At 40.7% G+C, this 123,933-nt stretch overlaps 2 protein-coding genes and 2 long non-coding RNA genes across 10 annotated transcripts in view; 2 read left to right on the forward strand and 2 right to left on the reverse strand.

Annotated features, from left to right (window-relative positions):
- LOC5508073 (RYamide receptor) overlaps nt 1–33,111 on the reverse strand; it is a 91,202-nt gene extending 58,091 nt beyond the window's left edge. Inside the window, exon 1 of the mRNA XM_001628641.3 lies at nt 32,061–33,111. Coding sequence (XP_001628691.2) covers nt 32,061–32,735 — 675 coding nt within the window. The 5' untranslated portion in view covers nt 32,736–33,111. The remainder of the gene's footprint in view (nt 1–32,060) is intronic.
- Nucleotides 33,112–38,298: 5,187 nt separating this feature from the next.
- LOC116615308 (ras-specific guanine nucleotide-releasing factor 2) lies at nt 38,299–111,845 on the reverse strand. 6 transcript variants are annotated; one of them, XM_048727576.1, is made up of 32 exons: nt 111,128–111,845; nt 110,706–110,744; nt 108,733–108,845; nt 106,471–106,618; nt 103,738–103,812; nt 102,311–102,564; nt 93,467–93,546; nt 93,176–93,252; nt 91,620–91,736; nt 64,812–64,922; nt 63,497–63,614; nt 62,413–62,576; nt 61,097–61,154; nt 60,784–60,956; nt 54,676–54,752; nt 53,672–53,747; nt 52,455–52,731; nt 51,954–52,189; nt 50,522–50,730; nt 49,452–49,658; nt 48,559–48,789; nt 48,222–48,433; nt 48,020–48,114; nt 46,513–46,625; nt 45,689–45,749; nt 45,374–45,471; nt 43,755–43,839; nt 43,215–43,412; nt 41,617–41,696; nt 40,011–40,128; nt 39,757–39,825; nt 38,299–38,692 (listed from the first exon to the last, which is right to left on the reverse strand). In XM_048727576.1, the coding sequence occupies exons 1-32, from the start codon at nt 111,386–111,388 to the stop codon at nt 38,564–38,566; spliced, it is 4,359 nt and encodes a 1,452-aa protein (XP_048583533.1). In that variant the 5' UTR covers nt 111,389–111,845; the 3' UTR covers nt 38,299–38,563. The 6 variants fall into 6 exon arrangements, with proteins under 6 accessions (XP_048583533.1, XP_048583532.1, XP_048583531.1 ...); XM_048727575.1 differs by having other exon boundaries at nt 45,374–45,468; nt 50,522–50,829; XM_048727574.1 differs by having other exon boundaries at nt 50,522–50,829.
- LOC116615310 lies at nt 57,100–63,757 on the forward strand. 2 transcript variants are annotated; one of them, XR_004294862.2, is made up of 2 exons: nt 57,100–57,765; nt 60,806–63,757. It is a non-coding gene; the product is annotated as an uncharacterized LOC116615310 (long non-coding RNA). The 2 variants fall into 2 exon arrangements; XR_007308054.1 differs by lacking the exon at nt 57,100–57,765 and adding an exon at nt 58,782–58,824 and having other exon boundaries at nt 60,806–62,773.
- On the forward strand, nt 64,917–79,058 carry LOC125563017. The gene is made up of 2 exons (XR_007308055.1): nt 64,917–68,640; nt 76,103–79,058. It is a non-coding gene; the product is annotated as an uncharacterized LOC125563017 (long non-coding RNA).
- Nucleotides 111,846–123,933: the final 12,088 nt, after the last annotated feature.

Consider the following 123,933-nt stretch of genomic DNA (forward strand, 5'->3'; position numbering starts at 1 on the left):
CATCATACCAGTAGGGTTTACTATCATACCAGTATGGGTTTGCTATCATACCAGTATGGGTTTGCTATCATACCAGTATGGGCTTACTATCATACCAGTATGGGTTTGCTATCATACCAGTATGGGTTTACTATCATACCATTATGGGTTTGCTATCATACCAGTATGGGTTTGCTATCCTACCAGTATGGGTTTGCTATCATACCAGTATGGGTTTGCTATCATACCAGTATGGGTTTGCTATCATACCAGTATGGGTTTACTATCATACAAGTATGGGTTTACTATCATACCATTATGGGTTTGCTATCATACCAGTATGGGTTTGCCATCATACCAGTATGGGTTTACTATCATACCAGTAGGGTTTACTATCATACCAGTAGGGTTTACCATCATAGCAGTATGGGTTTGCTATCATACCAGTATGGGTTTGCTATCATACCAGTATGGGCTTGCTATCATACCAGTATGGGTTTACTATCATACCATTATGGGTTTGCTATCATACCAGTATGGGTTTGCCATCATACCAGTATGGGTTTACTATCATACCAGTAGGGTTTACTATCACACCAGTAGGGTTTACCATCATAGCAGTATTGTGTTTGCTATCATACCAGTATGGGTTTGCTATCATACCAGTAAGGGTTTGCTATCATACCAGTATGGGTTTGCCATCATACCAGTATGGGTTTACTATCATACCAGTATGGGTTTACTATCATACCATTATGGGTTTGCCATCATACCAGTATGGGTTTGCCGTCATACCAGTATTGGTTTGCCATCATACCAGTATGGGTTTGCTATCATACCAGTATGGGTTTACTATCATACCAGTATGGGTTTACTATCATACCAGTATGGGTTTACTATCATACCATTATGGGTTTGCTATCATACCAGTATGGGTTTGCCATCATACCAGTATGGGTTTACTATCATACCAGTAGGGTTTACTATCATACCAGTAGGGTTTACCATCATAGCAGTATTGTGTTTGCTATCATACCAGTATGGGCTTGCTATCATACCAGTATGGGTTTGCTATCATACCAGTATAGGTTTGCTATCATACCAGTATGGGTTTACTATCATACCAGTATGGGTTTACTATCATACCATTATGGGTTTGCTATCATACCAGTATTGGTTTGCCATCATACCAGTATGGGTTTACTATCATAACAGTAGGGTTTACTATCATACCAGTAGGGTTTACCATCATAGCAGTATGGGTTTGCTATCATACCAGTATGGGTTTGCTATCATACCAGTATGGGTTTGCTATCATACCAGTATGGGTTTACTATTATACCAGTATGGGTTTACTATCATACCAGTATGAGTTTGCTATTATACCAGTATGGGTTTGCCATTATACCAGTATGGGTTTGCCATCATACCAGTATGGATTTACTATCATACCATTATGGGTTTGCTATCATACCAGTATGGGTTTACTATCATACCAGTATGGGTTTACTATCATACCAGTATGGGTTTGCTATCATACCAGTATGGGTTTGCTATCATACCAGTATGGGCTTGCTATCATACCAGTATGGGTTTACTATCATACCATTATGGGTTTGCTATCATACCAGTATGGGTTTACTATCATACCATTATGGGTTTGCTATCATACCAGTATGGGTTTGCCATCATACCAGTATGGGTTTGCCGTCATACCAGTATGGGTTTGCTATCATACCATTATGGGTTTGCTATCATACCAGTATGGGTTTGCCATCATACCAGTATGGGTTTACTATCATACCAGTAGGGTTTACTATCATACCAGTAGGGTTTACCATCATAGCAGTATGGGTTTGCTATCATACCAGTATGGGTTTGCTATCATACCAGTATGGGTTTGCTATCATACCAGTATAGGTTTGCTATCATACCAGTATGGGTTTACTATCATACCAGTATGGGTTTACTATCATACCAGTATGGGTTTACCATCATAGCAGTATGGGTTTGCTATCATACCAGTATGGGTTTGCTATTATACCAGTATGGGTTTGCTATCATACCAGTATGGGTTTACCATCATAGCAGTATGGGTTTGCTATCATACCAGTATGGGTTTGCTATCCTACCAGTATGGGTTTGCTATCATACCAGTATGGGTTTGCTATCATACCAGTATGGGTTTGCTATCATACCAGTATGGGTTTACTATCATACAAGTATGGGTTTACTATCATACCATTATGGGTTTGCTATCATACCAGTATGGGTTTGCCATCATACCAGTATGGGTTTACTATCATACCAGTAGGGTTTACTATCATACCAGTAGGGTTTACCATCATAGCAGTATGGGTTTGCTATCATACCAGTATGGGTTTGCTATCATACCAGTATGGGCTTGCTATCATACCAGTATGGGTTTACTATCATACCATTATGGGTTTGCTATCATACCAGTATGGGTTTGCCATCATACCAGTATGGGTTTACTATCATACCAGTAGGGTTTACTATCACACCAGTAGGGTTTACCATCATAGCAGTATTGTGTTTGCTATCATACCAGTATGGGTTTGCTATCATACCAGTAAGGGTTTGCTATCATACCAGTATGGGTTTGCTATCATACCAGTATGGGTTTACTATCATACCAGTATGGGTTTACTATCATACCATTATGGGTTTGCTATCATACCAGTATGGGTTTGCCATCATACCAGTATGGGTTTACTATCATACCAGTAGGGTTTACTATCATACCAGTAGGGTTTACCATCATAGCAGTATGGGTTTGCTATCATACCAGTATGGGTTTGCTATCATACCAGTATGGGTTTGCTATCATACCAGTATGGGTTTACTATTATACCAGTATGGGTTTACTATCATACCAGTATGGGTTTGCTATCATACCAGTATGGGTTTCCTATCATACCAGTATGGGTTTACTATCATACCATTATGGGTTTGCTATCATACCAGTATGGGTTTACTATCATACCAGTATGGGTTTACTATCATACCAGTATGGGTTTGCTATCATACCAGTATGGGTTTGCTATCATACCAGTATGGGTTTACTATCATACCAGTATGGGTTTACCATCATAGCAGTATGGGTTTGCTATCATACCAATATGGGTTTGCTATGATACCAGTATGGGTTTGCTATCATACCAGTATGGGTTTACCATCATAGCAGTATGGGTTTGCTATCATACCAGTATGGGTTTACTATCATACCAGTATGAGTTTGCTATCATACCAGTATGGGTTTGCCATGATACCAGTATGGGTTTGCCATCATACCAGTATGGGTTTACTATCATACCATTATGGGTTTGCTATCATACCAGTATGGGTTTGCCATCATACCAGTATGGGTTTACTATCATACCAGTAGGGTTTACTATCATACCAGTAGGGTTTACCATCATAGCAGTATGGGTTTGCTATCATACCAGTATGGGTTTGCTATCATACCAGTATGGGTTTGCTATCATACCAGTATGGGTTTACTATCATACCATTACGGGTTTGCTATCATACCAGTATGGGTTTGCCATCATACCAGTATGGGTTTACTATCATACCAGTAGGGTTTACTATCACACCAGTAGGGTTTACCATCATAGCAGTATTGTGTTTGCTATCATACCAGTATGGGTTTGCTATCATACCAGTATGGGTTTGCTATCATACCAGTATGGGTTTGCTATCATACCAGTATGGGTTTACTATCATACCAGTATGGGTTTACTATCATACCATTATGGGTTTGCTATCATACCAGTATGGGTTTGCCATCATACCAGTATGGGTTTACTATCATACCAGTAGGGTTTACTATCATACCAGTAGGGTTTACTATCATAGCAGTATGGGTTTGCTATCATACCAGTATGGGTTTGCCATCATACCAGTATGGGTTTACTATCATACCAGTATGGGTTTACTATCATACCAGTATGGGTTTACTATCATACCAGTATGGGTTTACTATCATACCAGTATGGGTTTGCTATCATACCAGTAGGGTTTACTATCATACCAGTATGGGTTTGCCATCATACCAGTATGGGTTTGCTATCATACCAGTTTTGTTTTGCCGTCATACCAGTATGGGTTTGCTATTATACCAGTATGGGTTTGCCATCATACCAGTATGGGTTTTCCATCATACCAGTATGGGTTTGCTTTCATACCAGTATGGGTTTGCCATCATACCAGTATGGGTTCACTATCATACCAGTAGGGTTTACTATCATACCAGTAGGTTTTACCATCATAGCAGTATGGGTTTGCTATCATACCAGTATGGGTTTGCTATCATACCAGTATGGGTTTGCTATCATACCAGTATGGGTTTACTATTATACCAGTATGGGTTTACTATCATACCAGTATAAGTTTGCTATCATACCAGTATGGTTTGCTATCATACCAGTATGGGTTTACTATCATACCAGTATGGGTTTACTATCATACCATTATGGGTTTGCTATCATACCAGTATGGGTTTGCCATCATACCAGTATGGGTTTACTATCATACCAGTATGGTTTACTATCATACCAGTAGGGTTTACCATCATAGCAGTATTGTGTTTGCTATCATACCAGTATGGGTTTGCTATCATACCAGTATGGGTTTGCTATCATACCAGTATGGGTTTACTATCATACCAGTATGGGTTTACTATCATACCATTATGGGTTTGCTATCATATCAGTATGGGTTTGCCATCATACCAGTATGGGTTTACTATCATACCAGTAGGGTTTACTATCATACCAGTAGGGTTTACTATCATAGCAGTATGGGTTTGCTATCATACCAGTATGGGTTTGCCATCATACCAGTATGGGTTTACTATCATACCAGTATGGGTTTACTATCATACCAGTATGGGTTTACTATCATACCAGTATGGGTTTACTATCATACCAGTATGGGTTTGCTATCATACCAGTAGGGTTTACTATCATACCAGTATGGGTTTGCCATCATACCAGTATGGGTTTGCTATCATACCAGTTTTGTTTTGCCGTCATACCAGTATGGGTTTGCTATTATACCAGTATGGGTTTGCCATCATACCAGTATGGGTTTTCCATCATACCAGTATGGGTTTGCTATCATACCAGTATGGGTTTGCCATTATACCAGTATGGGTTTGCCATCATACCAGTATGGGTTTACTATCATACCATTATGGGTTTGCTATCATACCAGTATGGGTTTACTATCATACCAGTATGGGTTTACTATCATACCAGTATGGGTTTGCTATCATACCAGTATGGGTTTGCTATCATACCAGTATGGGTTTGCTATCATACCAGTATGGGTTTACTATCATACCATTATGGGTTTGCTATCATACCAGTATGGGTTTACTATCATACCATTATGGGTTTGCTATCATACCAGTATGGGTTTGCCATCATACCAGTATGGGTTTACTATCATACCAGTATGGGTTTGCCATCATACCAGTATGGGCTTACTATCATACCAGTTTGGGTTTGCTATCATACCAGTATGGGTTTGCTATCATACCAGTATGGGTTTGCCATCATACCAGTATTGGTTTGCCATCATACCAGTATGGGTTTGCTATCATACCAGTATGGGTTTAATATCATACCAGTATGGGTTTGCCATCATACCAGTATGGGTTTGCCATCATACCAGTATGGGTTTGCCATCATACCAGTAGGGTTTACTATCATACCAGTATGGGTTTGCTATCATACCAGTATGGGTTTGCTATCATACCAGTATGGGCTTACTATCATACCAGTATGGGTTTGCTATCATACCAGTATGGGTTTACTATCATACCATTATGGGTTTGCTATCATACCAGTATGGGTTTGCTATCCTACCAGTATGGGTTTGCTATCATACCAGTATGGGTTTGCTATCATACCAGTATGGGTTTGCTATCATACCAGTATGGGTTTACTATCATACAAGTATGGGTTTACTATCATACCATTATGGGTTTGCTATCATACCAGTATGGGTTTGCCATCATACCAGTATGGGTTTACTATCATACCAGTAGGGTTTACTATCATACCAGTAGGGTTTACCATCATAGCAGTATGGGTTTGCTATCATACCAGTATGGGTTTGCTATCATACCAGTATGGGCTTGCTATCATACCAGTATGGGTTTACTATCATACCATTATGGGTTTGCTATCATACCAGTATGGGTTTGCCATCATACCAGTATGGGTTTACTATCATACCAGTAGGGTTTACTATCACACCAGTAGGGTTTACCATCATAGCAGTATTGTGTTTGCTATCATACCAGTATGGGTTTGCTATCATACCAGTAAGGGTTTGCTATCATACCAGTATGGGTTTGCCATCATACCAGTATGGGTTTACTATCATACCAGTATGGGTTTACTATCATACCATTATGGGTTTGCCATCATACCAGTATGGGTTTGCCGTCATACCAGTATTGGTTTGCCATCATACCAGTATGGGTTTGCTATCATACCAGTATGGGTTTACTATCATACCAGTATGGGTTTACTATCATACCAGTATGGGTTTACTATCATACCATTATGGGTTTGCTATCATACCAGTATGGGTTTGCCATCATACCAGTATGGGTTTACTATCATACCAGTAGGGTTTACTATCATACCAGTAGGGTTTACCATCATAGCAGTATTGTGTTTGCTATCATACCAGTATGGGCTTGCTATCATACCAGTATGGGTTTGCTATCATACCAGTATAGGTTTGCTATCATACCAGTATGGGTTTACTATCATACCAGTATGGGTTTACTATCATACCATTATGGGTTTGCTATCATACCAGTATTGGTTTGCCATCATACCAGTATGGGTTTACTATCATAACAGTAGGGTTTACTATCATACCAGTAGGGTTTACCATCATAGCAGTATGGGTTTGCTATCATACCAGTATGGGTTTGCTATCATACCAGTATGGGTTTGCTATCATACCAGTATGGGTTTACTATTATACCAGTATGGGTTTACTATCATACCAGTATGAGTTTGCTATTATACCAGTATGGGTTTGCCATTATACCAGTATGGGTTTGCCATCATACCAGTATGGATTTACTATCATACCATTATGGGTTTGCTATCATACCAGTATGGGTTTACTATCATACCAGTATGGGTTTACTATCATACCAGTATGGGTTTGCTATCATACCAGTATGGGTTTGCTATCATACCAGTATGGGCTTGCTATCATACCAGTATGGGTTTACTATCATACCATTATGGGTTTGCTATCATACCAGTATGGGTTTACTATCATACCATTATGGGTTTGCTATCATACCAGTATGGGTTTGCCATCATACCAGTATGGGTTTGCCGTCATACCAGTATGGGTTTGCTATCATACCATTATGGGTTTGCTATCATACCAGTATGGGTTTGCCATCATACCAGTATGGGTTTACTATCATACCAGTAGGGTTTACTATCATACCAGTAGGGTTTACCATCATAGCAGTATGGGTTTGCTATCATACCAGTATGGGTTTGCTATCATACCAGTATGGGTTTGCTATCATACCAGTATAGGTTTGCTATCATACCAGTATGGGTTTACTATCATACCAGTATGGGTTTACTATCATACCAGTATGGGTTTACCATCATAGCAGTATGGGTTTGCTATCATACCAGTATGGGTTTGCTATTATACCAGTATGGGTTTGCTATCATACCAGTATGGGTTTACCATCATAGCAGTATGGGTTTGCTATCATACCAGTATGGGTTTGCTATCCTACCAGTATGGGTTTGCTATCATACCAGTATGGGTTTGCTATCATACCAGTATGGGTTTGCTATCATACCAGTATGGGTTTACTATCATACAAGTATGGGTTTACTATCATACCATTATGGGTTTGCTATCATACCAGTATGGGTTTGCCATCATACCAGTATGGGTTTACTATCATACCAGTAGGGTTTACTATCATACCAGTAGGGTTTACCATCATAGCAGTATGGGTTTGCTATCATACCAGTATGGGTTTGCTATCATACCAGTATGGGCTTGCTATCATACCAGTATGGGTTTACTATCATACCATTATGGGTTTGCTATCATACCAGTATGGGTTTGCCATCATACCAGTATGGGTTTACTATCATACCAGTAGGGTTTACTATCACACCAGTAGGGTTTACCATCATAGCAGTATTGTGTTTGCTATCATACCAGTATGGGTTTGCTATCATACCAGTAAGGGTTTGCTATCATACCAGTATGGGTTTGCTATCATACCAGTATGGGTTTACTATCATACCAGTATGGGTTTACTATCATACCATTATGGGTTTGCTATCATACCAGTATGGGTTTGCCATCATACCAGTATGGGTTTACTATCATACCAGTAGGGTTTACTATCATACCAGTAGGGTTTACCATCATAGCAGTATGGGTTTGCTATCATACCAGTATGGGTTTGCTATCATACCAGTATGGGTTTGCTATCATACCAGTATGGGTTTACTATTATACCAGTATGGGTTTACTATCATACCAGTATGGGTTTGCTATCATACCAGTATGGGTTTCCTATCATACCAGTATGGGTTTACTATCATACCATTATGGGTTTGCTATCATACCAGTATGGGTTTACTATCATACCAGTATGGGTTTACTATCATACCAGTATGGGTTTGCTATCATACCAGTATGGGTTTGCTATCATACCAGTATGGGTTTACTATCATACCAGTATGGGTTTACCATCATAGCAGTATGGGTTTGCTATCATACCAATATGGGTTTGCTATGATACCAGTATGGGTTTGCTATCATACCAGTATGGGTTTACCATCATAGCAGTATGGGTTTGCTATCATACCAGTATGGGTTTACTATCATACCAGTATGAGTTTGCTATCATACCAGTATGGGTTTGCCATGATACCAGTATGGGTTTGCCATCATACCAGTATGGGTTTACTATCATACCATTATGGGTTTGCTATCATACCAGTATGGGTTTGCCATCATACCAGTATGGGTTTACTATCATACCAGTAGGGTTTACTATCATACCAGTAGGGTTTACCATCATAGCAGTATGGGTTTGCTATCATACCAGTATGGGTTTGCTATCATACCAGTATGGGTTTGCTATCATACCAGTATGGGTTTACTATCATACCATTACGGGTTTGCTATCATACCAGTATGGGTTTGCCATCATACCAGTATGGGTTTACTATCATACCAGTAGGGTTTACTATCACACCAGTAGGGTTTACCATCATAGCAGTATTGTGTTTGCTATCATACCAGTATGGGTTTGCTATCATACCAGTATGGGTTTGCTATCATACCAGTATGGGTTTGCTATCATACCAGTATGGGTTTACTATCATACCAGTATGGGTTTACTATCATACCATTATGGGTTTGCTATCATACCAGTATGGGTTTGCCATCATACCAGTATGGGTTTACTATCATACCAGTAGGGTTTACTATCATACCAGTAGGGTTTACTATCATAGCAGTATGGGTTTGCTATCATACCAGTATGGGTTTGCCATCATACCAGTATGGGTTTACTATCATACCAGTATGGGTTTACTATCATACCAGTATGGGTTTACTATCATACCAGTATGGGTTTACTATCATACCAGTATGGGTTTGCTATCATACCAGTAGGGTTTACTATCATACCAGTATGGGTTTGCCATCATACCAGTATGGGTTTGCTATCATACCAGTTTTGTTTTGCCGTCATACCAGTATGGGTTTGCTATTATACCAGTATGGGTTTGCCATCATACCAGTATGGGTTTTCCATCATACCAGTATGGGTTTGCTTTCATACCAGTATGGGTTTGCCATCATACCAGTATGGGTTCACTATCATACCAGTAGGGTTTACTATCATACCAGTAGGTTTTACCATCATAGCAGTATGGGTTTGCTATCATACCAGTATGGGTTTGCTATCATACCAGTATGGGTTTGCTATCATACCAGTATGGGTTTACTATTATACCAGTATGGGTTTACTATCATACCAGTATAAGTTTGCTATCATACCAGTATGGTTTGCTATCATACCAGTATGGGTTTACTATCATACCAGTATGGGTTTACTATCATACCATTATGGGTTTGCTATCATACCAGTATGGGTTTGCTATCATACCAGTATGGGTTTGCTATCATACCAGTATGGGTTTGCTATCATACCAGTATGGGTTTACTATCATACAAGTATGGGTTTACTATCATACCATTATGGGTTTGCTATCATACCAGTATGGGTTTGCCATCATACCAGTATGGGTTTACTATCATACCAGTAGGGTTTACTATCATACCAGTATGGGTTTGCTATTATACCAGTATGGGTTTGCTATCATACCAGTATGGGTATACTATCATACCAGTATGGGTTTACTATCATACCATTATGGGTTTGCTATCATACCAGTATGGGTTTGCCATCATACCAGTATGGGTTTACTATCATACCAGTAGGGTTTACCATCATAGCAGTATGGGTTTGCTATCATACCAGTATGGGTTTGCTATCCTACCAGTATGGGTTTGCTATCATACCAGTATGGGTTTGCTATCATACCAGTATGGGATTGTTATCATACCAGTAGGGTTTACTATCATACCAGTATGGGTTTACTATCATACCAGTATGGGTTTGCCATCATACCAGTATGGGCTTACTATCATACCAGTTTGGGTTTGCTATCATACCAGTATGGGTTTGCTATCATACCAGTATGGGTTTGCCATCATACCAGTATTGGTTTGCCATCATACCAGTATGGGTTTGCTATCATACCAGTATGGGTTTAATATCATACCAGTATGGGTTTGCCATCATACCAGTATGGGTTTGCCATCATACCAGTATGGGTTTGCCATCATACCAGTAGGGTTTACTATCATACCAGTATGCGTTTGCTATCATACCAGTATGGGTTTGCTATCATACCAGTATGGGCTTACTATCATACCAGTATGGGTTTGCTATCATACCAGTATGGGTTTGCCATCATACCAGTATGGGTTTGCTATCATACCAGTATGGGTTTAATATCATACCAGTATGGGTTTGCCATCATACCAGTATGGGTTTGCCATCATACCAGTATGGGTTTGCCATCATACCAGTAGGGTTTACTATCATACCAGTATGGGTTTGCCATCATACCAGTATGGGTTTGCCATCATACCAGTATGGGTTTGCCATCATACCAGTATGGGTTTGCCATCATACCAGTATGGGTTTGCCATCATACCAGTATGGGTTTGCCGTCATACCAGTATGGGTTTGCTATCATACCAGTATGGGTTTGCTATCATACCAGTATGGGTTTGCTATCATACCAGTATGGGTTTCCTATCATACCAGTATGGGTTTACTATCATACCATTATGGGTTTGCTATCATACCAGTATGGGTTTACTATCATACCAGTATGGGTTTACTATCATACCAGTATGGGTTTCCTATCATACCAGTATGGGTTTACTATCATACCATTATGGGTTTGCTATCATACCAGTATGGGTTTCCCATCATACCAGTAGGGTTTACTATCATACCAGTATGGGTTTGCCATCATACCAGTATGGGTTTGCTATCATACCAGTTTTGTTTTGCCGTCATACCAGTATGGGTTTGCTATTATACCAGTATGGGTTTGCCATCATACCAGTATGGGTTTGCCATCATACCAGTATGGGTTTGCCGTCATACCAGTATTGGTTTGCCATCATACCAGTATGGGTTTGCTATCATACCAGTATGGGTTTACTATCATACCAGTATGGGTTTACTATCATACCAGTATGGGTTTACTATCATACCATTATGGGTTTGCTATCATACCAGTATGGGTTTGCCATCATACCAGTATGGGTTTACTATCATACCAGTAGGGTTTACTATCATACCAGTAGGGTTTACCATCATAGCAGTATTGTGTTTGCTATCATACCAGTATGGGCTTGCTATCATACCAGTATGGGTTTGCTATCATACCAGTATAGGTTTGCTATCATACCAGTATGGGTTTACTATCATACCAGTATGGGTTTACTATCATACCATTATGGGTTTGCTATCATACCAGTATGGGTTTGCCATCATACCAGTATGGGTTTACTATCATACCAGTAGGGTTTACTATCATACCAGTAGGGTTTACCATCATAGCAGTATGGGTTTGCTATCATACCAGTATGGGTTTGCTATCATACCAGTATGGGTTTGCTATCATACCAGTATGGGTTTACTATTATACCAGTATGGGTTTACTATCATACCAGTATGAGTTTGCTATCATACCAGTATGGGTTTGCCATTATACCAGTATGGGTTTGCCATCATACCAGTATGGGTTTACTATCATACCATTATGGGTTTGCTATCATACCAGTATGGGTTTACTATCATACCAGTATGGGTTTACTATCATACCAGTATGGGTTTGCTATCATACCAGTATGGGTTTGCTATCATACCAGTATGGGCTTGCTATCATACCAGTATGGGTTTACTATCATACCATTATGGGTTTGCTATCATACCAGTATGGGTTTACTATCATACCATTATGGGTTTGCTATCATACCAGTATGGGTTTGCCATCATACCAGTATGGGTTTACTATCATACCAGTATGGGTTTGCCATCATACCAGTATGGGCTTACTATCATACCAGTTTGGGTTTGCTATCATACCAGTATGGGTTTGCTATCATACCAGTATGGGTTTGCCATCATACCAGTATTGGTTTGCCATCATACCAGTATGGGTTTGCTATCATACCGGTATGGGTTTAATATCATACCAGTATGGGTTTGCCATCATACCAGTATGGGTTTGCCATCATACCAGTATGGGTTTGCCATCATACCAGTAGGGTTTACTATCATACCAGTATGGGTTTGCTATCATACCAGTATGGGTTTGCTATCATACCAGTATGGGCTTACTATCATACCAGTATGGGTTTGCTATCATACCAGTATGGGTTTACTATCATACCATTATGGGTTTGCTATCATACCAGTATGGGTTTGCTATCCTACCAGTATGGGTTTGCTATCATACCAGTATGGGTTTGCTATCATACCAGTATGGGTTTGCTATCATACCAGTATGGGTTTACTATCATACAAGTATGGGTTTACTATCATACCATTATGGGTTTGCTATCATACCAGTATGGGTTTGCCATCATACCAGTATGGGTTTACTATCATACCAGTAGGGTTTACTATCATACCAGTAGGGTTTACCATCATAGCAGTATGGGTTTGCTATCATACCAGTATGGGTTTGCTATCATACCAGTATGGGCTTGCTATCATACCAGTATGGGTTTACTATCATACCATTATGGGTTTGCTATCATACCAGTATGGGTTTGCCATCATACCAGTATGGGTTTACTATCATACCAGTAGGGTTTACTATCACACCAGTAGGGTTTACCATCATAGCAGTATTGTGTTTGCTATCATACCAGTATGGGTTTGCTATCATACCAGTAAGGGTTTGCTATCATACCAGTATGGGTTTGCCATCATACCAGTATGGGTTTACTATCATACCAGTATGGGTTTACTATCATACCATTATGGGTTTGCCATCATACCAGTATGGGTTTGCCGTCATACCAGTATTGGTTTGCCATCATACCAGTATGGGTTTGCTATCATACCAGTATGGGTTTACTATCATACCAGTATGGGTTTACTATCATACCAGTATGGGTTTACTATCATACCATTATGGGTTTGCTATCATACCAGTATGGGTTTGCCATCATACCAGTATGGGTTTACTATCATACCAGTAGGGTTTACTATCATACCAGTAGGGTTTACCATCATAGCAGTATTGTGTTTGCTATCATACCAGTATGGGCTTGCTATCATACCAGTATGGGTTTGCTATCATACCAGTATAGGTTTGCTATCATACCAGTATGGATTTACTATCATACCAGTATGGGTTTACTATCATACCATTATGGGTTTGCTATCATACCAGTATTGGTTTGCCATCATACCAGTATGGGTTTACTATCATAACAGTAGGGTTTACTATCATACCAGTAGGGTTTACCATCATAGCAGTATGGGTTTGCTATCATACCAGTATGGGTTTGCTATCATACCAGTATGGGTTTGCTATCATACCAGTATGGGTTTACTATTATACCAGTATGGGTTTACTATCATACCAGTATGAGTTTGCTATTATACCAGTATGGGTTTGCCATTATACCAGTATGGGTTTGCCATCATACCAGTATGGATTTACTATCATACCATTATGGGTTTGCTATCATACCAGTATGGGTTTACTATCATACCAGTATGGGTTTACTATCATACCAGTATGGGTTTGCTATCATACCAGTATGGGTTTGCTATCATACCAGTATGGGCTTGCTATCATACCAGTATGGGTTTACTATCATACCATTATGGGTTTGCTATCATACCAGTATGGGTTTACTATCATACCATTATGGGTTTGCTATCATACCAGTATGGGTTTGCCATCATACCAGTATGGGTTTGCCGTCATACCAGTATGGGTTTGCTATCATACCATTATGGGTTTGCTATCATACCAGTATGGGTTTGCCATCATACCAGTATGGGTTTACTATCATACCAGTAGGGTTTACTATCATACCAGTAGGGTTTACCATCATAGCAGTATGGGTTTGCTATCATACCAGTATGGGTTTGCTATCATACCAGTATGGGTTTGCTATCATACCAGTATAGGTTTGCTATCATACCAGTATGGGTTTACTATCATACCAGTATGGGTTTACTATCATACCAGTATGGGTTTACCATCATAGCAGTATGGGTTTGCTATCATACCAGTATGGGTTTGCTATTATACCAGTATGGGTTTGCTATCATACCAGTATGGGTTTACCATCATAGCAGTATGGGTTTGCTATCATACCAGTATGGGTTTGCTATCCTACCAGTATGGGTTTGCTATCATACCAGTATGGGTTTGCTATCATACCAGTATGGGTTTGCTATCATACCAGTATGGGTTTACTATCATACAAGTATGGGTTTACTATCATACCATTATGGGTTTGCTATCATACCAGTATGGGTTTGCCATCATACCAGTATGGGTTTACTATCATACCAGTAGGGTTTACTATCATACCAGTAGGGTTTACCATCATAGCAGTATGGGTTTGCTATCATACCAGTATGGGTTTGCTATCATACCAGTATGGGCTTGCTATCATACCAGTATGGGTTTACTATCATACCATTATGGGTTTGCTATCATACCAGTATGGGTTTGCCATCATACCAGTATGGGTTTACTATCATACCAGTAGGGTTTACTATCACACCAGTAGGGTTTACCATCATAGCAGTATTGTGTTTGCTATCATACCAGTATGGGTTTGCTATCATACCAGTAAGGGTTTGCTATCATACCAGTATGGGTTTGCTATCATACCAGTATGGGTTTACTATCATACCAGTATGGGTTTACTATCATACCATTATGGGTTTGCTATCATACCAGTATGGGTTTGCCATCATACCAGTATGGGTTTACTATCATACCAGTAGGGTTTACTATCATACCAGTAGGGTTTACCATCATAGCAGTATGGGTTTGCTATCATACCAGTATGGGTTTGCTATCATACCAGTATGGGTTTGCTATCATACCAGTATGGGTTTACTATTATACCAGTATGGGTTTACTATCATACCAGTATGGGTTTGCTATCATACCAGTATGGGTTTCCTATCATACCAGTATGGGTTTACTATCATACCATTATGGGTTTGCTATCATACCAGTATGGGTTTACTATCATACCAGTATGGGTTTACTATCATACCAGTATGGGTTTGCTATCATACCAGTATGGGTTTGCTATCATACCAGTATGGGTTTACTATCATACCAGTATGGGTTTACCATCATAGCAGTATGGGTTTGCTATCATACCAATATGGGTTTGCTATGATACCAGTATGGGTTTGCTATCATACCAGTATGGGTTTACCATCATAGCAGTATGGGTTTGCTATCATACCAGTATGGGTTTACTATCATACCAGTATGAGTTTGCTATCATACCAGTATGGGTTTGCCATGATACCAGTATGGGGTTGCCATCATACCAGTATGGGTTTACTATCATACCATTATGGGTTTGCTATCATACCAGTATGGGTTTGCCATCATACCAGTATGGGTTTACTATCATACCAGTAGGGTTTACTATCATACCAGTAGGGTTTACCATCATAGCAGTATGGGTTTGCTATCATACCAGTATGGGTTTGCTATCATACCAGTATGGGTTTGCTATCATACCAGTATGGGTTTACTATCATACCATTATGGGTTTGCTATCATACCAGTATGGGTTTGCCATCATACCAGTATGGGTTTACTATCATACCAGTAGGGTTTACTATCACACCAGTAGGGTTTACCATCATAGCAGTATTGTGTTTGCTATCATACCAGTATGGGTTTGCTATCATACCAGTATGGGTTTGCTATCATACCAGTATGGGTTTGCTATCATACCAGTATGGGTTTACTATCATACCAGTATGGGTTTACTATCATACCATTATGGGTTTGCTATCATACCAGTATGGGTTTGCCATCATACCAGTATGGGTTTACTATCATACCAGTAGGGTTTACTATCATACCAGTAGGGTTTACTATCATAGCAGTATGGGTTTGCTATCATACCAGTATGGGTTTGCCATCATACCAGTATGGGTTTACTATCATACCAGTATGGGTTTACTATCATACCAGTATGGGTTTACTATCATACCAGTATGGGTTTACTATCATACCAGTATGGGTTTGCTATCATACCAGTAGGGTTTACTATCATACCAGTATGGGTTTGCCATCATACCAGTATGGGTTTGCTATCATACCAGTTTTGTTTTGCCGTCATACCAGTATGGGTTTGCTATTATACCAGTATGGGTTTGCCATCATACCAGTATGGGTTTTCCATCATACCAGTATGGGTTTGCTTTCATACCAGTATGGGTTTGCCATCATACCAGTATGGGTTCACTATCATACCAGTAGGGTTTACTATCATACCAGTAGGTTTTACCATCATAGCAGTATGGGTTTGCTATCATACCAGTATGGGTTTGCTATCATACCAGTATGGGTTTGCTATCATACCAGTATGGGTTTACTATTATACCAGTATGGGTTTACTATCATACCAGTATAAGTTTGCTATCATACCAGTATGGTTTGCTATCATACCAGTATGGGTTTACTATCATACCAGTATGGGTTTACTATCATACCATTATGGGTTTGCTATCATACCAGTATGGGTTTGCCATCATACCAGTATGGGTTTACTATCATACCAGTATGGTTTACTATCATACCAGTAGGGTTTACCATCATAGCAGTATTGTGTTTGCTATCATACCAGTATGGGTTTGCTATCATACCAGTATGGGTTTGCTATCATACCAGTATGGGTTTACTATCATACCAGTATGGGTTTACTATCATACCATTATGGGTTTGCTATCATATCAGTATGGGTTTGCCATCATACCAGTATGGGTTTACTATCATACCAGTAGGGTTTACTATCATACCAGTAGGGTTTACTATCATAGCAGTATGGGTTTGCTATCATACCAGTATGGGTTTGCCATCATACCAGTATGGGTTTACTATCATACCAGTATGGGTTTACTATCATACCAGTATGGGTTTACTATCATACCGGTATGGGTTTACTATCATACCAGTATGGGTTTGCTATCATACCAGTAGGGTTTACTATCATACCAGTATGGGTTTGCCATCATACCAGTATGGGTTTGCTATCATACCAGTTTTGTTTTGCCGTCATACCAGTATGGGTTTGCTATTATACCAGTATGGGTTTGCCATCATACCAGTATGGGTTTTCCATCATACCAGTATGGGTTTGCTTTCATACCAGTATGGGTTTGCCATCATACCAGTATGGGTTTGCCATCATACCAGTATGGGTTTGCCGTCATACCAGTATTGGTTTGCCATCATACCAGTATGTGTTTGCTATCATACCAGTATGGGTTTACTATCATACCAGTATGGGTTTACTATCATACCAGTATGGGTTTACTATCATACCATTATGGGTTTGCTATCATACCAGTATGGGTTTGCCATCATACCAGTATGGGTTTACTATCATACCAGTAGGGTTTACTATCATACCAGTAGGGTTTACCATCATAGCAGTATTGTGTTTGCTATCATACCAGTATGGGTTTGCTATCATACCAGTATGGGTTTGCTATCATACCAGTATGGGTTTGCTATCATACCAGTATGGGTTTACTATCATACCAGTATGGGTTTACTATCATACCATTATATGTTTGCTATCATACCAGTATGGGTTTGCCATCATACCAGTATGGGTTTACTATCATACCAGTAGGGTTTACTATCATACCAGTAGGGTTTACCATCATAGCAGTATGGTTTTGCTATCATACCAGTATGGGTTTGCTATCATACCAGTATGGGTTTGCTATCATACCAGTATGGGTTTACTATCATACCAGTATGGGTTTACTATCATACCAGTATGAGTTTGCTATCATACCAGTATGGGTTTGCCATTATACCAGTATGGGTTTGCCATCATACCAGTATGGGTTTGCCATCATACCAGTATTGGTTTGCCATCATACCAGTATGGGTTTGCTATCATACCAGTATGGGTTTAATATCATACCAGTATGGGTTTGCCATCATACCAGTATGGGTTTGCCATCATACCAGTATGGGTTTGCCATCATACCAGTAGGGTTTACTATCATACCAGTATGGGTTTGCCATCATACCAGTATGGGTTTGCTATCATACCAGTATGGGTTTGCCATCATACCAGTATGGGTTTGCCATCATACCAGTATGGGTTTGCTGTCATAGCAGTATGGGTTTGCCATCATACCAGTATGGGTTTGCTATCATACCATTATGGGTTTACTATCATACCAGTAGGGTTTGCTATCATACCAGTATGGGCTTACTATCATACCAGTATGGGCTTACTATCATACCAGTATGGGTTTGCCATCATACCAGTAGGGTTTACTATCATACCAGTATGGGTTTGCCATCATACCAGTAGGGTTTACTATCATACCAGTATGGGTTTGCTATCATACCAGTATGGGTTTGCTATCATACCAGTATGGGTTTACTATCATACCAGTATGGGTTTGCTATCATACCCGTATAGGTTTGCTATCATACCAGTAGGGTTTACTATCATACCAATAGGGTTTACTATCATACCAGTAGGGTTTACTATCATACCAGTAGGGTTTACTATCATACCAGTAGGGTTTACTATCATACCAGTATGGGTTTGCCATCATACCAGTATGGGTTTACATACCAGTATGGGTTTACTATCATACCAGTATGGAATATGCTATCATACCAGTATGAGTTTGCTATCATACCAGTATGGGTTTGCCATTATACCAGTATGGGTTTGCCATCATACCAGTATGGGTTTACTATCATACCATTATGGGTTTGCTATCATACCAGTATGGGTTTACTATCATACCAGTATGGGTTTACTATCATACCAGTATGGGTTTGCTATCATACCAGTATGGGTTTGCTATCATACCAGTATGGGTTTGCTATCATACCAGTATGGGTTTACTATCATACCATTATGGGTTTGCTATCATACCAGTATGGGTTTACTATCATACCATTATGGGTTTGCTATCATACCAGTATGGGTTTGCCATCATACCAGTATGGGTTTACTATCATACCAGTATGGGTTTGCCATCATACCAGTATGGGCTTACTATCATACCAGTTTGGGTTTGCTATCATACCAGTATGGGTTTGCTATCATACCAGTATGGGTTTGCCATCATACCAGTATTGGTTTGCCATCATACCAGTATGGGTTTGCTATCATACCAGTATGGGTTTAATATCATACCAGTATGGGTTTGCCATCATACCAGTATGGGTTTGCCATCATACCAGTATGGGTTTGCCATCATACCAGTAGGGTTTACTATCATACCAGTATGGGTTTGCTATCATACCAGTATGGGTTTGCTATCATACCAGTATGGGCTTACTATCATACCAGTATGGGTTTGCTATCATACCAGTATGGGTTTACTATCATACCATTATGGGTTTGCTATCATACCAGTATGGGTTTGCTATCCTACCAGTATGGGTTTGCTATCATACCAGTATGGGTTTGCTATCATACCAGTATGGGTTTGCTATCATACCAGTATGGGTTTACTATCATACAAGTATGGGTTTACTATCATACCATTATGGGTTTGCTATCATACCAGTATGGGTTTGCCATCATACCAGTATGGGTTTACTATCATACCAGTAGGGTTTACTATCATACCAGTAGGGTTTACCATCATAGCAGTATGGGTTTGCTATCATACCAGTATGGGTTTGCTATCATACCAGTATGGGCTTGCTATCATACCAGTATGGGTTTACTATCATACCATTATGGGTTTGCTATCATACCAGTATGGGTTTGCCATCATACCAGTATGGGTTTACTATCATACCAGTAGGGTTTACTATCACACCAGTAGGGTTTACCATCATAGCAGTATTGTGTTTGCTATCATACCAGTATGGGTTTGCTATCATACCAGTAAGGGTTTGCTATCATACCAGTATGGGTTTGCCATCATACCAGTATGGGTTTACTATCATACCAGTATGGGTTTACTATCATACCATTATGGGTTTGCCATCATACCAGTATGGGTTTGCCGTCATACCAGTATTGGTTTGCCATCATACCAGTATGGGTTTGCTATCATACCAGTATGGGTTTACTATCATACCAGTATGGGTTTACTATCATACCAGTATGGGTTTACTATCATACCATTATGGGTTTGCTATCATACCAGTATGGGTTTGCCATCATACCAGTATGGGTTTACTATCATACCAGTAGGGTTTACTATCATACCAGTAGGGTTTACCATCATAGCAGTATTGTGTTTGCTATCATACCAGTATGGGCTTGCTATCATACCAGTATGGGTTTGCTATCATACCAGTATAGGTTTGCTATCATACCAGTATGGGTTTACTATCATACCAGTATGGGTTTACTATCATACCATTATGGGTTTGCTATTATACCAGTATTGGTTTGCCATCATACCAGTATGGGTTTACTATCATAACAGTAGGGTTTACTATCATACCAGTAGGGTTTACCATCATAGCAGTATGGGTTTGCTATCATACCAGTATGGGTTTGCTATCATACCAGTATGGGTTTGCTATCATACCAGTATGGGTTTACTATTATACCAGTATGGGTTTACTATCATACCAGTATGAGTTTGCTATTATACCAGTATGGGTTTGCCATTATACCAGTATGGGTTTGCCATCATACCAGTATGGATTTACTATCATACCATTATGGGTTTGCTATCATACCAGTATGGGTTTACTATCATACCAGTATGGGTTTACTATCATACCAGTATGGGTTTGCTATCATACCAGTATGGGTTTGCTATCATACCAGTATGGGCTTGCTATCATACCAGTATGGGTTTACTATCATACCATTATGGGTTTGCTATCATACCAGTATGGGTTTACTATCATACCATTATGGGTTTGCTATCATACCAGTATGGGTTTGCCATCATACCAGTATGGGTTTGCCGTCATACCAGTATGGGTTTGCTATCATACCATTATGGGTTTGCTATCATACCAGTATGGGTTTGCCATCATACCAGTATGGGTTTACTATCATACCAGTAGGGTTTACTATCATACCAGTAGGGTTTACCATCATAGCAGTATGGGTTTGCTATCATACCAGTATGGGTTTGCTATCATACCAGTATGGGTTTGCTATCATACCAGTATAGGTTTGCTATCATACCAGTATGGGTTTACTATCATACCAGTATGGGTTTACTATCATACCAGTATGGGTTTACCATCATAGCAGTATGGGTTTGCTATCATACCAGTATGGGTTTGCTATTATACCAGTATGGGTTTGCTATCATACCAGTATGGGTTTACCATCATAGCAGTATGGGTTTGCTATCATACCAGTATGGGTTTGCTATCCTACCAGTATGGGTTTGCTATCATACCAGTATGGGTTTGCTATCATACCAGTATGGGTTTGCTATCATACCAGTATGGGTTTACTATCATACAAGTATGGGTTTACTATCATACCATTATGGGTTTGCTATCATACCAGTATGGGTTTGCCATCATACCAGTATGGGTTTACTATCATACCAGTAGGGTTTACTATCATACCAGTAGGGTTTACCATCATAGCAGTATGGGTTTGCTATCATACCAGTATGGGTTTGCTATCATACCAGTATGGGCTTGCTATCATACCAGTATGGGTTTACTATCATACCATTATGGGTTTGCTATCATACCAGTATGGGTTTGCCATCATACCAGTATGGGTTTACTATCATACCAGTAGGGTTTACTATCACACCAGTAGGGTTTACCATCATAGCAGTATTGTGTTTGCTATCATACCAGTATGGGTTTGCTATCATACCAGTAAGGGTTTGCTATCATACCAGTATGGGTTTGCTATCATACCAGTATGGGTTTACTATCATACCAGTATGGGTTTACTATCATACCATTATGGGTTTGCTATCATACCAGTATGGGTTTGCCATCATACCAGTATGGGTTTACTATCATACCAGTAGGGTTTACTATCATACCAGTAGGGTTTACCATCATAGCAGTATGGGTTTGCTATCATACCAGTATGGGTTTGCTATCATACCAGTATGGGTTTGCTATCATACCAGTATGGGTTTACTATTATACCAGTATGGGTTTACTATCATACCAGTATGGGTTTGCTATCATACCAGTATGGGTTTCCTATCATACCAGTATGGGTTTACTATCATACCATTATGGGTTTGCTATCATACCAGTATGGGTTTACTATCATACCAGTATGGGTTTACTATCATACCAGTATGGGTTTGCTATCATACCAGTATGGGTTTGCTATCATACCAGTATGGGTTTACTATCATACCAGTATGGGTTTACCATCATAGCAGTATGGGTTTGCTATCATACCAATATGGGTTTGCTATGATACCAGTATGGGTTTGCTATCATACCAGTATGGGTTTACCATCATAGCAGTATGGGTTTGCTATCATACCAGTATGGGTTTACTATCATACCAGTATGAGTTTGCTATTATACCAGTATGGGTTTGCCATGATACCAGTATGGGTTTGCCATCATACCAGTATGGGTTTACTATCATACCATTATGGGTTTGCTATCATACCAGTATGGGTTTGCCATCATACCAGTATGGGTTTACTATCATACCAGTAGGGTTTACTATCATACCAGTAGGGTTTACCATCATAGCAGTATGGGTTTGCTATCATACCAGTATGGGTTTGCTATCATACCAGTATGGGTTTGCTATCATACCAGTATGGGTTTACTATCATACCATTACGGGTTTGCTATCATACCAGTATGGGTTTGCCATCATACCAGTATGGGTTTACTATCATACCAGTAGGGTTTACTATCACACCAGTAGGGTTTACCATCATAGCAGTATTGTGTTTGCTATCATACCAGTATGGGTTTGCTATCATACCAGTATGGGTTTGCTATCATACCAGTATGGGTTTGCTATCATACCAGTATGGGTTTACTATCATACCAGTATGGGTTTACTATCATACCATTATGGGTTTGCTATCATACCAGTATGGGTTTGCCATCATACCAGTATGGGTTTACTATCATACCAGTAGGGTTTACTATCATACCAGTAGGGTTTACTATCATAGCAGTATGGGTTTGCTATCATACCAGTATGGGTTTGCCATCATACCAGTATGGGTTTACTATCATACCAGTATGGGTTTACTATTATACCAGTATGGGTTTACTATCATACCAGTATGGGTTTACTATCATACCAGTATGGGTTTGCTATCATACCAGTAGGGTTTACTATCATACCAGTATGGGTTTGCCATCATACCAGTATGGGTTTGCTATCATACCAGTTTTGTTTTGCCGTCATACCAGTATGGGTTTGCTATTATACCAGTATGGGTTTGCCATCATACCAGTATGGGTTTTCCATCATACCAGTATGGGTTTGCTTTCATACCAGTATGGGTTTGCCATCATACCAGTATGGGTTCACTATCATACCAGTAGGGTTTACTATCATACCAGTAGGTTTTACCATCATAGCAGTATGGGTTTGCTATCATACCAGTATGGGTTTGCTATCATACCAGTATGGGTTTGCTATCATACCAGTATGGGTTTACTATTATACCAGTATGGGTTTACTATCATACCAGTATAAGTTTGCTATCATACCAGTATGGTTTGCTATCATACCAGTATGGGTTTACTATCATACCAGTATGGGTTTACTATCATACCATTATGGGTTTGCTATCATACCAGTATGGGTTTGCCATCATACCAGTATGGGTTTACTATCATACCAGTATGGTTTACTATCATACCAGTAGGGTTTACCATCATAGCAGTATTGTGTTTGCTATCATACCAGTATGGGTTTGCTATCATACCAGTATGGGTTTGCTATCATACCAGTATGGGTTTACTATCATACCAGTATGGGTTTACTATCATACCATTATGGGTTTGCTATCATATCAGTATGGGTTTGCCATCATACCAGTATGGGTTTACTATCATACCAGTAGGGTTTACTATCATACCAGTAGGGTTTACTATCATAGCAGTATGGGTTTGCTATCATACCAGTATGGGTTTGCCATCATACCAGTATGGGTTTACTATCATACCAGTATGGGTTTACTATCATACCAGTATGGGTTTACTATCATACCAGTATGGGTTTACTATCATACCAGTATGGGTTTGCTATCATACCAGTAGGGTTTACTATCATACCAGTATGGGTTTGCCATCATACCAGTATGGGTTTGCTATCATACCAGTTTTGTTTTGCCGTCATACCAGTATGGGTTTGCTATTATACCAGTATGGGTTTGCCATCATACCAGTATGGGTTTTCCATCATACCAGTATGGGTTTGCTATCATACCAGTATGGGTTTGCTATCATACCAGTATGGGTTTACTATCATACAAGTATGGGTTTACTATCATACCATTATGGGTTTGCTATCATACCAGTATGGGTTTGCCATCATACCAGTATGGGTTTACTATCATACCAGTAGGGTTTACTATCATACCAGTAGGGTTTACCATCATAGCAGTATGGGTTTGCTATCATACCAGTATGGGTTTGCTATCATACCAGTATGGGCTTGCTATCATACCAGTATGGGTTTACTATCATACCATTATGGGTTTGCTATCATACCAGTATGGGTTTGCCATCATACCAGTATGGGTTTACTATCATACCAGTAGGGTTTACTATCACACCAGTAGGGTTTACCATCATAGCAGTATTGTGTTTGCTATCATACCAGTATGGGTTTGCTATCATACCAGTAAGGGTTTGCTATCATACCAGTATGGGTTTGCTATCATACCAGTATGGGTTTACTATCATACCAGTATGGGTTTACTATCATACCATTATGGGTTTGCTATCATACCAGTATGGGTTTGCCATCATACCAGTATGGGTTTACTATCATACCAGTAGGGTTTACTATCATACCAGTAGGGTTTACCATCATAGCAGTATGGGTTTGCTATCATACCAGTATGGGTTTGCTATCATACCAGTATGGGTTTGCTATCATACCAGTATGGGTTTACTATTATACCAGTATGGGTTTACTATCATACCAGTATGGGTTTGCTATCATACCAGTATGGGTTTCCTATCATACCAGTATGGGTTTACTATCATACCATTATGGGTTTGCTATCATACCAGTATGGGTTTACTATCATACCAGTATGGGTTTACTATCATACCAGTATGGGTTTGCTATCATACCAGTATGGGTTTGCTATCATACCAGTATGGGTTTACTATCATACCAGTATGGGTTTACCATCATAGCAGTATGGGTTTGCTATCATACCAATATGGGTTTGCTATGATACCAGTATGGGTTTGCTATCATACCAGTATGGGTTTACCATCATAGCAGTATGGGTTTGCTATCATACCAGTATGGGTTTACTATCATACCAGTACGAGTTTGCTATCATACCAGTATGGGTTTGCCATGATACCAGTATGGGTTTGCCATCATACCAGTATGGGTTTACTATCATACCATTATGGGTTTGCTATCATACCAGTATGGGTTTGCCATCATACCAGTATGGGTTTACTATCATACCAGTAGGGTTTACTATCATACCAGTAGGGTTTACCATCATAGCAGTATGGGTTTGCTATCATACCAGTATGGGTTTGCTATCATACCAGTATGGGTTTGCTATCATACCAGTATGGGTTTACTATCATACCATTACGGGTTTGCTATCATACCAGTATGGGTTTGCCATCATACAAGTATGGGTTTACTATCATACCAGTAGGGTTTACTATCACACCAGTAGGGTTTACCATCATAGCAGTATTGTGTTTGCTATCATACCAGTATGGGTTTGCTATCATACCAGTATGGGTTTGCTATCATACCAGTATGGGTTTGCTATCATACCAGTATGGGTTTACTATCATACCAGTATGGGTTAACTATCATACCATTATGGGTTTGCTATCATACCAGTATGGGTTTGCCATCATACCAGTATGGGTTTACTATCATACCAGTAGGGTTTACTATCATACCAGTAGGGTTTACTATCATAGCAGTATGGGTTTGCTATCATACCAGTATGGGTTTGCCATCATACCAGTATGGGTTTACTATCATACCAGTATGGGTTTACTATCATACCAGTATGGGTTTACTATCATACCAGTATGGGTTTACTATCATACCAGTATGGGTTTGCTATCATACCAGTAGGGTTTACTATCATACCAGTATGGGTTTGCCATCATACCAGTATGGGTTTGCTATCATACCAGTTTTGTTTTGCCGTCATACCAGTATGGGTTTGCTATTATACCAGTATGGGTTTGCCATCATACCAGTATGGGTTTTCCATCATACCAGTATGGGTTTGCTTTCATACCAGTATGGGTTTGCCATCATACCAGTAGGGTTTACTATCATACCAGTAGGGTTTACTATCATACCAGTAGGTTTTACCATCATAGCAGTATGGGTTTGCTATCATACCAGTATGGGTTTGCTATCATACCAGTATGGGTTTGCTATCATACCAGTATGGGTTTACTATTATACCAGTATGGGTTTACTATCATACCAGTATAAGTTTGCTATCATACCAGTATGGTTTGCTATCATACCAGTATGGGTTTACTATCATACCAGTATGGGTTTACTATCATACCATTATGGGTTTGCTATCATACCAGTATGGGTTTGCCATCATACCAGTATGGGTTTACTATCATACCAGTATGGTTTACTATCATACCAGTAGGGTTTACCATCATAGCAGTATTGTGTTTGCTATCATACCAGTATGGGTTTGCTATCATACCAGTATGGGTTTGCTATCATACCAGTATGGGTTTACTATCATACCAGTATGGGTTTACTATCATACCATTATGGGTTTGCTATCATATCAGTATGGGTTTGCCATCATACCAGTATGGGTTTACTATCATACCAGTAGGGTTTACTATCATACCAGTAGGGTTTACTATCATAGCAGTATGGGTTTGCTATCATACCAGTATGGGTTTGCCATCATACCAGTATGGGTTTACTATCATACCAGTATGGGTTTACTATCATACCAGTATGGGTTTACTATCATACCAGTATGGGTTTACTATCATACCAGTATGGGTTTGCTATCATACCAGTAGGGTTTACTATCATACCAGTATGGGTTTGCCATCATACCAGTATGGGTTTGCTATCATACCAGTTTTGTTTTGCCGTCATACCAGTATGGGTTTGCTATTATACCAGTATGGGTTTGCCATCATACCAGTATGGGTTTTCCATCATACCAGTATGGGTTTGCTTTCATACCAGTATGGGTTTGCCATCATACCAGTATGGGTTTGCCATCATACCAGTATGGGTTTGCCGTCATACCAGTATTGGTTTGCCATCATACCAGTATGTGTTTGCTATCATACCAGTATGGGTTTACTATCATACCAGTATGGGTTTACTATCATACCAGTATGGGTTTACTATCATACCATTATGGGTTTGCTATCATACCAGTATGGGTTTGCCATCATACCAGTATGGGTTTACTATCATACCAGTAGGGTTTACTATCATACCAGTAGGGTTTACCATCATAGCAGTATTGTGTTTGCTATCATACCAGTATGGGTTTGCTATCATACCAGTATGGGTTTGCTATCATACCAGTATGGGTTTGCTATCATACCAGTATGGGTTTACTATCATACCAGTATGGGTTTACTATCATACCATTATATGATTGCTATCATACCAGTATGGGTTTGCCATCATACCAGTATGGGTTTACTATCATACCAGTAGGGTTTACTATCATACCAGTAGGGTTTACCATCATAGCAGTATGGTTTTGCTATCATACCAGTATGGGTTTGCTATCATACCAGTATGGGTTTGCTATCATACCAGTATGGGTTTACTATCATACCAGTATGGGTTTACTATCATACCAGTATGAGTTTGCTATCATACCAGTATGGGTTTGCCATTATACCAGTATGGGTTTGCCATCATACCAGTATGGGTTTGCCATCATACCAGTATTGGTTTGCCATCATACCAGTATGGGTTTGCTATCATACCAGTATGGGTTTAATATCATACCAGTATGGGTTTGCCATCATACCAGTATGGGTTTGCCATCATACCAGTATGGGTTTGCCATCATACCAGTAGGGTTTACTATCATACCAGTATGGGTTTGCCATCATACCAGTATGGGTTTGCTATCATACCAGTATGGGTTTGCCATCATACCAGTATGGGTTTGCCATCATACCAGTATGGGTTTGCTGTCATAGCAGTATGGGTTTGCCATCATACCAGTATGGGTTTGCTATCATACCATTATGGGTTTACTATCATACCAGTAGGGTTTGCTATCATACCAGTATGGGCTTACTATCATACCAGTATGGGCTTACTATCATACCAGTATGGGTTTGCCATCATACCAGTAGGGTTTACTATCATACCAGTATGGGTTTGCCATCATACCAGTAGGGTTTACTATCATACCAGTATGGGTTTGCTATCATACCAGTATGGGTTTGCTATCATACCAGTATGGGTTTACTATCATACCAGTATGGGTTTGCTATCATACCCGTATAGGTTTGCTATCATACCAGTAGGGTTTACTATCATACCAATAGGGTTTACTATCATACCAGTAGGGTTTACTATCATACCAGTAGGGTTTACTATCATACCAGTAGGGTTTACTATCATACCAGTATGGGTTTGCCATCATACCAGTATGGGTTTACATACCAGTATGGGTTTACTATCATACCAGTATGGAATATGCTATCATACCAGTATGGGTTTACTATCATACCAGTAGGGTTTACTATCATACCAGTATGGGTTTGCTATCATACCAGTTTGGGTTTGCTATCATACCAGTATGGGTTTGCTATTATACCAGTATGGGTTTACTATCATACCAGTATGGGTTTGCTATCATACCAGTATGGGCTTACTATCATACCAGTATGGGCTTACTATCATACCAGTATGGGTTTGCTATCATACCAGTATGGGCTTACTATCACACCAGTATGGGTTTACTATCATACCAGTATGGGCTTACTATCATACCAGTATGGGCTTACTATTATACCAGTATGGGCTTACTATCATACCAGTATGGGCTTACTATCATACCAGTATGGGCTTACTATTATACCAGTATGGGCTTACTATCATACCAGTATGGGTTTGCCATCATACCAGTATGGGTTTACATACCAGTATGGGTTTACTATCATACCAGTATGGAATATGCATCATACCAGTATGGGTTTACCATCATACCAGTAGGGTTTACTATCATACCAGTATGGGTTTGCTATCATACCAGTATGGGTTTGCTATCATACCAGTATGGGTTTGCTATTATACCAGTATGGGTTTACTATCATACCAGTATGGGTTTACTATCATACCAGTATGGGTTTGCTATCATACCAGTATGGGCTTACTATCATACGAGTATGGGCTTACTATCATACCAGTATGGGCTTACTATCATACCAGTATTGGTTTGCTATCATACCAGTATGGGTTTTCTATTATACCAGTATGGGTTTACTATCATACCAGTATGGGTTTACTATCATACCAGTATGGGTTTGCTACCAGTATGGGCTTACTATCATACCAGTATGGGCTTACTATCATACCAGTATGGGCTTACTATCATACCAGTATGGGCTTACTATCATACCAGTATGGGCTTACTATCATACCAGTATGGGTTTACTATCATACCAGTATGGGCTTACTATCATACCAGTATGGGTTTACTATCATACCATTATGGGTTTGCTATCATACCAGTATGGGTTTACTATCATACCAGTATGGGCTTACTATCATACCAGTATGGGCTTACTATCATACCAGTATGGGCTTACTATCATACCAGTATGGGTTTACTATCATACCATTATGGGTTTGCTATCATACCAGTATGGGTTTACTATCATACCAGTTTGGGTTTACTATCATACCAGTAGTGTTTACTATCATACCAGTAGGGTTTGCTATCATACCAGTATCGGTTTGCCGTCATACCAGTATGGGTTTACTATTATACCAGTTTGGGTTTAGCATCATACCAGTTTGGGTTTGCTATTTTAGGTTTCACAGCATTTCACAACTATACAAGTGAATTTAGCTATGTTCATTAAAACAAATAATCTCATTTGCGTAGGGTTTCATAGCCTACGAACACACGCATATCTAGGATGTGGACTTTTGATGATCGAAGGCTGTTCGGACAGGAAAGCGAGGCTTTGTCGGTGTCTATTTACTAGCTTCTTGCATCTTTTTGTATATGAAAAGTTTTATAATTTAAATATATGGCAAAAATAGCCCCGTATTGAGCACTTCCGGTGACTTGAGCATAATGCTGAGGGTGTTGGATGGTTACATTCTTCCTATTGGCCGATAACCACTTGCCCAGTTTGTGCAAGTCACCTCTTCAATACTCCGGGTTCTATTTACACAAGTTATCGCCTTTTACCCATTGCAGCCTCATACTTTTGTCACTGTGACATGGTTTTATCCATAGTAGGCGAGTTTCTGCCTCCACCTTCGCTCAGGGCTGGCGCTTCGATACTTTAATCTCATATGATTGTAAAGTAGATGATGTAAACACCTGTTATTTCTATGGCATAGCCATTTTTCACCAACCCTGTCTCTTCCTTGTTCCCTTCGCGAACGAGCTCAGTATGTACTGGAGCGTTTAAATAAATCTATTTTATCAAGAGGCAGGGGCGTGGCCAGGGGCTGGCCAAGGGGGCCCGGCCCCCTTTCAGCAGCCAAAAATTCAGTAAATGTAAAAGACATTATCTAAAATACAGGAGAAAATGCCTTGAAAGTGCCTTTCAGCGGCTACGCAGCTGGAAGGTAAAGGGACATATCTCGGTAAAAGTGTATGGAATGCGATACTGGTAAAAAAATAGTTGTAAAAGTTTCATGACGCCAGAAAACAGACACGCAGTTACCAAAGCCTCGCTTTCATGATCAAACACCACAGGGCACCCATTATCTGGAAACGGCTACTGCAGTGTTGCTATGGTATCGAACAGTGAAATACGTACCTTTCGCACCCACAGCTTTGTGAACATGATGGAGTACATGGTTGCCATGACAACAAACGGTACACAGTACCCAACAACAAATAACACTAATGTGTAAATCCGGGACGTTTGCACCACATCGAGGCCGGGTCCCCATTCCTCACTGCATACAAAGTAACCTTGATAGTTAATCACACGATACGCGTACAATATCGGTGTAGCAAGGCCTGCTGATATAACCCAGACGACTGGGACGAGCCAACGGAAAACAGGCTTTGTCAGAATTCGCTTGAGAGGGCGAACAATAGCAAAGTATCGATCAGCGGCGATACACGCTAATGTTAAGACGGAAGTCGAAACCAACAGACACTGGCCGAAGTTAACCACTTTACAGAAATAGATGCTTCGGATATATGTCTCCAAACACCACTCGAACATGTTAAAGATTTCCAAATAAAATGGCGGCACGTCAATCAAGACGTATAGAAGATCTGCGGTGGCGAGATTTACAATGAGATAATTAGTGACTGTGCGCATGCGCGGAACGCGATAAACAGCTGCAATGACGAGCACGTTTCCGAGAATGGCGATTAGCGAGATTGAACTCAGAGCGAAGGTCTTTATGACGAGTCCTTGCACCGTGTCTCGAGGTCCTCGCCAGTAGGTCTTGTTATTAAAATAGTCCGATTCATTCATTATATTTTAGGTTATCTTTTGTTCCAGCTTGCACTTAGTACCAATTATAGACTTGAATTTTTGGAAGGTAATTTGTGTGCTTATGGTGTCAAATAGCTCCCCCAAGTACTTGTGTCGTGATAGGCGTTGTAATTCTACTGCCAGGGAGGCCCGTGTTGAAGACTTGGATATTTGGAAGGTGAATGATGCGCTAATACCTCCGAACTCGAGCGAGTCTTGCGTCAAGTGATTACTCTACGGACAAGTATTGTAAGACCGCTTCCTGAGAAATACAAATGAAAATGAAGAGATATAAGGGACAAAACACATGCCAGATGGTCGCGCCATAGGGCAAAATGCCGTGTCCTGTTATAGTGTTCGACTAATACCATTCTTTTTATTTAGAAACTGCTGGAACTTTTAAAGGACACGTTTCTCTAGCGTCACCATAGCGACGGGAATAAGGGAATGTATCATTGTCGACTTGATTGGCCAGGTATCCGGGGTTTTGTCGCCGGGTTGACGAGAGCGCACTTTAAAAGCAAAATCACCGAAAATAAATCAAACAACATTTGATTTTAATGCTGCAGAGGGCGGAGATAAAAACGTGCCTAGAAAAATATCATAGTTTGCAATAATGACGCCTTCTCCAATAAACTAGATAATCATTATGCTTAATATTGGTGTTGTAATAGAAAAAGCGAAATATTCTTGGTCCAGTGTTTAAGATAGCAGGTATTTAGCTAATGAAATAGCCACACACTTTCTTATCTGAATTTGATATTTCCATTCTCAAAAGTAGGTCACAAGAAGGGAGAGGTCTCATGGATATCCAAATGGGACTAAACGTCAATAGAGCATCACTTCTCACGTAAACTGGAATCCTTGTTTGTGAAGCCCTACAACCGATTGACGTCAAAGAGGTGAAAGTCGGCCCTTAGTGAGTGCCTATGTGGGACTCATGACTCGACCGCCGTGCGATGGAAATGGATGTCCGTAATACGGAGTTTATCAGAGGAAACAGGAATGATATAATGTGGTTGCGTGTAAAAAGCCTATTTCATTTCTTTGTAGATCTCGGCGGATAGGTGTAATAGGCTTGAGGGCATCTCGCCATTCTCAATTGATGGTGTTTTTAAAGTGTTAGGGTGATGAGCGAAATAGCACGTAGTCTTGTTTGATAAAAAACACATTTACAATGTCAATATTCGATATTTGTATCTAAAATATATGTTTTAGAATAGCAATTAGAGAAATTCTCTAAACCTCATTGCACATATTTTAAGTGGTTCCTACACATTGGCTTTTATCGTTGAGTTGACGCATATGTAACTGCAAGATTATTATTGATTCACATTAGATGGACGCTATTAATGTCTGGGTTTTGCGACTCAGTTCCGCGACGCTTAAGTGTAGATATACTTTCTCAGATAGAGGAAGTCATGTTTCAATAGCTAGGGGCATCATTCGTAAAACAGTTAAACCCATTAAGTAAAATTTTAAGAAAAATCTGGTCTCTAAAAAAAAATAATTAAATCTAACGACATTGTTTATTTCGTTGGTTTGTCTGACACTTTACGGTTTTTATAAAAAGGGAAGGGCACTGAAAGCGAAAAATATATCGCAGTCACAAAAAGTCAACACCCGTCATTTCTTACCGGTGAAGTTTTCTGCTACCACATGCTTGATGGACACACTTGATGGCCGGCTCACAACTTGGCGCTGCCTTTATGAGTGAAGCCCGCGCATAGAAATCTCAAATCATCAAGTAAAAACAAAGTCTATGGCAATGTTTGTGTCGAAGAGACGTTTATACACTCCTTTATAAGCCTACCATTACGGTTGATTATTCTAAATATTGTTATACGAGAACGACTTGTGATCTTCTTTCGCCAATTGAGGGAGGACACTATATGGCACGTTTCAAAGACTATCTGTATGTTTTCGCTGATCGCTTGCTGATAACCGTAATATGTGCATCAGCAGTCTGCTATCACATTAATTAGATAAGGCTCGCACTTATCACATCCGAGTTGAGACCATTGCAAGTTGAAAGCTTAGGGACGATTTGTGTAAAAAGGCGTCTTTTCTTGAACCTTCCCCAATTAACCTTAACCTATTCACTGGCCGTAAACCATGCGTCTTTCTTTGAACTCAAATCTTCTCACTAGACGTGTTTTAACCTCAATGCTTCATGGTAGGTGCGGGTGTAGACCATTGAAGGTTTTTCATTGAGAAGTTTTAATAAGAAGGCGTCCTTTCTTTCCCCAAATTAACCTTAATATTTGGCAGGACGCTCACAATCTTCAAAACTTCATGCCATTAGCCTCAAGTGCGGGCAAACACCTCCTCAGTTCGAGAGTTCCCAGAAATGCAGCTTAAAGGTTTGCGTCCTTCTTTCCTCCTTATCCTTTCAAAATAAAAACTTTCTACGCGTTGTGGACATTCATCGTCGGCTCAAGCAAATTAAGGTCCTAAAGCGTTTTTACAATCAAATCCACTAGAGTGTTAATTTTGATGCCGACATTTTTTCATGTACAGCTTTTCATGTACCGCGTGCTCAGTTTTTTGAGCCCGTGGGTGTCCTTTCTTGACACGGAAGTCGAGACCACTGATAGAAATAGGTCTCAACCGCTGATAGAAATAGGTCACAACCGCTGATAGAAATAGGTCACAACCGCTGATAGAAATAGGTCACAACCGATGATAGAAATAGGTCACAACCGCTGATAGAAATAGGTCACAACCGCTGGTAGAAATAGGTCACATTCACTGATAGAAATAGGTCACAACCGCTGATAGAAATAGGTCACATTCACTGATAGAAATAGGTCACAACCGCTGATAGAAATAGGTCACATTCACTGATAGAAATAGGTCACAACCGCTGATAGAAATAGGTCACATCCACTGATAGAAATAGGTCACATCCACTGATAGAAATAGGTCACAACCGCTGATAGAAATAGGTCACATCCACTGATAGAAATAGGTCACATCCACTGATAGAAATAGGTCACAACCGCTGATAGAAATAGGTCACAACCGCTGATAGAAATAGGTCACAACCGCTGATAGAAATAGGTCACAACCGCTGATAGAAATAGGTCACATTCACTGATAGAAATAGGTCACAACCGCTGATAGAAATAGGTCACAACCGCTGATAGAAATAGGTCACAACCGCTGATAGAAATAGGTCACAACCGCTGATAGAAATAGGTCACATCCACTGATAGAAATAGGTCACATTCACTGGTAGAAATAGGTCACAACCGCTGGTAGAAAAGCCTAGAAATATTGTTTCTTTTTGGGAGTCTGAACGATGGAAAATCAGGTGAACACCGGCGAGAAAAGTCGCACTCGTTTGCACAAGTACCCATGTACCCATGTACCCATGTACCCAGGTACCCAGGTACCCAAGTACCCAGGTACCCAGGTACCCATGTACCCATGTACCCAGGTACCCAGGTACCCATGTACCCAGGTACCCATGTACCCATGTACCCAGTGTTTTACGTTTATGTTATGAAAGACTTTGAGAAAAAGGGACCTTAGAAAAGTGTAATTGTAAATATGAAATTCTAGTATTGTAAAAAAGTAGCATCTAGATTATTAGTTCTAGAATAGTCGAAGAAGTCTTTGTAAATAAGATATATTTTTGTAGTTAGTTCGTGAAAGTACGCTGTCACGCGATATTGTTTACGCTATATTGTTTTTTTTATATACAGAGACTATTTCTAGGCTGTTCTCTAGAATGTAGCGTGAGAAATACAAAAGTCATTTAGTAGTTATTAGATAGCCTCATCCCCAGGCTCCTCCCTTGCTGTCAGCTCCATGATGCTTTGCGCGCAGACTCACACTTTCCAATATGGCGGACGCTTCATGCTGACCTCGGGGGCAAGAGCAGAAAGGGCCCATGACGTCATAGCCATGCAGATCGTGATGATAGGCCCGCCGAGAAGCGTAGTTATTAGAACTTGCTCGCGTGAGCGGTAGTAAAATCACATACATTCGGAAAGTTCGTAAGAGAATATATATTCCAAAAATAGGAATTGAAAAATAACACGGAAGTCTAATTTTAAAGTTATAGCAAGTCATCGTCAAGAAGTCATATTTATCGTCAAAAAGTGATCATCGAAAGATTTATCATCGTATATAAATAAATAAAGATCCTCGGAGGAACAAAGTATTTTTCTGTGTTGGCTCGACAACAGTTTACCAGTCACAACTGTTTGAATTCTTCCAATTTTCCATCTGTCACAGCATTTTAGATCGATCACAAGCAAAACAACATCAAATTGACTTAATTTGATCGCCTCCTTATTAAATACTGTCACCGAGAAAATACCGAGAAACACAAAGCCAGTAATTGAATGCATTTCAGACCCGTACCCAGGATTTTTCTTTCTGGGGGGGAGGGGGGGGGGGGGGTGCGAAATCCGAAAAAGTTTACCTAATATTTCCCGGGGGTAGGTGGGAAGGGATTTATTGTCGGATTTGGTTACATACCGGAGTGATCTAGCTGATGCTTAATAGTTTTGTTTACAAATAATAGCACGTCTATTGTGAACCAAAAGTGGACCTTTGGCCGTTGTGGGGAGGGGGGGGGGGGGTACGGGCCTGCATTTGTTATTGATTTAGTGCATTAGGTGCGTATGGATCTCTTGTCTCTTGACGCTTGGTGTTTTCGGCGATCTCTTTCATTGTTTGAAATGGTAGGAGTGCGTGACACTAAAAGCGGCTGTTCAGGGGCCGACCATTTGACTTTTAAGGGGGGGGGGGTGCGCAGGATATTTTTTTTCAAAGCTTATGGCGTGTAAGAATTTTTTTTACCGGAATGAATGGCTCTACTCTATGTGAAAATATTGTTTTGTACTTAAAAAACAATATTAGTGACAAGTTGCCGATAGCATTCCGACGTTATCGCGTATAGGTGTATATGCCGTGTAAGAGCAGACGGCATTTCAAGTTGGTGACGATAGCATCAAGCATTGCGAAACCAATGTCCCTGGAAGCCCCTTGACAGGAAGTATTGACTTGGTAGAAATACGGTTAAAAGGTAGCACATGTAGAAACGTTCAACTTTATTTATATAACATTCATATAGCATTATGTTGTCTTAAATTGTAAATAAATCTATACAGAAATACAATAATCTGGAATAAATATCATTCTAATTTCTATTCTACTTCAGCTGATGCGCATATCTCATTATAGCTTAGTTATTTTAGATTGATCAAATAATTATATATATATATATATATATAAAATGATGGTTGAAGGCTTTCATAGAAAGTGCTCAATACTCGAAAGTAGAGCGGTGTATAGTGTTGGTTTGAGAAAAAATACAAACTACATAGGTTTCCCTACAGGTCTGTTTCGTGGTTGCCCACTCATCAGGGGATTATATATATATATAGTGTTGGTTTGAGAAAAATACAAACTACATAGGTTTCCCTACAGGTCTGTTTCGTGGTTGCCCACTCATCAGGGGATTATATATATATATATATATATATATATATATATATATATATATATATATATAATTTTATATACTCTGTTATTAAACAGTCTTAAATTAAAAAACTTGAGATATCTTAAAATGTTCGTTCAACGCTTACTCGCTTTGATATCTACAAGTTCTTATAAAGAGCTCGAAGTCACACTCCCCTGTCCTGTAACACTCAGCCCGCGTACCAGTTGAGAGATTCCAGAAGCAATACCATTGGTGCATGAGCAATCATCAGCTGAACTTTAAGCATGCCCCAATATCGGTTATTTAGTAATTGGATTGTGCTCTACACTAAGGTTATCGTTAGTTTTCTCGTCGAATGTTCTCGGTTCTAAATCTCTGTTTCAAAGGGGACTTTTCCTTTAGAAGAAGTGCGTTTTCGAGGTTCGAGTAGAAGAGATGTGCGGTAGAGAGCGTCCTCGTCCATCAAAAGCTCTTTGGCGGTCAAGTAGTGGATCACCTGCAAGCAAAACAACAAGAGAATCATCGCGTTCACAATGAACCCGAAAGTTGGTCAATCGGCTCTCAATGGGGACTATTCGGAAAGGTTTGCATTTGAACACAGGATGGCCGCATATTATCCAATTGACAGCCAGATACGACAGGATCTAGTTTTCAAATGAGGATCAACGACAAAAGACAAAGGATTAAACATGGTAGCCTGAATGTTACGTTCTTAGCGTGTTCTTATTTAAGAGATCCCCATCAGTTGGTTTGGTCAAAATTCGTGCTATGAACAAAGAGCTCGAGATGTCGTCCAAATGGCCAGCTATTGTTGGCAAAGGAAGGAGGGGAGGGGTAGACTGTAGAATGATATTTATTCATTATCTTGAACCTACTTATAGTGAAGACACAGAAAGCGGGCCATGCTGAACAACTTTGACCAATCAGATTCGGCTTGAACACCGTAAACATTTTGAAAAAAAAGTTCAGCAAATGAGAAACGCCAGACGTTGTTTATTTACCCTCGTACGTGTAGTCGACCGTGGCCAGACCGTTTTTCTGTCGATTGAGCGTGGGAACACCCTTACCTGATTGGCTGGACATTTTTTTCAAAATGTTTACGGTGCTCAAGTCGAATCTGATTGGTCAAAGTTGTTTAGCATGCCCGATACGCAGTCGCGCAGTGCGTGAATGTTGTTCCTGGCACTTAGTGACGTCTTCTGTGCATCCATTGAAAGACAGACGCACAAAAAATGAGATCTCTTTGTTTTATACAACAATTAAAATATTTCCTTATTTCACAATCTAGCTTTGCGTGTGTTCTCTAATAGCGAATGATCTAGCTTTGCGTGTGTTCTCTAATAGCGAATGATCTAGCTTTGCGTGTGTTCTCTAATAGCGAATGATCTAGCTTTGCGTGTGTTCTCTAATAGCGAATGGAGCCTTGACCAAACAGAGCGCGCGATTAATGAGTGTCGTTGTATAAACCCTAATTCATGCCCATACCTTGCGGTCACCCTGTATTACGTCAACCACAGAAACCCCGAAATTTACTCACTAAAATCTAAATGATGATCATACCTTGCGGTCACCCTGTATCGCGTACGGCGTCTGCTGATAGTGACGTATTTCCTGGATAACTTGGGCGATCTATAAACGCACAGTCACGCACTGTCACGCAATCCCGCAAAATTAGGACACGTTGGGTTCACACAATACCGTAAATAGACACTGCATTCTCATCTTGAAGAAGTTGCAAAATTACAATGACGAAATACGACATAAATGACACAAGTTGGTCACGCAATCCAGCGTGAGGACAGCCCACTACCCACCATTCTCATTTTGGAGAAGTTCACAAGTCCGTCCTCGTTGCAGTCGGGCGTTCCGTCTTCGATAAAGGCGAGGTCTGTCAGGTAGAACCCGAGATACGGGACACACGGAGGGTCCGCACTGCATTATGGGAAACGAAACCACGCGAGTCACTAGACTTCAAATATCGGGGGGATGGGTGGTTTGGTGTGAGTTTGTCAACAGTGCGTTAACACATTGACCCCTCAACCGGCCTGTACCGGCTTTGGGAAGTACCCACAACCCAAAAAATTCGTAAATGCAAAATAAACACAACAAGATGAAGATACTCAGGCATCAGTCTAAGGGATAAATGGTCTTGCAGATATGCATCCAACCAAGGTGTTGGCATCTAATCTTAAGTAGATGTATATAATAATAGCACAGGTTCTTTGACAAATCTCAAATCGAACAAGGAGAGAAAAGCAGAATCACCCCTCTCAATAAAACGCTCAAAATACCACACAAGGGAGAGAAATCGGCAAACACAGCTCAAGACACAAATAGATACCTTTATTCTGATCCTCCGGGTACATTTCCATGGCCTCAAAACACAATGTCCACTCCTTGAAGGATTGTACAACCACGAAGATGTCTTTACGTATTGCAAAGCATTCTGGGAGATCCAGGGGAAAATTCACGAGGGAAGGGCCAGTCAACACTCCTCTCCCCAGATGGTTTTTTATAAGTCTTTTCACCCCGAAGCCAAACGAATCAATTCCAGGTCATACACACCCAGAATAGCAGTGTAAACAATTTTGGAATCAATTTGGTTTCAGAAAAGACAGCATTTAGGAGAGCTGTGGTGATTCATTAGAAAATTATTTTCTCATCCAGGCAAAGCCAAACAAGAAAAAATCATCATGAATCCACCTTTGCTTGCAAATATCCATAAGCAAAGCACTCAATTATGCCCCAAAAGACTTCATGATGTCCTGAGACACTCTCCTAATATGCTTATAGCTGTATTTTTGATGAAAAATACAAGCAACCATCAACTTGTGCTGGCTTCAGCACAACGAAGAGGGATTAAAAGTGGGGACCGCAAAGCACTGTTGGAAAGCTTGGATACCGCTGACTAGGTGCAGCTGTGTTTGACTTTGACGGGCTGTATAAAACTCAGAATAGGGGGGAGGTATCTGTTTTCAGTCTGTTTTTTTGTAAATTCAGCTCAAAAAAGCCAGGAGTCAATGGGTTAAACTTATAGTCGTCCATTTATCTAAAACGGGTTGAGGAAATTATTTTGAAAAATTTTATAGGATTGGTTGAGCCTGCACTTTTTTCACTAATTTGTCAAATCAGAACGATGTGACGTCAGTGACAACACGTCGATCCTATAAATCGTATTAAAAAAATCTGAACAACTCGAAAGCTCTAGATAGCATGTTAGAGAAACAATATTTCGCGCATGTTTTTCTAGCTAATAAATACCGGCTAAACATTTTAAAGATGTTTACCCTAAAAACTGCAGTTCCCGCAAAGTACCCGCGATTACCAAATAGGGTGTTTTGCTCACGAGTCGGTCGCAGGATATTATGATGGATTAAGCCTTTACCACAGGGAACCCAGGAATTGTGATAGCCGCCTTACCATCTGAGAGCGTCTCGCATGTTCTTGAACCTTCCTTCAGCACTAACGACCTTTTGGAGCTTTTCGATTTGCGAGCGGGCCTGGGGCGAAATTAATGTTTATTAGGGGGAGGGAATTGTGTCAATAATGCTTGACAGAAGATGTACTGCATGAAGGGGGATAACGAGAGACACATATAGTTAGAATAAATAAATATATTTAGTATATTTGGCGGGAACTACATAAGAACGCGCGCTCTGATTGGTTCGCTTTTTCGTAATAATGGACCCAGTACACCAAAAACTGGAATTCGACTCTACCAAATTTTCGTCTTTAATAAAACTTCTTCTTCTTGGAGGTTTGCCCTGAAGAAGTCTTAGTAAAGACGAACATTTGGCAGAGTCGAATTCCAGTTTTTGGTGTATTGTATTCTTCATTCTGGTTCACGATTTATTCGCTGTGTTTGTATTTATACCCTGTGTTTCCAACAATTTCCCACCGAAATGATTTTGCAACGCGCGCGACAATTTAAAGTTTTTGCTGAAATTTTATTTACAATAAACAAAAGTAGCACATCGTCACTTTATACGAAGGAAAACAACAAGTCACTCAAAGTTTAAGTAATGTATCTACAATCAAGAGAAGTATTCTGGTGAATCTACCTTATCGTCTGAGATAAGGTAGGTAAGATTTCAAAGCGAAAGAATTTCTACGATCAAATTCGGGAAAACGACGTCAAACGGGACTTAAGTCTTACAAGTAAGTCAAGTTATTCTCCCGTGTTTCCAGTCTCCTCGGATAAGGACACTAAACCGGAGGTCCCGTCTCTTCAAGCTGCACTACATTAACCTGAACCGAAGGGACGTAAAAGAACCAAGGGGGACGCAATAAACCCTCTGGCAGTGACCACCCCCAGTGACAGTGCTTACTAACCGAGGGCCATATGTTAGAAAACTGTATATTTGGTTAAATATGCAACCCTCGATAAACAAAGATTAAACTGAAAATAATGGTCAAAATTCGTATAATGTCTTCATTGGAGGTTCTGTATTTCGTGGTGGTTAACAGCATTGTGTGGAAAAACAGAATGGATTTGGTTTACTCAATCTTAAGATACAACAAAGTCTTCAAAGCGAACATCAATAAAACTGTCAGAAGCGGTACCTTGTCTCGCGCGACCATTAAGGTAAACAAAGAAGGAAATTCGATAATATGATTTTATCAAAATGTGTTTTGTTCAGTTCCCGCCAAGTATATACTAAGGGGCGCGTTTTTTTCCCTTTTATTCTGGAATGTGAATGGTTGGTAGAGAATGGCATTCGAGTCATTCCGCTACAGGATTCATGGCATTCCATTCCATTCCGGGATGAGAACGCGGGATAAACAAACGCGCGCTTTTTATATTCTAATCATTATGATTCCGGAATCACGAGTAAAAACGCGCCCTAAAACAATACTCTTCTCCGGCTCAGCGAATAGCGGTGGATAGTCCGCTATCCATCTATCCACCGCTATTAACTTCGCCTTCGGCGAATAATTGTTAAGTATATTTGAATAAATAAGTAAATAAATAGATAGATAAGTGGAATAAGGTGAGAGAGTGTAGCCAGCGAGTTCACCTGTTTCGAGACCTTCTCCCAGGTTTTTTTAAGTCTGAACACAGAGCTGGTCATGAATGCTGACGTGATCTCCAGCACAGAGTTGAAATTATGCAAATTACGGCACACCTCGGCAACACTCGCCCATTTCTCGATGACGGTCGCTCTGGCAGAGGGGGACTGGCGCTTAAGGATCTCTGACGCAACAAGAGCGCTTGTCTAAATAATAAAAATAATAAAAGAAGAATGTTTAACTTTTTGCATTTAAGTATTTTAGTAAAGCATTTTAGACTGGAAATAAGATTAAATAACTTAAAATAACTCTTCCCCGAAAAACTGTGTTTCACAACACACTCTTGCTTTGATACCCATGAAGCACTGCGGGCTAGTCAGTCACATCCTCAAAGAAACTTCCAATAGACACAATTGTTTTTCCCTTTCAAAATATTTTTCGCGTTTTCCGTTAAAAATCATCAGAGATTGTTACGTAATCGACCTTAAGTAAACTGTTGACGATGCGGCTTTAACTCATAATTTTTGTTTAAATGTTGAACTACTTACCTCATTGAACCGCTGACTGACTCGTAGGATGTTGGGGGCTCGTATGTGTTTATCTTGTTTCATCCATGCGAGATTCAAGAATTCACTGACAAAAATTAAACAAAAAAGCGTCAGAAAAAAAAAGATGTAGAATTTTTTTATTTTAGGGTTTTTATTGTCCAACTTCTTTTTTCTTCTATACTATGCGCCCTATTCCGGTCGCCACAAAAATCATCTTTCGCAATGTCGGCCATCAATATCAGTGGCGATTATCAGTAGATATATGTAGATATCAGTAGATGTTATGGCTACAGATGATTTGCTGTATTCTAAACAAAATGAAATAAATATTGGATATAGTCACGAACACGCACAGTGCCATGTTTTATCGCCTCTATACCTAGGCCGTTACATATGCCTTTCTGTTCACACTCGTATCGCCTTATCGTACTTATTTGTGTGCTTTCAAGTCTTTTACCTATATATCCGTTTCTTAGTTCTCATTTCCTTAGTGTTCAAACCCTTTTACGTAAGCCGTTTTATTTGACCTCGTTTGTTATTTATGTCCTCATTAATAATAGTACCGTCATCTTGGGAGAGCTAAAATGGGGAAGTTGTTAACAAATTCTTGACATCTCTAGGGTCAAGAGGGGTCGTTTTATGTTTCTGCCTTTCAAAGATCAGAGTGGTTTGCGATCGTTTTAAGTTAAGCCTTTTGTCGGAGCAAAAGATAAAGAAGATGGAGTGATATTTCTAGTGACCGTATGAGGGCTTACTGGGCTAGTATGTGGTATATCTAGTGACCGTATGAGTGCTTACTGGGCTAGGATGTGGTATTTCTAGTGACCGTATGAGGGCTTACTGGGCTAGGATGTGGTATATTTAGTGACCGTATGAGTTTACTGGGCTAGGATGTGGTATTTCTAGTGACCGTATGAGTGCTTACTGGGCTAGGATGTGGTATTTCTAGTGACCGTATGAGGGCTTACTGGGCTAGGATGTGGTATCTCTAGTGACCGTATGAGGGCTTACTGGGCTAGGATGTGGTATTTCTAGTGACCGTATGAGGGCTTACTGGGCTAGGATGTGGTATTTCTAGTGACCGTATGAGGGCTTACTGGGCTAGGATGTGGTATTTCTAGTGACCGTATGAGGGCTTACTGGGCTAGGATGTGGTATTTCTAGTGACCGTGTAGTGAGGGCTTAGTGGGCTAGGATGTGGTATTTCTAGTGACCGTATGAGGGCTTACTGGGCTAGGATGTGGTATTTCTAGTGACCGTATGAGGGCTTACTGGGCTAGGATGTGGTATTTCTAGTGACCGTATGAGTGCTTACTGGGCTAGGATGTGGTATTTCTAGTGACCGTATGAGTGCTTACTGGGCTAGGATGTGGTATTTCTAGTGACCGTATGAGTGCTTACTGGGCTGGGATGTGGTATTTCTAGTGACCGTATGAGTGCTTACTGGGCTAGGATGTGGTATTTCTAGTGACCGTATGAGTGCTTACTGGGCTAGGATGTGGTATTTCTAGTGACCGTGTAGTGAGTGCTTACTGGGCTAGGATGTGGTATTTCTAGTGACCGTATGAGGGCTTACTGGGCTAGGATGTGGTATTTCTAGTGACCGTATGAGTGCTTACTGGGCTGGGACCCGCGAGAAAAGTAGATGCTCCACAAAGGTGAGTTGCTCCGCGAGCTGAGATGACGAGATCTTGTCGAAGCTATTCGGGTCCACCTGCTGGAGAGACCGGAAATAACGTCAAATAACAAAGAAATACTTTTAAAGAAACTCCGTATTCAAACCCGAGTATCCGTTTATCACAAGCTCGGGAGAAAAGCGGTCTTTGCCGGCGACAAAGGAAGCAAGCGCTGGACTATTGAGTTTATCAGGGGCTTTAAGGGGTTTTATCAAGTATTTCTTGTGAATGTTTTGGGAAAGACTGAGAGGTGCTTACCTCGTCTGGAGCAAGGTCCATCTCCATGGGGCCCTTCTGGCCCTGTTTTATACCAAGAGTCCTGGAAGGAAGTGCAGGATCCTTATATGGAGTAGCCTTCTATCTGTAGCCCTCTCCCGCTGTAGTCATATGCCCCAGATTATACGCTATGAACCCGGTATGAGAACCTAACTGTCAGGCTAGAATTCCCCAAACAGGAACCACGCCAGCTTCTAGGTTGTCATTTTTTGTAAATATGAATTTGAGGGATTTTAATTTAAAACAAAAAGACAACAAAATAGCTTGGAAAAATGAAGTCAAGAAAAAAAAGCATTACTCAATTATGATGTAGCGATCACCATTTTATGCTATTTATAACAATGTGTTAACTTCATATGCAATGTTAAGTATTCACGGGTTCTCTCCATAATCAACTCCAAAACTGTTTGTTCCCGCCAAATATGAAAACCAGAGTTTTCGAAGGCATCGCAGGCATTTGATTTACGGAAGCAATGACAGTTCGCGCCTCGAGACTCATTTTGATAATGAGGTGACGAATATGGTGGTGAGAAATTTGTTAAATTGACTTACTTGGATAGGTAAGCCAAAAAAATTATTTTATAATCTTTTATGTTACCCCCAAAACGCTGTTGAAGTCAGTTACGCTAAATCTGACTATCACTAAGAGACCGACCCTTAGGTATCGGGAGGCTCCAGATTCTTTTTCTGCTTGATCAGTTTGATTGCTTTTTCAGGGTCTCTGGAAGATTACTTTGAGCGAATTGTTCAATTCGCTTAATAAACGGTCAGTTCCCTTTATACGGAACCGCGCTTGGAATTCTTACCGAATAATTGCGGCGGCAAACCGCTGTTCAAGATTCGAAGAACCCTCATAGTTCAGAATCTCTTCCATGAAAGCAATGAGCTGGTCTTTCAATACTGTGTCCGTCTCAAAATCCTGCAACAACAACAACAACAGAGACCTGCATGGTTAGATATTACGCATTCGACTTCGTCAGCTTTGGGTTTCCCAAGAACCAACCTCAGTTTTGAACCAGAATAATTTCAGAAAAAATGATCGATACAAACGGAATCAGCCTTTTTGAGGGGTATCGAGAAAGTGGAATTTCAATGGAATTCAATGGGTAAGGGCTAGGAGGACCGTCCGATGTGGATTATAAGAGAGCTCTGAGTTACACCCTCGCAAAACAACGTTATTAAACATTTAATTAGAAAATGCGACGTAATTCGGTTCAACATCAAGGGCATGTGTCATTACAGCCAAAATAGGAAATCATTGGTCTCGCAAGCTGGCACTAGCCATGTGCTAGGTCGTCACGTGATCTCATATTTTAGATTCATGTCGACAAAGGGAATCTATAAAAATCAGGTACATTTTTTTTAGAAAATGAAGGTGGTTGCTATTGGAATATTATCGTAAAATCTTCAGACATCACCAACAGTATGTGGAGTGTAAATAGCAATAAATAGGATGGTTTACACAACGATTTAGTATCCGTTTTGAGCCAATTTTAACATTTTTCCTTTATCACTTATTGATCATTCACAACAAGACATAAACAAAATTACAAACAAAACAATTCAGAGACGCATATAAAATGTAATTTGGTAACATGTTCCGTCCTTTTTTTGCGTGACGCGTACCATGTCTTGATAGATTGTTTATTTTTATGACGATAAAATGTTTTTCGTAATGAAATAACGAAAGATAGAAATTCCCATGCAACATGCGGGAATTGGAATAAAAGGCGTGGAATTTATTCCCTTTAAGAAAGTTTTTGTGTTATTGAAAGTGAACGCCTATTTTGCTCACATATGAAGCTAGGGTGTCCGATCTATCAAGGGGAAAATTCTTCCCGACTCAAGCTAATATGGCAATATGGCTATTCACGATCGTTGCCAAGGTGCCCGTAATAACAAGGTACATACCTCGGGGTGTCCGTAATAAGAAGGTACATACATCGGGGTGTCCGTAATAACAAGGTACATACCTCAGGGTGCCCGTAATAACAAGGTACATACCTCGGGGTGTCCGTAATTACAAGGTACATAGCTCGGGGTGTCCGTAATAACAAGGTACATACCTCGGGGTGTCCGTAATAAGAAGGTACATACCTCGGGGTGCCCGTAATAACAAGGTACATACCTCGGGGTGTCCGTAATAACAAGGTACATACCTCGGAGTGGCCGTAATAACAAGGTACATATCTCGGGGTGCCCGTAATAACAAGGTACATACCTCAGGGTGCCCGTAATAACAGGGCACATACCTCAGGGTGCCCGTAATAACAGGGCACATACCTCAGGGTGCCCGTAATACAAGGCAAATACCTCGGGGTGCTTTGTGACCCAGTGTCTGACTATTGTTAAAACTCTCATCGTGGCGAGATGCGTGTCATGTGACAGGATGTGGCGTACCGTCAAACCTAAGGAAAGTAAAAATCTCTTGGCAATATAGCAAATACCGCTCCCCGCTCACGCAACAGTGTGACCCGGCCCTTGTGGTGCTATGTTATTGGCAGAAGGATATTACCAAATCGAAATCTCTGGATGGTCGGTGAACTTGCGATATTGTTTGGTGAGGTTGACGCGCCCGCGGTGGCTGCAGCGAAGGCGGCAGCGGCTTGTGATATGCTTGACCTGCGACGCGAGGGCTTGGAACTAGTCACTACTACGCCGGCATTAGTCGAAGGAGAAAGGGGCGACCGGGGAGAACGAGGAGATCCTAATGGTGAAACGGGAGACCTGTGGAATTATAACAAAACAAATAGGTAAGAGCGGGAAGCCTGTGGAATGATGACAACAAAAATAAGAAAGTGCGGGGAGCCTGTGGGATGTGAAACAACAAAATGCACATACACTCGGCTTACCTTGGCCGTCTATCTGGAAAGAGACTTGGGGAACTGGGTCGGCGCGTTGTCGTGATTCCTGCAAGGCGTTCCTCGGCATCTTTGACGATTTTAGCGAAGCGCGAAGTGGATGCCGGGAAGCACGCCCGCGGTAGTTCAGGACTGAGTGACAAGTCTTCCTCGCTGACCAGCGGTGGCCGGCTGGAGTCGAACACCTCGGGACTACGTTCGCGGTGCACATTGGGAGACGATCTGTTAAATAATGGGTGAGCCCCCGTTAGAGGGCGTGAATAACGCGCCTAGTAGTAAACACTCTTCTTTTTGACATTTCACGCAGACTTGCAGACCCTATTTTCAATCAATTTTGGGGCAACCATTTTTAAAAGGCTCTCAGAAAGAACACTTTATTTTACTAAAAACTTCTCCGAGTGGGGACTGGGAGCATTACGAAAACATAATGTTTTATAGGTTCTTACAACAAATACAAAGAAAGATAAAGGAAGAGGACTTCTATCTACTTTTGTTAACTCGGTCGAAAGTTGAAGACAATTATGAACCTTTTGAAAGGTCGACACTATGGGTATGTATTTATGTGTATTTATATGTATGTATGGGTATGTATTTATATGTATGTATATATTTATGTGTATGCATGGGTATGTATTTATGTGTATGTATGGGTATGTATTTATGTGTATGTATATATTTATGTATACGATATTTTGGCAGGCCGATGCTTGGGTCTTCAGATAAAAACGAGTTTTTACAGTGGCTTCGTAACAAACATTTACGGATTTCATTAACAAAACACAGAAAAAGTTTATCATACCGGGCTCTAGCTTGCCAGCAGACACTAGAAGTGCCGCCCATCTAGCTTTACATCTAGAGTAGAGGTCCAAGGAACCAGGCCTTACCTTCGCCTAGGTCTCGGTGAACGCTGGCGTGAGGTGAAAACCTCGTCTCCCTCGTGAGAGAAGCCCATCACACTCAGAACCTTCCTCTTCGCCTTCTCGACCGCGCCCTCCCCCTGATCCGAGGCATGCGACTCCCTTAAGTTCTGCGATGACGATGCATTGACTAGGGGGGTGTTGGGCGGAGCGCCGAGCGAAGTTGAAACGCACCTTAAGGAAAATATTATTTATTTATCATTTATAAATATTTATTTTTATATAAGTTGTTCTAAAAAAACTGATAGCAGGTTTTGGAAGGCGTGTACCCTGGGCTAGTGACTGAGAACCAACACTCTAAACAAAAGGGGCCGTACATCGTTGACAGTTACTGATTCGTTCTTGTGGCTGAAAGGTTGGAGCCTCTGGTGCCCAGGGCGCAGGCCTTGCGAATCACTCGACACCGACAGGGCAAAAATGGCAAAATTAAAATTGTAAGGTTGTGTTATTTTTGGTTGATATTTTGCCTAGAGGTTACTTGCATTATATAAAACAAAATAAGCTTTAGTATTTTTTGGTACATGATCCATTCTTGAGATATGATTAAGCAAAGTTGCCATAAATTATAAAAAAGAAGCAATTTCACCCAAATTGGGCAATTTCAGACAAATCAAGAGTCTTACAATTTGCAATATCTCAAGAACGGATAATCTACCCAAAAATACTGAAGATTATTTTGGTTAATATTACACAAGGAACATCTATGCAAAAAATCAAGCGAGTATAAGTTAACACGAGCTTACAATTTAAACATTGCCATTTTTGCTCCTGTCCTCGACACCATACACTGAATGTAAAATATTCAGCAGTAACACACACCATCCCTTCCTCTATCACATAACTTCCTGGAATTCATTTACCTGTTACTCATGATATTTACCTGTCGCTCATGATATTTACCTGTTGCTTATATTTATCTGTTGCTTATGATTTTTACCTGTTGCTCATAATATTTACTTATTACTCATAATATTTACCTGCTGCACATGATATTTACCTGTTGCTCATGATATTGACCTGTTGCTCATGATATTTACCTGCTGCTCATGATATCCGGTGGATCTTCGTAATCAACAGTTGGTGACGTTACGAGGATGTGCCCTGAAGAGCATGCACGGTGTCGAGTGATGCGCCTTGGCGGGGATTGGAGTTGAAAGCACGACCCTTCCTCTGGCGACGAGGACAGGGAGGGGTAGGTCGGGGTGGAGATATCTCTGGGGGTGGGGGTTAGGTCGGATGCCGTGCTCTGAGAACGAGACCGAACGTTTGTCACACACGTAAGGAAAGGAGAGCTTTGGTTTTTGTTGGTGGATGGATCTACTGTTTCTTCTGTCGGACTCATGGCCTATAAAGACATGTTAGTAAAACGGTTAAAGGGGTCGTTCTCGTCTGCGCATGAGGTTTGCGCAAGAAGTTTGACAATGTTGAAAATGCGGTTTAAATGTCATCATTTAGTTCATGTTATGTCATCATTCAGTTCATGCTATGTCATTATTTAGCTCATGCTATGTCATCATTTAGTTCATGCTATGTCATCATTTAGTTCATGCTATGTCATCATTTAGCTCATGCTATGTCATCATTTAGTTCATGCTATGTCATCATTTAGTTCATGCTATGTCATCATTTAGTTCATGCTATGTCATTATTTAGCTCATGCTATGTCATCATTTAGTTCATGCTATGTCATCATTTAGCTCATGCTATGTCATCATTTAGTTCATGCTATGTCATCATTTAGTTCATGCTGTGTCATCATTCAGTTCATGCTATGTCATCATTTAGTTCATGCTATGTCATCATTTAGTTCATGCTATGTCATCATTTTGTTTATGCTATGTCATCATTTAGTTCATGCTATGTCATCATTTAGTTCATGCTATGTCATCATTTTGTTCATGCTATGTCATCATTTAGTTCATGCTATGTCATCATTTAGTTCATGCTATGTCATCATTTAGTTCATGCTATGTCATCATTTAGTTCATGCTATGTCATCATTTAGTTCATGCTATGCCATCATTTAGTTCATGCTATGTCATCATTTAGTTCATGCTATGTCATCATTTAGTTCATGCTATGTCATCATTTTGTTTATGCTATGTCATCATTTAGTTCATGTTATGTCATCATTTAGTTCATGCTATGTCATCATTTAGTTCATGCTATGTCATCATTTAGTTCATGCTATGCCATCATTTAGTTCGTGCTATGTCATAATTTAGTTTATGCTATGTCATCATTTTGTTCATGCTATGTCATCATTTAGTTCATGCTATGTCATCATTTAGTTCATGCTATGTCATCATTTAGTTCATGCCATGCCATCATTTAGTTCATGCTATGTCATCATTTAGTTCATGCTATGTCATCATTTAGTTCATGCTATGTCATCATTTAGTTCATGCTATGTCATCATTTAGTTCATGCTGTGTCATCGGGGTCTCAGTGTCGAGGATGTTTTCTCACCTCACAGCTGTTTGCGGGAAATTCAAAAGCCGCGGTCTCGCCGAGTGCTGAGGGCGAGGAGTGCCGTCGATACGAGTGATAACTCGATGGCATCAGGCGACAGGATGATAACTCGTCCATCGCCTCCTCCTCACATGGAGACTCTCGTTCCTCGTTAGACATCTTTACATCAGATACTGTGATGGAGATGTCCTGCGGGGCGGTCTGCTTTGCGCGATTCAGGCGGCAGTTGTTAGCTGGGAATTAACAAGAGCCAAAAGTCACTAAATGAACATCCAAAAACATTACTTGATGGTTGGCTTCCAAAATCAATGTTAAAATGCCAGATAGATTTTTGGTAAACCGATTCATAAGTTAAATGAAGACTTTTGATGGACTAATTTTAAATGGTTAAAATTGAGCGATTGTGTCCCCAGTGATTCCTTTATTCCCTCCCCCTACGTGGCCAGACAAAGATATTGCAAGTTGAGTATTACATATCTCGTGTTTTGTGGCGTGTACCGTTTCTCCTCTCGTTCTGAAGGTTCTGTAAATTGAGCGCCTCGGTTGGCAGGGAGACCGAACGCGTCTTGCGTCCGCCCGGCGAGAACACGTCGCTTAGCGCAGATGGTGAATCCTTCGAGCTTCGCGTGTAGTAAAACGCGACTAGCGTATCCAGGAGGTTCGTAGCGTGCGTGAAGACACGGTACGTGATCAGGAACGTGTTCAGAAAGTCGATACTCAAAAAGCGCACGTCTAGAAGCCGCTCGAATAGACGCTCAAGTTTGGCGTATCGAATCTGAACAAGAAATGTGAAATATATTCAAATGATTACAGCCAAAGATTGATTGATTGATTGATTGATTGATTGATTGATTGATTGATTGATTGATTGATTGATTGATTGATTGATTGATTGATTGATTGATTGATTGATTGATTGATTGATTGATTGATTGATTGATTGATTGATTGAGAGAGAGAGAGAGAGAGCGAGAGAGAGAGAGCGAGAGAGAGAGAGAGAGAGAGAGAGAGAGAGAGAGAGAGAGAGAGAGAGAGAGAGAGAGAGAGCCAGAGAGCGAGAGAGAGAGAGAGAGAGAGAGAGAGAGAGAGAGAGAGAGAGAGCAGAAGACAGACATAAACTCAAGGTGAAGGAGAGAGCGACAGACAAACACACACTTAAGGAGAGAGAGCAAATACATTTGTGAATTCTGAAAACTGACTACAGAAACTTTCTTTCCTTCATCGACCAATAGGCGACGTGCACCAAGAATGGGACTTTTCGGAGAAACAACGAAAAAGAGCGTCTTGACACAATTTCCGCAAAATTATTAATCCTCTTCCCATTCCGCCGTACAAATAACTGATATAGCCCACTATTACCACTTGAATGTGCTTTACGGACGGTGTAGAACGACAACAAAAGCTGGATTAGGTAAACTTTCGTATATAATCCTAAAATGTCATCCACGGAGCATTCCTCTACTGTTATCAAATAGAAGCAGACAACACAAACGCCTCGGTGCTCTTGATACCGCCAAGTGACACGTTGATTCTTCTCCAACAATATGCCTTATAAATATGTTGAATGTTTTAGAAACAACGATGGATTGAGTTTACCTATCTTGACAAATATTTGTAGTTCGAACACAACCTGGGGATTGGATGATGTTTCGTGTCGGTTGTTTGCCCTCGAGGCTCAATTTTTACGGTGATTAAAGATTATTAAATTACTTTACCTTGGGAAGTTTGCAGGAGTTGAGCGCTTTGCAGTATTTTATTTCTGTGTCGTCGGTGAAAAGACGGGAGTCAGATCTGCAAAGAAACGGAACGTGAATAATATGCAAATAAACGGAAGGGGAATAATATGCAAATTCGAGCTGCGGCATCTCCGTACGAGACCTATAAAGTGCGTAACTGGTCATTAATTGTCCACTTGTTCGTATGTGAAAACAATTAACAAAGAAATGCGTATATGAGAAAAACAAACAAACAAGTCGAAAAGGGAGAAAGGAAAGAGTGAAAAAGAAACATAATAGATGTTACATGGAGAGTTATAATATCAAAAATATAATTACGTGCGAGAATTGAAAAAAATGCTCGCATAATTTCACATAATTTATCACATTATTTTGATTTCTCTCTAAGATCTCTCTTCACATGCAATTGAAAATAAATCGCTCAATGAACAAAACAAAACAATTTTAAGGATGTTTAAAAAGATTCAGATTCAGAATATTACCCAAAATACTCGGAAGTTATTCGATATGAATCCGGAGAGACCCCGTATAGCTTACTTGTACCCAGGGTCACTCGGCATTAGTCGGGGATGGCTCGCTATTACTTGTAAGTAACCCGAATTTGTGAAACCCTTTTTCCAGTTGTCTAATGTAAGATAAAACAGGTTCTTTTAAAAGGGAGTTTGCTCTTATCGCGAGATGTCCTCCTCCCCCAAACGCGGTGATCCTAGTTCCTAATTCCTCAACCTATTTACAGCATTTTTTGTAATTTTTGTGGATTCTAGACTAAAGTCTAGTAGAGTATCTTGTCTGGTTTCTATTTCAGACGCTTGTAATGTTCTATGTAATACACAAGCAAATACTCTAAGGTGACTACAAGAGGAAGAATATCGTGTGTTACTATAACGTTTCTATACCGAATTAGTGCTTATTTATTGTTAACTTCTCAAACAGTAACAGTAACCAATAAAAAAAAAAAGAGTTTGACGTCACGGATCACATACCTGACGCTGTGCAAACTCTGGCGTGACGTCACGGAGACCGTATCCGCATCCTCGGCAAGGGTCAAGTTCTCTATACACTGCAAGCATGAAGGACAGCGGTTAACAGCACGGTAAGGGTGCGTGTAAGCAACATGGTAGAAATACACTGACTCTGATGTTACTCCTTGGATTTGGTTCAGATATTGACTACATGGCGGCAAGCGGATGTAATTCGCCACATTCCTTTTCTTTTTCACCCAATAACTCAAAATCTTACATAACTCAATCCAACGATTTTTATAAACTAAGCACCCCAGCGCTGACTGAATTGTTCGACTCTTAGACGGGCGCTTATTCGAGGGAGGCTCTCAGACGGGGCGCTTATTTGAGGGAGGCTCTCAGACGGGCGCTTATTTGAGGGAGGCTCTCAGACGGGGCGCTTATTCGAGGGAGGCTCTCAGACGGGCGCTTATTTCAGGGAGGCGCTCAGACGGGGCGCTTATTCGAGGGAGGCGCTTATTCAAAAGGACGAACTTCGCACAAAAGGCCGAACGTTTTTTGTTCTTTAAATATCAGTTTTATCTTAGTGGAACAGTTTCTTTGTCTCTATATTCGTACAGCGTGGAGTAGCTTTTTTCAGTAAACTTTCATCCATTAAATATCTGCGTGTTTCTTGTCCAGATGTGCTCATCGCGGGAAAATGTGTCTGTATTTTTGAATATGAACAGCAGCATTTTATTATATTTACCCGATTTCTCCGCCATCTTGGAACTAATCGTCACCCTTTCGCCAAAAAAGCTCATAAAACTTAGTCTATCTTGCTAATGGTATGAAAATGATCAAAAAGCTTTGACAAACAAGCGACGCAATATGCATTTCAAAAGTCAGTGGCGTGATTTGACATTTGCATTAAAGATTAGAAAAAATCATTATCATTGACGATTAGACAGAAAATCACCACAATAATTTACACTTCGTCCGGAAAAATTGCGTAATTGCTTAAATAAGTAGCTCCCCTTAATAGGCGGCTTCCCCAACAAATGCTTCACTTAAGAGACTTCGCTGACTGTACGTCAGAAGGGAAGAAACAATAACTGCCACAATATGCTATCGAGAGCTGTTTTATTATAATGCTTCTTCGAGGAATTTTACTTCTTGCTCATTTATAAAAAGCATTTGAATTTTTAACCATAGATAAAACGGACTTTGAAATAAGCGCCTAGCATGGGACAAAAGCCAGGGCGTCGCTTCTCGCGCGCTTCCTGTGTGCCCGATCTCCGCGACGCCCCCCAAGGATGGGCGCCGTGGCTTTTTCGCTGATGTTTGGATTCACGCAGTTCGAAACTTTGAAATAATTTTACAATTACGGGGCTTTCAAATGCGAAATTCTTTGATGAAATTACACGGCCATACTCGGCATAAATCCCTTATACTTACTTACACTCGACATTAATTTACCTATTTTCTTTAACTTAGAGGAGCATATAAAAAAAGAATTGTCCCGTGTTATATCTCCCTCATAATAGTGAATTAATCAGATCAACGAAAAGACAAACCACAAATAAATGCTATGGGAAATCGGCTGAAAAATAGATAAAATATCGAATACGTCAAATGATGTGAGTAATGAATACGCCGAACACGCCAAATATTGCGCTCTTATTATTTAAGGGAAAACAGGCGAATCTTTCTTATTCAAATAAGGAAACACACAGACAGCATAACTAACTTTGATTGTTGCTTCCGGTTATAGCCTAGACTAAACAAAACGGAGGGAGAATCGCATTTTTTTCTTATAGAACTAAAATGAGTAATAATAATCCATCGTAAAAATTCACAAAATTTTTCTAACACAAGCCTTTAATATGTACTCCATGATTTAAACGAGGAGCTATGTGAGAACTACCCATGACTTGATATAAAACACTCCCGATGCAATAAGAAATCGTTTCCTTTTCTTCTATATTTGCTCTTCTTGAGGCGCTTAAGAAAGTTAATTTTCGCTTGACTCGCAAAAGCAAAATGTATTTGCAAAGCTGTCAAGAGTAATATTTAGACTACCTTAAAAAACAAATATAATTGTTGTTTTTGTGAAAAGGCACACGCTGGGTAATTTGTAGAATAAGATATCTGAAAATGAGAACTGCATTTATAAAAATGTGATCGAACCTTAACTTGGTGAAGATGATGTTTTCTCCTCAGGAACATGTTGCGCTGTTATTTGAGTCTATAAATTCAGCGCGCACTCACGGACAAATACACGGCGAACATCGACCAACAAAAATAACAAGGGTATAAATTTACAGTTAAGAATAAAGCGTCCCCGGTAACAGTGACGTTTAAAGCTAAAAGCATCATTTATGACGTATTTCTCTTCTAAAAATACGTCTGTTCAATCCAAACAATAGTCACCTATGCATAAAAACAAATTGAAAATTTCGCGACTGGAAATCACTCGTAATTATTTAAGGAGCTCGCGTTATGTCAATTGCGTCTTTAGAAATTTTTAATTCAGTTATTAGTGAAATCTACTGTGGGGAGAACTTGCGTAAAAAACCGCGTAACAAATCGGTTTTAGGTATCAGCGTGCGCGTGTTATTATTCTCTTAGTCGCGAAAAGACCTCTTATTACTGTTGCATTGTGGGAGGTTAAGTGCGTGGGTAGCATTTGTTATTAATTCCCTGCACCTGTCTCTATTCTAGGCTTTCTTTTGAGTGGATTATCAAACGCGAAAGACAAACTCGTGTGTTACTGCAAGGACATCACCGAGCGAAGCGCGAGGTACGTCGCATACGACCAAACCGCCAAGAGCGAAGCAGGGAGAACACGCCAAGAGCGAAGCAGAGAGAACACGCCAAGAGCGAAGCAGAGAGAACACGCCAAGAGCGAAGCAGAGAGAACACGCCAAGAGCGAAGCAGAAAGAACACGCCAAGAGCGAAGCAGAGAGAACACGCCAAGAGCGAAGCAGAGAGAACACGCCAAGAGCGAAGCAGGGAGAACACGCCAAGAGCGAAGCAGGGAGAACACGCCAAGAGCGAAGCAGAGAGAACCAGACCAATCACGACTAGAGCAATCACGACTAGACCAACTTGAATAACAGCATTTTATGGTATTTTATATTAGGAAGTTTTGCTTAAAAGATGAAATAACCGTTTTCTGCCTTTTATCGAAATCCAAGGGTTATTTGGGATATCTATTTTTAGCGGAGCCAGCGCGGCCATAGGCCGCGCGCGGAGCTCCATAGGTATAGAAACATGGTATAACTATGCGACTTTGTTTTGTGGTCATCGCGCGGGTACCCTGTGGTGTCACTCGCCAGCCAGCCAGTCAGTCAGCCGCGCAACTCCCAGGCCTCACTCGGCCCCGTAATGGCGGCTAAATACAAGCACAGAGCAAGGGAAAAGTTCTTGTCATGCGTTGATTATTTCTTTTTGCCTCAAATTTTGTGACTTAAGGATAAAGTCAATTAGAGGAGATCTACTAACATTCAATCACGCCATGATTTATGTAAGGATATGTCTGGTTTTTGCTAGTAAATTTAAGTAAGTAATAGTTCACATTAAAAAGCGAACAAAACCACAAAAAAGCGACAAAATTCAAGGTGAGTTTCAGACGACGATTTCTTTTGTCTATTGACGATATGACAGTTATTGGGCTTTTTGTTGTCCTTTTTGTTTGCTTTGAGAATGAGCATAACACCTTTTGTTTTGACATTCTTTGTTCTATCTTTATTCTTGATTCTGTTGAAATATTTCATAAAGGCTAACCAATATCGTGTTGCATTTGTCATATACTGGTAAAGAAGACCGTTCTTGTCTTTATATCCTGTGCTCTTAGTCCTAAGAAGATACATATCCTTAGAAGATACAGCAACTTTTTCAACTTACAAGAGAAAGTTTCCTGACCGAGGATAAAAACAAAACAAAATTCAACCCCTGTTGCCAATATGTATTGTTATTGTCTGCATCTTACATCTCATGTGTTTATTATTATTTTTTCAAATATTTGTGGAAATTAGTCAGATTATAAATGTCTTGATGAAAAGATTGTTTTGAAAGAAATGTTACTCTTTTATGAACCAGGGACTACCTGAGGGCCAAGATGAATGCTAAAGACTGGATGACATGAGAATTGAAAACCATGTCTTGAAAGACATGTCTCAAAGACAGTAGGGAGTTCTTATTCACTAGTCATTTGATACCCCCACACACATGGTCCCAGGAAAGGGTGGGGGACTAGACTTTAATAAAAGCCTGTTTCCAAGTTAAGAGTCAAAAACAGTCAATACCACCACCCCTCTTGATATATTCTGGTTAGAAAGTAATCTAAAACCCCACATTAACCCCTGACTTCCCCAGGACCATAAGGGAGGGGGCTCAAATGACTAGGGCATTACTATGTGATTCAGCAGTACACACTCAATAGGGTTATTTTTAGAACGAGATACTTATATTATATAAAACTAAAAACAAACTTTTGCTTTTTAAATAATAAATCTGTATCTTTATTAACCTAAAGATAATGGGAAAGGGGATATTTTAGGAAAGTACTGAATATAATTATCACATTATTGTTATTATATTTTCTTTTCAAACATTTAAAGAAGAGTCATATTTCTTCCTTTCCTTCTCCATGTTGACTATTTTTATGCAATTGATGCTCTTTGCTATTTCCCCTCTTCACCAAAAATAAATTAATAAACAGATTTGATTTTTAAATTAGAAATTTTCATTTAGTACTTTCACTTATATCTTCTTTTTAGGATTTCCTTTCCTTTTCCATTACATTTATTTTAAAGGTTTAGATTTATTTCATTGGAATGGTTAGATCCAGGGTTTCTAAAAACACCAAAATATAATGCATTACTGGATGTATATTTGTAGATATTAATTCCCATGGGGATGGAAAATCACCACTTAAAATGGTACATTAAAACTTCAGTATTGCATCTTATCTAAAATTGTGTCTATCTTTAAAATCCTGTTTCATCCATTACTTGTTCTTTGCAAGGACAAAGCTTGCAGAATGTAGCTTTACAAATGTACATTTATGAAACTTTTATTAAGGAAAGGGTTTTTTAGGGCAAGATACTTAAACTTTATAACACTAGCAACAACCTTGTTCTTTTTCAATAATAGAATTCTGTTCACATAGCTTGGATAGCATAGACATGGCCTGTTTAGAGGCCTGTGGTGATGAAAGGGTTAAGATAATAGGAAAGGGGAAATGTCAAGAAATGCTCAATCAAATTATGTTCATTACTGTTATATTTTTTTCAACAAACCTTTCAAGTTGAGTCAATTCCCTTTATATCAGTCGCTGTTTTGACTTACTGTACAGCATTAAAACCATACTGTACAAAAGATGACAGATTTGTTTGATAATGAGGGAGTCATAAAGAAAATTTTAGCCTTAGGTTTGATCTATGTATCTTAGCATTCGTCAAAATGTGACAGTTCGCCGGTAAAACGCCGCCATTTCAAAACAAAAAGGCTGGTTTAACCGCGCGGGACTGGAACTAATCTTGCGTTTTTCAGCACTGGCGATACGGGCATGAGCGCTGTACAAGTAATGCGTGTTTCACACTACCGCTATACAAGTAATGCGTGATTAACGCTGACGCAAGCGAGACTGCAAACAACGCAACTGCACTATTTTCTTGCGTTTCCATCGATCGATCCGGAAAAATGTGTTGGTTAATAAAATTCAATTGCCAAAAAATAATAAACCAAAAAGGACTATTGGGAAGGGCATTCACAATTACTTTTGCCCAAAAAACACGATGAAATATAACTGATCTTCGCAAAAACCCGCTCCATCAGCTAGCCTTCGGCCCAGGTAACCCACAGGCATGTGTAATGAACATGTGTAATAAACACAGATCCATCCCCTCGGCTGACGGAAGGAATTTCATCAGAGCGCACCCCTCCCCTCCCCCTCCCCCCGGAAATTCCAGCCCCATCATACCTGACTTTTATCATACCTGACTTATATCATACCTGACTTATATCATACCTGACTTATATCATACCTGACTTATATCATACCTGGCTTATATCATACCTGACTTATATCATACCTGACTTATATCATACCTGACTTATATCATACCTGACTTATATCATACCTGACTTATATCGCTTGTCCAGGCGGCCTTCTCCTGGAGCGACGGTGCCATCAGCGTTATGGTCAGCGGTGATTCTCCCTTGTCCTTCGGTCGCACGATCAGACGGAAAGAGAGCTCTTCGCTGTCGTTGCACTCAGACGTTGAGCGAACTCCACAAAGCAGCTCGCCGTCACCTAGGTATTAACATGGACATGACAGTTTTTCGCCGTCTTCAAGGTAAAATGCACACATTCTAAAAGAACGACTCAAACGGGACTAGCCTCTGCGTTCTTAAGGCGAACTGATTAAATCAATTTTCTTCGCTTGCTCGTACCTTCATCATAACAGTCATCCACAAGCGTAGCGTCTACTAGACGGATGGTGGCGCCGTTCTATAAAAAAACACCTTCATCAACAGAACGCAGATTCCTTTTACGATCGTAGCGAGAAAAGGCCACGGCCAATCCAGATAACTGCATCGCGCGGCTATGTGGGACTGGACCGAGCTGGACAGAGGAGGAATGGGCCCTTGTCATAAGGGGACTGGACTAAGCGGGACAGAGGAGGAATGGGCCCTTGTCATAAGGGGGCTGGACTAAGCTGGACAGAGGATGAATGGGACCTTGTCATAAGGAGACTGGACTAAGCTGGACAGAGGAGGAATGGGCCCTTGTCATAAGGGGACTGGACTAAGCGGGACAGAGGAGGAATGGGCCCTTGTCATAAGGGGACTGGACTAAGCTGGACAGAGGAGGAATGGGCCCTTGTCATAAGGGGACTGGACTAAGCTGGACAGAGGAGGAATGGGCCCTTGTCATAAGGGGACTGGACTAAGCTGGACAGAGGAGGAATGGGCCCTTGTCATAAGGGGACTGGACTAAGCTGGACAGAGGAGGAATGGGCCCTTGTCATAAGGGGACTGGACTAAGCTGGACAGAGGAGGAATGGGCCCTTGTCATAAGGGGACTGGACTAAGCTGGACAGAGGAGGAATGGGCCCTTGTCATAAGGGGACTGGACTAAGCTGGACAGAGGAGGAATGGGCCCTTGTCATAAGGGGACTGGACTAAGCTGGACAGAGGAGGAATGGGCCCTTGTCATAAGGGGACTGGACCGAGCGGGACAGAGGAGGAATGGGCCCTTGTCATAAGGGGACTGGACCGAGCGGGACAGAGGAGGAATGGGCCCTTGTCATAAGGGGACTGGACCGAGCGGGACAGAGGAGGAATGGGCCCTTGTCATTTTTTTGCGAGCATGAGCATTTTGACAGTTAGCCAGCAACTTAAAAAACACTTAGTGCTAAAAAAACATGGTTCCAAATTTTACTATAGGATCCTAGGTATTGATGTGAAGGGGGGGGGGTAAAGCTGACGTGACCTGCTCGCTTCAGTTACCTTAACAAGTGCAAAGAGTTGTGGAGTTGTTGCAAAAAATACTAAAATACAAAAAGGAGCATTCAGCACCCCGGAAATACGACTTCACTTTGCGAGTACTTGGGAAAATTCGGGGAACCACCTAGCCCTATTGCAAAATGAGCAAAAACGGCATTTATGCTCAAAAGACACACCCCTTCCACACACAAACTATCTAGAAAACGGGCCATTCGAAAATAGGCCATTATCCACCTTGGGTACGAGTTTGTTTTACTTACCTTTCCCAGGTGAAGCCGACCGCTGGATGACCGCGTCGTCAGCAACAGGTATCCCGAGAATAGGAAGCACTGGCGCACACTCTCCTTGCGTGTGTCGGATGACTTGAGGGAAATCCCGCCGAAGGACTTGCCCTTACGGTTTTCCGTGATCTGGATCAGGCTTCCTACAGGCGGTGAAAGTAATATACTTTTAGAATCCATGAATTAGTAGTATATTGCAAATACTGCATCTGATTGGCTGAGCTGTTTATCAGGTGATCGACGGTTTCCAGCGAAAACGCCGATGTTTTAAATTAGAGATAGAGGCTCCGAGCCCTGATTTGTTAATAAATGTGGCCTGTGCACACTTGAACAAACTCAATGATATTGTTAAATCGATGATCAATTGAAAAAAAAAATGAGTAAAGTCGAGTTTAGAAGGCTTTAAACCCGAAATTCTGTTGTCGAATCCAAGTGTGCGAAATATTTGAGCATTTCTTTTTTAATAAGAAATCAATCTACAAAGTGCCAACCACTGGTGTCAGAAAAGGGACAATCCAAATGCTTGGTTATTAGTTTTTAATAAGTTTGCTTTACTATGGAAACAGACTGGTGAGCCGTTTGAAGTCACATCCTACGTTTTCCGGCCCTACAAACCCTAAAGAGAGCCAATCCCGTCATTGCTTTATCCATCGACTCGACGCTTTATATTGATAAATGATGCTACTTTTTCGTTTATATTGTAATAAAATCGAGTGTAAATTTTCACATTTCAATTTGGCACGAGCGAGCGCGTGCTGCCAAAAATCGGGGAAATATTAATCGTATAGTCTGACTCTGAAAAGGCGCAAGTTCTTTATTAGTTTGACCATCTAGTTGGCGGATTCTAGAACTATCGGCCTCTTGGAAAATGATTTTAAACATTGAATATAGTCTAATAGGCCTAATTATCACCAACAGCATCATAACTATAATCATAATCATCACCAACTTCATGAACAACAGCAGCTGCTTCAGAAGAGGAGAGTTTATTTATTTATTTTTTTTGAGAAAAAGGAGATGATGGAATACTTTTGAGAGTGGGCCGATGGGTTACCATGGTTACCTTGTCTGATGAAGATCTGATTGACGTCTAGCAGCATTTCGCAGCCCTCCGCGATCTGTCTCTCGATTGACAGGTTTTTCCGGATGTTCTCTGTCTCGCTGACTTCGTCATGCATCACCTGACCGGAAGTGAGATTGTTAAAGTAATTATCGATTTTTAAATAGAATATGGGAGATATTCAACTTTGTTAAAAAAACGGCTTATAACGAAATATATTATATGTACCATTCTTTAGTAAAATAAATATGATAAAAAGTGAAATCACAAAGACCTTGGCTATATAACCGTGGCTTAACAGAGCTTCAGTTTAATTATTGAATCATTTATTTTCTGAAAGTAAGGGAGCGGTCATTAATTTATGGGGGGCGGCAAATATGTAGGGGGAGGGGGCTAAGTTCAAACGTCGTATTACCCATGAGCCGTATTCAATGCAAATGCATGCAAATAAATCGAGTCGATTGTTTCATCATCATTTGAAACCATTTGCATTGAATACGGCTCATGGATAATACGACGTTTGAACTTAGCCTTAGTATGTATATAAAGTCTCTGTTGTTTTATTGAATATAAAAATGTGTGTGTGTGTGGGTGTGTGTGTGTGTGTGGGGGGGGGGGGTTGGAAATTTTTGGGCACCCAGTCTAGGGGGGGTCACGATTTTTTTGGGCTTGGATTTGAGGGGGGGGGGCAAATATTTTTTAGCCCAGGGTTTTGCAAAATTGCAAAAAAAACTCTGCTTTTTAAAATCTATATTTTCAGACAATCACTTCCAAAGCTTTGCAGTCCTACGTGTGTTTTGAAATCACGATTAAGAGTATAAGCTGATAGTTACATGTGCGTATCGATGGTAACGATGTGAATGCAAATTTGGCGTGGTAATAAAGTTTCTTTAATTTCCTGCCCAGACAGTTGTCTGAAAATCCTGGTATTAGATGTTATCAGATACCAAAGCACGCATACAGTACTGTAATAACTGTCATCTCACAATTTCACACTGTTTTGAATTAATAGTATTGAAAAAACAATCAATATTATACCAAAAAGGTAAAACTGGTATGAAAATATCTTAAGAAAAGCCAGCAGTACAAAGCAATGCATATACTGAGCTTTTGGAAGAAAAAAGATAATAATTAAAACACAATAGATCTATTAAAGTCATTACGGGCATTCCAACATATCATTCAACATATCATAGTAGCTGTACAGCCGTGAAGGAAAAATAAAACTCAGCAGTGGATTAACTCTGATACCTCACCATATGCTCGCCTTTTAAGCCATTTGAACAAACTCATTGGAAAGAGACAAGAGACGACTTACGGTGGAGAGCTGTTCAAGCACGCTTTGCGCGTATTCCAGGGCGCCCCGCTCAACATGGTCGTGAGGGGTCAGGGCGAGAAGCTCGTGCAGCGTGATGATGTAGGTGGGGACCTGGGAACAAGAGTCAGCAGACAACGTCACGGAGTAGCCGAGTAGCCGAGTGCAAGGAAATCATGTGGGGAAGGGCCTGGGAACGAGACAAGAAAACAGGGGCTCGTGTCTCAAAACACCCGAAAATTCTCGGCCCGAAAACGATTTATTCCTTAAATTTGAAAAGCTGGCTAATTTATCTCAAATTTATGGTATCTAAATGTGTTGAAATATCGTCAAACATCGTATTTTACCACAAAGATTCATGTAAAGGATGATTCTTTTTATAGATATAGATTTAGATATTTCCCGATCTTCTCTGGCCCGAAATTCACATGGCTTTAATATTAAGAAAGTTCTCGGGACCTCGCAGTCAACCGAGACTTTTCGGTAACTTTCTTTAACTTTAACTTTAAATAACTTAATTGCCACTAGCTTAATTGCCTCAGCGGAGGCTGGCGCGTGAGAACGATAACGGACGACAACAAGTACAAAAACAATGATAATACAATGAAAATACTTGCGATGCGCATAACTTAACGTGACATGCAATAGCAAACAAACGAAAAACACGATGAAAGCCCATCATCGGATTAGCTCACTAGGTAAGGCCGCTACAAAGTTGGCTGCAGATGGTAGACAGGGAAAAACTGCCCGCGGTAAAGCATTCCAGACGGGGATAGTGTGTGAGTAGAAGGAGAACTAGAAAGCGTTAATTTTAGCTATTAGCGTTAATTGTAGCTATTACAGGCACTGGTTCTTGTGAAGTAGACGGCAGGCTTAGGTGGAACATCAGGTGGGAAATCAATTTTGACGAGGCCGGAGTTTATTTTATAAAAAAGTGCGAGGTCACTAACTATTCTTCGATGTTGGAGTGACTGCCAGCCTAACACATTAATCATTTGGGTAACGCTACTTGTTCTTTGGTAATCCCCTGTGGTAAAGCGTGCGGCTCTACGCTGGACAGATTCCAACGTGCTAATATCTCTCTTAGTATGTGGAGACCATGCCACCGAACCGTACTCGAGGATGGGGCGGACGAGGGACGTGTAGGCTCGCTCCTTGATTCGGACTGAACACGATGAAAGGTTCCTCTGTAGCACTCCTAAGACTCGATTTGCCTTCTTTAAGTCGGGACCGTAGGCCTTGTTGGGCTGGATGTTCTTTAGCTGCTTATGGATGCCATTAGTTGTAAATGTCAGGTCAGCGACCTCTTGGTATGGGGAGTCACCAAGAACAGGAATGTTGGTAAGATCCTCTTGCGTGAAGACGCTCTCGTATTGGACGCGCAATGCCTCCGCTTTGGATGAATCTGACGCGCAGATCTGGTCACCTTTTAAAGAGGGTCGGGATACCCAAGGACTCGGAGCGCAGCAGCTTAAGGTACGACCACGCCCTTTTTGCTCCGCCAGGCTTCAGGCTGGCTTCAGCAAAACTTCTAAAATAGCCTTATTGAGCGTAATCATTTGGAATATGAACCAAGAGGAAATTCAAACTGTTCTAAAACATGAAAGCGGTTCTCAAAAAGGAAAACATGCGAAATTTTGGGCAAAAATGCAAAATAAAAAAACTTCTAAACTTCTAAATTATCATTTAAATTATCATCTAAATTATCATTTAAAACGATTGCTGATCTTTCCGAGGTTTGAGCATGAATCAAAATTGCTCAATTCCGCGATTAAAAAAAGGAATAAAAATTCCCCTATAAAATGCCTACACTGGTCTCTGTCGGAGATTCACCGTTTGTTAATTTTGTTCAGTTTAGCGTAAAACAATTGTTCATCACATAAAACACGAGGCGTAATCCTATATCATGGTCCATCGATGTTGTTTCTCGAGACTCCCAGATCACGCAGCCTACGCGTGACTCCTAGATCACGCAGCCTACGCGTAGACCTAAATTTAGAGCTGCCTCGAGCAGGGATCACGTACGGTCGGGCTACTGGTATGATGTCATAGCGGTAATTGGCCACGCAGCACCAGAACGCGCACGGTCCCACAATATCTGTCACGCAATTCTTGTAACGCATCTTTTGTCACGCACAGTTTTTTAAGAAAACAAAAGAGAGAGATTGATGATGAATTGCGTGACATCGTGAAAGGGTGAACAATTTGCAGATATCATACAATGATGATCAAATTAAAAAAACACTACATTTCGGGACATCGTCTATCAACTTCCAATTGCGCGACATAGTCGAGTAATAACCAATTTGCGAAGCACTTGTTAGCCGGTATCCTTTCAAAAACACACACAACGTCTGTCGTTATCCGATCGTAAGGTAATCGCATCTCGTATACACTGAGCTAAACTCGACAAATCTTCGGGAATTTGTCGACAACATAAATCGTAAACGTAAATGAAATGCTCTTGACAAGAGAACGCATATTTGATAGGGGGAACAGTCTACAAACGATACATTTCTACGAACTAATCATGAATAACAGCTATGCTTGTCGGCAAATTCATTGCAATAGTTGACATCTTATTCAGGAAAAGAGCGAGTACTATTCGGTAAAAGATCGTGTACAAATCGGTAGCAAATTCGTGCAACATGGGTAATTATTCAGGGAGAAAAGAAACCACTCGAGCAGGCGAAACAGCCGATATCGAACGGCTAAAATGAGTAGAAAACACACCAAAATTACACCTAATTACAGGGATAAATGTTCAACTACACCGCATATAACACACAACAACAAAACTGGCGCTTCCACAATAAGATGAAGTAGTTTGAAAACAGAGAACTTACAGGTGTTAATCTATATCAATACAAAAACCCAAAGAAAAGGTGCTGTACAATGGAAACAACTCGTAGAGATATCGATGATAAAATCGTTTTGCACTAGCTAGTCCGAACCCTTTGTGTATCTCTAGGGATTGTAATACTCGTATTCATTTAACATTTACAAATGAAATTGCTTTATAATTTATGAGGTTGGAGACAAGATAAGTCTAGGGTTTGAATTTGAATTATTTAAATCCAGCATATACAAACGCTCGTATGACGCGAAAGTTACGGCCGCGAATTTCGCTGGATTTTCCCTAAAATCGAGACTTTCACGGGGATTTTCCCCGCTTTTTCAAAAAGCTCAAACCTTGTTGTTTTCATTTTTATCTTGTTTGAGATGTGCCCAATAAATACGACTAAGTCATGCTGCTTTTGCGTGACAAATCACAAAATCTTTTAACCGGAAGGGACAATTCTTTTGTGAGAAAGAAAGCAACTTTGCAATATCGGCGTGCAAACATTTCAGAGCCGAAGACAAGGGAATTTAACCTCAACAAACCCTAACTTGAAATTGCGACAAAGTCTCATAAAACACTAAAGGAAAAGAAAGGTTGCACTTGTTTTCGCCGCGTACTGGATACCATATGTGAAGCCTGCTACTGGAAAGGTTGGTCGAACAAGGGGATCTCCTTCTCTTTTCACGTAAATCTGAGCGTACAATATCTCAAGCACGATGTATGCAATAAATGAATATATGCACTGGAGAACGCCAAGCAACGGTGCATTTACATGACGACTTGTAATATCACACAAACGCAAATAGTACATCTATACATTCCGCAATATTTTAGGAAAATGTGATTTATACTGTGTACTTTACTTACGTATAACAGACGATGTCTTTTGGAGAGAGATTTATAAAGCAACGATAGAGCCCAGTGGCGTGATGTTGAGATGTGCAAGCGATCTTGTTTTAGCTGCGTTTCCCCGAGAGCATACAAACACTCGTAGGTAATATCGTACTAATAGTATGCAAATCATGCGAGTTCGGCGGACTCCCTAGGTACTGCATTGGTGATAAAGCAAACAATACACAAAACCATAAACGTCATTTGGAAATCGCTTGGGAATTACTCTAATGTTTCTAATATAGGAAATCCAAGATTTATCTCACAAAAGATTATTCAATGTGTCACGGGTATCAGACAGTGAATTTAAAGGATTCTTTTTTATCAAATTATCGGTGAAATCGTCCATTTAAAATGCTTTAAGCTAGCTTTGGAGGGACAGGGTATTGTTCACTGTTTTGGAAATAATGTTATTTTTTATTAAGACTAAAAGCAAATAATGTTGCAAGCGAAGATGTTTTTTATGTGCCGGAAATAGGTGTATTTATAAATTCAATTTTCTCAATAGGAGAGTGCTTGAAAAATACGAGACACACCGTAGTTATAAACTAGAGCAGTATTTATCGTTAAAAAAGGAAAAAAAGACGGAAGACTCGCGAAGACTAGACGGAGACTTCGTTAAATGAATCATCTAACGGATAAAGAAGAAACGGCAATTTAGCGATTACTTCTTTTCGAGCCCGCCACTTTACGGGCTTTTTTTCACCTTCTGTGGAATATTTTTTTAATATTCATATGAACATATCCTTTTCTAAAGGTTGGTGATGCGCACAAAGCTAAAACAATCCGTGTTCGTGTCAAGTCATGACGGGAAATTATCAATCATCATGTGTCGACTGAATGACTGGATGACTGAATAACTAAATGAATGAATAAATGAATGAATGACTGAATGAATGACTGGATGATTGTATGACTGGACGAGTGAATGACTAAGTAATTTAATGACTGGATGACTGAATGACTGTATGACTGAATGAATAAATTAATGATTAAAAAGAAGAATTAATGACTGGGTGACTGATTGAATAACAAAAAAGTGAATAACTGGATGACGGAATGACTAAATGACTTAAAGTAATTCCCTTGAAATAGTTCTACAACCCAGAATTTTTTAAAACTTGGCTCAAACAATATTGAGGTTAAGGTATTTCAAAAAATGTAATAAAAAAATGGGGGTACCGACCTCGTTTTCACAACAGAGGGGCGTAGAGTTGACGCGTTTTTACTGATCGCGCTAGGAAAAATCCCAACTCTTAGTTTTCAAAAAGAGTGCCTATAGTCTTTAGAAAATTAAGTTCTGTTTGTCGAGCTGCCAAAATCCGATCTCCTATTCCACTATTCATACGGTAAAAAGCGCCATTTTGAAGTATTTTACGGGTTTTTAAAGAGATAAAACTTCTACAACCCAACTTTTTTTCTTTATTCAGTATATTATTTTTCCGTATATATTTAACTATAACAAAAAATGGGGGTAACCGACTTCGTTTTTCTGTCAAAGCGATTTTAAGTAAAAAACGCGCGCCTTTGCTGTGTTTTCTTGTACAACTGTGGCGCGCGCGCACTTAATACCGCGCCACTATGCGCAGATGGGGTGCGCAGTGAAATTCAAGGGAATTACCTTAATGACTGATTGACACAATGATTGAATAACAAAATAAGTGAATGACTGGATGACGGAATGACTAATGACTAAATGACTGGATGATTAAATGACTGGATGTCTGGATGACGGTAAGACTGAACAATGTAATGATTCGATGAATGAATGACTGGACGACTGACTGATTGACTGACTGAATGAATGAATGAATGAATGAATGAATGAATGAATGAATGAATGAATGAATGAATGAATGACTGGATGACGGAATGAATGAACAAATAAATGAATGATTGATTGAATAACCAAACGACTAAATGACTGGATAACGGTATGACTAAATGTTTTAATGACTGAATGACTGGATGAGTGAATGACTAAATGACTGAATAAATAAATGACTAAATGACTGGATGTCTGGATGACGGAAAGACTTAATGATGTAATGATTCGAAGAATGAATGACTGGATAACTGAATGACCGAATGAAAGGATGACTGGATGACTAAATTACTGGATGACTGATTGACTAAATGACTGGATGACTGAATGAAAGGATGACTACATGACTGAATAATTAAATGACTGAATGAATGACTGGATGAATGAATAAATAAATTACTAAATGATTTGGATACATAACGATTGATATTTTACCATGATTTTACCCAATACCTTTTTTCGAATAAGTTCACAGTAACGCATTTTACAGTTTTACAAGAAAGAAACAAAATGTCGTTTTAATAAAACTAATAAAACTTTGGATTTATTGAGCTTACTGGTAATACAACTGAATACCCGAGAGCGTTAATAATTAAACCTCAAAACAAGACCATTTCAGGCAATTTGAAAAGGGAAATTGAAAATTAAAAAACATCAAGAAGTATGTATCCTCAAACAAATAAATATAAAAAACATATAAGACAATTGCAGATCTCAAAACTCGATAAATATTCCCTTTCTCTGGTGAATATTGATGAGTATTTAGAAGATGGCCCTACAGATGGGGTCCACTCGGAAAGACCACGAGACTTGGTCAAGAAAAACTTGTTTGCGTGAAAACAGAGAAAATTGCAACTAGTGGATATCACATGAATTATTTTTAAAATATTAGAAAACATCAAATACATAAAAGGGAAGGAGCAAAAGAGTATTAACATCGACAGTCAATAAAAACTTGCTTTTGTATGTTTTTTTTCATAACATTAAGAAGTAAACTTTGCTTATGCAATACCATTTTGTCAAAATGATGCCAAAGAACGCTCGACTACCTTTTCTATGAGAGTTGTCAGATGAAACCATCTTCTTCCCACGACCATAGCACATATCTCTAGCTTTTCCGAGGATAAGAAACATTAAACATTCGGAGAGGGAAACGCCAGGCCTTGTGTGCAAAACCTACTACTTATAATTCTTGCATCTCATAAATTTGTAAATAGTAGACTTCCAAAACAATTTGATAATGTCTATTGGTTAAAAACAAATTGAAGTATTTTTAATTGGATAACTTGTTAAACACATCTAACTAAACACAAGGTAAAACACGTTCTTTTATCGATGTACCAAAAAAAGAGCTGAGATCGTTTTTAAAATAAAATGTTTGAGCTAGAAAATATTAAATATTCTTGAGTTTCTTAAAAGTTTTTGTTGTTGCCCGATTTCCGCTGTATTAATGAACTCCATCGATTACTGGAAAAAACTTGAATTAATGAACTCCATCCGATTACTGGAAAAGACTTGTATTAATGAACTCCATCGGATTACTGGAAAAGACTTGTATTAATGAACTCCATCGGATTACTGGAAAAGACTTGTATTAATGAACTCCATCGGATTACTGGAAAAGACTTGTTAATGCCGCGTACGCGCGTACTTGGCAATAGATGAAAGGTGGCACTCTGACTGACAAACGTTTCATAGTAAATCAGTTGGACGTTTTATCGGTAATAAAACATTAAGATATAAAGAATATTACATGGAAAGTGCGCGCGTACGGTTTGTATTCACGAGTTGTGCAGTATCAAAAAAACGAACGAGTGAGTTCATTAATACAAAACAACGAGTGAATAAAAACTGTACAAAGCACTTTCCATGCTGTATTTTGTTTATTATATACATACTGAGAAATTTTAAATAGCGGAGCGCGCGGAGCTCCATAGGTATAGAAACATGGTAAGCTATGCGACTTGGATTTGTGGTCATCGCGCGGTTACCCTGTGGTGTCACAAATCAGCCAGCCAGCCAGTAATCCAGCCGCGCAACTCTCAGGCCCCTCTCGGTCTTACGCTTTTATGAGTTTTAGTTCAAAACTCGTATGTTCACAGAAAAAAAGGCAGTATTTAATGAGAAAGTATGCGGATTCAAATGGACTGAAGTCTTTTAGGAACCGTTTTGTCTGAAGTACGAGTCAATAGTAAAATCTACCCGAGTGTTCGTGAATCCCGCCCGTCGCAACAGCTAAAAAGAGGTCTATAGAGGAGGAATATGGAGGATCTACACTACCATTGTATATTCATTCTCTTCTATATTTATGTAAGGAGATCCTGAGAAGAAAGGGCCCTTGATGTCTGTTTTCAGCTATAAAAATCAGTCGCTTGTGTCGACGAGTTCCTTCACAGTTTACAACAAAAGCGAACAACACAACCAAAACAGAAAGCGAAAAAAAAAACTGCCAAGGTGAGTTTTAGACGACGATTTGTATTGAGAATACGAAAGTTATTTTTCTTTTATTGTTGTGCTTTTATAATGCTTGTTTGTACGTTTTTTCCATAACCAACCGCTCAAACTAAAACACCGTACCAGCTTTAGTTTGACGTCAAGATGCCATATCAAAGTCATATATCCTTGTTTTGATGTAAATACGTAAATACTTACAAGTTCTATAAGTAAATTCAGGCGTAAATTTAACGACAGAAATACGTAGTAGTCTAGTTACTGTATCAATGCCACTTAGCTTGTTGGATTTATAAATTTATTTTTAGAGTTTGCTTTGAGAATTCGTGGTCTAACAAGCAATTTGAGCATAACAACATCCTTTGATATTCTTTGTTCTCTCTATACTTTATTGACTGTTTTGAGATATTTAATAAAGGCTGACAAATATCATCCTGTCATATATTGCTAAAGAAGACCTTTCTTGTCTTTATATTCTGTGTATTTAGTCTTTTCAAAGATACAGCAACATTTTTTCAACATCATAACAACTTTAATTTTACAATTACAGAAGAATTTTCTCTTCGAAAATAAAAAAAAACTAAATGCAACCCTTATTACCTACATTGTTTTTGCTTTTATATTGTCTGCATCTTGCATACTTTCTAATGTGTTTATTTATTTTTTTTATTCAAATAGTTGTGGAAAATTAGTAAGGTTATAAATGGCATGATGAAAATATTGTATTGAAAGAAAAAAATATTTAATTGTTTTCACTTTTTTTTAGGTAAAACCAATCAAGGACTACTTGAGGGCCATGATTGATTCTAAAAGCTGGAAGGCATAATAATAGGCAAATAAGATAATATAGTAGGGGATTTCTTACTTTTATACGACAGTATAAGTGTAATAGGTTTTTTAGAGCAAGATACTTGCTCTCAATAATAAATCTGTAAAGAAAACTTTTTCTATCAACCTAAAGATAATGAGGAAAAGGGGAAATGTTAGGAGAGTGTTGTTGCATTACTGTTAATTTTTTTATCATAGATATTGTCCCATTTCTTTCTTTTTTCCATCTCTGTTCACTATTTTTGTACGCAATTGATAGTATTTGCTGTTTCCCCTCTGCACCCTAAATAAATTTAAATAGGTTATGTTTGAAATAAGACATTTTCATTTAGCACTACTTTCATTAATATCAAGGATTTTTTTTAGAATTTGCTTCCCAAGTAAATTTGTTCTTCTCCATTGCATTTAATTTTGGAGTAGCATTAGCATGTGTGGATCCAGGGTTCCTATATAACAGCAGGCCACCATGCTAAAGTTAAAGTTAAAGTTAAATAAGAGGGAAAATAAGAGTTGACCATTAGACTAAACTAAGATTGACACTTCGTTCTTTAGAATTTCAAATCGTGAATCTTGAATTTTGAAAAAGGCGCTTTAATACGTCTAAGAACACGCAAAAAGTAAACATAAACACAACACTAGACTACACACGTCTTTTCAACAAGTTGTTTTTTATTTTTCACTAATTTTGTTTTTCGCCCTGTGTTTACTGAAAATCAATTGGGAAAAATAAAGAGCTTGGGCTACCTGTGCTTTCGCGCGGCCAAGAAAATTTCAAAGCTATGTAGAAAATTCAAGTTTCAATCAATTTTCAGAATTTAAAGTTTTATCTATGCTTTCTTTTGGCTAGATGATATAAGTGAAAGGTTTTAAGAACTTAAGATAATTCAAAATTGACAGTTACCTAAGAAAAGTGGTATACAAAATAAATATGGTAACAAATATTCGGTAACCCATCGACTCGAGTTTTCGTGACGCGATGACGATGTCCGTCCGTCCCTTAAAGGATGTAGTAATCGGGCCACTAGTAACGACCACCTTAAAGGATGTTAATCAGGCCACTTGTAATGACCACCTTAAAGGATGTAGTAATCGGGCCACTTGTAATGACCACCTTAAAGGATGTAGTAATCGGGCCACTTGTAATGACCACCTTAAACGATGTAGTAATCGGGCCACTTGTAATGACCACCTTAAAGGATGTAGTAATCGGGCCACTTGTAATGACCACCTTAAACGATGTAGTAATCGGGCCACTTGTTATGACCACCTTAAAGGATGTAGTAATCGGGCCACTTGTAATGACCACCTTAAAGGATGTAGTAATCGGGCCACTTCTAATGACCACCTTAAAGGATGTAGTAATCGGGCCACTAGTAATGACCACCTTAAGTCTTTTATTACTATAACGTCCTCAGACGCTCGCAAAATATAGGCCCAACTCCCAGAAATACAAACTAAACATCACCAGACCCGGATACTCATGGATTCATCCAAGGCATAGACGACCTTCAAAAGCGCAATGTAATAGAATTTACTCCTTTTTTAAAATATTAACCTTGATTTCTGACCAATTCGTAAACAAATGCTTAAACATTTCATACCATAAAAGACTCGAAATTCCGAACTACAAATAGAGAAAAGCAAACACAGATCAAGTCACTACAGCCATCAGCCCCAATAATCAATGCTAAAACCTCCATTAGAAGCGAGTCTCCATGTTTAGGCTATATTGCTGCCTGCACTGCATCATGGGAGTCTCGGAAACACCTTGACAGAGAGGCGGGCAAACTCCTCCCCATAATCATAAAAGTTTTTTTGAAGTCTCTTTGCCCCAAAGCCAAACAAAACAATCCCCAGGTACAAGGAACCCAGAATAAGCCTGAAACAATTTTTTAATAAGGTTGGGTAGCAAAGATGTACCACATTGGAGAGTATGAGGCCATTCACTAGAAAATTCCTTTCTCACTTGGTGAAGCCCAGACAAGGAATGATCCCATTAAATCAAAGCGTGCAAACATCCATAAGCACAGCATTATTTATGCCCAAATAGACTTCATGATGTCCTAAGGCATTCTCCAGATGTAAAAAAGCTTTAATTTTTAAGCAAATTTCAAGCAAAACTGTTGTAAGCGACAGGCTGTAGAAATGCCGTCGTTAGTTTGAAAAGACAGCGCAGTGCATTGTTGGAAACTTCAAGGCATTCCGTCTTGGATCAGCGGTAGCTTAACTTACAGTCTACGGAACAAATGCTCATTTTCATAAGCCACTGTCCGGCGTCCTCGATTCCATGCGACGCCATTTTAAGTCATCGTTTTACACCGATGAGATAACTTATCAAGCTTTCTACCTAGCTCAATTATAATAAACCCAAGCCTGTACTTGAGCACAAACTTTGAAAAATTTCAATATTTAACGTGAGCAACTTTTCTAGCCAAATTCTTTTAATTTTTTTTTCAGGAAACGCACTAAAAATATTGATATGGTGGAAAAGAGCTTCTGAGGAAAAATGCGACCGGACAGTGCATTTGGGGGTTTGAATTAGAAGGCTGTTTTACCCAAAGTTTCTAAGCTGATCGCCAAACTTTGTAAATCATTCACATTAACATGATCATTTCTTAGAAATCTTGAAGATCGGACGTATTTGGTGTTGGAAAATCACTCTATGCGAACTCTCCAGAACTATACGATACGGACAAATAACAGTGACTCATAATGACTCAGCATGATTTAGTATCATTCTAGATATTTTCAGAATAGAACATTCCGTCGATCTATTCTTAGGAACAATGATGTAATGTTTACTTCTAGAACATTCCGTCGATCTATTCTTAGGAACAATGATGTAATGTTTACTTCTAGAACATTCCGTCGATCTATTCTTAGGAACAATGATGTAATGATTACTTCTAGAACATTCCGTGACATGTATATAAGCAGCTCGATCACTGAGAACCTCACTTGTGTTTTCGACCTGGTTCAACTGCTCTTGTGTAAAAGGCACCACTGCTGATTAAAGATTGATTTGAAGAATCAAGACGTCTTCATCTCCGTTCAGAGAAACTTTTTCAACAGGTTATGGGCCCAGCAGTGCAAGCCTGAAGCCGAACTCGTGGATCGCCATTTTGATTTGAGTGACCTGGCCTTTTGCAAGTAATTGCGTTGCAAGCGAAATCTTGGGATACCTGTGGAAGTTCTAAAGCATGGCTTCAGACTCGAAAATCGTCACAGTAGTTTCGCTGAATGGGAAGAATTACCCTACATGGAAAGTACTGTGTCGGATGGCTCTGATGAGAGACGGACTTTGGGACATTGTCATCGCTAAGGAAGTTGCACCCGCTCAGACAGAACGGGAAAAATATTCCAAATTCTTGGCGCGAAGGGACCGCGCTCTGGCTACTATAGTGCTCTCTGTTGATCCAACTCTTCTGTATTTGTAAGGAGAACCGGAAGACCCTGCAATAGTATGGAACAAACTAGCAGACCAATTCCAAAAAAAGACGTGGGCTAACAAACCTTCCCTGAGACGAAAGCTGTACTCGCTACGGCTAAAGGACGGTGATTCTGTACAAAGGCATATCAAGGAGATGGTCGAAATTTTTGATGGTCTAGCAGCAGCAGGTGACCCCGTGAAAGAGGAGGATAGAGTGGTTCATTTACTTGCAAGTCTTCCGGATTCATACAGTATGCTAGTAACAGCCCTTGAAGCAAACTCAGAGGTACCAAAGTCACGGAGCGATTGTTACACGAGGAAAGCAAGCTAAAAGAGAAATCTAGCAGTTCGGGCGGCGAAGTTAAGGCAATGGCTGGTGAGCATCGTCGAAGAAACAAAGGTCTAAGATGCTACCACTGTCATAAATTTGGCCACATAAAAAGAGATTGCCGAGAACTGGCAAGCGGCAGTAGTGATTACGCGCACAAAAGGGAGAATGCGCACAAGGGAAAACACAAGGCACATCGGGCGGCGGCGAAACGAAGAGACAGCAGCAGCTCAGACAGTGAAATTGGCCTGGTTTTAAGTCACGCGCTATCTGCAAGCTCAGTGGAGGGACAGGATAGCTGGATTGTGGACTCAGGCGCAACTTGTCACATGTGTAGCGATAAACGTCTGTTTGTCGAACTTTGTAGCCTGTAAGAGCCCGAGGAGGTCACGTTAGGTGATGGATATGCCGTTGAAGCCGCTGGAAAAGGAGTTGAACTCGTAGCAGGCGGTGAGACAAAGAAGTGCAAGCTGCACGATGTTTTGTATGTACCGAAGCTGTCATACAATCTACTCAGTGTGTCAAGAGTGACGAATGCTGGAAAGGCCGTGGAATTCAACGAGGCTGGTTGCGTGATTTTGGACGGAAACCGGAAGTTGAAAGGAACTGCGACTAGGGTAGGAAATCTTTACTACCTAAACTGTCGTGATGGCCAAGCACAGTCAAATGCCGCTGCAGAAATATGGCATCGGAGATATGGGCACCTAGGAGTAGACAACCTGAAAAAGCTGGATAAGGAAGAAATGGTCGAAGGTTTCGATTACAAGTTTTCCAAAGGGAAAGAAATCTGCGAGCCGTGTACTAAAGGCAAGCTTAACCGCAAGCCATTTCGGGTTCAAGGCAGCAGACGGTCCGCGGAGCCACTTGGTTTGGTCCACAGTGATGTTTGTGGAAAACTGAGCACAAAATCCCTCACTGGTGGAGAGTATTTTGTCACATTTATTGATGACAAGACTCACTACGTGTAGGTATATATATATGGATTATAGATATGGATTCAGCAACTTCTATCAGATCTTAAAAAGAAATCCTCTGCTACTGTGATTTATGAACAGTTTCATGGACGCGCCAAGCATATAGATATCAAGTTTCATTTCGTTCGCGAGCAAGTAAGTAATGGCGTCCTTCAAATTAAGTATTGCAAGAGAGAAGATATGATTGCTGACATGTTAACTAAAGGTCTGAGTCAACTACAGTTTTCAAAGCTACGGAACAAGGCTGGAGTTAAGTCAGTTACTAGACAGTTCACTTGCGATTGAGGAGGAGTGTTGGAAAATCACTCTATGCGAACTCTCCAGAACTATACGATACGGACAAATAACAGTGACTCATAATGACTCAGCATGATTTAGTATCAATCTAGATATTTTCAGAATAGAACATTCCGCCGATCTATTCTTAGGAACAATGATGTAATGTTTACTTCTAGAACATTCCGTCGATCTATTCTTAGGAACAATGATGTGATGTTTACTTCTAGAACATTCCGTCGATCTATTCTTAGGAACAATGATGTAATGTTTACTTCTAGAACATTCCGTGACATGTATATAAGCAGCTCGATCGCTGAGATCCTCACTTGTGTTTTCGACCTGGTTCAACTGCTCTTGTGTAAAAGGCACCACTGCTGATTAAAGATTGATTTGAAGAATCAAGACGTCTTCATCTCCGTTCAGAGAAACTTTTTCAACATTTGGTTCTTTCCTTCACTAAAATTTATCGCATTATCGTTCACAACAACACACAACAATTTCAATGGCGCATTACGCCTTTCTGGTCATTTAAAGCTTCTATTTAAAATTATAAAATTAATTGTCATTGATGACCTCTTAGTTGGCTCATGGGTGTTTACCTTTGATCTAGCATACGGTTGATGTAACAAAGGCTGTCAGATTTGCAACGATAGCTAAAAGTAGGTCTTCTAACGTTTTTCAATTCGATAATTTATTCATATTCACTAATCTTATATACTCTGCTGTAATGTATTCAGCGTGAATAGACGCCTATTCTACACTGCATCCATTGTCGCATCGTATTAAGATTGGGGATAAATTTGGCTCCCGGCAACCGTGCACTTTGTGCACTCCCACTGACTTAACACATGTCGATGGGTTCCCTACTTCCCAAACCTTAATATCTTTAACAGGGAATCCATCGACGCCAGTAAGTGCATCGCGCGCATTCATGACAACGCTTTATCATACTCATCCAACCTCTTTAATATTCTAATCTTTTCTTCTCCCCAAACCTAAATTACCCGATCGGGTCGTTGTTACTCGGGAAGACGTTTTCAAGAATTGCCTGCAGGGAACACATACAAAAAACGTTTGAGTTAATATCCTGCCACTCTTGAATAGGTCCTTTATTGACATTCGCAATAAGAGCAACCTCCATATAATGCTCAACTCCGCGAGCAGGACAGATACGTCTGCGCGCATCTTCTTATCTCAAACCTATCTGAAACAAAGTGTCTCCTCGCGCCAGGGTAGAGGAGAATCGAATTTCTTCAAAACAACCAGTGAGCAATCTCGTTCTTAGGATCTCCTTCTAGAGTTGCCCTACAAGAAAACTGCCAGGGTCCCTAAAATTCAATTTATCGACATCAACCATCACTTCCCCTTTCTTTCTACCCGTGTCGCCAGGTCAACCAACTGGTCGTTTCCTGTCACCCCCCTGCGGGTCGGTACAGGGTTTCCTTTACATTCACCCCAAAAAGTCTTATTTGAAAATACTGCCATATCAAAAAACAGTATCCTTCTCCCAAAACTACAATCTCTTCTAAAGCGGAATAAACAAAGAAAGAACAATGCCTCACTACCTGTGAAACCCCGTACAGACACACAGAGGAGGACAGTTTTGACCCAGTACAACTGAGGGGCTGTTAAGGTAGCCTGTTTCAAAACTGTCGCCCCCCTCTGGGACCTGGAGGTAGTACACGAGTACATAAAAAACGAGATAATAAGGCTTGAGCTCATGCTTAATTATGTTGATTACATGCCATGTATTATCAATTCCACTCAATTCGTGTTATCATTATTGCTTTGGGTGTAATCTGCTCCTTAAAACTTTTTATGGCACCTTGCCGCCCTTGGCATTACTGGCTCTTAATTCGTCAAAAAGGCAATCAACTGGTCAGCGTCGTGTTGCACATAATTATATTACTTTCGCACAAACATGGGATCCCTATGGCTAGCACCGCAGCTAAGAAGGAGCCCAGTACGGATTCTCATTTTCCCGTACATGAAATAGCTTGCATTAAGTTCTGTTTCTGTCCTGTCCCATCTCCATGTTGGTCGGTTACATGCTTCATACAAAGAATTTGCTTGACACACACTTGTCCCCGCCCTGGTATACGAGGCTTCATAAATTCACATGACAAACTCTTGCGCCGGCTTTGATGCATATAAAATAATTAAATTTCCCGACGATCCCTCGTTCTGCTTTAATAGTTATGAATCCTCAACTCGTTACACGTAATTCACATTACAAACTCTTGCTCCGCCGTACTATAAAGACTAGCGTGACTAACTTTTGTTCCGATCATACTGTACATAAATTCTTGCCTCTGCCTCATTATATATAAACTTGCGTGACGAACTCTCACCCCCATCATACTATACAGCCTTGCGTGACGAACTCTCGTCCCCATCATACTATACAGCCTTGCGTAACGAACCCTCGCCCCCTCCTGTAAATAAAATCGCGTAATGAATTGTCGTCCCCGCCTGTACATTAACTCGCGTGACGAACTCTCGTCCCCGCCTGAACATAGTCTTGCGTGACGAACTCTTGTCCCCGCCTGTACATAGTCTCGCGTGACGAACTCTCGTCCCCGCATTTACATAGCCTTGCGTGACGAACTCTCGTCCCCGCCTGAACATAGTCTTGCGTGACGAACTCTTGTCCCCGCCTGTACATAGCCTCGCGTGACGAACTCTTGTCCCCGCCTGTACATAGCCTTGCGTGACGAACTCTCGTCCCCGCCTGTACATAGACTTGCGTGACGAACTCTCGTCCCCGCCTGTACATAGTCTCGCGTGACGAACTCTCGTCCCCGCCTGTACAAAGTCTTGCGTGACGGACTCTTGTCCCCGCCTGTACATAGACTTGCGTGACGAACTCTCGTCCCCGCCTGTACATAGCCTCGCGTGACGAACTCTCGTCCCGGCCTGTACATGAACTCGCGTGACGAACTCTCGTCCCCGCCTGTACATAGCCTCGCGTGACGAAATCTCGTCCCCGCCTGTACATAGTCTTGCGTGACGAACTCTCGTCCCCGCCTGTACATAGCCTCGCGTGACGAACTCTCGTCCCCGCCTGTACATAGACTTGCGTGACGAACTCTCTTCCCCGCCTGTACATAGCCTCGCGTGACGAACTCTCGTCCCCGCCTGTACATAGTCTTGCGTGACGGACTCTTGTCCCCGCCTGTACATAGTCTTGCGTGACGAACTCTCGTCCCCGCCTGTACATAGCCTCGCGTGACGAACTCTCGTCCCCGCCTGTACATAGACTTGCGTGACGAACTCTCTTCCCCGCCTGTACATAGTCTCGCGTGACGAACTCTCGTCCCCGCCTGTACATAGTCTTGCGTGACGGACTCTTGTCCCCGCCTGTACATAGACTTGCGTGACGAACTCTCGTCCCCGCCTGTACATAGCCTCGCGTGACGAACTCTCGTCCCGCCCTGTACATGAACTCGCGTGACGAACTCTCGTCCCCGCCTGTACATAGCCTCGCGTGACGAAATCTCGTCCCCGCCTGTACATAGTCTTGCGTGACGAACTCTCGTCCCCGCCTGTACATAGCCTCGCGTGACGAACTCTCGTCCCCGCCTGTACATAGACTTGCGTGACGAACTCTCTTCCCCGCCTGTACATAGTCTCGCGTGACGAACTCTCGTCCCCGCCTGTACATAGTCTTGCGTGACGGACTCTTGTCCCCGCCTGTACATAGACTTGCGTGACGAACTCTCGTCCCCGCCTGGACATAGACTTGCGTGACGAACTCTCGTCCCGGCCTGTACATGAACTCGCGTGACGAACTCTCGTCCCCGCCTGTACATAGTCTCGCGTGACGAACTCTCGTTCCCGCCTGTACATAGTCTTGCGTGACGAACTCCCGTCCCCGCATGTACATAGACTTGCGTGACGAACTCTCGTCCCCGCCTGTACATAGTCTTGCGTGACGGACTTTTGTCCATGCCTGTACATAGCCTCGCGTGACGAACTCTCGTCCCCGCCTGTACATAGCCTCGCGTGACGAACTCTTGTCCCCGCCTGTACATAGCCTCGCATGACGAACTCTCGTCCCCGCCTGTACATAGCCTCGCATGACGAACTCTCGTCCCAGCCTGTACATAGCCTCGCGTGACGAACTCTCGTCCCCGCCTGTACATAGCCTCGCGTGACGAACTCTCGTCCCTGCCTGTATATAGCATTTCGTGACGAACTCTCGTCCCCGCCTGTACATAGCCTTGCGTGACGAACTCTCGTCCCCGCCTGTACATTGCCTCGCGTGACGAACTCTAGTCCCCGCCTGTACATGAACTCGCGTGACGAACTCTCGTTCCCGCCTGTACATAGCCTCGCGTGACGAACTTTCGTCCCTGCCTGTACATAGCCTCGCTTGACGAACTCTCGTCCCCGCCTGTACATAGCTTCGCATGACGAACTCTCGTCCCCGCCTGTACCTAGCCTCGCGTGACGAACCCTCGTCCCTGCCTGTACATAGCCTTTTGTGACGAACTCTCGTGTGCCCCGCCTGTACATAGCCTCGCGTGACGAACTCTCGTCCCCGCCTGTACATAGCCTCGCGTGACGAACTCTCGTCCCCGCCTGAACATAGCCTTGCGTGACGAACTCTCGTCCCTGCCTGTACATAGACTTGCGTGACGAACTCTCGTCCACGCCTGTACATAGTCTTGCGTGACGAACTCTTGTCCCCGACTGTACATAGCCTCGCGTGACGAACTCTCGTCCCGGCCTGTACATGAACTCGCGTGACGAACTCTCGTCCACGCCTGTACATAGTCTTGCGTGACGAACTCTTGTCCCCGACTGTACATAGCCTCGCGTGACGAACTCTCGTCCCGGCCTGTACATGAACTCGCGTGACGAACTCTCGTCCCCGCCTGTACATAGTCTCGCGTGACGAACTCTCGTCCCCGCCTGTACATAGTCTTGCGTGACGAACTCCCGTCCCCGCATGTACATAGACTTGCGTGACGAACTCTCGTCCCCGCCTGTACATAGTCTTGCGTGACGGACTCTTGTCCCCGCTTGTACATAGACTCGCGTGACGAACTCTCGTCCCGGCCTGTACATGAACTCGCGTGACGAACTCTCGTCCCCGCCTGTACATAGCCTCGCGTGACGAACTCTTGTCCCCGCCTGTACATAGCCTTTCGTGACGAACTCTCGTCCCCGCCTGTACATAGCCTCGCGTGACGAACTCTCGTCCCCGCCTGTACATAGCCTCGCGTGACGAACTCTCGTCCCCGCCTGTACATAGCCTCGCATGACGAACTCTCGTCCCCGCCTGTACATAGCCTCGCGTGACGAACTCTCGTCCCCGCCTGTACATAGCCTCGCGTGACGAACTCTCGTCCCCGCCTGTACATAGCCTTTCGTGACGAACTCTCGTCCCCGCCTGTACATAGCCTCGAGTGACGAACTCTTGTCCCCGCCTGTACATAGCCTCGCGTGACGAACTCTCGTCCCCGCCTGTACATAGCCTCGCGTGACGAACTCTCGTCCCCGCCTGTACATAGCCTCGCATGACGAACTCTCGTCCCCGCCTGTACATAGCCTCGCGTGACGAACTCTCGTCCCCGCCTGTACATAGCCTCGCGTGACGAACTCTCGTCCCCGCCTGTACATAGCCTTTCGTGACGAACTCTCGTCCCCGCCTGTACATAGCCTCGCGTGACGAACTCTTGTCCCCGCCTGTACATAGCCTCGCGTGACGAACTCTCGTCCCCGCCTGTACATAGCCTCGCGTGACGAACTCTCGTCCCCGCCTGTACATAGCCTCGCGTGACGAACTCTCGTTCCCGCCTGTACATAGCCTCGAGTGACGAACTTTCGAACTGCCTGTACATAGCCTCGCGTGACGAACTCTCGTCCCCGCCTGTACATAGCTTCGCATGACGAACTCTCGTCCCCGCCTGTACCTAGCCTCGCGTGACGAACACTCGTCCCTGCCTGTACATAGCCTTTTGTGACGAACTCTCGTTTGCCCCGCCTGTACATAGCCTCGCGTGACGAACTCTCGTCCCCGCCTGAACATAGTCTTGCGTGACGAACTCTTGTCCCCGCCTGTACATAGCCTTGCGTGACGAACTCTCGTCCCTGCCTGTACATAGACTTGCGTGACGAACTCTCGTCCCCGCCTGTACATAGTCTTGCGTGACGAACTCTTGTCCCCGACTGTACATAGCCTCGCGTGACGAACTCTCGTCCCGGCCTGTACATGAACTCGCGTGACGAACTCTCGTCCCCGCCTGTACATAGTCTCGCGTGACGAACTCTGGTCCCCGCCTGTACATAGTCTTGCGTGACGAACTCCCGTCCCCGCATGTACATAGACTTGCGTGACGAACTCTCGTCCCCGCCTGTACATAGCCTCGCGTGACGAACTCTCGTCCCCGCCTGTACATAGACTTGCGTGACGAACTCTCGTCCCCGCCTGTACATAGTCTCGCGTGACGAACTCTCGTCCCCGCCTGTACATAGTCTTGCGTGACGGACTCTTGTCCCCGCCTGTACATAGACTTGCGTGACGAACTCTCGTCCCCGCCTGGACATAGACTTGCGTGACGAACTCTCGTCCCCGCCTGTACATAGCCTCGCGTGACGAACTCTCGTCCCGGCCTGTACATGAACTCGCGTGACGAACTCTCGTCCCCGCCTGTACATAGTCTCGCGTGACGAACTCTCGTCCCCGCCTGTACATAGTCTTGCGTGACGAACTCCCGTCCCCGCATGTACATAGACTTGCGTGACGAACTCTCGTCCCCGCCTGTACATAGTCTTGCGTGACGGACTCTTGTCCCCGCCTGTACATAGACTCGCGTGACGAACTCTCGTCCCGGCCTGTACATGAACTCGCGTGACGAACTCTCGTCCCCGCCTGTACATAGCCTCGCGTGACGAACTCTTGTCCCCGCCTGTACATAGCCTCGCATGACGAACTCTCGTCCCCGCCTGTACATAGCCTTGCGTGACGAACTCTCGTCCCCGCCTGTACATAGCCTCGCATGACGAACTCTCGTCCCCGCCTGTACATAGCCTCGCGTGACGAACTCTCGTCCCCGCCTGTACATAGCCTCGCGTGACGAACTCTCGTCTTTGCCTGTACATAGCCTTTCGTGACGAACTCTTGTCCCCGCCTGTACATAGCCTTGCGTGACGAACTCTCGTCCCCGCCTGTACATAGCCTCGCGTGACGAACTCTAGTCCCCGCCTGTACATAGACTCGCGTGACGAACTCTCGTCCCCGCCTGTACTTAGACTCGCGTGACGAACTCTCGTCCCCGCCTGTACATAGCCTCGCATGACGAACTATTGTCCCGCCAGTACATAGCCTCGCGTGACGAACTCTCGTCCCCGCCTGTACATAGCCTCGCGTGACGAACTCTCGTCCCCGCCTGAACATAGTCTTGCGTGACGAACTCTTGTCCCCGCCTGAACATAGCCTTGCGTGACGAACTCTCGTCCCTGCCTGTACATAGACTTGCGTGACGAACTCTCGTCCACGCCTGTACATAGTCTTGCGTGACGAACTCTCGTCCCCGCCTGTACATATACTCGCGTGACGAACTCTCGTCCCCGCCTGTACATAGACTCGCGTGACGAACTCCCGTCCCCGCCTGTACATAGACTCGCGTGACGAACTCTCGTCCCCGCCTGTACTTAGACTCGCGTGACGAACTCTCGTCCCTGCCTTACAATACATAGATTTACGTAGCAAAATTCTTGTCTCCGCATTGGTGTGTTCACAAAGGCTTGCAACACGAGCTGTCGTCCATGGTTTCTGTAGTATTTATGTATGTTAAGAACCTTGAACATTACGTGTTGGGCTGCCTGTGTTATGTTTATTGTTGTACAGCGGTTTTACCCCATAGAATCTCTAGGGGCAGCCATCTTGCTTAGTTTTCGGTTTAGTTTTACAAGCTGTAGATTTATGTTGATTAAAGCCTCAGTTTAGAGGCATACCTTCTACTACAATTTAATCAACATATTTTCTGAAGTCCCATGGATAAAGTACTGCGTCCTGAACGCCTAGAAACCGATCCAAATAGCAGCACGGCCCAGAAGGAATGGCTCAATTGGAAAAGGACCTTCGAGAATTTCGTACAAGTTCTACCTCAGACGGGCCTGGACAAGTTGACCGTTTTAACTAACTTTGTTTCTCCAACACTCTTCCAACACATCAAAGATTGTACGGAATACGATGCAGCAATTGAGGCGCTACAAGCCCTTTATGTTAGACCACGGAATGAGATCTTCGCTCGCCATCTACTTGCAACGAGACGCCAGCAACCATCGGAAAGCTTAGATGAGTACTTGCAAGCTCTGAAAACACTGAGTAAGGACTGTGATTTTAAGAGTGTAACCGCAGCGCAGTACAGCGAAGAGAGCATACGGGATGCGTTTATTACAGGTCTGCAATCCAACACAATCAGGCAACGATTGTTGGAGAACAAAACACTTGATCTAAAGACCATGTTTGACCAGGCTCGAGCTCTGGAGTCAGCTATGAGGAGTTCAGAATCATATGGAGCACCACAGATACCTATAAATGCAGCACTACCTTGTAACAGCACCTCATTGTCAGCAGAACAGCCTGACGAGTCTACTGTAGCTACAATGAAACTCGATAAAGCTACTTGCTTTTTCTGTGGAAACAAGAAACACCCTCGACCGAAGTGTCCTGCCCTGGAGGCTATTTGCAACAAGTGTCAAAAGAAAGGCCATTTTGCTAAAGTTTGTAAAGGAAAGGCGGTTCCAAAAGAAAGAGTTTCGGCAGCAACTTGGTCCCCGATACTCGCCACATTGACAGCTAACCCACCAAAATCCCTCTCTAAATCATGTGGTGCCGTCAATATCCAAGGATTGCAAGTCAAGGCCCTGTTTGACAGTGGGAGTAGTGAAAGCTATATCCATCCCAGTCTAGTAGAGCAAGCAAGTCTGACAGTCCAGCCCTCATCTAGTACCGTATCCATGGCAACCTCCTCGACAGGCGCCATCAAGGTTAGTGGTACTTGCACAGTTGATCTTACCTACCAAGGACGGAGATATGAAGGCCTCAAGTTTTCTGTACTCCCTGGGCTATGTGCAGACCTCATATTAGGAGTAGACTTTCAGTCAAAGCACGAAAGTGTCATCTTCCAGTACAAGGGCACCGAACCGCCCCTCTCCGTCTGTAGCTTCAGCACTCTGAATGTAGACCCGCCTGAGCCATTTGCAAACCTGACAGCAGACTGTCATCCTATTGCCACAAAGTCACGCCGCTACAGCCAAGAAGATTCCACGTTCATTGATGAAGAAGTTAAGAGGCTGCTTAATGAAGGAATCATTGAGCCCAGTCGCTCTCCATGGCGAGCACAAGTTGTAGTAACCAAGGATGAGAATCACAAGAAGAGGCTAGTAATTGATTACTCACAGACCATCAACAGGTTTACCCTCCTCGACGCATTCCCATTACCACGAATAACCGACTTGGTTAACCAGATCGCCCAGTACAAAATCTTCAGCACTATTGATCTACGCAGTGCTTATCATCAGATCCCTCTCAAAGATGAGGATAAACCGTACACAGCATTCGAAGCTAGAGGTAACCTGTATCAGTTTAGCCGACTCCCATTCGGCGTCACATGCAAACCACAGTTTCATCAACCTCCCAAAGTTCCTCTCATTAAGGCTACTAAACCTTTCGAGAGGATAAACATTGATTTCAAGGGCCCCTTGCCAAGTAACAATGGCAACAAGTTCTTCCTCAATGTGGTTGATGAATATTCAAGATTCCCTTTTGTCTTCCCTTGTCCTGATGTGTCTACACCAACAGTGATCAAGTGTCTTACCTCCTTGTTTACGATGTTCGGTATGCCAGCCTATGTACATTCGGACAGGGGCTCCTCCTTGATCAGCCAGGAACTGCGAGACTTCCTGAATGAAAAAGGGGTAGCCACAAGCAGGACAACTGCTTACAATCCCGAAGGCAATGGGCAAGTGGAGAGGTATAATGGAGTGGTATGGAAGGCAATTTCAGCATCCCTGAAGTCTAAGAATCTGCCAGTAAAGCGCTGGCAAGAAGTCCTCCCTGATGTTCTACACTCCATTCGTTCTCTGTTGTGCACGGCTACCAATGAGACACCCCATGAGCGATTCTTCGGTTTTCCCAGGCGATCCTCTTCCGGATCTTCCATCCCAACATGGATGAGTGAGCCTGGACCGGTCCTACTCAAGCGTCACGTCCGTGCAAGCAAGACAGATCCGTTAGTTGATGAGGTGGAATTGCTTCAGGCGAATCCTCACTACGCCCATGTGCGCTATCCAGATGGCCGAGAAACAACAGTCTCTACCAAGCATCTTGCCCCCAAAGGTGAAGTACCAATAATGTACCCACTCCCTCAAGTTAAGCCTACTGTTCCAGGTGAGCATCACCCTGCTACTGGTAGTTCCCCACCTTCCTCGGAGATAGAAGTGGAGATAGGTGTGGGCGAAGAAGTGCCACAGGTCAGTACAGGTCTTGATGGGCAGCCTCCTTTGCGACGTTCGGAGAGGACCCGACGTCCGGTGGACAGACTTAACCTCTAACCGAGGGGTGAATGTAGTATTTATGTTACGTTAAGAACCTTGAACATTGAATGCCCCCGTGCTCAGACTTAACCTCTAACAGAGGGGTGAATGTAGTATTTATGTATGTTAAGAACCTTGAACATTACGTGTTGGGCTGCCTGTGTTATGTTTATTGTTGTACAGCGGTTTTACCCCATAGAATCTCTAGGGGCAGCCATCTTGCTTAGTTTTCGGTTTAGTTTTACAAGCTGTAGATTTATGTTGATTAAAGCCTCAGTTTAGAGGCATACCTTCTACTACAGTTTCCGTGCACCAGGTCTTATAATAAAGTATAATACGGCAACTTAACTAGCCCTCAGACACAAAAAGAAAGAAATATTGATGCTCGTAATACATTTGTCATATAAAACGTTTACATGAGAAAATTAATATCGAAGGAGGCACGATTAAGTACACACGGCGACTTGAGTCCATAATAAGATAACCGTGCTTGAAAATTTCTAAAAACACAAACGCAGAACGAACAAAAGAGAAACCAACTTATATCACCTCCAAATTCTTCGGTTATTTTTACGACCTAGGCCTTTGGCCGCCTTGCGGGTGGTCTTGTTGCTTCACCTGTCCGAGCACATGGGCTACCGGCTCCTCGCACGGAACAACATCAACATCAGCTACCGTTACTAAATATTAGACTTCAGCTATCTAAATGAAACAGTATTCATAGAAACAAGAAGATGATAATGGTAGACGAGTTAAAACAAAATTAATCGAAACGGTACAACGATATAAATTTAGAGCAGACCAGGCATTTACCGTTCACCTCGCTGCAGTTGAGCAATTTGATAATTTATTCATATTCACTAATCTTATATACTCTGCTCTAATGTATTCAGCGTGAATAGTAATAAAACTTCGCAAAACATCGCCTTCGTCAAAGCGTGGGCTGTTGTCATGACAAATGGCAGAAAATGGCGTCGCATGGAATCGAGGACGCCGGACAGTGGCTTATGCAAATGGATCTGTTCCGTAGACTGTTAACAGGGTCAGCGGTAGCTTAGTGTTGGACTTGAAAAAAATTTGGTCGTTTGGAGCTCTGCCTAATGCATAAATCTATTATTCACTTATCCCTGGGGATGTAGCAGAGTGCTTGAAAATTGGGGATACCACAGGGATACCATGTGAATAATGTTTGTCTGGCGGCCATTTTGGTTCCGGTAGTCTAACGAAAACATTCGCCATAATGAAAAATCTCGTATCTGATATCACATTAAAGGTAACATAATATATATAGGTTTAATAAAACATTATGCCATGTACCCAGACGCGATAGAAATTAAAGTCAAATGTTAGCTTAAGAGTATTTATAAAGCGGATTTTTCTTGACTAATAAACTATTCATCATTTTTTACAGCAAACAACAAAACTGGGTTTCCTTTTTTAAAAACGGTAACTAACGATTTTATGCCATTAATTTTATTGTGATAAAAAATGGAAAAGAAAAAAGCGAAAAAGTATGTGACGAGTGGAAAAAATATTGACACACTACTAGAACTGCGTTAATTGTGGAAATTTGAGGAAATGTAGAACTGCAAGATGACGTTTCAGAATATCTGCAATATTTAGCTAGAAGAATTCAATTTTTCCTACCGCATTTAATATTCATACTCACAAAATTAGGAAGATCCAATTGCCTTGGCTTGCCTCCTGGAGATTTCCTAAGACCCCGTCAAGACCGCCTAAGGCTACCCATTTCTGGATTTGTTATCACAGAACAAGGATACCCAGTTTGTCTTTTAAAAGAACTCGATGATGTTTTAAACCGACAAATGTTTTTTTTTCTCCCAGTGGTGAACTCGGGAACGCGATTTAGTACTTGAGATCAATAATTATCACAACATGTAACAAATTGACGGAATGTTCTAGGGGATCTCCAGAACGACTCCAAGTAATTTAATTTATGTTTTGATTGGTCACATCGTACAACTGTAAGGCTGCCAAGATCACAGCCGCTAAAATGTTTACCATACACACTAGACACAACCTAATTAGAGATACAAACTCTAAGTACGCACTTTGGTCATCAGAAAGCGTTACACCGTTTGGAAATAGCGCAGCGCTTGCGTGGGAAACCATTGCAGTCAGTTGTGCAAGGAAAATTATAAAATAAGAACGGTGCAAGGGAAGAAAGGAAAGGCAGACGGGCAAAGGGAGACTTAAAGGGAGGATCTCTACTTTATGTCAATAAAAGGAAATGTGAGATTTTTGTAAATTGGTTCATAAGACCCACCACAGCATGAAACAGGCTAAACAAGGAAACAGTAACAGGTGTCACGCATGTTATATCTGTCACGCAAGTAACAGGATTCGGGCATGTGTAACGTGCTTAACGTACGTGACGCGAGTAGAACTCACCCGATGCATTGGGAAGGTGAGGTAAGACTCAAGCGTCCGTCCCTCGCACACCGGCTTTTCTTCGTACACTTTCAGAAGTCGATTAAATGCTGATCGCTGCTTGCACTCTGTTAGCGTCTGGGAATTCAAGACAAAAAAACGTAAATAAATCCCGTAAGCTCGGATTCCAAGATTGAAACAAGAAATGCCATGCACACGCGCATAAGTGTGTATTTTTCCCGCCAAAACTCAAATACCCCCGGATTGTCATGCAGGGATCCGACACAGATAGCGACTTTGCGAAAAATGCGCTTTGAGTCTATTGATGATAATTTAAAATAGTCAGTAGTCCATACCTGTAAACTATAGTGGTGATGGCGCACATATACCTGTAAACTATAGTGGTGATTGCGCACATATACCTGTAAACTATGGTGGTGATGGCGCACATATACCTGTAAACTATAGTGGTGATGGCGCACATATACCTGTAAACTATAGTGGTGATGGCGCACATATACCTGTAAACTTTAGTGGTGATGGCGCACATATACCTGTAAACTATAGTGGTGATGGCGCACATATACCTGTAAACTATGGTGGTGATGGCGCACATATACCTGTAAACTATAGTGGTGATGGCGCGCATATACCTGTAAACTATAGTGGTGATGGCGCACATATACCTGTAAACTATAGTGGTGATTGCGCACATATACCTGTAAACTATAGTGGTGATTGCGCACATATACCTGTAAACTATGGTGGTGATTGCGCACATATACCTGTAAACTATAGTGGTGATGGCGCACATATACCTGTAAACTATGGTGGAGATGGCGCACATATACCTGTAAACTATAGTGGTGATGGCGCACATATACCTGTAAACTATAGTGGTGATGGCGCACATATACCTGTAAACTATGGTGGTGATGGCGCACATATACCTGTAAACTATAGTGGTGATGGCGCGCATATACCTGTAAACTATAGTGGTGATGGCGCACATATACCTGTAAACTATAGTGGTGATTGCGCACATATACCTGTAAACTATAGTGGTGATTGCGCACATATACCTGTAAACTATGGTGGTGATTGCGCACATATACCTGTAAACTATAGTGGTGATGGCGCACATATACCTGTAAACTATAGTGGTGATGGCGCGCATATACCTGTAAACTATAGTGGTGATGGCGCACATATACCTGTAAACTATAGTGGTGATGGCGCACATATACCTGTAAACTATAGTGGAGATGGCGCACATATACCTGTAGACTATGGTGGTGATTGCGCACATATACCTGTAAACTATAGTGGTGATGGCGCACATATACCTGTAAACTATAGTGGTGATTGCGCACATATACCTGTAAACAAAAGTGGTGATGGCGCACATATACCTGTAAACTATAGTGGTGATGGCGCGCATATACCTGTAGACTATGGTGGTGATTGCGCACATATACCTGTAAACAAAAGTGGTGATGGCGCACATATACCTGTAAACTATAGTGGTGATTGCGCACATATACCTGTAAACAAAAGTGGTGATTGCGCACATATACCTGTAAACTATAGTGGTGATTGCGCACATACTCCTGGTAGATACTTAACATCGGGAGCAGCATATCAAACAGATCACCTGAACAAAAACAAAGTGTTCACATATTTTGAAAAAGCTGTAAAAATGCAAATTACGAATGCCGATTGTCATCTTCAAATAGCAGGTCAACTCTCGAAAGATACCATTGGTCCCGTCATACATTTTTCCACAGAAGTGAATATTGTTGAATAATACAAGAAGTTTAGTTATTTTATCTATTCTAGTTAAAATACCGATAAGATTTGAGACTCACCAAGTACAAGTGTTGGCCAGCTCTCCATTCTGGTATTGAGGCCTTTGAAAAATATTTGATGCAGAAATAGAATCGTCTCACTGGGGACAGAGATAAGACAATGGTTGAAGGGTGGATGACGTCACCACTCTCTTCAATGGTTGAAGGGTGAATGACGTCACCACTCTCTTCAATGGTTGAAGGGTGGATGACGTCATCACTCTCTTCAATGGTTGAAGGGTGGATGACGTCACCACTCTCTTCAATGGTTGAAGGGTGAATGACGTCACCACTCTCGTCAATGGTTGAAGGGTGGATGACGTCACCACTCTCGTCAATGGTTGAAGGGTGGATGACGTCACCACTCTCGTCAATAGTTGAAGGGTGGATGACGTCACCACTCTCGTCAATGGTTAAAGGGTGGATGACATCACAATTCTAGTCAATGGTTGAAGGGTTGATGACGTCCAAGGGTTGATGACGGTTGATGATCACCAAACGGCTCTACTCAGGTACCGACCATGTGACATTTCACATAAAAAATACATTTCCAAATTAAAATCCTCCGTCTAAAATCTAAGGAAGAATAATAAGCAATCTAGCTAGTTGGATATCAGATTGTGGGTCCCTAACTGACAAATTTGTCGAATCCCCGTTTTTAGTTATTCTCTTACAATAAGTGTCCCTGACATTTAGGACACCGAAAACAGTTTTAGTCGACTTACTTAAATATTTTATATTTAACAGTGCCAGGGGCTCATAAGTAAAGGCAATCATCTGTATTATATAAATGTCACAGCGTTTCCTAGGATCAGGCTATTTTTAGACGCAGGCGCACGAACGGGCCAATCAGCTTCTTTGACGTTGGTCGCGCGCGCGAGTAACGTTAGGCTGCACGCGCAAATTGCAGTTAGGAAGAATATTTTTTTATCTATCATCCGTCGGTTTTGTTTGTTTACCAAAAGAATTGCAAGCTAGAATTCAAAGTCATAGGTAGGGTTGGATTCATATTAAAGAAGAAAGCAACAAAAAGTCAAAGTACCGAAGAGAGAAGATAGCTTTTTGTCTGAGACTGCGCGTGCAGTTGAGCTCAGCCAAAACGTCAACTCAAAGGTTGAATCTGATTGGCTCATCCGCACGTCTAAAAATAGCCTGGAAACGCCGTGACACCTATATAGTACCAGAACATGGGGAAGTTGATTGCCCCTACTTATGAGCCCCTGACAGTGCTTATATGATTTACTGTTACACATGAGCGTCACACACATAGCAAGCGTCACGCAGGTAAAAAGCGTCACGCACGTAAAAAGCGTCACGCACGTAACAAGCCTTACGCACGCAAAAATCGTCACACACATAACAAGCGTCACGCACGTAATAAGCGTCACGTACGAACATGACATTCAGGTCGCACATCACACAAAAAAGAAGACACGCTAGAAGGAACAAAGCAGTATAGAAGACACGCTAGAAGGAATAAAGCAGTATAGAAGACACGCCAGAAGGAACAAAGCAGTATGGAAGATACGCTAGAAGGAACAAAGCAGTATAGAAGACACGCTAGAAGGAACAAAGCAGTATAGAAGACACGCTAGAAGGAACAAAGCAGTATAGAAGACACGCTAGAAGAAACAAAACAGTATAGAAGACACGCTAGAAGGAACAAAGCAGTATAGAAGACACGCTAGAAGGAACAAAGCAGTATGGAAGACACGCTAGAAGGAACAAAGCAGTATAGAAGACACGCTAGAAGGAACAAAGCAGTATAGAAGACACGCTAGAAGGAACAAAGCAGTATAGAATACACGCTAGAAGGAACAAAGCAGTATAGAAGACACGCTAGAAGAAACAAAGCAGTATAGAAGACACGCTAGAAGGAACAAAGCAGTATAGAAGACACGCTAGAAGGAACAAAGCAGTATGGAAGACACGCTAGAAGGAACAAAGCAGTATAGAAGACACGCTAGAAGGAACAAAGCAGTATAGAAGACACGCTAGAAGGAACAAAGCAGTATAGAAGACACGCTAGAAGGAACAAAGCAGTATAGAAGACACGCTAGAAGAAACAAAACAGTATAGAAGACACGCTAGAAGGAACAAAGCAGTATAGAAGACACGCTAGAAGGAACAAAGCAGTATGGAAGACACGCTAGAAGGAACAAAGCAGTATAGAAGACACGCTAGAAGGAACAAAGCAGTATAGAAGACACGCTAGAAGGAACAAAGCAGTATAGAATACACGCTAGAAGGAACAAAGCAGTATAGAAGACACGCTAGAAGAAACAAAGCAGTATAGAAGACACGCTAGAAGGAACAAAGCAGTATAGAAGACACGCTAGAAGGAACAAAGCAGTATGGAAGACACGCTAGAAGGAACAAAGCAGTATAGAAGACACGCTAGAAGGAACAAAGCAGTATAGAAGACACGCTAGAAGGAACAAAGCAGTATAGAAGACACGCTAGAAGGAACAAAGCAGTATAGAAGACACGCTAGAAGGAACAAAGCAGTATGGAAGACACGCTAGAAGGAACAAAGCAGTATAGAAGACACGCTAGAAGGAACAAAGCAGTATAGAAGACACGCTAGAAGGAACAAAGCAGTATAGAAGACACGCTAGAAGAAACAAAACAGTATAGAAGACACGCTAGAAGGAACAAAGCAGTATAGAAGACACGCTAGAAGGAACAAAGCAGTATGGAAGACACGCTAGAAGGAACAAAGCAGTATAGAAGACACGCTAGAAGGAACAAAGCAGTATAGAAGACACGCTAGAAGGAACAAAGCAGTATAGAATACACGCTAGAAGGAACAAAGCAGTATAGAAGACACGCTAGAAGAAACAAAGCAGTATAGAAGACACGCTAGAAGGAACAAAGCAGTATGGAAGACACGCTAGAAGAAACAAAGCAGTATAGAAGACACGCTAGAAGAAACAAAACAGTATGGAAGACACGCTAAAAGGAACAAAGCAGTATAGAAGACACGCTAGAAGGAACAAAGCAGTATAGAAGACACGCTAGAAGGAACAAAGCAGTATAGAAGACACGCTAGAAGGAACAAAGCAGTATAGAAGACACGCTAGAAGAAACAAAACAGTATGGAAGACACGCTAGAAGGAACAAAGCAGTATAGAAGACACGCTAGAAGGAACAAAGCAGTATAGAAGACACGCTAGAAGAAACAAAACAGTATGGAAGACACGCTAGAAGGAACAAAGCAGTATAGAAGACACGCTAGAAGGAACAAAGCAGTATAGAAGACACGCTAGAAGGAACAAAGCAGTATAGAAGACACGCTAGAAGGAACAAAGCAGTATAGAAGACACGCTAGAAGGAACAAAGCAGTATGGAAGACACGCTAGAAGGAACAAAGCAGTATAGAAGACACGCTAGAAGGAACAAAGCAGTATAGAAGACACGCTAGAAGGAACAAAGCAGTATAGAAGACACGCTAGAAGAAACAAAGCAGTATAGAAGACACGCTAGAAGGAACAAAGCAGTATGGAAGACACGCTAGAAGGAACAAAGCAGTATAGAAGACACGCTAAAAGGAACAAAGCAGTATAGAAGACACGCTAGAAGGAACAAAGCAGTATGGAAGACACGCTAAAAGGAACAAAGCAGTATAGAAGACACGCTAGAAGGAACAAAGCAGTATAGAAGACACGCTAGAAGGAACAAAGCAGTATGGAAGACACGCTAGAAGGAACAAAGCAGTATAGAAGACACGCTAGAAGGAACAAAGCAGTATGGAAGACACGCTAGAAGAAACAAAGCAGTATAGAAGACACGCTAGAAGGAACAAAGCAGTATGGAAGACACGCTAGAAGGAACAAAGCAGTATGGAAGACACGCTAAAAGGAACAAAGCAGTATAGAAGACACGCTAGAAGGAACAAAGCAGTATGGAAGACACGCTAGAAGGAACAAAGCAGTATAGAAGACACGCTAGAAGGAACAAAGCAGTATAGAAGACACGCTAGAAGAAACAAAGCAGTATGGAAGACACGCTAGAAGGAACAAAGCAGTATAGAAGACACGCTAGAAGGAACAAAGCAGTATAGAAGACACGCTAGAAGGAACAAAGCAGTATAGAAGACACGCTAGAAGGAACAAAGCAGTATAGAAGACACGCTAGAAGGAACAAAGCAGTATGGAAGACACGCTAGAAGGAACAAAGCAGTATAGAAGACACGCTAGAAGGAACAAAGCAGTATGGAAGACACGCTAGAAGGAACAAAGCAGTATAGAAGACACGCTAGAAGGAACAAAGCAGTATAGAAGACACGCTAGAAGGAACAAAGCAGTATGGAAGACACGCTAGAAGGAACAAAGCAGTATAGAAGACACGCTAGAAGGAACAAAGCAGTATAGAATACACGCTAGAAGGAACAAAGCAGTATAGAATACACGCTAGAAGGAACAAAGCAGTATAGAAGACACGCTAGAAGGAACAAAGCAGTATAGAAGACACGCTAGAAGGAACAAAGCAGTATGGAAGACACGCTAGAAGGAACAAAGCAGTATAGAAGACACGCTAGAAGGAACAAAGCAGTATAGAAGACACGCTAGAAGGAACAAAGCAGTATGGAAGACACGCTAGAAGGAACAAAGCAGTATAGAAGACACGCTAGAAGGAACAAAGCAGTATAGAAGACACGCTAGAAGGAACAAAGCAGTATGGAAGACACGCTAGAAGGAACAAAGCAGTATAGAAGACAAGCTAGAAGGAACAAAGCAGTATAGAATACACGCTAGAAGGAACAAAGCAGTATGGAAGACACGCTAGAAGGAACAAAGCAGTATAGAAGACACGCTAGAAGGAACAAAGCAGTATAGAAGACACGCTAGAAGGAACAAAGCAGTATAGAAGACACGCTAGAAGAAACAAAGCAGTATGGAAGACACGCTAGAAGGAACAAAGCAGTATGGAAGACACGCTAGAAGGAACAAAGCAGTATAGAAGACACGCTAGAAGGAACAAAGCAGTATAGAAGACACGCTAGAAGGAACAAAGCAGTATAGAAGACACGCTAGAAGGAACAAAGCAGTATAGAAGACACGCTAGAAGGAACAAAGCAGTATGGAAGACACGCTAGAAGGAACAAAGCAGTATAGAAGACACGCTAGAAGGAACAAAGCAGTATAGAATACACGCTAGAAGGAACAAAGCAGTATAGAAGACACGCTAGAAGAAACAAAGCAGTATAGAAGACACGCTAGAAGGAACAAAGCAGTATGGAAGACACGCTAGAAGAAACAAAGCAGTATAGAAGACACGCTAGAAGGAACAAAGCAGTATGGAAGACACGCTAAAAGGAACAAAGCAGTATAGAAGACACGCTAGAAGGAACAAAGCAGTATGGAAGACACGCTAGAAGGAACAAAGCAGTATAGAAGACACGCTAGAAGGAACAAAGCAGTATAGAAGACACGCTAGAAGAAACAAAACAGTATGGAAGACACGCTAGAAGGAACAAAGCAGTATAGAAGACACGCTAGAAGGAACAAAGCAGTATAGAAGACACGCTAGAAGAAACAAAACAGTATGGAAGACACGCTAGAAGGAACAAAGCAGTATAGAAGACACGCTAGAAGGAACAAAGCAGTATAGAAGACACGCTAGAAGGAACAAAGCAGTATAGAAGACACGCTAGAAGGAACAAAGCAGTATAGAAGACACGCTAGAAGGAACAAAGCAGTATGGAAGACACGCTAGAAGGAACAAAGCAGTATAGAAGACACGCTAGAAGAAACAAAGCAGTATAGAAGACACGCTAGAAGGAACAAAGCAGTATAGAAGACACGCTAGAAGAAACAAAGCAGTATAGAAGACACGCTAGAAGGAACAAAGCAGTATGGAAGACACGCTAGAAGGAACAAAGCAGTATAGAAGACACGCTAGAAGGAACAAAGCAGTATAGAAGACACGCTAGAAGGAACAAAGCAGTATGGAAGACACGCTAAAAGGAACAAAGCAGTATAGAAGACACGCTAGAAGGAACAAAGCAGTATAGAAGACACGCTAGAAGGAACAAAGCAGTATGGAAGACACGCTAGAAGGAACAAAGCAGTATAGAAGACACGCTAGAAGGAACAAAGCAGTATGGAAGACACGCTAGAAGAAACAAAGCAGTATAGAAGACACGCTAGAAGGAACAAAGCAGTATGGAAGACACGCTAGAAGGAACAAAGCAGTATGGAAGACACGCTAAAAGGAACAAAGCAGTATAGAAGACACGCTAGAAGGAACAAAGCAGTATGGAAGACACGCTAGAAGGAACAAAGCAGTATAGAAGACACGCTAGAAGGAACAAAGCAGTATAGAAGACACGCTAGAAGAAACAAAGCAGTATGGAAGACACGCTAGAAGGAACAAAGCAGTATAGAAGACACGCTAGAAGGAACAAAGCAGTATAGAAGACACGCTAGAAGGAACAAAGCAGTATAGAAGACACGCTAGAAGGAACAAAGCAGTATAGAAGACACGCTAGAAGGAACAAAGCAGTATGGAAGACACGCTAGAAGGAACAAAGCAGTATAGAAGACACGCTAGAAGGAACAAAGCAGTATGGAAGACACGCTAGAAGGAACAAAGCAGTATAGAAGACACGCTAGAAGGAACAAAGCAGTATAGAAGACACGCTAGAAGGAACAAAGCAGTATGGAAGACACGCTAGAAGGAACAAAGCAGTATAGAAGACACGCTAGAAGGAACAAAGCAGTATAGAATACACGCTAGAAGGAACAAAGCAGTATAGAATACACGCTAGAAGGAACAAAGCAGTATAGAAGACACGCTAGAAGGAACAAAGCAGTATAGAAGACACGCTAGAAGGAACAAAGCAGTATGGAAGACACGCTAGAAGGAACAAAGCAGTATAGAAGACACGCTAGAAGGAACAAAGCAGTATAGAAGACACGCTAGAAGGAACAAAGCAGTATGGAAGACACGCTAGAAGGAACAAAGCAGTATAGAAGACACGCTAGAAGGAACAAAGCAGTATAGAAGACACGCTAGAAGAAACAAAGCAGTATGGAAGACACGCTAGAAGGAACAAAGCAGTATAGAAGACACGCTAGAAGGAACAAAGCAGTATAGAAGACACGCTAGAAGGAACAAAGCAGTATAGAAGACACGCTAGAAGGAACAAAGCAGTATAGAAGACACGCTAGAAGGAACAAAGCAGTATGGAAGACACGCTAGAAGGAACAAAGCAGTATAGAAGACACGCTAGAAGGAACAAAGCAGTATGGAAGACACGCTAGAAGGAACAAAGCAGTATAGAAGACACGCTAGAAGGAACAAAGCAGTATAGAAGACACGCTAGAAGGAACAAAGCAGTATGGAAGACACGCTAGAAGGAACAAAGCAGTATAGAAGACACGCTAGAAGGAACAAAGCAGTATAGAATACACGCTAGAAGGAACAAAGCAGTATAGAATACACGCTAGAAGGAACAAAGCAGTATAGAAGACACGCTAGAAGGAACAAAGCAGTATAGAAGACACGCTAGAAGGAACAAAGCAGTATGGAAGACACGCTAGAAGGAACAAAGCAGTATAGAAGACACGCTAGAAGGAACAAAGCAGTATAGAAGACACGCTAGAAGGAACAAAGCAGTATGGAAGACACGCTAGAAGGAACAAAGCAGTATAGAAGACACGCTAGAAGGAACAAAGCAGTATAGAAGACACGCTAGAAGGAACAAAGCAGTATGGAAGACACGCTAGAAGGAACAAAGCAGTATAGAAGACAAGCTTGAAGGAACAAAGCAGTATAGAATACACGCTAGAAGGAACAAAGCAGTATGGAAGACACGCTAGAAGGAACAAAGCAGTATAGAAGACACGCTAGAAGGAACAAAGCAGTATAGAAGACACGCTAGAAGGAACAAAGCAGTATAGAAGACACGCTAGAAGAAACAAAGCAGTATGGAAGACACGCTAGAAGGAACAAAGCAGTATGGAAGACACGCTAGAAGGAACAAAGCAGTATAGAAGACACGCTAGAAGGAACAAAGCAGTATAGAAGACACGCTAGAAGGAACAAAGCAGTATAGAAGACACGCTAGAAGGAACAAAGCAGTATAGAAGACACGCTAGAAGGAACAAAGCAGTATGGAAGACACGCTAGAAGGAACAAAGCAGTATAGAAGACACGCTAGAAGGAACAAAGCAGTATGGAAGACACGCTAGAAGGAACAAAGCAGTATAGAAGACACGCTAGAAGGAACAAAGCAGTATAGAAGACACGCTAGAAGGAACAAAGCAGTATAGAAGACACGCTAGAAGGAACAAAGCAGTATAGAAGACACGCTAGAAGGAACAAAGCAGTATAGAAGACACGCTAGAAGGAACAAAGCAGTATGGAAGACACGCTAGAAGGAACAAAGCAGTATAGAAGACACGCTAGAAGGAACAAAGCAGTATAGAAGACACGCTAGAAGAAACAAAGCAGTATAGAAGACACGCTAGAAGGAACAAAGAAATAAAGAAGACACGCTAGAAGGAACAAAGCAGTATAGAAGACACGCTAGAAGGAATAAAGCAGTATAGAAGACACGCTAGAAGGAACAAAGCAGTATAGAAGACACGCTAGAAGGAACAAAGCAGTATAGAAGACACGCTAGAAGGAACAAAGCAGTAAAGAAGACACGCTAGAAGGAACAAAGCAGTATGGAAGACACGCCCCTAAATTTTTGCATGTGACGCGTCATCGGATGTAAAACGTTGATCTCTCCCCGCTATACTACTGATACGCACTGTAAATGTTTTATGTTTGGTTTAAATAAAAATATTGGATTTAAATAAAATACTAGGATTTTAAGTATTATGTTGTTTTAGATCAGTTAAGTTTAGATACCTATTCAGAAATATGGAGCTGACTTCTTCGTGTGATATTGGGGGTCTTTTTGAGCTGGCAGCCATTTTGAAGGGTCTAAAGAAACACGAGACTAAAGTGGAGAGGTTTTCCAGGTATTCCTTCTCTGTCTCCAGCAGCTTGAAGCAAGTGTAGTTCCGTTTGCGCATGCTCTCTGCGTGCGGGGACCTAATGTAATCTTGCACGATGTTGTACCAACGTCGACGACAAAGCCATCCTCGGATAAGGCTTTGGACCTGTGCAGTGTTAGATGAGGTTTGTGCGTGGTTTAGCATAGTTAATACAGATGGTTTTTACTTCTATTTATTATTTTTGTTTTATTTATATGCTTACTATATGCCTATGCTACTGCTCAAAAGAGCCCACGTACAAGCGCACGGAATACCTGTGATAAATTAAAACGTTAGAATCTGGAGCATTCCAGGTCAGGAACATTTTAGCGACTCAACAGCGTTTTCTCGGGTGGCTGAGAGAAAACATTGCGCGCGTTATGTTCAACATTTCGTCCTCGTTTAGCCTGGAGTTTTTATGGTTAAATAATTCAAATTTGTTTTAATTGATTACGGCGTGGTAGTGTACACGAGAAGTATGTGTAAAATAAGATATTTCATAAAATTGGAGAGTCTTAGGGAGAGTTCATTAAATACACCGAGGGGGGGGGATATGTTTGCTTTTATATGTTGATTTTATATGTTGTACAGTATCCCTTTTTATACAGAAAAATGAAAAATATTCTTAACAAAAACAAAACTCCAAAAACTGGTATTCGACTCTGCCAAATTTTCGTCTTTAATAAGACTTCTTCAGGGCAGACTTATCGGACTTTTGAAGGGGGGGGGGGGGAGAAGTGATTCTAAAAAAAAATCCTGCAAGCAATTGATAGTTTCCCGCGCAGCCGTTCGACACACAAAATCCCTGAAACCGAACCCTGCACCATTTTACACGATTTTACATGCAAAAAAAATTATGAAGGTATGAGGGCCGAAACCTAACGTTGTGAAGATATGTCACACTCTGAAAGGAGGGTAACTTCGCAGTATTCATTTCCCAGATTTAAAAACTTTTTTGTATATTTAGGTCGTAAGTGGGGGGGGGGCTTTTGAAAATTTGGGGGTTCTGAAATGGGGTAAAAACAGGGCCATAGATCCCTAGACCGAGTTGTTCTTTTATATCGGGCTTCTTAGCTTTGTTTTAACTTCGAAAAGTTCAGAGTTAGTATAAATTTTCTTTCCCCGGGTATATTTTGCATTTGATTTGGGTTCTGACCAATGCAGGTTTGCATGCGTGACCATCACTCACTCGTTGCAACTCGTAACAGACCCACTAAAACTCTGGCTACCATGGCTAAGGGAAGACTCTCGCCACTACTTCTACACTCAACCAGATGTTAAGTAAGTCATATTTATTACCTTTTTTATGCTCTTGATTTCTTCACTTTCCTCTTCTTTTATTCCGTCTATCTTCTCTCGCCTTAAACTAGCAACCTGCACAAGCAGTAGAATGTGAGTAGCATTCACGTGTCAAATCTCACTAATTCTTTTTGTGTCTCTCTTCAAGACATATCAAAAAACATTTTTAAATTTGGATATCTTCCATCAGCAAGGCTACTATAACGCCTTCCTATACTGTATGCCCCCATACCCTGGAGGCTTGTGAGGCAGCTCGTAAACACATTTTCATTGTCTAGTAATGCAACACATTCATGTCCAGCCACACCCCCCTGTATCTAAGGCAACCGTGCCCTTAGCTTTAATTTCAGACAGACCTGTACTCTTGAAATACAAAAAATACAATCACTAATACTAATCACTAAGTAGATAACCACTAAATACTAGCTACATTTCCCACTAATTCCCTATTTTTCAATGTCCTCGCCGCTTGATACCTTAATTACTATGAGATTTAGGGGGTCTAAATGGAGGGCGCTGATTGGTCGAGTGGCAGTGATCATTTTCTAAGGCTGGTTATTATAAGATTATTTAGAAGGTTACCTCTGCCCTAAGGCAGACAACCCTAAGGTTATTATGACATTAGCTAGACAGTTACCTCTGCCCTTAGGCTGGTTATTATGACATTAGCTAGATGGTTACCTCTGCCCTTAGGCTGGTTATTATGACATTAGCTAGACGGTTACCTCTGCCCTAAAGCTGGTTATTATGACATTAGCTAGACGGTTACCTCTGCCCTAAAGCTGGTTATTATGACATTAGCTAGACGGTTACCTCTGCCCTAAGGCTGGTTATTATGACATTAACTAGACGGTTACCTCTGCCCTTAGGCTGGTTATTATGAGATTAGCTAGACGGTTACCTCTGCCCCAAAACTGGTTATGACATTAGCTAGACGATTACCTCTGCCCTAAAGCTGGTTATTATGACATTAGCTAGACGGTTACCTCTGCGCTAAGGCTGGTTATTATGACATTAACTAGACGGTTACCTCTGCCCTTAGGCTGGTTATTATGACATTAGCTAGACGGTTACCTCTGCCCTAAAGCTGGTTATTATGACATTAGCTAAATGGTTACCTCTGCCCTAAAGCTGGTTATTATGACATTAGCTAGACGGTTACCTCTGCCCTATGTTATTATGACATTAGCTAAATGGTTACCTCTGCCCTAAGGCTGGTTATTATGACATTAACTAGACGATTACCTCTGCCCTTAGGCTGGTTATTATGACATTAGCTAGACGTTTATCTCTGCCCTAAAGCTGGTTATTATGACATTAGCTAGATGATTACCTCTGCCCTAAAGCTGGTTATTATGACATTAGCTAGATGGTTACCTCTGCCCTAAGGCTGGTTATTATGACATTAGCTAGACGGTTACCTCTGCCCTTAGGCTGGTTATTATGACATTAGCTAGACGTTTATCTCTGCCCTAAAGCTGGTTATTATGACATTAGCTAGACGGTTACCTTTGTGCTAAGGCTGGTTGTTATTACATTAGCTAGATGGTTACCTCTGCCCTAAGGCTGGTTATTATGACATTAGCTAGATGGTTACCTCTGCCCTAAAGCTGGTTATTATGACATTAGCTAGACGGTTACCTCTGCCCTATGTTATTATGACATTAGCTAAATGGTTACCTCTGCCCTAAGGCTGGTTATTATGACATTAACTAGACGATTACCTCTGCCCTTAGGCTGGTTATTATGACATTAGCTAGACGTTTATCTTTGCCCTAAAGCTGGTTATTATGACATTAGCTAGATGATTACCTCTGCCCTAAAGCTGGTTATTATGACATTAGCTAGATGGTTACCTCTGCCCTAAGGCTGGTTATTATGACATTAGCTAGACGGTTACCTCTGCCCTTAGGCTGGTTATTATGACATTAGCTAGACAGTTACCTCTGCCCTAAAGCTGGTTATTATGACATTAGCTAGGCGGTTACCTCTGCGCTAAGGCTGGTTATTATTACATTAGCTAGAAGGTTACCTCTGCCCTTAGGCTGGTTATTATGAAATTAGCTAAACGGTTACCTCTGCCCTAAAGCTGGTTATTATGACATTAGCTAGACGGTTACCTCTGCCCTAAGGCTGGTTATTATGACATTAGCTAGATGGTTACCTCTGCCCTAAAGCTGGTTATTGTGACATTAGCTAGACGGTTACCTTTGTGCTAAGGCTGGTTGTTATTACATTAGCTAGATGGTTACCTCTGCCCTAAGGCTGGTTATTATGACATTAGCTAGACGGTTACCTCTGCCCTTAGGCTGGTTATTATGACATTAGCTAGACGGTTACCTCTGCCCTAAAGCTGGTTATTATGACATTAGCTAGACGGTTACCTCTGCGCTAAGGCTGGTTATTATGACATTAGCTAGACGGTTACCTCTGCCCTAAAGCTGGTTATTATGACATTAGCTAGACGGTTACCTCTGCCCTAAGGCTGGTTATTATGACATTAACTAGACGGTTACCTCTGCCCTTAGGCTGGTTATTATGAGATTAGCTAGACGGTTACCTCTGCCCCAAAACTGGTTATGACATTAGCTAGACGATTACCTCTGCCCTAAAGCTGGTTATTATGACATTAGCTAGACGGTTACCTCTGCCCTAAGGCTGGTTATTATGACATTAGCTAGACGGTTACCTCTGCCCTAAGGCTGGTTATTATGACATTAGCTAGATGGTTACCTCTGCCCTAAGGCTGGTTATTATGTCTGCTTGTTCTTCACACTGCTGCATAAGTTGCCATTTTGCCGTCCTTTCGCTCTCCAGTACTTGGGTTAAGTGGATGCTTTTTTGCTCCATCTCCTCTTTACAAAGTTTAAGCTCTGCATAACTGAAACATTTCGTTTAACAGTTTAGGCCGTATTTTGAACATATGCAATAATGTCAAGAGGGAGTTGGTAGTGGCAAGATCTGTTAACTAAAAGCCTCAATCAAATGGAGTCAAGAGTTGATGAGCGTAAATGTGATTACAAAATTTCATGACTGTTTGACCATGCAATTTCATTGACTCTCATTCACTTTAAACATGATCAGATGAGAGCTGTCACAATTTGACAGCGTGAACGAGAGTTCATGATAATATCTTCCTAAGCAGTTTTACCAAAAGTGATATTTAAAGTGTAATAACAGATTCAGTGATAAATCCTGAAGTCAAATAACTGACACTGCTGAATTCTTGGACATAACCACTAATACTCTCATCAACTCTCAAAGACTTTTTGAGAGAACCTGTGAGAGCAAGAAAGAGCTGAACTCTCATTGACTCTCATCAACTCTCATCTCCTAAAAGAATTGCTGCCACTAATAATAATAATAATAATAATAATAATAATAATAATAATAATAATAATAATAATAATAATAATAATAATAATAATAATAAGAATAAGAATAAGAATAATAATAATAATAATAATAAGAATAATAATAATAAGAATAATAATAGTTTATTACGACACTCTCGCAGACAAAAGTCTGAATTACAGTGAAGGGTCATGCACGCCACTACTTTACACAATATTACTGAAATCGCACACTGACAAAATTATTAAACCCGTCTGTATTTCCTTGAAACCTATCGGTACGCATGGGCCCAAGGTGATCTATAGCAGGCATTATAATAGGCCCAAGGTGATGTATAGCAGGCATTATGTTGGGCCCAAGGTGATGTATAGCAGGCATTATGTTGGGCCCAAGGTGATGTATAGCAGGCATTATGTTGGGCCCAAGGTGATGTATAGCAGGCATTATGTTGGGCCCAAGGTGATGTATAGCAGGCATTATGTTGGGCCCAAGGTGATGTATAGCAGGCATTATGTTGGGCCCAAGGTGATGTATAGCAGGCATTATGTTGGGCCCAAGGTGATGTATAGCAGGCATTATGTTGGGCCCAAGGTGATGTATAGCAGGCATTATGTTGGGCCCAAGGTGATGTATAGCAGGCATTATGTTGGGCCCAAGGTGATGTATAGCAGGCATTATGTTGGGCCCAAGGTGATGTATAGCAGGCATTATGTTGGGCCCAAGGTGATGTATAGCAGGCATTATGTTGGGCCCAAGGTGATGTATAGCAGGCATTATGTTGGGCCCAAGGTGATGTATAGCAGGCATTATGTTGGGCCCAAGGTGATCTATAGCAGGCATTATGTTGGGCCCAAGGTGATCTATAGCAGGCATTATGTTGGGCCCAAGGTGATGTATAGCAGGCATTATGTTGGGCCCAAGGTGATCTATAGCAGGCATTATGTTGGGCCCAAGGTGATGTATAGCAGGCATTATGTTGGGCCCAAGGTGATGTATAGCAGGCATTATGTTGGGCCCAAGGTGATCTATAGCAGGCATTATGTTGGGCCCAAGTGGGAGGTTTCTAAGCATCATATTTTCATACCTGTCAACCTCCAAAAATCTCTTGAGAATTATTTTGGGGGGAGGGGTGGGGTATATTAATTTTTTTGGGGAGGGGTGGGTTTAACCTTGCAGGAGTTTTCCGTATAGAAAGCTCTCACAACAAATCCACTTATAGATCTCACCAGGGTGTTATATAAATTGTGCTACACAAGGGAATTATTGTTTCAAATATTTTCAATAATAGAAAATAATCAAAATGACAATTTTCTATAAAAAATTTTTTGGAAGCAATAAAAAATGCTTAAAAGCAGGAGATTTGGTGCTCAACGCGGGAGAGCGGGAGAAGTGGTCCAAAATCTTGAGACTCCTGCCTAATGTGGGAGAGTTGACAGGTATGTATTTTTCAGGGGGGTATGGAATTCAGGGTTGGGTTAGTTTTGGGGGTAGCCAGTTTCTATACTTTGCATTTTTTGGTATGCAATTTTTGGCCGGTTGGACCCACCATCCATGGAAGTTACCACCCTACCAACCTATGGTTTGTAGTCCAGGTAATTGACTGGATAGAAACAATGATCTTTAAGGTGAACTCTGAGCTACCTTGACTTCCTGATGTTTTCTATCCAGGCCATGCATAGCACATCTGTGGAGCACCGCAAAGTGATGGACTGCTGCTGCTTCTCGCCATAGGGAATGCTCACAACAAAACAATTCTGAAACAAATATTGTTATTTGATATAGCATGCAAAAATAAGGTTAGGCAATTGGATAGTGGACAATTGTTTTTACAAGGGGGGGACAAGAGGGTGTAATTCAAGGTCATCATTCTATTAGCTATTGGTGTTTGTCCCTACTTCAAATAACTATAGTGAATCCCTAAAATCTTTAGAGGGAAGTGGAGCTTAAATGATGATTAAGAGTATTAAAATTTTTGTCAAAAATCTATATGCCCCCAAAAGCTAATAGGGAATTAACAAATTTGAATACAATCAGGGGAAACTGGCATGCAACAGTCAACCCTATAATTGATGTCTATCTGTTTGTTCACACTAAAATGAGTTCTGTATAGTCATCTCCAGGGGCAGATGTAGCCTATGCTAGCCTTCAAGAAGAAGTGCACATTTTTTTAGGCCAAAGAAATGGACCTGGAGGATCAGAATAAAGGTATGTATTTGTGCCTTGAGTCATGTTTGCTTATCTCTTTCCCTTGTGTGGCTAGCACAGGCTGGTCGAGGGGTTAATGGGATAACCACACCATAAACCATAATATGCTTGACATAAGTGTCATGCTGACACCAATAAGGCCTGGCCTGTGAAGAGCTTTGTGTAAATGTTGAGGTTTTGGAGTACTATTACCTGATTCAAAAATAGAAGTTGATTTGCTAATTAAATATCTTGACTGTCTGGATTATAATATTATGACTGCAATTGGCTGTTCAATCATTTCCTTTTAAAATCATTAGATTATTGAAGATTCTATTGTATAAGCAGTCACAAATATCAAATAATCTCAGATGAGAGTTTATTCCCTAGGTAACTATAATAATTTTACATCTTCCTCAAGGGAGATGTACTTGAATTTCATATCCTTTCATGTTTGTCTCTTTTTCATCTTTTTTGCGTAATTTAATATTGCATTAATTAGAGAATTCCAACTTAATCGAAATACCTGAATAAACATAGTAGATAAGAGTAAAAAGGTGTGAAATCACAAATATAGAAAAAAAACTGTATCGACAATCAAAGATGCAAATTCCAGCTCATCTTACCCATCTGTTTTGAGGTGAACATACCATGGGGGGATGATTGATCCTTTTTGCAAGCTAGATAAGATTGCGACTTAGACGCACTCAGAAAAAAGGCCAATGGCTTTTTTCGATCTTAGATTATTATAAACTCAAAACTTCACAAATTGCGAAAGCTCCACTCTAATGGCAATGAAATAAATATTTCAAAGTGTAAGAAACCGCATCGACAGAAAAACAGCAACATACTGTATAATTTGATCCTAGTTTGTACATTTTCACGTATTTATTAAAACAAGAAAATATCTGTTTGGAAATATCAGCATTTGATAACGACTACTTTTTCATTTTTACCAAGCCTTGAAAAAAACCTCAATGTTATCGACATTAGACTACTTAGACGAAACTTGATATCGAACAAGTGAAAAGAACCGACACACTTAGAAATTTCCTAAGCCCTTTTCCATGTTGTCTTAGCCAAACAAGCGATGTCTATTTCAAAATGCAATTGACCAATTAGAGACCAGGTATCTTGTCTCGTACTCTAAGTTGTTTATTACATAAACGATGAAATTATACCGTGTCCACTTTATACTTGAATAAGAAATAAGTCATTAGGCAGCACGATTTCTTTTTCTGCAAATTGAAATTGCAAGATTTTAAGCTTATTCTTTAAGTTTTAGCTTTGCAAACAACAGTGCTAGATGTTTCATTGACCTAAATCAACTTTGAAGTGATAAACATGAACTAGGAGGAGTACAGCTTCTCAAATACCCTCTACCAAAATGCACAATGAAAACTTCAATTTTGTTAGTTATTATATGTTACCTCTTTTTTTCCTGGATCTTCCTTTGCTTTATTAAAGTCCTTAATCAGCATTAATAAAACAGTAAAGAAAGATAAAAGTTAATTGCTATAGCCCTAAAAATATATAGCGTTTCAGTTTTGTTTGGTTTGCGATTTTCGCGATCAGCATTTTAGTTGCTTCTCTGACACTTGAATGGCTTTCTGGGGAAATCGATCCTGACAGTTTAGAGGCGCAAATAGCAATAGCTCAACTTTCGCTAATTTTCTAGAGAAATAAAAAAACATCTTTAACCGTGCGGGCGATAATGAAATGCCTGAAAGGAGGAGGGAAAGCAAATCCTCACTTGAAAGAATAACTCTTTTGTTGCCATGATTGTTTGCAAAACCGTTTGCCTTTGATAATTAATATTCTGTTTCTTCTCTATAAGTACGAAGGGGCTTACCTGGCACTCCAAATCTCTAACGTTGACCACGCAGATCCGCTCACATGTTGAATGCTCAAGAAGAACAAGTCCCGTTACTGTTGCCGTGTCCTTTGTATCGTAGAAAAATAAAAAGTTCTGGTATAGCTTTACCCACTTTAGGTACCATTTGCCTGGGTCTGTAGCCTTCAAATACAACTGGCCGCTCATGGTGAAATTCTGCTTTGCTAAAGCACCGAGATGGTTCACTTGATCGTCTGATATTCGCATGGAAGCGCGCATTGTAAACTATCGTACGATCTATTCCGTTTCCAGTAGAACGCCGCACTTGGCCCGGCCTCGATTGCCGTCAGAGCTCGTGATCGCTCGTTCGAAACCAAAACAAAGTCGGCAATCTCATTCGCTTACCATGTTGGGGTAATACGTACTTGTGTGAGCTTAGTTCTTGATGTACGGTGCATTTAGGAGATCTCAGCCCGCCTGCTCGCCTGGTTAATATTATAATCCGTATTTGCAGCGACCAATATTTCGCCATTTGCACACATAAGTAGGCATCCTAAGAGAAACACTCGTCTCTCGTCCACAACACCTGGTCTGGTTAAAGTGTTTCCGTGGGGGGGATGGACGGGATAAAACGCCTCATGACTTGCGAATATTACAACCTTCGTATTCGTATTCACTTGTTTTTCAGAAAACTCACGTTGTTCTCCCGTGAAGTGTGTACAAATGAAATAGATTTTCGACAATGTTTGTTATCATACGAAATTGTTAAATTATTAACGAATTGATTAACATTTTGATCCAGAAGGGAAAAAAACACACGCACATCTGATCTCGTTATCAACCCAGATAATCCATAAAATTGTAACTTTCCGATGAAAGTGGGAATGGTTATAATTCAATGTCAGGATATATAAATACGTTAAGGAGGCGACGAAAAGTTTTTTTGTCTTTTTCATTTTCTTTGGGGGAGAGGGGGTGTAATGCGACTATTAAACTTTCAAAGCAAATTAAATGCAAATCTCTAATGGTTATCTTTGTTTTACACAAGAATCGCAATTGATAATTATCTTAGAAAAGGGCAACAAAATAGGAAAGGTTTTTTTTCCATTCTCTTTGCCATAAAAGTTTTTTTTTAATTCCATTTATTTGAGCTTTTATCTCGGCCTTCGGCCTCTGTCAGTATTTTCAAGACCTCGGTCACGGTATTTCACGATACGGACCTCCCCGCTGGTAAATAACATATTTATCCTTTGACACAGACAAGGTGGCTCTCGTTCGATTGCAAAAAAGAAAAAGCGAACGACAAGCATATCTTCATGGTATTTTTGGGAGGGTGACTCCCAAAAATATGACTCGAGTCTACAACATTTTTTAGTATAACGCTATCTTCAGATAAATCAATACGAATAAATACAAAAAGCCCAAATTGTCGTGTTCGTGAACCAGAAGAATGAATACAAAACACCAATAACTGGTATTCGACTCTGCCAAATTTTCGTCTTTAATAAGACTTCTTCAGGGCCATTAGGAAGTCTTATTAAAGTCAGAGTCGAATACCAGTTTTTGGCGTATTATTTTATTTTTTTTAGAAGAGGAGTATAGATTAGTATTTTTCCATGTTCGCGTACTGAGTGTAGGCCGTAACGCGCTTCTGCTAGGATAGTAATTGGAGTTACTGCAACAGTAACAGCGCAACACACGCACATTTTATAAGCAACACAAGCAAACACACCCGCATATTATAAGCAACACACTCAAATACATATATACGCACATGTTATAAGCAACACACGCATATGTTATAAGCAACATACGCAAACACACGAACATGTTATAAGAAACACACGCGCATATTATAAGCAACACACGCACATGTTATAAGCAATACACGCACATTATTATAAGCAACACACGCACGTATTTAATTTAGTTATAACAACACATCATGCACGTGTTATAAGCAGCACACGCAAACACACGCACCTCCCCTCCCACACAACGACCGAAAGTCCACTTTCGGTTCTCGTAGACGTGCTATTTGTAGACAAAACTATAAAGCATAAGCTAGATCACTCTTGGTATTTAGCCAAATCCGACAATAAACGTTTTCGTTCTTTCGGTGGTGGTCAGATTTTTAATCCCCCCCCCCCCCCAACCCGGAAAAATATTTTTCGGATATCGCACCCCCTTATTTAAAATTCTGGGTACGGACCTGAGTATGTATACCTATATCTATCTTTGCATGCCATATCCAGGTCCATATCACGTAGGACAATTTTATATTTTACTGCATGGGACTGTCCTAATAAAAAATAAAATCGTCCTGTGTGCCCTTCGTCTGATAGATCTCCCTGGTCTGTTACTCGCTGTCAGTGTCACTCTCAGAGTCATATTCGTTGTCTAAGATAACTTCCTCTACAATGCCTTCACCCTCGCTGTCTACATCCTCTTTGCTGTTGTTTTCTTGTGATCCAATGAAGGAATTTTCAAAAGATAGATGGAGAGCGGTACTTCAAATATTTTTCTTACTCTGGTATTTGAGCGTGCCAGTTTTCCCTTTTCTAACAGCCCAGTCCAGTCACAGACCTTGTATCACCCATAAATGTAATAACACCCATAAATGTAATAACAACCATAAATGTAATAACACCCATAAATGTAATAACACCCATAAATGTAATAACACCCATAAATGTAATAACAACCATAAATGTTATAACACCCATAAATGTAATAACACCCATAAATGTAATAACACCCATAAATGTAATGACACCCATAAATGTTATAACACCCATAAATGTAATAACACCCATAAATGTAATAACACCCATAAATGTTATAACACCCATAAATGTAATAACACCCATAAATGTTATAACAACCATAAATGTAATAACACCCATAAATGTAATAACACCCATAAATGTAATAACACCCATAAATGTTATAACACCCATAAATGTAATAACACCCATAAATGTTATAACAACCATAAATGTTATAACACCCATAAATGTAATAACACCCATAAATGTTATAACAACCATAAATGTAATAACACCCATAAATGTAATAACACCCATAAATGTAATAACACCCATAAATGTAATAACACCCATAAATGTAATAACACCCATAAATGTAATAACACCCATAAATGTTATAACAACCATAAATGTTATAACAACCATAAATGTAATAACACCCATAAATGTAATAACACCCATAAATGTTATAACAACCATAAATGTTATAACAACCATAAATGTAATAACACCCATAAATGTAATAACACCCATAAATGTTATAACAACCATAAATGTTATAACAACCATAAATGTTATAACACCCATAAATGTAATAACACCCATAAATGTAATAACACCCATAAATGTAATAACACCCATAAATGTAATAACACCCATAAATGTAATAACACCCATAAATGTTATAACAACCATAAATGTAATAACAGCCATAAATGTTATAACAACCATAAATGTAATAACACCCATAAATGTAATAACACCCATAAATGTTATAACAACCATAAATGTAATAACAGCCATAAATGTTATAACAACCATAAATGTAATAACACCCATAAATGTTATAACAACCATAAATGTAATAACACCCATAAATGTAATAACACCCATAAATGTTATAACAACCATAAATGTAATAACAGCCATAAATGTTATAACAACCATAAATGTAATAACACCCATAAATGTTATAACAACCATAAATGTAATAACACCCATAAATGTAATAACACCCATAAATGTTATAACAACCATAAATGTAATAACAGCCATAAATGTTATAACAACCATAAATGTAATAACACCCATAAATGTTATAACAACCATAAATGTAATAACACCCATAAATGTAATAACACCCATAAATGTTATAACAACCATAAATGTAATAACAGCCATAAATGTTATAACAACCATAAATGTAATAACACCCATAAATGTTATAACAACCATAAATGTAATAACACCCATAAATGTAATAACACCCATAAATGTTATAACAACCATAAATGTAATAACAGCCATAAATGTTATAACAACCATAAATGTAATAACACCCATAAATGTTATAACAACCATAAATGTAATAACACCCATAAATGTAATAACACCCATAAATGTTATAACAACCACAAATGTAATAACACCCATAAATGTTATAACAACAATAAATGTAATAACACCCATAAATGTTATAACAACCATAAATGTAATAACACGTCACCCATAAATGTTATAACAACCATAAATGTAATAACACGTCACCCATAAATGTTATAACAACCATAAATGTAATAACACGTCACCCATAAATGTTATAACACCCATAAATGTAATAACACCCATAAATGGTATAACAACCATAAATGTTATAACACCCATAAATGTAATAACACCCATAAATGTTATAACACCCATAAATGTTATAACAACCATAAATGTTATAACACCCATAAATGTTATAACACCCATAAATGTTATAACAACCATAAATGTTATAACACCCATAAATGTTATAACAACCATAAATGTAATAATACCCATAAATGTTATAACAACCATAAATGTAATAATACGTCACCCATAAATGTTATAAGAACCATAAATGTAATAACACGTCACCCATAAATGTTATAACAACCATAAATGTAATAATACCCATAAATGTTATAACAACCATAAATGTAATAACACGTCACCCATAAATGTTATAACAACCATAAATGTAATAACACGTCACCCATAAATGTTATAACAACCATAAATGTAATAACACGTCACCCATAAATGTTATAACAACCATAAATGTAATAACACGTCACCCATAAATGTTATAACAACCATAAATGTAATAACACGTCACCCATAAATGTTATAACAACCATAAATGTAATAACACGTCACCCATAAATGTTATAACAACCATAAATGTAATATCAGGTCGCCCATAAATGTTATAACAACCATAAATGTAATAACACGTCACCCATAAATGTTATAACAACCATAAATGTAATAACACGTCACCCAAAAAGGTTATCACAACCATAAATGTAATAACACGTCACCCATAAATGTTATAACAACCATAAATGTAATAACACGTCACCCATAAATGTTATAACAACCATAAATGTAATAACACGTCACCCATAAATGTTATAACAACCATAAATGTAATATCAGGTCGCCCATAAATGTTATAACAACCATAAATGTAATAACACATCGCCCATAAATGTATTGAACAGTCAACCATAAATGTAAGAACACGTCGCCCATAAATGTTATAACTTATAATTTTGACTTATAGAAACAACATTAGACAACCAAACTTGGCAGATGTCATGTAGGTGTCAAGGGGGGTGCAACAATATGTCAACTGAGCATGACGTCGTCGATGACGTCACTAAAAACGGCAATACTCATATCTTATCATAGAAACATCATAAGGCGGTCTAACTTGGCAGATGTCATGTAGGTGTCAAGGGGGTGCAACGATATGTCAACTGAGCATGACGTCATTAATGACGTCACTAAAAACGGCAGTACTTATATCTTATCATAGAAACATCATAAGGCGGTCTAACTTGGCAGATGTCATGTAGGAGTCAAAGGTGAAAAGGACCGGAAACAGAATACCGAGCGGAAAACCCAAGCGCCCAACCCAAGCGGAAACAGAACACCTAGCGGAAAACCCAAGCGCCCTAAACAAAGAAAACCTTATAAACGGAAATAATAAAAATATATATGTTAATTATATATAACAAATCAATGTCGTAGAGTTCCGAACCGACAATTAAGAACATTGAATAAAAAGTCTATCTTTCAAATAATATTTTATGCAATAGACAAAAACTGAAATGTTTTGAAGCAAATTGTCTCATGTCGTGACGCCAAGAGTCAGATGTTGTTGGCGATTTGCATAATGTGCCATGACGCAAGCCTAAAGATGCAATCGTGTGTGAAAAAAATAGTCACATGTCGTTGTGCAAAAAGTCCAAACGCACAAAGTGCGTTTGCAAAAAGTGAGTTTTTTTCTACATAGACCAGCATGCTTTGCGAATAGACTAGAAACGTAATTGCGAAATCATGAGCTTAAATTGAGATATATCAGTAAATATAAATATTAAATCAAGATTATAAGCCATAAAGCTCTGTGAAATAAATAGCATTGTTGATAAGACAAAGTAAACAGTTCAGCATTGCGACCCATTGTGAGTCGTTGCCTAAGATATTATGGAATGCTGTAAATGATTGTCAAAAAAGTTAGATATTATTAGCATTAATGCGATGAGCCGCCTAAGTTACAAACAAAGTCAAATGCCGTGATTTATCGTTTGGAGGAAAGGCTTCCGATGTAGAGTTATCATTGGGGCCGTTTGTAGTCCCGCAAGGCGAGCTAGAGGTACCTGCATCTGTAGAACACTGAATAAAGCTCGAGCGAGCTCTCAACCAGTTCAGCCTTTGATCCCGTATCGCTAAGGCTCCTTTTCCTCGGCCTATCCTGAAGTTCTGTTTAGTTTTTAGTCCTTGTAGGAAGCTCACAGGGCATTTGTATAGAATCCAGTTATTTGATAATTCTCTTCAAATTTGTGAAATGAAGTTCTAAAGCACAAAGTTAAATATTTTATGCATAGACAAAAACTAAAATAATTTGGCCATTTGGCAAATCGCGAGATTTTTTAAGACACAAAGTACCATGTTATGAAGCACAAAGTTAAATATTTTATGCAATAGACAAAACCTGAAATGATTTGCGCATTCGGTAAATCGCGAGATTTTTTAAGACACAAAGTCCTATGTTATGAAGTACAAAGTTAAATATTTAATGCACAGACAAAAACTGGAATGATCTGCGCATGCGGCAAATCGCGAGATTTTTTTAGACACAAAGTTGAATATTTTATGCAATAGACAAAACCTGAAATGATTTGCGCATTCGGCAAATCGAGAGATTTTTTAAGACACAAAGTCCCATGTTATAAAGCACAAAGTCAAATATTTTATGCAATAGACAAATAGTGCTATGTTATAAGCACAAAGTTGAATGTCGTGAACGATATACTGAAATGTTTTAAGCAAAGGCAAAATGATGAGTTTTTTAAGACACAAAGTGCGATGTTTTGAGACACAAAGTGCGATATTGTGAACTAAACCTGCAATGTTTTAAGCGATAATCAAATAGTGCTTTGTCGTGACACTCAAAGTGAGTTGTCGTGACGCAAATAGTTCAAAGTCGTGACCGAAAGGTGAGATGTTGTTAACGAAAACCTTGAGTGGCCCTCATGGGCTTCTGTACATTTATGGGCGATGTATTTTTACATTTATGGTTGTTATAACATTTATGGGTGACTGTTATTACATTTATGGTTGTTATAACATTTATGGGTGACTGTTATTACATTTATGGTTGTTATAACATTTATGGGTGTTATTAGATTTATGGGTGATACAGACCACAGACTTCTGCTTTCTTGCTCTTTCGTCCTCTTGCCTCTGTCTTTCCCTGATCGACTTATAGTCCGGCGGATATGTGTTTGAATTGCGCACTTTTTGCTAAAGCTACCAATTTTAGCATAGTGATGGCTTTTAATACCCTTTACAAGATAGGCTATAGAGCCAACCTCAGATCGGCTTTATTTTCTGATAAAGAGTATTGATTTGGCCGCCATTTTGAACCGGAAGTAAACTACTTTTTTCAAAAAAGTAAATAAACTTGCGAAGTTTAATAATGTTTTGCCACTAGACGACTAAACTGAAAGTCACAAAATGTATTTAAACCCAAGATTGCTTAAAATAATCGCATATTTTCATTCTTGGAACTTTCAAGGAGATAGTCACCTTCAACCGGAAGTAGTCGATAGTAAAACCTCGGACGTTTATTTCACCCCGCGCCCTCTAGCAAAAGACACCAATTTTATTGCAGTTGTAGTTTGAAATAACCTTTATAAGATAAGCTATGGAGCCAAGATAAAATCGGCTTTTATCACCGACTAATATGGTTGATTAGAATTGCCGCCATTTTGCACCGGAGATTAAATTTGTCATTTTAAAAAGCACAGAGATGCACATCTTGTTTAAAAGCTTACAACTAAAATATTCATGAAATCCATTCGATAAAGTTGTGGGCAAGGCAAAACTGATTAGGTTTCTATTATTAATTTTACCTTTTTTTTAAAAAGGGAGTAGTTTCCAAACCTGTTTCTGAACACTCTAATCAAACCAGCTTAAAATGCATATACGAATAAGCAATGAAGCATTATTTTTAATGGAATTGCACAAATGATAAATGACAGTTGTATTTTGCATGTTCATTAAATTGATATTTAATATTAAGAAAATATTTTCCTGCTATGTGAGCCTCGGCATGTTGTTCAAAATTAGTCAAAACTCAAGCTGGGCGTTCTTAAAAAATAGATTCTTATAAAACAAAAAGAGTGTCGGTCTAACTTAATTACAAGCTCCGATGAGAACTGCTATCTTCATTTAATGCAGTTCAGATATCTTACAGCTTTATCGTTACACGATTCAGTGGAGCTGCAAAGGGCTGAACGTTTCAAGCTGGCTTGGGTGCAAGTGCAGCGTGCTGGGCAGCCTATCTTGCATCTAATAGCTCTTGGTTCTTTATCTTTGGCTTCTTGGCACGCCTTGGAAAGCCTTAGTAGCGTTTGTCCAAAGCGGCTGGCAACTGTTGTCCATTGTGCTAAAAAGACGGAAGTACTGAGGCAGGGAGGAGTGCTTGCCTCCAACAATGCTCTGCTTGAATGGCAGCTTTCGTGGTGTGTTGTATGATAGCTGCCTTCGTCAGTGAATGACATCAAATGCTGTTCCTTTCTTCACGAAGAGCTGCATTCTTGCCTTGTCTACTTCCGACTCTCTGTACTTGTTCGGTCGTATCAGAAGCAGTGGAAAGCGCTCAAGTGTTGTCAAACATTCTGTCTTTTATCTCAACTGACCTGAAGGCTAACTGTAGAAAAGCATCTGTGGCTTCGGGGAATACAGCAAGTACTGTCTTTTCCCCCTATCCGCACAACAGTATACATTATCACGCCAGTCAATGCGTGAAATTCTACCAGTATTTATTTGGCGAGATACTCGCCAAATAAGGAGAGTGATAAGCGCGCACCCGAGGTCACCAGTTAAACGGTTCCTACAGTTAGAAACTGTTCATCTTGTAGCACTTGCACATATTCATGTGTGCGGTCGTTTACAGACGTTGAAGTCAATAGGTGGAGCGGCCCGCTCACCGTGGTTCTTGGTATCCCCACCAGGCTTGTCACATATATAAGCAGTTCCTTTCGTCTTCTTTCTTTTCCCTTGATCCAGCTATTGAGTGTGTATATTTGGTATACTTGTGCGGGCTACATGTGGCTTTTTTATCATTTGACGACTTTTAGTGAGTATCAACTCGTGATTTTCACTTCCCGAAAATTATCGGCTATTTTAATAGCGATAATTCGTGATTTAATCAGATTTTTTTTGGCTCCATAGCTATCTTGTAAAGATTCCCCGAAACTACTCCTGAAATAAGTTTTTTTTTTTATTTTTGTCAAAGGCGCAGAGTGAAACAAGCGTGCCGTTATTTATTCTTGACTACTTCCGGTTCAAAATCCCTGTCACCGTAAAAGTTACAAAAATGAAAAATTTGCGGTTACTTTCAGAATTCTTTGGTTAATATGCATTCTTTGATGTATATTTTATTCGTCTATGAGTATCCATTCTCAAAATGTGCGAGTTTATTTATTTTTTGGAAAAAATTAGTTTACTTCCGGTCCAAAATGGCGGCCAAACCAATATTCATTATTAATAAGAAATTAAAGCCGAACTGAGCTTGGGTATTAAAAACTATCACTATGCTTAAATTGGTAACTTTAGCAAAAAGTGCGCAATTCAAGGTAAAATCTACACATATCCGCCGGACTATCAGCCCATTTTAGATTCATGCTGCAGGTAGTTCTGCACGTGGTCACATGAAACCGAGTACCGCTCGCCGAAGGCCTTAATCTTTTCCGGGGCATCAAGGTGGATATCCACGTTGTCGAACATTCTGCGCAAAATCGCTCGGGGACTAAAGACGTCAGGGTCTCGTTCTGTTCCATCTTTTTTTAATCTAGGGGTCTCCCAAAAGTACCAAATATTTTATTGGCAACGCAAGGAAACAACTTTGATGGCATTTTGATTACTCCTTTCAATGATAAATAAATAAATAAATAAATAAATAAATAAATAAATAAATACATAAATAAATGAATGAATGAATGAATGAATGAATGAATGAATGAATGAATGAATGAATGAATGAATGAATAAATAAGTTTCCTTCTTTTAATGGATGATACTTGTATGACCCCCCTTCAACCAAATTGAAACTTTTATGACCCCCCATCGACGTACCCAAAACATCAGATTAGTGCCGTTTTGTGCCGTTGGAAAGCCACGGTTATTGATAGAGCAGCCAGACCAGCGAGCACTCCCAGCGAAGGGTGTGTCTGCCAGTGAAAGTCATTCACTTCTATCTGTATATGACATCCAAAAAAGCTCAATTAACAGCAGCGGGACAATACATTCTAAACGACTGACCAACCAAAAAAGACACGGTCTCAAAAGAGGAGAACAAGCTAAGCTATAGCAAGCTGGCGTACTCTGCGAGAGGATACAGTGTCGGCCAGACACAGCTTACACACTCTTCTGGAAGATAATGAAAGATAAGGAGCGACCTGTACGTGGAAACAAAAGAAGACCTTTTCTTATTGATATAATGAGAGATAAGGAGCGACCTGTGAAAACAAAAGAAGACCTTTTCTTATTGATATAATGAGAGATAAGGAGCGAACTGTGAAAACAAAAGAAGACCTTTTCTTATTGATATAATGAGAGATAAGGAGCGACCTGTGAAAACAAAAGAAGACCTCTTCTTATTGATATAATGAGAGATAAGGAGCGACCTGTGAAAACAAAAGAAGACCTTTTCTTATCGTTTGGATCTGTACCTGAAGCCTGTAGCTTCCAAAGAGGTGAAAATAGGAAGAAATACCCCGAAAAGACGTTAAATTAAGTATACCACTGCTTGTCACAACGATGAAAACAACGCTCAACGGTAAATAAACCAAATAAATTTTTTTGCTTCGATTTCCATTCATTTGGGCCTAGATTAAACGGCGTGCCAGAGTCGCACCGTTAGTCTGGTTTGGTAGAGGTTCGATCATAGAGCGGCTCTACAATAAACGTCGAACTTTTTGTTTGTTAACTCCCATGGGTATGGAGTGTAACAATATAGTCATTAGGCACAAAATACATGCTGCTTTGTCTTATGGAGTTAAAATGGAGGGGACAGAACACGAAGACTAGAAACGACTAGAAAAGCCTTCTTGGTCAGAGCAATATGGTCTAATAGGAAGAGGAGAATAAATTGATTACATGCCGCAATAGATTACATAAAGAAAAGGTGACTCCTGCTGCCGAAACCGAAACGCCGCCATTTTCACTATTGCCTGAAAAGTGCGAGGCAAGGGGCTACATACGGGCTTTTAGGCTACAAACAGGGTCCCAGGGGAGTTATTGTCAATTTGGCGCATGCGCGAAGAACGGGGGAGTCAATAATACTCTGCACGGGTAGCTTCTTTTTTTATTTTTGTTGAACCAAAACAATTTGCTTTGATTATCAACCAATCTGCATAATGTAACCGTTATGACTGGTGCGACCTTGAAGCACCGTTTAATCCCTCGCCGTACCATAGTCGCATTATCCGACTAGCCCACTCGCCCCAGGAAGTTGGTGCGACCTCCTCATTAATTCGATTTCGTGCGCAATAAACGGCGTGCTAACGTCGCATTATCTGTCGAACTTTTCTAGAGCGGCTCGATAATGCGACCCTGGCACGCCGTTTAATCTAGGCCTAAGTCTTCTTGTATTTTATGAACACTCCCTACGTATCCTGTATCGTGAGATGGTGCCATATTAGGGTGTGTTTATTGAATACACCGAGAGGTGGGGGGATGGGGGGGGGGGGAGAGGGAGGGGGTGATTTTGAAAAACAAAATTCCTGCAAGGAACAGATGGGGGAAAATCCCTGCAACCCAGCGCTGCACTATTTTACACGATTTAACATGCAAAAAAAAAAAAAAAAATGAAGGCCGAAATCGAAAATTGTGAAGAAAAGTCAGAAATATTAATGAGCTTGACTGGATCATCTCGGACAATGGGGGGCAACTTCGCAGTATTCATTTTCTCGCTTGCGTAGCGGCGCTAAAGGGGACGGACCATATCAGTCAATCTGTTATAATAACTGTCGTTTTTCTAGCTCGCTCCGTCATTCCCTTATTAGGCACTACATATCACATTCGGGAGTTAGCTTCAATCATTTTTTCGCTCTAGAACTTTGTAAGTCGAGAATTGCCCCTTAAACTTGCAGGAGTTCGTGTTTACTACAATTTTGCTGGCAGCCATCTTGGGAATGGAGCCTAGTCCCCAACGTTTTAGAAAATCACAGGTCTCCCGTGCGCTCGCCACAGGCTCTTTTAGACCATTTAGAAAAAAACCCACAGCCATTGATTGACATGGAGAAAAAACAATGGAGACAGATACTTAGCAGCTTTGTCGCCTCTCGGCCAATGAGCATGTTTACAAGGAAGGGGGGTCTAAAAAAAGGTTTACGATGAATAGGGGTCTAAAAAATGTTTACGATGAAAGAGGGTCTAAAAAATGTTTACGATGAAAGGGGGTCTAAAAAATGTTTACGATGAAAGCGGGTCTAAGAAATGTTTACAATG

This window comes from Nematostella vectensis, chromosome 5, assembly GCF_932526225.1.
Source record: "Nematostella vectensis chromosome 5, jaNemVect1.1, whole genome shotgun sequence".
Taxonomy (NCBI): domain Eukaryota; kingdom Metazoa; phylum Cnidaria; class Anthozoa; order Actiniaria; family Edwardsiidae; genus Nematostella; species Nematostella vectensis.

What these genes read in the sequence shown, in the direction of transcription:
- LOC116615308 (XM_048727574.1), bottom strand. Translation starts at nt 111,388, where the DNA reads ATGCGCGCTTCCATGCGAATATCAGACGATCAAGTGAACCATCTCGGT. An exon ending in TCAGAACGAGAGGAGAAACG is followed by an intron (nt 52,190 to 52,454) that starts GTACACGCCACA and finishes GTTAATTCCCAG; the next exon opens with CTAACAACTGCCGCCTGAAT. An exon ending in GGGAGAAGGTCTCGAAACAG is followed by an intron (nt 41,697 to 43,214) that starts GTGAACTCGCTG and finishes ATTTCGCCCCAG; the next exon opens with GCCCGCTCGCAAATCGAAAA.